Source organism: Podarcis bocagei (genome assembly GCF_964188305.1).
Source record: "Podarcis bocagei genome assembly, chromosome: 5".
Taxonomy (NCBI): domain Eukaryota; kingdom Metazoa; phylum Chordata; class Lepidosauria; order Squamata; family Lacertidae; genus Podarcis; species Podarcis bocagei.
In genome coordinates, this window is record NC_138129.1 from 67,468,567 (window position 1) to 67,594,063 (window position 125,497).

Sequence of the window (125,497 nt, forward strand, 5' to 3'; positions counted from 1 at the left end):
GGGGTGGGATTGCATCCCAACTTAAAAAACAAACAAACCCTCAAACAAGGAAATAAAACATAAAGCAAATATTACAAGCCCTGAGTTCTTCTGAATGGTTTTCAGTCCAAGCATCTGAAGTGCTCAGCTCTTTCCTGCATCCAATGGATATGATTTAACTCATATTGGCTCCAAACAAACAAACCTATTTCTGCAAACTCAGGAAATAGCTTATTCCGAGCCTATTCAATGTGAGCTGGAGTGTGTGGGTGTGTTTGCAAATTAGTAATTATTATTTAAATGTTGGAGGCAACCAGAAACATTGGAGCTATGGAATTAATTTTAAAGTAATCCATTTTATGGATTCCAATTCAGCTCATCAAGAGACAACCTTTCTAGCAGATAAAGAGAATAAACAAGAAACCTTAAGTTAGCCACCTTTGATCTGTGTTCACCGCAGAGGTCCAGAATTGCTACATCCCATTGTGACACTGAATGCAGAAATACGTACGCAAAGATATCCTTTATTAGCAGAATAGTACATTAAGGTCTGTCCGGAATGAGCTGAAGCACTTAAATGTACATTCCAAATGGTATTTTATTACTAGGGGAAAATCTTTTTTCCTGAAGATCACCCATTCAAATTCAGGTGACTACCTTTACAACATCACCGTCATAATTAGTACCCTCATTGTCAGTCTCCTGTTAAGAGGCCATGGATTAATGAGTACAGAGGACCAACTACACTGCCATTGCTAGATAATAAAATGCCGAAGGATATTCATAGGGCCACATCAGAAAATTTGCCCCTTAAGCCAATGGTATTGCACTTGCCTTTACTGATAGAGATGCTCATTTTTGTGGTGTGTCAATTTAATTTGGTGTATTTTAAGGAAGTTGAAAATCAGTTAAACTTAAATTCAACTGCCCTTATGCACCCGGCTCCCAGTGTTGTATGGAGCAATATATATGTTTTTATTTTATTCATGGTAAAAGCATCTTAGGAAGGGTTTTGCTGAAGACATTGTCCTTCTCATGGAAGGAGAAGTGGCTCAGCAAGGCAAATTTATATCCTGCTCTCCTAGTGCAAAAATACCACACAAAGTGGCTGGCAAGGTTTAAAATGAGAAATTCACAAAACATTATTAAACAGTCAGCCTAGGAGATATGGTCAGCAGGCACAACCAAGCATTAAAACTCATTGGGATAAAATGTGCATTACTCCCGTTCTGAGACACACATTTAGCATTTTTTCTTCCCCTTTGAATTGCACTGCTCAGGTAGTATTTAAACACTTGAAATGTGACAGAACACAAATACACACACACACACACACACACACACACACACACACAAAACTGGCCATGTTTTGCCATGTTCTCCAAGCTATACTAGTTATACTTCACATGTTCTGTAGATAACAATACCAATAACCAGGGCTTTTTTTCAGCCAGAATTTACCGGAACTCAGTTCTGGTATCTCTCATGTGGTCACCATTGCCATTTTACAAGAATGAGGGACATGTTCATGGTGAGTTCCAATACCTCTTTTTCTAGAGATACCACCGACAATAACACTGAATTTCCTTCTTTCAAAGTCCCTTAAATAAGATGAAAAAGTTAACCTGAGAGAAGTCTATCCCACTATCCAGTATGAAACCAACAACAAATAATAAATATTGTTATTTGGCACCATCTTAATGAACAGAGAGAAAAAGTGCTAAAGGAAACTTTGCTTGAAGTTGCCATTATATTTTTCCTCCGGCACTCAAATAGCTGTGTCAACTAATGAGGATGCTAAAATGGTGCTATGGTTATTTCAACAAGACAAGAAGGCTCTTAAAAGAGTCCCAGAAGACAATGGTCGTTCTTTGATGTGCAATAGGTCAGAATTGACAGAGCTTTTGTCTCTAAGCTTTTTATAATAATGAGGTGGAAATTCATGAATCCCCCCCTTGCTATTTAGCTGAGGAAACAGACCTTTGCTTCATTTCCTGACTGTGCACCTTTGATTACCACCGAGATTTGTTTCTTACTTTGCACTCTAGTGAATTTAATTATCAGTTGTTGCCAAATTTATATTATGAATCTGACCATTAAAAATTCCTCTTAACATAGTGCTGAGCACTTAATGGCACTTAAAGAACCAAATGAAACTGCATTACATGGAGGCACTAATCAGAAGGCTAGAAAAGCCCCAATCAGCTGGAGTAGTTAGATTCATTTAATGGCATATATGATTTAATTTTAAAACAGCTAAATTGAAATATTGCTGAGGATGTTGCAACAAATCAAAGACAGACTAGGGAAATAAAAGTTGTGGTTTGCAGCTTAAATTTGTGGCTTCAGTTTAGTCACCGTGTTTCTGGAGGAAAACCCAAAAGAGTGGATTGGAGCCAGAGAATTCTGCTCACAAAATATTGCCAGGGGTGATTTTTACCAATCACTTCTTACCAATCCCTGCAGCCCCCTGGACCACTCGGAAATCTGCTCTGGGGGATTGCGGAACAGGTCTTGTGCAAAGAGTGGGCTGCAGGGGCAATGGGGAACCTGTGAAAACTGCTGCTCTCTTCTTCTACACCCTACCAGCATGAGCCTTCAACGCAGCTCAGTTCCTTCTCTGAGCAGAGGATCAAATCTAGAAATGAAATGGCAAGTCTAAATGTAAGCTACCTGTCTGTTGATTATACTTCAATATATGGATCTAAGAATATTCTTGATATAAGCTAATGAATACCCCAAATATATCTAGAGATGTTACAGTGGAAACTGATTATACATTTATAATCAGTGTAGACTGATTATCTATTTCAAGCAGCATCTTTAAAACATATATGAAGACTGAAAGTAAGTGATGATGTGGGTGAAATATTCAGTTGGCATCTGGTTGGTCACTGTGAGAACAGGATACAGAAATGGGCAGGCCACTTCCGGATCCAGAAAGTTCTTTAACAGTGGAGGATTTATACAATGGATACCTGTGTCATGAACATTACAATATATTGTCAGTTTGTAAACATATAATGGGATTTATATTTTACATGAAAAATGTGTTCTATCCACCTACCAGTTGAACCCAGATTTAAAAACTGTGGAAAGTGTTTAGGAGAAGGAGAAAGGGGGCACTGTTATCTTTTAATGCTGTCTTTGTCAATCTGGGCCCCTCCAGTTCATCCCCAAGTGGAAGTTACAGTCCAAAACATCTGGAAGATGCTAGGTTGCTGAAGGCTCCCTTTACTGGCTCTCAGCTGGGAGCTGTCTTCAAACTCTCTCCCTCAAAATTGCATTGTTCTTCCACCAGCAGCCTAGGTCAAACACCTTCCTTTTTAGCTCCAGAACTCTGTAGACCTGGTTCCAGTGGGCATGCTTAGATCTTTCATGTTTACTTCAGCACAACCAAGGAAGATTTGCAATGGTTGTTTACCCTAATAGATAATTTTTAAGCCTTAAGAGGACCATGAAGGATGCCTGTCAGCACACAGAGCTTAAATTAAGCCCTGAACACTCTGTGCAGTACTAGTAAATGTATTACTATCATGTCAACACAGAACCTGACAGTTTAGTATTCTTCTATAAATTTATGTAGCATAACTACATTTATAAATCTTGCTGTCAACCGCCTGCAATACCTCACTCCAGTTGTTGACTGAGCTGCTGCAGTGTCACAGAATTTACATAAATACTACTTGTGAGGGGGAATGTTCAGTCACAGACAGAGTGCTGTTGCATATGCTATGAGGGAAGTGGAAGGTCATTTTGGCTGGGGGAAGATTTTGCACAGGGCCTAGGATCAAAAGACTATAATGTTCTCAAGGGGCAAAATTTAGGTAGGGCTGCTGTACTTCTGGAATACTCTGGACATATCCAGAATACAATAGCGGGCAGCAGTGTCTGGGGGAAAATGTCTGGGAAAATTTGGATGTATGGCAGCCCATGGCACAGGTGCTATATTTGACATTTCCCCATAAAAATAGGTTTTAAAAATGGCTGGTTTATTTTCAATTTTGCCCAAAAAGCTCAACAACTTTTCTGTCTGGAATAGGAGATAATAGATAAGGAGATAAGGAGATTTGGATAAGGAGATTTGCTGATTGCAAAGGGGCACCCAAGCTTCAGGGCCCCCCAAAATGTAAGCCCACCATTTTGTGTGGGTTGCTTCTTTGGTTTTTGGTTGGTTTGTTGGTTTGTTGGTTTGTTTGTTTGTTTGTTTGTTTTTTAAATGAGGTGTCACTACTCTTCACTTGATAAAAGTGTCATTGGTGCTTGTACAAAATGGCCGCCATGGGCAGAACAAAGATCTGATGGTATTCTTTACTAGTGAGTACCGTCACACAACAAAAAACTGCTATATAATTCATCAATATTTATTGTGTGTGGTGCTTTAGTGTGTATTGTGTGACCAGGCGGCAGCAGCCCCAGCCCCCAGGGATCATAAGGAAGGAATAAAGACTCTGACAACGTTACATGGAATTAAAATTAGGCCACAACTTTATTAAACTTCCGAATGTAGGAAGACCTTGGCTTAGGCCTTGGGCGTGTATCCCTCCCAGCCCCCCAGCCGGGGGAAACTGGGACTCATCAGGGTAAATGGGATATGGGGGTGCTTGGTGAGACGTAAGTGTAGCAGGCAGCCAAGCCCATATCCCCGCACGCAGGGTAGTTCACTGATGACCTTTCAGTGTATGGCCAGTGACACCCATATATATAACGCCTTTAAGAGGGGGACCCTGGAATCGCCACTGCAGGGGGGTGAGTCGCCACTTCACGCCCCCCCCCCACCAAATAGGGAAGAAAAGACTCAAGGATTCCATCCAAGGCCATAACCACCAAAGTTGAGACGAATTGCTACGGGGAAGACAAAACCTGCCAAGGAAAATTTCTTCCCGGTCCTTCAACAGCAACCAGTCAAAAGATCCCAGCTGCGCCTGCTAAACAGGAAGAAAAAGTTAACCTGCAAGCAAGAAACATTAAACAAAGGGAGGGTAGGGAGGGTGAATCTCCAGAGCCAACTGCCAGGCTATTGTTGGCTCCACCCCCTATGTATAAATGGGGCTGGCCCCACCCCCCAGCAAGAAACTTGATTACTGAGGCTGGGTGTGAACCTCCAAAAATGAACACTGAGAGGCAAGCCAGCCCCTGTTTGCCAGTAAGCTCCCTGGGAACTGTAGCACCACGCACGATCCCGCAAAGGGCACCCACAATGTAAAGTGTGAGTGCTCATTAATAAAAACAGATAAGTGCATGTTCCAATTCCAGAAATTTTTTTTATGTCCTGGTCATACTGGAATTTGGAAGGAATGCAGTCCCTTCCATTTGCATGTCGGTTAGTTGAAGTCTTGGTAAATGCAGAAGAGTGAAGAGGGCTAAAAGCCACATGTTGTTTCAAAATAACCTAGCAGATCTTTGGCTGCTGGTTGCAAGCATCCCCACAGCATTCTCTTTAAAATTCTTCTTGAACATACGATGTGTGTTTCAATTACAATACCTCATTACAGCATCCAGCTTACATCTCAAAGCGTCCAATTTTTCAATTAAGCCCTTGCATGCAAAATGACCTTCATGCTACTCTCTCACAAAGTGTCTGGCCACAAACAGGCATGAGTGGCAAGCTGAAACTAGACCAACTCCAAGCCAACTCCCAGTCCAATTACAAAGGCAGACAGAGAGGGGGGAGGGGGGAGGGACGCAAGAGGGGATATGGGGAAATATTGTAAGGAATAGCTGTTGCATGCAGAAATGATGACATGACCTCGGGAAACTAAATGGGGGCATTTGCCAGAAAGAAAGAAAGAAAGAAAGAAAGAAAGAAAGAAAGAAAGAAAGAAAGAAAGAAAGAAAGAAAGAAAGAAAGAACAGCTGGGATGGGATGGCTGTCAGTATCAACAAGTTGCAAAGAGACACAACACATCCTTCAGACGAGCAAGCCGTGGCGTGCCAGGTATTGCATCACACTAAAACGACAGATTCCAATATAAATTAAGCTTGACTTTCTTTTAGGAAACCATGGCTATCTTAAGGGACTGATTTGCTCAGCAAGTGTAACTTCGGAGCACAGAGCTGCAAGCAGGGATGGCCATTTGGGGATGTATAAATTTCCGGAAATAGCAGCTTCACAAAATGTGGATTAGGTCTGTTCTCATTGAAAGGTGAAACTGAGAACGCCCCACCCCTGCCTCGCCATGCATTGTTGAAGTTTGTTTGGAGCCCGTAGGTTGGAGACTGCTCTTTTACTAACATTTGAGAAAGGCTGATGCCCAATGAGACTGGTAGGGCCAACAGAAGGCAGAGCTAAAAACCATTGACTGGCAGGGGCAGAGCCACTATATCTAGTTTTGTTCCCATCTTCCTTTCTGCTAAATTCTGCAAATGCAATATGAAACCTAAGGAGGAGAAAGCTGACAGCCAGTGCCACACACTGGATAGGTTGTAAGCAGGAAAGGTAGGTGGGAGGAGGGTTGACCAAAGGAAGGCGGGGGGGGGGGGGCGGCAGTATCCCATTTGCCCTAATAGATCAGCCACCACTGTTAATATGTGCTGATGTCCCATGATATCCAATGCTTATGACAATCATCTGCTGCTTATTTGTATGCCCCCTTCCCACAAAAGTGTGCCAAAAGTAGCTCGCAACATATCAAATGATCAATGAGTATAACATTTTTTTTAAAAAAAGAAGATAGAAACAATTACAAATAATCATAATTCCAGTAAGTAATTTTAAAAAATATATCAGTACCATTGCTTAAATCAATACAAATAAAGTAAACTAATTTAACAGCTTCAGCTCAATAGAAGGGAGAATACTATTAATAATAACATACCAGCAAACTGCTTTGCCTGTTACAGGGATGATTCACATACCAGGGCATCCCGCTTTGTGAAGGCATTCCTGCATAATAGACCAATGAACGTGGAAAAAGCTGAAATCAGCCTTTGAGCAAGAGGGAAATCTCATTCAGCTGCAGCAACAGACCCAGCAAGAGATTTAAGCTCCCGGAAGGCAAACACCAGCCACTGATTTCCATCTTTTGTGTTGGCGTTAAAGAATAAACATGCAACAGAGTTTGTACCGTTCTCCAAAACTACCACCCAGACAGTAAACAGCAGGCGCAGCTTCAGGGATCTTCCATCCAGTAGGTGGCAGTATAGACCTCCCTGACTCTGATCCTTTTTGCTGGCCCAATCGTTTTTGCAGGATTTCAAAACAGAAACTGCGCACACTATTTTAAAAACACTGTTAGGACTTGCTATTGTATTTCTTAATAAAAAGAACTGCCAGAGAAATGGCAGTTCTACATTGGGAACGGGGCGCCAGGGTGGTGGGATGTTCACTCTTTTATCTGTACCATTTTGATGGACAAATGCTGCTATTTGGCCCTGAAGTGCTATAAGTATTAATAAACAGATCACACACACACACTTAGTTTTTTAAATTATTGGCATTTACCATATTTTTTGCTCTATAAGACTCACCAGACTGTAAGACGCACCTAGTTTTTGGAGGAGGAAAACAAGAAAAAAAAATTCTGAATCTCAGAAGCCAGAACAGTAAGAGGGATCGCTGCGCAGTGAAAGCTGCAATCCCTCTTGCTGTTCTGGCTTCTGGGATAGCTGCACAGCCTGCATTCGCTCCATAAGACGCAAACACATTTCCCCTTACTTTTTAGGAGAGAAAAAGTGAGTCTTACAGAGCAAAAAGTATTTTACTTAAGCTGTAGGATAACTTGAAACGCTGTCAGGGGACAGGCAACAACAACCATTTGTTAGTAAGATCCAAAATGTATTTCTGCCCCCCCCCCCAACTTTTTCTTCTTAACCTACGTTGCAGATGTTTATTTCATCACAGGTTGTCTGTGCCACTAGCATGCGCTCCCCTCAGCAAACCAGGCCTGCCAAGTTGCATTTCTAGTTTAAACAGTCCGATTTCCTGATCCCTCATTTTGAATACTGTCTGGCAGCCTCACAAATCAACTGACACTGAAGTCAGCTTCTCAGGTTGCTGCCAGATAGCCTGCTTACAGGTTGTTCATTCTGATTTGTTCACAGGGAGGTTAGATGGCACTGCATCAAAGCAAGTGCAATGGTACAGAATATTTTCCCATCACTTTCCTTACCTCAAACAGTGGTGTGTTGTGCAAAGCCTCCCAATCAGCTATAATTGTTCAACTTGAATTTTCTGGTATGTGACTGAATCTCACCCCCAAAAAAGCACCCTCAGTCTAAGCAGTCTGAATAACCACAGTGGCTGCTCTTTATTGGCCCAAAAGCAAACTGCCAAGCAAAATGACTGGCTCAGAAAAGAAGGAATATGTGAATGCCTTAAGAAATACAGTCCCTTCCACCGCTGAAGAAGGCATATCTATAATCGTAAGTACTACATAGAGAAGTCGGCAATTATGTTTCATAGATATGAAAGCAAGGCACTGAACTTTGTTCATGTACACACAAACACACACACACTGATGTAAACACTTCAAAAGCATCATTATACGTAGCTTCTCACTTCATTAAAATGTCCTTGGTTAAGAACACACACACCCAAAACCCCAGAACGTAATTCATTTGTGTCATCATGTTTTGCCAAATGGAATCATGACCTCCGCAATTCAGAAATGAACGGCACCAGAATCAAAGCCCATCTCCAGCGGTAGTATTAAATATGACAAGGCAAGTACAAGCCAGGTCTAATAGCAAAAGACTTTTGACTTTTTTTAAGATGTTCAATCGAACATTTAAAAGGTTTTGTCTGTATCAGGTCTAGAAAGCACCCCTGGGGCAGGCTTAAGTAACTATGCCATTAGGCACAGAGCTGCAAATTGCCTATTAAGCCTGACTGAAACTGTAAAATTGCTTTTCACAATGCAAATTAATGTAAATAAGAACAATTGGTTACACATATCAGAGACTATCAAACTGTCAAAGATGATGCAGTCTGCTTTTTCCCCTGGAATTAGCATTACTTTAAAGTTATATTTAGTTCACGTTGAGTCCCGGGTATTCCTGTGATGAATTCTTCAGAACTATTATAAACTGCCACATATACACAATAATATCTCCCCTCCTGCCTGCCAAAATCCTTATTAAAAGGGCAGGTGGGGGGGTTGTAATGTTATCATCCAGGTCCAACAGAAATAAAATCTATAAGAGACAATACATAAAGACATTTTGTACCAATGTTTTGTTTGTTTCAAATTGGCTGTAAGATTCTACAAATGGCCAAAGCTCTCTTCTCTACCCTCCGGGCAGCAGCTGTATGTCATTGCTAATGCTGCAGTTTCTGAGAGACCTCCCTACTTTGTGTGGTGTGTGTTTTAAAAAGTCATTTTGCAAAGATGTATCACAATGGAAGGTTCATTCAATTTGTTGTATGCAAGCACTCAGACCTAGGAAGCTGGAACTGAGTCATTGCGTGATATTGTTTCTGCTTTGCTGGCTACTGAACTGGCCGTCCATGAATTCTCATCTTCTGACAATAAGATAGAAGCACTAAGGTGGCCCTAGAAAAATGCTCATCCTTTCACTGTTTCGATGGAGCTGTGACATATGGAGGCCAATGTCCATGCAAGGCTGCTCAGACCCAAGAAAGGAGGTGCACTAACCGAGTCGGGGCAAATGAGGTGTGACAAGCTCTTTGTGCTGCCTGCTTAGCAAGAGTTTCGGCAGCCATGGAGTTTTGGAAAGAGAGCATGACAGTCAGACAACAAGTCTAGGCCGGGCAAGAATGAAACCATTTATCATCTACTCTATTATACATACTCTTATGGAATTGCTCAGCAGTGAAGCCGCAGTCTCCAAAAGGGTCAAAAAAAGTCGTCTCCTGGAAGAGAATTTGGACAAGTCTGTCTGACATGTGTGAGGTGAGCAGCAGACCAACAGCAAAGGCAGCAATCCTATGTGAGACGGAAACCTAATTGTTAGGACAGGGTTGCTCCTAAACTCTCCTTTACTTACAGAATGCAACAGTTCAGCATCAGAAAAGCAAATGAACAGTGATATCTTTTCTTTCCTTTTTAAAATATTTTCAATTTTCAAAATAACAACATTTCCCCCTTTGTGTATACATATCCAATCCAAATTTGCATTAAATGACTCCCCCCCAGTTTCCATTCCCCCCCTTTTATTCTCCTTTCACATAATTATATTTCTCCAGTTAATTTCCACTTCTTTTCTCATCCTAATTCTATTATTAGTTCATAAATGTTACATCAAACCTGCTAATGTTTTAATATTTTCACAGTGTTCTTTAAAGTAATCTATAAAGTTTTCCCATTCTTGACTGATTTTTTCCTCCTCTTGGTGCCTGATCTTCACAGTAAGTTTACCCATTTCAACATAGTCTATCATCCTAGTCATCCATTCTTCTTTCGTTGGGACATATTCTTCTTTCCACTTTTGGGCAAGTAACATTCTAGCCGCTGTAGTCACATACATAGTCTCTTTTGCTTCCTTGGCACTTCTATTGCTTCTAGTAAAAAAGCCTCTGGGGTTTTTTTTAAACAAACATACTCTTAAACATTTTCAAATTTCATTATATATCATTTCCCAGAAGCCCTTTACTTTCTAATATGTCCACCACATATGAGCAAATGTATCTTCTTTATCCTTACATTTCCAGCATAAATTAGAAGAAATTTTATGCATTTTAGCAAGCTTTACAGGAGTCAAATACAACCAGTACATCATTTTCAGTGGAACTTAGCTTGAAGTCAACGCCTCATACATTTAAAACAAATCTAAAGCACCCACCCAAATAATCCTGGGAACTGTATTTTTAAGTGTGCTGGGAACTGTTGGTCTATGAGTTTCCAGTATTCTTTGAAGTGTACAGTGATACCTTGGGTTACGTTACCTTTGGGTAATGTAATTTTGGGTTGCGAACGCGGCAAATCCTGAAGTGTATACTTCTGGGTTTCTCCATGCATGCATGTGCAGAAGTGCTCTATCACTCCCCACGCATGCGCAGAAGTGGCACCTCTGGATACGGACCCCTGGGACGAATTAAGTTCGTATCCAGAGCGTCCACTGTATTTTAAATGTATGGCATGTATGCAGCCATAGACCGGACAAGACTACACAGTGTGTTAAAAAGATAAACCTTACCTCAGAATAATACATCAAGAAACAGTGTGTGTGACTGGCTGTATAGTCCTGCAGTCAAGACTATACCTGGAGCATGTTGTTTTTAAAGCAGTTGTGAACAATTTGGGGACACAACTGCAATACTATCTCTTTGTGTTGATTTGCACTTAATGTGCCTAGAGAAATGTAAAAGCAGCTAGTGATGAGAAGCATGCTAAAAATAATGTACCCGAATGCATTTGGTGTACAAATGCTTAACAGATGGACAAGGCACCAGAAGGATTGCACCAGGAAGTCAGCAGGTGGACAGAGAAGCCAGAAATGGCTGGCGCCCATCTGATTAACAAACACAAATACCTTGAACAGTGTACAAGCTGGCCACACCGCGGACTGGCACAGGACAGACAACGAAGCAGAAATAGCTTGGAGGAGATGTCAAGTAAAACAGATATTTGCCAGTTTTAATAGCTGAATAACAAAATGGCTGTTTCTCCCTCCATTATGGGGATGAAGCCAGCCTGGAAATACATGTCTTGAAAGGTGGAGGTAGAGATGTACAAAATAAAGAAAGTAATCCTGTTTCCATCTCACCTGGAGTGGCTGTGTGGCCATTCAGGGATGGGAGGCAGGGTTCCTGGCTGGAGTCTGGGGCGCGTGTGTAATAGATGCAGGGACTGCTTAAGCCAGCTCTGCTCTTCCTTCAATTTGTGTGTCCACCTTCCTCCTCTACAAACTTTCAAGGTTCACAAAGTCCCCTGGGCTTATTTCCGTCATTTGGCATTAATGCAGAGGGGCTACTATCCTGGCAAATTCCATCCACTTCTGTCAAAAGGGGGGAAATACAGCAATTTCTTTTTATTTCCCAAAAGTGAAGGAGTGGAAATAAAATCCCTTTTTTTTCTGAAACAGGCTTTGCCTCAAACCCAGCGCCGAAATGCAGCATATGAAGCATTTTTGGTCAAGGCAGGGAGTTTTCCAAATCATCATATTGGGGTCAAAAGCAAAGCTTGTGCTTGTTGCATAACTCTAAAGCAGATATGCATGATATACATGCATTCAGACATTCAAAATCATGTAAAATTTAAAATACTAAAAACTTAAATAAAGGTTTCAGAATACAACAGTAGAGTTTGATCGCTCCATTGATGGTTTCTTGATAATAGAAGCACCCTTGCCTGTCATTTTCTTCTCTTCATAGCACTTTAATGTGTTTCTGGGTAGCTGAGGGACAGCCTTCTCCAGATAGAATTTCAGTCCTCTGGAGTCTCTTCAGGACGAAATGACATGAGTTCTCTAGTCTGCTTCTTCTACTGCTTTTTTCATAGGTGTTTCTGGTTATTAGGCTAGTGATAATCCTTGCAGAAACTGATGACTATACAACCCTAGTTTAAGCTTCTCTTCTGCCATCTGCTATCGTAAGAGATACACCAGTGGAGGAAACTTTGGTGGTGATGCTGGAAACCATAACACAGCACAGACTTAGTGGAAGTCTGCTGCTTGAGAAGTTGCAGAAGACTTTGTACATGAGATTGTGCTGTGCCTTCTGCTAGCCGCTATCTTAAGATGTGCAAGACATTGCATAATGCACTGTGCTAATTGAAAAACACCAATCTGGTCTCCTTTATGACACAAGGATTTTGTGCCAATCCCTCTGTCTTCCAGAAGAGGCAGCTTTGCGTCCAATCTATATTCTAGTCCAGTCTAGTCTATTCTTAACTACATTTCTTATTACTATTCTATGTGGTTAAAATAAGAGGGAGGGATACAAAAAAACCCTGTTCATAAAATTTCCCAATAATGACATTTTGTAGCCATGTGCTTTCTTCATCTCAGAAGAATCTGTGACTTCTGTTGATGAATGGAGATCAGGAGAGCCTAATGAATTAAAATCATACCAAATCAGCTTTCCTCCCTCTTCCTCTTAAAAAACACGGATTAAATCTTGCCTGCCCCCTTGCTGATCTGAAAACAGTTTTACATGATTTAACAACATCTAGGCAGGATTACTGTAATTCGCGGTTCACAGTTCTGCCAATGTCATCATTATGGAAACTGTATTTGCTTCTGAATGCAGCAGCAGCAGCCTGAGTGATCTCTGGCACCTTTCAAAATGAGCACACATTACCGTGGTCATTGAGCCTTTTTGCTGGGAAAAGACTATAAGCTTTCCTTTCAGAATTACAAGCCCATAATAGTTTGGGGATTGATTATCTCAGTCCACCTTTTTTAATACTATTTCCCCATTATAGGCCTAACCCAGCAATCCGATAGGTGACTTTATCAGGAGCTCAGGACCGTTAACTCTGAATGATGTCCTATGGGGGAAGAGGGGGATTAGGGTGCTCAGTGCAAAGATCAATAGCTGTAATGCTAGCCTATTTGTTTTGTCTATATCTCTAAAAATTCTTTCATTGGAAGAACCGTTCCAGATTGTTCATTCCTTTTCCATTCAGTTGCATTTTCATTCTGAAAGCATTCCTAGATTTTTAAAATTTTTATTTCAGACTTCTCATTCACCTTATATTCACACCATGATGCTTTCCACAGCAGAAATGCATGAGATTAAATACTGTGGTTCAAACTCTAACCACATCTGTTCCTTGGACACACCTTAAACACATTCAAGATCCATTGATTTCAGTGGAAGAATGTGACTGGAATCCTATAGACACTTGTTGTTGTTGTTGTTTAGTCGTTTAGTTGTGTCTGACTCTTCGTGACCCCATGGACCAGAGCACGCCAGGCACTCCTGTCTTCCACTGCCTCCCGCAGCTTGGTCAGACTCATGTTGGTAGCTTCGAGAACACTGTCCAACCATCTCGTCCTCTATCGTCCCCTTCTCCTTGTGCCCTCCATCTTTCCCAACATCAGGGTCTTTTCCAGGGAGTCTTCTCTTCTCATGAGGTGGCCAAAGTATTGGAGCCTCAGCTTCAGGATCTGTCCTTCCAGTGAGCACTCAGGGCTGATTTCCTTAAGAATAGATAGGTTTGATCTTCTTGCAGTCCATGGGACTCTCAAGAGTCTCCTCCAACACCATAATTCAAAAGCATCAATTCTTTGACGACCAGCCTTCTTTATGGTCCAGCTCTCACTTCCATACATCACTACTGGGAAAACCATAGCTTTAACTATATGGACCTTTGTTGGCAAGGTGATGTCTCTGCTTTTTAAGATACTGTCTAGGTTTTTCACCGCTTTTCTCCCAAGAAGCAGGCGTCTTTTAATTTCGTGACTGCTGTCACCATCTGCAGTGATCATGGAACCCAAGAAAGTAAAATCTCTCACTGCCTCTATTCCTTCTCCTTCTATTTGCCAGGAGGTGATGGGACCAGTGGCCATGATCTTGTCAATGGAGCTTACGTCTGAGTAGACCTGTATATGATAGTTAAGCATGTATCTAAATAGAAAGCCACTATGGCTCAATGGTACAGATTTTCATGCACAATGTCACACCCAGATTTAGTCTCTGGTTACTCCAGCTGGAAAAAAAGAAAGGATGAGTGAGCAGGTGATGAAAAAGAGACCCTCAATAGAAGCGTGTCTGCCAGTCATAATAAAAAATACTGTTAAATTTCCCCATCACACTTGCTGCAACCCTAATAATTATCAGCCCACGACAAATTGATATTATTTGTACCCAATAATGTGGAGTGGAACTGCTTACCTGAGCTCCTGGCAGGTGACTTACTGCCACTTACCAGGAGTGGGGAGTGACATTGGTGGTGACATTGGTATGGTACAAATACACCAGCAGAACCAATTGGATGCTCCCACTGGTGTGATTACACTGCACTGCCCCCTCCCCCAATGCCTTGCTCCTCTCCCTCCTGGTAAGCCACAGCAACTCACCTGCCAGAAAATAAGCATCCCCATCACACCACCTGTTGCTGCCTGCACTTTAAGCATCTTGTGTGGCAGGAGGTGGATGAAATAGATTTTTTGGTGTTAAGAACACCAGCCAAACAAGGGCAGACTTTGGTCATGGGGAACTGTTGTAGGCCATCACTTTACTTGAGATTTGACTCATTCATTTGAAAAGAGTTACTTCACTTTATTTCAGCAACTACCGATCAGTGCATTCACCTTGGATGAAGTGAAAACGGAGGCAGGCCTCGAGATATATTTTTTCTTAACAGGTCAAATATTGGGGTAAGTGAAGTTTTTCAGAAATAGACAGTTTGGTTCAGATAGAGATCTGGAAGTGGGATTTTGTAAGAAGGAGAAAGTAACAAGGGCCTTTGACATTCTTGGCTAAACCTTTTACTGCAGCTGCACTCCCATTAAAAGGTAATTCTGCTTTTAATGAACTAGATTAAAGGCCCCATCTAATTTTAATGCCTAATAGTGTTTTTAAAAATACAGTTAACAGTAAAACTGTTAGTGCTGAAGGATGTTGCATGTTCTAATCTCTCAACACTGAGTATATATATGTAGATACAGAGTGAAAAGGATTTTTTTTTTAATAGTTAGCATTATTATAACATACATAGTAGCATAATACTATGCTCCACAGAACCTGCTCTCAAATATATTCATACAGGATTGTAATTTTATCCTAATTTGTAGTCTTTCATACAACTGAAAACATTTACAGATGAGCCTTGTAAATTATCAAAAGCAAGCCTCATTATTAGGGTCTACTTCCAGAGAATTAGTCAAGGGATTGCAGCCTAAGTCTTATCGAATCAAAATAGTTGATCGTGGAAGATTCCAAAGAAGAACAATTCAGATGTTCAATACATCACATTATTTGATTTATATATAAATTTATATATATAATATAATATAATATAATATAATATAATATAATATAATATAATATAATATAATATAATATAATATAATATAATATTTATATATATATAAACAATATAAACAATATATATATTGTTAAAAGCACCAAGTTACCTTCATCCTGAAGGGTGATTCCACAAATTGTACCTACACCCACACACTTGCATACATGGATACGCACACCATGTTTTGCTCATGTTCCAAGTCAATAGTATTATACAAATTTCTAATTTTAGTCATGTTTGAATGAATCTTTGTTTTATTTCTTCACCTCCTAGGATATCAAAATCATTAATTCCAGTGAACCAGCATTAATCCAGCACACAATTTTTACTAGCAAAGTCATCATTTGAGTCATCACCAGCTGAGCCCACTGTGGATGTCCAACTGCTTGGAGATGTGTCCCTCCAATACAATCTTTCCTTTTCCCTCATATCGTCTCCTCCCAATTGACTTTGGTGATGGACTTGAAGGGGAATGGGGAGGAACAACAACCTTGTAGCATCAGAACCTATTAAACAAACCCACCTGTAAATATTGTCTAAGTTCCTGGTCAAAGCTAAATATAGGCTAGCAATTTCCAGAGCAACAAAAACCTGCAGCACTTAAAAAACCCCTAACACATTTATTATGACAGAAGCCTTCTGTGGACCACAGTCCACTTCTTCAGTTGCATACTTGCAAGGGGCACCTAAAAACTGAATAAATGGCAATTGCAGGCATTGGATAGGGCACTGATTCCAGGGAATTAATGAGGCATGCACTAAGGTGATTCATTCACCATGGGGGAAATCAGCTATTCAGCAGTCCCTCTGAGGATGATCCTTGTCAGGAACTATTGAAGCTTTTCCCATATGAATGACAATAGACCTGACCATGCACTATCACCATGATCCTTCCGCAGAGTAAATTACACACGAAGTCTGGGGGCATGTGCAGAGTCTCAGTTGAACCAAGCTTCTCAGTAACAACACAGGGTGACCAGATGCAAAAAAGAAGAAGAGGAGGAAGAGGAGGAGGAGTTTGGATTTGATAGCCTGCTTTATCACTACCCTAAGGAGTCTCAAAGCGGCTAACAATCTCCTTTCCCTTCCTCCCCCACAACAAACACTCTGTGAGGTGAGTGAGGCTGAGAGATATCAGAGAAGTGTGACTAGCCCAAGGTCACCCAGCAGCCGCATGTGAAGGAGCAGGGAATTGAACCCTGTTCACCAGATTACAAGTCCACTGCTCTTAACCACTACACCACACTGACTCTCCTGCCAGTGTCACTCTGGCCCCTTTTTTAGCTATGTAGAACCAAGTCCCCTTCCACATCTGGTCACGCTACCATCATACAGTATCGGTTCCGCTATGTTGGTGCCTCTCATTAAATGGAGATGCTCAGCTTGTACCAGAAACTGAAAGCAGAAAGTGGGTAATGTGGATGTGTAGCAGATGATGTACTTTCTGACCTTCACTGATCAGCAGCATTTGCAACTACTGGGATTGATATATAGTGTAACTCTGCAGTATTACTGGCAAACATTCAAGTTTGTGTGTCACTTGGGGAGAAATCAGAATTTGTGGGAAAATGATTGCTTGTACATAAGAGCATGAGCAGAGTTCTTATTATTGCAGAGTGATTTTACAGCACGAGATATTGCTAAGAACATGATGAGCACGTGAACACCTCATGCTAGACTAATGATTGGCTCACGTAGCATAACTCTCTCTTTGTCTGTGGGCAAAAGCAAGGTTACATTCCTTTGATTTGCTACTTTTGAGTACCAGGCAGAGCAAGCGCAGTGCTGGAGGAGGGAGGATGATCTGTTTTTTACTACACACAATAAACATGGCACGGCTGAAGCCAAAGCTTTTTCTTCAAGTCATCTTGGTGTGAGACTGATTTCTGACTGATTTTCTTACTGATGTTGAGCTGGATTCTCGACATTTGGTGCCCCGTGTGACTACCTTTGGACTCCACGTTGTTTCTCATCGTTCAGCGCTCACCACGCGTCTTTCATCCGCTATGGATCCCGGTGAGTGCTCCCTTGGTACCCCGTGTATGTGATTCTGGACTACGTTAAGGACTTATCAGCACTCATCTCGCCCGGCACGGGCTGCAGACGCGTCGTTCATCCACCTAGTGGATCCCTGGTGAGTGCTCCCAACCCCCCCCCCTTTTCTTTTGCCATTATGGGGCAGTCTCTCTCTCCACCACAGAAAAAGTTTTTTGAAGACCTTAAATCTCTTTTGGCCAGCAACAGCCTTCTTGTCTCAGATGCTGATATCGTGTCTCTTATAGAAGCATTGGATATTCACTGTCCCTGGTTTCCTCAGCATGGGAATTATAGTTTAAAAGACTGGGAAAAGATAGGACAATTTTTCCAAAACCATCCTCAGATTGATGTCAGAGTTTTACATGCCTGGACTGAAGTTTACACAGCAATGTCCAGTTTGACTCCAGCCAATCTCCTTTTGGCTGCTGCATCTGTTTCTTTGCCTGCCGACTTTCCATTGCTATATCCAGCATTGCCTTCTTCTGCTGTATATGCCCTACCAAAGGCTCCTGTCCTCCCTCCCCTGCATTCTTCGCATTCCACACCCCCCATTTCCACTCCTCTCCAAGAAGAGACTCTTTGTACTGCTGCTCCGTTGCTGCCTTTTGATTCTGATACTCCAAATCTCTTTCCTGTGATTGCTCCTGCACCCCCAGCCCCCGTCATGCTGACCCAAACCGATGTTCTCGATGGGCTGACGGGAGGAGGCAATTTTCTTACCATTGCCCAACAGTTGGCCCTTGATCCTATGTATTGGGCAGCCACCACTGCTGCCGCTCAAGAGGCTCTGGCCTCTGTCCCTGATGACAGGAATGAGCACGGTGGCCTATTGGGAAGCGTCAGACAGGGCCCTGCAAAGCCCTATGGACAATTTGTTGATCGCTTGTACAATACCTTCAAGCGGCAAGTTCAGGACCTGGCAGCACAAGAACTGACTGTACGCCAGCTTGCGTTCACTAATGTAAATGAGAACCATAAGCAACATCCTTTGATGTGCCCTTTGATGACAACATCAAATATAGCCATTGCTGATATCCTTACAGCCTGCCAGTCAGTGGGCACTGAGATGCACAAAGCTCATCTTTTAGCCACGGCCTTGTCCTCCGCCGTGTCCCAAAATCCTGCAAAGGATAAAACCTGTTGGCTTGACAGTGGCTAAAGAAAAAATCCAGCGGACTTTACCCATTACGTACCTGGGACACAAGCTGACAGCATCTGCAGCCATTCCAGTTACGCCTCAACTACAGTTCCCTGATCATCTTAAATTGGTGGATTTACAACAAATTCTTGGACAGCTGAACTGGATAAAGAGTTAATTGGACCTGCCCACCTCCACTTTGTCTCCACTATTTTCTGCCCTTAAAGGACATAAGGATCCAGCAGACAAGATCACAGTCACTTCTTTTGATGCAGTCAACCCTAGAGGCCTGCATCCCCTGGCAATTTGGCAAATGGATGTCACCCACACGCCTTCTTTGGCTCCATTTTCTAAGGTACATCTCACTGTGGACACTGCCTCTGTGTCACCACGTTTCATTGGGCTTGGATTTTTGACTCAGCAGTACAAGGAGCAATACATCAGACTTATTTACAGCAAATGGGCTCCTGTATCTGCAGAAATGGTTGTGTGACTTCTTCTGGATTGTGGTTTTTACATGCCAATAATCGAGCCACGAAATACCACGCAGGTTGCTCGGAAACAGCCATTGGAATAATTTACCATTCTCATCCTTATTGGCATCACTTGGATTTTACCCCCCAGATATTTTTTTCTCCTCCCTCAGGAGTCCTGCCTTATGATGTGTTCCCCTGAGCATGTACAGAGGGCTGTCTTGGAACTATTGTGGACTCTTGGCAAGGGAGGGGTGAGGGGATTTCAGTGTGTTCCAGTTGTTTCATTTTTGTGCTTTGGCATGGTTCCCGGACAGAAAGCAAGTTGCAATATGGTTCTTTAACAGGGCCTGAGAAGACAATGGGCTCTGTTCTCGACCTTGTTGCAATCTTTTTAGTTACAGCAAGTGGAATATGCTTGGCTACTGCCTTTTGGCTGCTGAGAAAAATGATTTTGAAAAGCTTCTCAAAGCTTTGAACCTTTTTTTTTGGTGGTGGTATTCTAGCATTCCAGTAAATGCTTCATTTAAGATTAGCAATAATATGAAGGACAATCGTATAAGTTTATCGCCTGTGTTTTGTTGCTTGCAGAAATAGTGCCTTATTGTTTTCGTTTTAATCATAATAGAAGTACATTTTTAGGTCATTATCCATATTGTAATTGGACCTATGAGTATGTTAATGGATCTTCTTGTTTTTTTTAATGTTACCACTATGAGTGGTAGACCGAAAGTCTCAGTTAATAATGTCACAACCTACATGACCTATGAACAACAAGCTGCGTGTAGAGATTTTTATGTTTGGTTGAACTGGATGAGAAAGAGCAGTAAATCTACATGTTTGCTTCAATCTGATTTATGGTTATTCTGTGGCAAATTGGACCGAAGCTTTGTTTTTAATTCTATCATCTTTGTTTTAAAAATAATTAACAAAAACAAAAAAAGTCAGAAATGAGAGAAGTTGCTTTATAAACTTTTTATGCTTTAAATGTAATCCTTGCCTCTAAAGGTGGAATTTATGCCTTAATTCATTCTCATTGTTGTATGTATATAACTGATCAATCAACCAATATCTCCACTACTATTGATTATATGGAACAAATGATAACCCATAATCCTTTGAATCCGCCTGAAGGTTTTGATCCATGGGATTGGTTATTTTCTTGGCTACCTAATGGATTATGGTTAAGAAAAATATTATTGATTGTAATTGCATGTATTGTTGGTTTTATTATGGTTGTTTTCTTTGATTTCCCAATATATTGCATGGTGGTTTCGACCAAGGCCCACCACAGGGGTTACAAGGGGAATTTATGTTGCAAAATATAAATGCTTAGGTAATGAGATATATGATTCTGATTAAGATTTCCTCTTATAATATAAACAAGAAAAGAGGGCATGTGGGAAAATGATTGCTTGTACATAAGAGCATGAGCAGAGTTCTTATTATTGCAGAGTGATTTTACAGCACGAGATATTGCTAAGAACATGATGAGCACGTGAACACCTCATGCTAGACTAATGATTGGCTCACGTAGCATAACTCTCTCTTTGTCTGTGGGCAAAAGCAAGGTTACATTCCTTTGATTTGCTACTTTTGAGTACCAGGCAGAGCAAGCGCAGTGCTGGAGGAGAAAGGATGATTTATTTCTTACTGCACACAATAAACATGGCACGGCTGAAGCCAAAGCTTTTTCTTCAAGTCATCTTGGTGTGAGACTGATTTCTGACTGATTTTCTTACTGATGTTGAGCTGGATTCTCGACAAGAATTAATTTTGGAAAGCAAAGCAAATTCTATTTTTGAAGTGGGTTTTTTTTTAAGACCTCATAAATAAACCACTAATGGTAGAGTCAATATGCACATCATAGATGGATAATTAACTTCTAGGTAAATTTTAAAATACTAGTAGAGGGCTCCCAATGGCCAGTCCTGAGCTAGTATGGGATGGGAAGCTTTTTCTTCATCTTCAAATCACCACACTTGTTCAATCGGTATGGCCTGATTTGTGTCGGTACATATATCAAAGTAATTCTCCCCAGCATAATTGTGGTTGTAGGTGTGCGCAAAGTGACAAGCCCTCTTCAGTCAACTAAATTCTGTGGACAATGGACATTGGACAATGAACATTTGCTAGGATAGCTCAGTCAGCAGAGCATGAGACTCTGGATCTCAGAGCCATGGGTTCAAGCCCTTCATTGGCCAAAGGAGTCCTGTATTGCAGGGGGTTGGACTACATGACCCTCATGATCCCTTCCAAATCTAAAATTCTAGGATTCTATGCATGGTAGGCAGTTGAGATGAGATCATGCCTGACGACCCTGTCTGTGAACATCATCTGGTATTTTGTACAGAGCCTATGCATTGCACACACACATTCCTAGTTTCAACAGTCTTGATAAGAAGTGTTCTCTTTGAGTGGGTGCCCCCTGAGATAGATTCAAGGTTTGTTTCCTACATGTGGCAATCTCAGTATCAAGAGCCATCTTTACATTCAGCAGGTCTTGGTACTTTCTCAGTTGGCAAGTATATTGGTTCTAAGTTTTGTATTTTAGCACGGTACATATTGCAAAAAAACATATACTTTTTGTATTTATAGATTGTGAGTAAGTATAGGCTGTCACAGATATTCAGAACAACATATGGAGGTAGGGCAAAGAACCAGCAGACAAGATGCTCACTCTCCCTCACATTTGTTATCTATGGAAGTGAGTTGAATGATAAAGGCTGCTGTTTTCTACTGGTACAGAAGGAATATGAACAATATGTAGTGGTTGACGCAGTAGGCCTGTGGTTCTAGTAAGCTTTTTCCTGCAGATAATCAATTGACTACTTTATTTTACAAGAGTTGCAAGATGTTCCTTTTCTTGCTCAGTCCTTTTCTAGCACATTAAATCCTGGATTATTAGCAAAGTGATAAAGTTGCCATCTGCAAAAAGTACATGGCATTTGATCTCTTTCTTTCTGGATCTTGAATGGTTTCTTTTTTTTCCCCTCAACAAAACACACCAAATTATAGTTAGGAAACAGGAAAAGCCACATGCTTCCTAAAAACCATACTGTCAAGAGCAGCAATCAGCTTGTCTCCAACTACAAATGTTAAAAGAAATCTACCACATACTTTGCAAATGGTATCTGCCCTTTTTTCTATAGGCAGAGTGTGTGTAACAACTCACATATAAAAAGAAACAAGAAGAAAGTGAAGCAAAATAGCCTTTATTTGCTGTAATAAAGGACTGAACTAAAAGGAAATGCTACAGCCTATGAGAGACGGAGGCAAAGCAAGGTGCAGGCTTCAGGGCTGTATGCATACTATTGGTCTCAGATAGATTGTACTGTTGGTATAGGCCCCATAATGTGAAGCAGGCTAGGGTTGTACAGGAGGAAAAAGTAGCAACCTAGATAAATGCTGGGCCTATGCTAGACCTATGAAATTTTAGGGTATTTCTAAGTGGCTAGCATATGCTCTTCTTTATGAATTCAGGTCACTATTACATCACTGCAAGAATAATCTGTAAGGGGATATAAAGGCAGTGATTAAAGTTAGCATTCTCAATTGCATTTTCTGACAAATCCTAGCCTAGTTTGATCCCTGCAGTGTATATATAGCCATACCTCCTAAAACAATGTCTCCTGGGCTAAAAGACTTCTCCGGTCTCTGCTGCAACACTGTGGCAAGAAATACATACAACTCGTAACTATTCACTATTTATTCACTATTATTAAATGTTACCTATGCCCTTTCTAGACATTAATGAGTTACCTTTGCAAGGTTAGGATAACACCAGTTTATAAGCTCATTCCCTATAACTAGATTCCCTCTTGAATCCCAAATTTCCTCAGCTTCTTGGGACACATCTAGAAGGCTGCTTCATGCTTCTCCTTTCAGAGAATAACCCTATGAATTGTCATTGGAGCAGGCTTCTCTCTTTTGTCTAGTTTTATCTTATATCCCACCTTGACTTTTATCCCTCTCCCCTCTGTCTGCTCTGTATTTGTTAATTTCCCCTGAGATGGGACAGAACACCTTGCAGAAAGTACAGCCTTGTGAACCTTATTAAAAGGTCCCATGGCATCCAGGTTGGAGTCAAACAGCTAGACAAGGCCTGAGCCTTATAGACACATGGTGGAGGTAACAGAGGCCCAATTGATCTTCAAAACACATGGACAGGTAGCACAGAAGTGAGGAAATGGTCTCTCTCTGTTCTACCAGAGTTTTTACATAGGAGAACATTAAAAAATGTGACTGGCCACCTGCAGTTTACAACACCATTTCCATGCATGTATTGACCAGACCTTACTGTCAACCCTCCCCAAGTTACAGAAAGAAGAGACTGCTGGAGGAATCAAAGAAAAAAAACATCAGGAAGCCAGAGTCACTGTCTACCTTTTCATTATTTATATTTGCTAGCTATCATATATCTCTTAGTGGCTGTTCATCCCTGTTTCTTTGCTCTTTTGTGTACATGCTTTTTTTAGTACATTTATATTCTGCCTTTATTCCATCTTGGAACTCCTTCCCCTCCCAGTCCCCGTTGCTTTGTTTTCAGAGACTTCAAGGTGGTTTGAAAAGGGGGTTGAAGCTCACGACATTTATACTCATTTTGATTTCACCTCCGAAAAACAGGTTTTTCAGGATTTTTGCGTTGCTTCAAAAACCCACAGCAACATTTGAGCTGATGGGATGGGGGGGGCAAAAGAAATGGGTGTGTGCACTGTGGAATGTGCTGTCCCTCTGACCTTGCTTTCAGTTATCTTTAAAATATTTGTCTGTCTCTAGCCATGATAAACTCCATTATATGGAAGAAGCCCTCACATATAAAACTTCATGTGTTAAGGGGGATATCTCATAATCACAGGTATCTTTTAGTTGTTTGAAATGTTGTGAGACAAGCAAGCACATGAGAGGAGAGGCAGAAATATTTTAAATAAGTAACTCAATCAATCCTGGTGGCTGGAAAAGACGCTGTGATGACTGCAGGAATCATTGCACAGGGATTCGCATGCAACAATAAACCCTCCCTGAATTGAGCTACTTCAAAATGACGGGGTGGATGAATGATTTCTCGGATTATTATTATTATTATTATTATTATTATTATTATTATTATTATTATTATTATTATTATTTTAAAAAGCTTCCTCCTTGGATAGGGAGTATTGACATTGGGAAACATTGAAGCACACCATCTCCCTCATGAATTCTGAAGGGTTACTGTCCCCAAAGGAGTGTTCTCCATGGATTTTGAGAACCCTAAACGAGTATTATGGATTTGAATACAATGTGCTATGCAGTCTTTTTTATTTTCCCCCATTCTCCAACGCAGCCAAAAGGTGTAGAGTGGATGGCAAGTTGTACTTGAATCCCAGAGGCATCTGTTAAATTTCCCACTCAAGCCTCTGTTTCAGATGAACCTTCCTCTGCCTGTGAGTGTTGATCAGATGGACTCAGTCAACAGAATCCTATGCACACTTCCTTGGAATAAGTCACACAGTGGCGCTTGGTTCTAAACAAATATACTTAACATTGAAGCTGCACAAATAATTCAATCGCTGGTCATTCCTCCCAGAAGGCTGATCGTTATCATTTTTTAATTGCATAGTTCTACTTCTAGTGGGAATGCATTCAATGAGACAAAGCATTTTTTGATCTCCACTCTCTTGGTCTCCATGAAGAAGACCTTGGAGCATGACACCTTGAGCTCAGAAGTATCAGCTGGAAACAGTTTTCAGCTTAGAGAGCTGTAAAGCTGAATGACCTAAGCAAACAACTAATTGACTATTCTAGAGAAGATGCCAAAAAGGAAAGGACCTACTGCTGACTCATATGCCGTACTGGCGCTGAAGTCCTCAACACTCAAAGCTGGGTAGGAACACATACATCTTTAAAATGATGACTTGTCATAAATGCTTGAACCCTGAGATATCTCACTGGGAATTTAGCCAGAGATTCCATTAATGGATTACAGTCCTGCATGTCATAACAGCCTCCACAGAGATTATTTATTTATTCATTTATTGCTTTTGGTGACAGGTGGTATTTTACACCCCTCCCCCAAATAAATAAAATAAAAGGGATCAAGTAATTTCCTTCCCCATCTATATACATTTGGCGCCAGCCTGGGGCAGTGCCATGCATTTTGATGGCAAACAAACAAACATACCATCGAAGGTCAAACAAATGACTTTTCTCTCTTTGGCGATTAGGAAGTCAAATAACATCTAATGTGATAGGAAATATTCTGCCCTCTCAAAGTGGCTCTTGATTGCAGAGCAATTTACACAGCTGGGAAGGCCCACAGGTGGCCAGAAGTGTGATAGGCAGGTGGTCGCCTATTAGAGAGGAAAGTAATATGCAACAGATAGCAGATCTCGCAGGGATGTGATTTGCCGGCTATTAGCACCGGTGACCATGGATAGCAGGTGGCCGTAGGCTCAGGTTTGGCTGTAATGCAGATGCCTCATTATTAAATATTAACTACCTAATTATCTCAAGCAACAGTGTGATAACTATCTTCTGGAAAAGGCAGAGATAGGCGACCTTTAGATTTTATACATGCAAGGAGCTTCTGAAGACACCTCCACGGGAAAACTTGAGGAGAAACTCCCATAGAACTCAAGATTCCTTGAGTCGAATGGAATTTGAAGGCCGTAAATGGTATCCTCAGGGATGGGGGCAGGAGAAGGAATGGGATAATATTTTGGCTCTCGGTTTTCCTCAAAATCAGTTATCACTGGGATTAATTCCCAAAGAGGCATTTCCACTAGAAAGAAATAGATCTGAGAGGAAATGTGGGAAACTTTGTGCTTCAGCTGTAATATTGCAAGAGGGGCTCCTGGGTCTCTTCATTTCCCTTATTACTGTAGAACAGTGAGCTTCAGCCCCTCCCTGTCAACTGTTATAGGACGCTTGCTCTTTCTTCTTTGGGGATGATTCTGCAGCATGTTTTAGCATGCACAGTTTTGTTGATAGGGATGGGGCAGAAATTTGATTCAGTTCTTATTTGGAGACAAACTTGCCTAATCTACACTTTCTGAAACAATACTCAAACCAAAACACAGGCGCCCTTCAAAATTCACACTTCTCTGGGTTTTGCAATGTAGTTCTCCAGCCAAGTGATATATACAAAACAAAAAACACCCACATGTACTGAGGTAGTGTGTGCATCAAAATGCATACCTCAGTGAAAATAATGTACAAAAATATGTTGCATTGGGGAACAATGTAATGTGTGCATTCGGGTAAATTCTCACTAACATGCTGATGAAGATTATGAGAGGTTTTCGTAAGGAAAAAAAGAAAGAAATGCAAAGTGATGTGGAAGTGCTGAAAACTGACATTAAGGTTGGAAAAATGAAAAACAGAGAAACCAAAATGGATAGATTTGCCCATCCTTATACAGGACCCTGCATAGCCCACATGAACTAGGTGCACAATGTAGAAGACACCCAACTCTCCTGTGGCTGCACATGGCAGGCAGATCATCGTGGTGGCAGGAGCTCATCTTTCATGGAGGCTTTTTTTGGTCATTTATTGATCTTTTCAGTGAGGTACACACGAAAAGCTTCTGAAGAATCCCAGTAATTCCCAGCACATTCATGGTTTGGAAATACAGCAATAGAAACAAAGAAAAAGGAAATGTACATCTCTTCTATTCCCTCTTTTGCCGCTTCTCTGTCAGTGTGAATGGACTCTTATAGAGACAGGATTCTTTGGTACCTTGCACTATGATGGGCCAAGGGTTTATTTGGAAGGATATAAGGGCCCAGATGGAACAATTGATGGAGAAATGAGTTTATGAAAATTGGATGCCACGAAAAAGCCGCCTTCCAGAAACCCCCTGCCTCACTTTGTTAAGCAAAGGAACATGGGGCGGGACCTCCTATGAAGATCTTCCAGTCAAGGTCTTCCTTGCTCCATAACATTTTGACAGATAGGGAATAGCAGATTGTATCATTTAATGTACCAAACCAGAGGGGAAGCTGAAGGAAGTCAATGGGAAGGGTGGGGAATGTAGAATGTATGTTTGGAAATGATTTTGATATTTGTTGTTAGAAAAGAAGACTAATAAAAATTATATCCAAAAAACAACAACACTCTTCCTTGCTTTTCTCATAGCCCTCCTTGTTGCTGCCACTTAGATCTTCCCTCCAACTGGCTGATTTTCTACTGTTCACTCTTCACACTGAACAACTGGCATATTTAACTCTCATTTCACTCAGCCACTCCTATTTCACTCCACCTCGCCTCTAAACAGAGAGCTTGGAGAGCTAGTGTAGCACAAATCACACTCCCATGGAAGAAATAAGCACTTGTTCTGGACAGGCTTTCCAAGGATTGTACTGGCAGAACTTAATTTCTGTTAACTGCTGCATTTTCAGTCTACTGTTTCAGCCCATTTCAGCCCATTCTACATTTTCCTACTTGTCTTACCTGAAGGGTAGAAGACATGGGCAAGAAAAGCTAGCTTTACACGGTGTATTCATTTAACTTGTTTTTTCCCTTGAAAACCATTATAAATACTGCAGTAGAAAGGTTATTAAGTAAGCAATAAGACAGAGAAAACACTTCCATTTAAAATGTTGTAACATATGAATCAGCCCTTTATCACCCAATACAACCACTGTCAACTTCATTCCAAGTGGCACAGCTTGCAGGTTGGAGTATAAAGGTGGTAATGGGCCATGCATATACGAATACTACTTAGAGTCCTCTGAATTTCTCAACAGATCAGATACTCCCACTGAGTAGAAGACTTCCATCTAATCTCAGAAAGTTTTGCCCACAAGCATCAGGTATGTAGCTGATCTTCTTGGCTGCTTGGCTATGGACAGGTGGCTAAGATGTATTAATTATTGAAATGTTTATTTCCTTTTTTTACAGATGCAATAAATGAATCATGTTTTCCAAGTAAAGCAACAGGTTAAAAAATGAGAATTCAGATGCTCCAGCACTTGTGCGTTTCTGGAAGTTTTGTTCACAGACATAGAGCTTCAAATAGGCCAAAATTTTATTCGTTTATTAGATTTGCATCCTACTTCATGATCAGAGAACCAAAGCAATCAATGAGTCGCAAAAGGCAATATGTTCTTACATGGTGTGATGGTGGTTGGAACTTCCCATACAAAGAAAAGGTTTAGCTCTTCTGAACATGGTAGAGAACAATGGAAGAGACAACTCTGGGGTGATCCAGGTGTATTTGTCTGCTTGTCTTGCTAAAGGTAAACTGCTAAAGGTCTTACACAGCTACTGAGGTGGGAGAGACAACAGTTCACCTGATCCTTCAACATGCATTTGAGGGATGCTTGTAATGCCACTATCCTCTTTAACATTAGGGGATTCTTTGGGTGTAAGTGGAATACACAGAACTTTCCCCACTTTCGAATAGGATGGATTATCACAGGGAAGGGCCATAGCTCAGTGATAGAGGATACTGGAAGTCTTAGTTTTAATCTCTAGAATCTCAAGGTAGGGTTGGGGAAGACTCCTGCCTGAAAGGGCTATTACCAGTCAGTTCAAAAAATACTGAGCTGGCTGGATCAATGGTCTGAATCAGCATGTCAGCTTCCTATACTCCTGTACCTTGGTTGCAATGAGCCATGTGGGACTTTTGATTCCATCAGAGAGCAGTCACCTCTCACTGTTCCAACCTTACAATTATTTTCCCCATTCCACTTTTTTATATCCTTTCATGCTATGGAAATTTTACATATTGTACCGACTAGACAAATCTCTCCGCTGCTCAGCCTTCAGAGGTGCTTTCTTATCTTAGAAGGCAGTATCATATAGCATCTTTGCATAATTCAGGAATGTATGACAAAGATATAACACAAGTGTGTGGACGAGACTACTAAATAAAGGCTAACAAGCCATCTGCTTCACGACACGTGCTTTCATAAATGTCATGAAACTTTATGCTTCCATAAAACAGTGCAATCCTGGGAGGGGGGAAACTCCTCTTCCATTATTTCACTGCAAAGGGCAAATGCTCTTTTTTGCTTCTTGTCAAGGCTTATATCCAGAGACACCAAGAAAAATAAACACAGAAAGAAAAATATATTGCAAGGGTGCAAAACCCACAGGAGTGACAATGATCTGATCCTCATGACTAGGAGCATCATCATTTCAAACAATGCTTCTCATGTGGGAATTGCAGGGCCCAGGGAGTGGTGGTGGGACAAGAATCAGAGGGAGAAGACTGGGAAGAAGAGGTGTTGGAAGCTGAAGAGGTTAACAGGGCTTAGTGAGCTAGGAGAGTCTGTGGCAGAGAGAAGTCTAGAATCAGAGGCAGAAGCTGAAGCAGGAGGGTGGGAGGAGGGAGGCCAAGAGGCAGAGGTGAGCCAGGCTGGTGAAGAGTCACTAGTGTCTCCCCCTCCTTGTCTCCCAGAAACAGAAAAGGCATGAAAAGGGTGGACACCATTTCTGATTGCTTGGGGAAAGCTCTGGAGAGGAGGGGACTTAGATGGCTGTGAGGAGGCAGGGACTTTCATGGAGTAAGACCACTGGGAATGAACTTCTCTGCCCATTAGGTCTGACCCTCAACCAAGTCTGTGAAGATTGTGGTTTTGCTAATAAAGAGTTAACTTTGAACTGAGTGATTACTGACTGGCATACTCCTGTGACACCTCCCCATCACTGCCATAAAGCCAACAGGAGGTTACCCAGAAGGGAATGTGGTCCTCTGGAAAATGTTCCCCAACCCTGATCTTCAGGCATTTGATCACATGCTTTGCAATGTTAATTAATTAAACTCATATTGTATATTATCTTACTGCTTGCTTTGCAAATCAGAAGGCAGAGCTTCTGAATAAGTGGAAGCGGTGGGTATGATAGGCATGCCATACTCATGGTGGGTATGATATGAGAAATCCTATGGCTTCACTGTTATCAAAATTTGATAGACTACAGTGAGGATTGATGAGATCCTGAAGCATTTGTCTTTTAACTTTCTCATTTCTGTGGTCTTGAGCACTGTTAGTAGGCAACACTATTATTAAATGACAATGTTTGCAGAGATATCCAGTTTAATTCACAGAATGGTAGCACAGCCTGAACGCCTTACTCTTTTAAAGGCAAATCATATACAGAACCTTCCAATTTCACACTAAATGATGAGATAGTATTTGAACAGAGATTTAAGGTGGAGCAGAAGAGTACTTACACTCACAGATACACAAAGCAGTTGCATCAATACCTTGCCTTGCTTTCCTTTCCAAATGCCCATATGCAGTGGCGTAGCGTGGGTTGTCAGCACCCGGGGCAAGGAAAGTAATTTGCACCCCCTAACCCATGGATTTGCGCCCCCTAACCCGTGGATTTGCGCCCATTGATCAACTCAATGGGCCTGTTTTCACGAATACATGAAGCAATGCTAAAAGAAAGTGCCTCTGGACGCAGGTAGGGTGCTTCCCCCCTCTATTCTGTCTTGGTAAGACCCTACCTGGCATACTGTATCCAGTTCTGGGCACCACAGTTTAAGAAGGTTACAGACAAGCTGGAACATGTGCAGAGGAGGAGCAATGGTTGAGGGAGTTGGGTATGTTTAGCCTGGAGAAGAGAGGACTAAGAAGTGAGATGGTGGTCATCTTCAAATATCTACAAGGTTGTCACATGGAAAATGGAGCAAGCTTGTTTCCATTGCTCTGGTGGATATGACCTGAACTAATGGATCCAAATTACAAGAAAGGAGATTCTGACTAAATACGTATTAGGAAGAACTTGCTAACAGTAAGAGCTGTTGGACAGTAGAACAGACTACCTTGGAAGGTGGTGGTCTCTCCTTCCTTTGAGGTTTTTAAAAAGAGGTTAGATGGCCATCTGTCAGAGATTCTTTAACTCTCTTGACTGTACCACACTCACTCCCCTGAGACAGAATAAGGAATGCTGTGCTTTGTGGTGGAAGAATACACTTCTGTTTGCTTTTGATGAAAAGATTGTTGAGGAGATATTATAGGAGGGCAAAACTCTAAAGCTGTTTGGAATTGATAAGTAATGAATGGCTTCTCTTGGTAGCATTTTTATAGGGGCAAATGAGAGTGATTCTGTCTTCTGAAGTATTACCTCTCCCACCTCTGTCTCATCTGCAGATTTGATGGGCAGCCCCTCTACTCGCCAAAGTCATTTTTTTTTTTTTTGCCATGTTTTGGGACCTTCCACCAGGCTTCACTGCTAGGAATACCACCAATGAGCTTTCCACCTTCCCATTTGGTGGGCAGAAGGGGGTCTGCACTGGTGGAGTGATGCAACTGTCAGTTCATTGCTGATGGTTGTTGCAAGGCTAGTTGAACTGGCAGATACCATCTACATTCAATACAACATCCCCACAGCCTGGCATAAGAAGGGGGTTGGATTGTAGCCTAAAGTAGCACACACAGAGGACCACAAATTGTGGCTCGCATAGCTATCAACCATCCTTTTATACTAATACAGTTTGACCCCGATATTGCATAAATATATTTATTTTTCAACACAGTTATTGAAATGGGTGACATCAGGCTTCGTGTAAGTTCATTAACACATTTATAGAAAATAAATGCCATATAGCTAGGTTTCTGGCTGGCTTTTAGTCATGTCTTCTGCTGCCCATTTGAACCATTAGGTCACCCAGATTAAACTACCATGGCCCTCAGTCACTGCATATGGTACAATTGGAAATACTATCTATCTGTCTATCTATCTCCAGGATGAGAGCAGTGATACTCGGCATATGTCATGTTGGGAAACGTCTCTTGGGTGTTAGGGTGTGCTGCTGTGCTCAGATCCCCAGCACCTAAGGCTCAGTGCACTGAATCAGCAATAATGAGTGAAACTATTGGAACTCATTAAGAACTTCCTAATCAGTCTGTTAATTGAGGCTATCAGCTTCCCATTATACCGAGACAAATTAAGCAGGTTAAAATGGTTCTCAAAAAACATCTGCTGAAGCAAGTCAAAATTAATGATAAATAAAATTGAGTTCCCTTTGTGGTTGGTTTCCCCACCCCACCCCATCTGCACCTATAAAAATGCTATCAAGAGAAGCCATTCATTACCTGTCAGTTCCAAAAAGCCTTAGAGTTTTGCCCTCCTAAAATATCCCCTCAATAACCTATCTGTCAAAGGCAAACACAAGTGTGTTGTTCGACCACTAAGCACAGCTTCTTCTTCCTGCCTCAGGGGAACCAGTGTTGTGCGGTCAACAGAGATGGGTTTGAATTCCTGGTCACAGTCACAATGCCCTTTGCCCAGCCATTTTCTCTAAACCTCACCTATCTCATAGGGATAGCCCCACCTCTACCCCGTGTGCCATCCAAATCATACATTTGAAAGGGAACGGCACGCATAGCTAATTCAGTCACAATTTTCTTTCCCAATAGTGGGAAAGTGAATTTATTATTTCCAGTTATTATTTCCATGTACCAACTGCTTACTATCTGAAATATTTGAAAATGGTTTACAATAGATAAATACATAAGGAGAGAGAGAATCAAAGAGCACTAAAGGGCAATATAATATAAAATTTTGATATACATTCAGTCACTCACTACCCATTTCACCCACCCACCATTCACTACCTGAAATATTATGTCTAACAACCACTCATACATAAGCCACTCAACAAAGGGCCACTGCCACGCATGAAAATATACGATACTTTCCTAATCTCTGAAGGACTAATCGACTCATGCCCCACACCCATTGAATTACATAATGCTCCTCCCCCATTTCTCACCTGAGAGGAGACCATACCAGGTTCTCACCCTGGAGGGAATAGAACTACTTTCATCTGCTCACTCCCAACTATATAATCATAACATGCATAGTAAATAAACCATGAACAATTAGCACTGGTAGAAATGAACCCTAAGACTAATTAAGGGAGCCTATGAAGTGCCTCACACTGAGGTGCGTTGTTTTCTGTAGTTCAAACTGAATCTAGTTGTCAGTGCACACCCTTAATCCAACCCATGTCGTCACTGATAAATGGAAATGGTATTTGGCTTTCTTTCTTTTTTATAGAAAAGGTGTGGCATTTTTCATCTGGGATGTGACTCCACAGAATTTCTGGAATATCACATGCTGTATTAGACAGAATAAAATCATAAATTGATATTTTGAAGAGAGAGAAGCTTCTTCATAAATGCCCAATTGTGACTGAGCTTCCTGTAAGTGGATTTCATTCTCAGTCAGCTTCGAACAGCAAAATGTCTGACAGAATTCTGCAGATGTTTCAACCATCTTGAGATAACCAGCATGGTCATTGCTGTTGAAACTGTATCAAGCAACCAGTACATTGGGTTTTTCACCAGCTCACCAGTAGCAGGCAGATTTCTTTTCTGAAATAAATGTTTTGAAGGGAGGAATCCCACCCGCCCCTTCCTCTCAAATTAGATGTACAGAGCAAACAGGAGCAATCTTCTTCTTCAACTGCTTTCATCCTTGCCATAGCACTGATGTGGAAATTACAAGAACAAAATGTACTATATCAACTGGGAAGATTTCCAGATTCATTTTGAAGCGAGATAAGTTCAGCACAGCATGGCTGAGCAACATACCTCTCTGTCACTTTGCCACCAGCCTCACCAGATGGAGCATGGAGGACACTTGGTTTGCTGGATGGTGTGCAGGTGAGATAATAATGATTTTCTGCCCACAGCCAACTATCATCAGCTTTCTAGGTAAATGAGAGAGTGTCGCTGACACTGATAGACATGTCATGGTGGAGCTGTTTCCCTCTTTAGAACTGCTGCAGATTGTTTTGCCTGCATTATCTCGTTGATGACAAATGGCCCAGAGAATTTGGCTGCTCCACAGAATGTATTTTTCCATTTAGGAATTTCTTTCAAGACTCTTTTAGTGCTGCTGCGGCAGTTGCCATTTGATAGCTTTTGGTAGACTTAGGTCCAGCAACAGCCATGGGGCAATTGGTGGGAAATCTGAGCCCTTGGTGAATCAAGATTTATCACTGGTTATAGCATAAAGCTAATATATTGTGTTTTGAGTACAGTGCTAGGAAAATGTGCTATCCATGAAATAGAAACACTTCCTTGAAGGCAGATTTGACACTTGTAGTATATGAAACATTTTTTCCAGATCATCAGCAAAGGCACTGGCATCAGTAATACCAAGTGCACAGACATCACTGACGTTGTTGATTATCTGGAAAGATTTGTCAAATACTACAAGTGAGTTCCGTCTACCAGCTCTGGGCTAAATTCCAGATGTTAAAATGCTACCATGTCAGCCGCACAGGGAGGATCAAGAGTGCCCCAGTCTCAATGGGCAAATGGTGGAAACTGAACGGGGGATCATTGATGTGTCTGTCTATGCGACTTTGGAAGACCTAATTATAAGTTCAGAAACAATGAAATATCCAATTTTTCAGCTCTGAAACATATCGTGCTTGGGCTTGTCTCTAGAGGGTCATTTTCACAGTAAATTAATCTTTCTAATGTCAAGCTTAAATTATCAGTGGTGGCATGCATGGCCACTGTGTTAGCAGTAGCACCGGCAGCAGTTCCACAGCAGTAAGGTGTGGTGGTGACACTGACGTTATCGAATCTGACACTGTATAAAATTGGTTTAAAATTAAAATAACTCTCATGACAAGCAAATTGGGAGGTAACTCCTCATCAGAGCATAAGACTGTCATTAAGTTGCAAGTTTGGTGGCTTGTTTATGAGCAGTGGAGAAGGAGAGAGTCTAATGAAAATTGGGGAGGGCATGAAAATTGGGAGCTGGTTGCTTGTCGTGCAATTATAGTCAGGTTGTGTTGGATACTTAAAAGGCAAAGCAATAGTAGGGGGAGAGCTATAGCTCAGTGGTAGAAGGTAAGTTTTGCATGCCGAATATTGCTGGTTCAATCCTTGGCATCTCCAGGTAGGGCTGGAATAGTCCTCTGCCAGATGCCTAGAGACCCACTGCTAGTTAGTAGAGACAGGACTGAGCATAACTCAGTATAAGAGAGCTTCTATGAGAACTTGAAGCAATGATTTTGCCTCCATACTCCACCCACTTACTGTTTTTCATGAACATAAATGCCATTTCTATGGTTTCTGTCCTTCGGTGAAAATGAAAGACTTTTGTGGTACATCATTCTTTTCCCCAGAGAGCACTGTTGCTTTCCTTTCTTCCATGTAAGTGAATGAGAGCTGTTTCCATTATGAGAAAAATACAAGAGGGTACATGTGTGGTCATTCCTTAGGTGGCATTGAAACTGGCAACAATTACCCATGACACTGGGGAGACAGGCCCTTGGTGATAGGTGACCCCCTTGGCATATGCAACTCATCCCAATGCATGAAGAGACACAGGTGTCTTTGTCTCAGGTTTAAAAAAGAAAATACAAGTCACATGTGATGTTTTCTTCCTGCATAGATGGCCATTCTGCATGGATGCAGATTAGTAGCACTATCCCATTTTCGGTTGAGTCAATCAAATAAAGGTGCAGTAAACAAAAGCTGAGAAGTCGTTTTACTTGGCGCATGGAAAGCCTGAGCAGTAGCTTCTGTTTTGTGTTTTAATCCCTCAGACGTGGTTGGGTCAGTGAGAAAACTTCCAATATGAAAGCACCCACATAATCAGGAGCAGCCCGTTGTCATGAAATTACAAGGCTCCATTCTGATGTTGATTATGCTGTTTTGCAGCTGCATAGGCACTGTACAGCTTTGTCCCATGAGTTCATAAAGGCATAACAGGCTGAGCGTGCAAACATAGACTGACAAGTCTTTCTGTAACTGAGCAGGCTGATTCACCTGTGAAGCCATGTCTTCAGAATTTAGCCCTGGTTATTCATGGCACATTAGCAAGCTTGTCACTGTGACGTTAGGGCTACAAGGGCACATAAAGACTGATGATTCATGAAAGTAATGGGGAAACCTTAGAGTAGTTCCACCTGACATGGTGGTGATATTCCCAGCCATCATTTCTTGTGAATGAACTCTGTTTTGCAGGTGCTGCTAATGAACTGAATTCAGGTGTACACTGATATGTCCTTGCACTGCACTTTTAAAACAGTTATTCCTGTTCAATGTTTACAAAGTCAAGCGACAAAACATGGTTTGTATTTGGTTAGAAGATTCACTGCCCCACAGGGATACCTGTATGCAAAGCAATAGACAAGAAATAGTTCGTTCTTTTGAAATGATTTCTCCCACAGGACTGCCAAGGTCAGAGACTCTAATGGTTATCTGTTCACAACTGCAGGACGGATATGTTTAAGCAGCTTAAGTAACTAATGTTGGTGAATACTAATTGGAGGCTAGGTTGTAACACAGGGTAATAGGGTCAGTGATCTGGCTGGTCCCCAAATCATAGGAACTAAGTGTTGTTGTGAATTTACTAGGTGCTGTGCAAATAAATGAAAAATGAAAACAGGCCTCGTCTGTGTGGGCTTGCACTCAAAGATTCAGGGCAAGACATATGTAAAAGTAAAAGAAAATAATCAGGAAAAGTCAGTGTGAACATATTTGTCTTAAGGAAGTACTCAAATATAACAACCCAGTAGCAATGTCTTTTGTTTTGTAGCTCTGTGATTTGTTCTCATACTGTATTCTGATGGCTATAAACAATAAAAATGGTTGGTTGGTTGGTCAGTTGGTTGAACAACCCAGTTAAAGCCAATGGTAAAGGACTGATGATGGGGAACTGAAGGGTTTAATCTCATGAATACACAAACCTAAGAAATAGCTGTATACCAAATCAATAGTCCATCTAGCTCAAGGGTAGGGAACATTCACCCCACAGGTATGTCTCTCTAGTCTCCTCCAACTGATCTGGAAGGGCATTTGGGGGAAGCCACACCATCCATCCTACATCTGATGCAGTGAGGGTAGGTAAAGGTAAAGGAGCCCTGGATGGTTAAATCCAGTCAAAGGCGACTATGAAGTATGGTGCTCATCTCGCTTCAGGTCGAGGAAGCTGGCATTTGTCTGCAGACGGCTTTCCAGTGAGGGTAATGGCAGGGCTTTAATTGGGAAATTAATAAACTAAAGTGGGCTCCCAATTGTTTATTTGCTGGGGCAACACATGCTCCCACCATGCTCAAGGAATGGGTGGCAGCTTCCGATCTGTTTCTTCCTCCCAGTACTTCTCTTTGATGCAATCCCATGCTTCCACCTCCAACACAGGAAAGCTGTTGGTAAGCCCTTCCGTGTTGTCCTTTGCATCACCAACATAAGGGGTAGAAAATAGAAGCTCTTGGAAAGTGGCAAATTCATGAAGTGAAGATGAACAAAAGGTAAGAGAGTTTAACAGCATTCCGGGAAATAAGAAGATTGTTGGGCAGAAATATCAGGCGAAGAGGAATCAAGCTGTAATTTAATTCTGAGAAAAATTAAAGTTGTTCAAAAGAATGACAGATAATGAAACAGGGGAGAGGAGGGGAAAGAAGAAGGAGGGAGGGAGGGAGGAAAGGATGGTGAGAAAAGAAAGTTTGGTATACAGTAATCTGAAAAAAGAGATTGTGTGACTGTGTGGTGGTTTTTTAATACACAAGCCTATTTTTGGGATTGTATCCAACAAAGTTGCCCCATTTGCACACACACACCCAGATTGGTTCTGGAGCACCACCTAACCCTCTGGAGCAGAATTGAGGGGACTCAATGCGGCACATGGGGAAGGGATTGGTGAGGGAAGTCCTTGTACAAATGAAACAATTCTCTGTATCACATACTTAATTAGAAATGATGGAATATAAGGGTAGCATTGTTTAATTGGGAAATTAATCAACTAAAACTACAGTTGGGGCCTTTTTTAATTGTTATGAGTTGAGTCTTTTGAAAGGCTGCTTAGGTACTGTCATGTCACTGTGATAGGGATTAAAAATAAGACCTGTCATAGCATTTATTTATTAAAGTGTAAATGATCCTACACTCCCTTCAGCATCTCAAAACCTGCTTATATTAAGATTCTTTGTGTATCCTTGTGTGTGATATACAAGTGTACAGCATTTAAATGATTACTTAATAGATTAATTGGTTAAAAGCCAGATGATTAATTGACTAATTTTTAAAAAATCAGTTGACAGGCCTATTAAATACACTTCTGCCATGTCACAAATTCTGAGTGAATGGCTGAAAATTAAATTGCAACATCCTAGCTTCTTCTACCAATCCCAATACTTTGAGAAACACATAAAGTAAATTCAAGAGCTAGTGTTTACACTGAGTAGCTACCATCATCCTATAATTACAAAACAAACTGTGCAACTAAATAAATGAGCTCAGTAATTTGTTACAGTTTTTATTGCTCCGTAAGTATGTAAGCGATTGTAAATTGGGCTCTGTATTAAAGATGACAGTAACACATTGGATCCTAAAACTAAGAGAGCAGTTTTACTGACTTGTTTTTGCTACTAAGCATATAAAAATGGCAAAACTATAAAGGGAAAACAGTAAAGACTCAGGAGGACCTAGAACTGTTTGCTTAAACGTCCTGAAAATTCTGCAGGCAGAAAAAAGGTGGAAATATAAGGAAATGTGTTAGGGAAATTGGCATGCATTTAATTATTTTGTATAAATGTTTCTCTTTGCAAAAGGCAGGGTAATTTTTTTAATGGAATGTTTGAAAATGAGATGGGGATGCATTGCAGAAAGCTGGAGGAAATGGGTATGCAGATGGTATAATCCAGACTCACTACACCTCTGTCAATAGTAGCATCCCCTAAGTGGAGTTCTGCTCAGGTTGTTCCCATCTGCAGAAAAAGAGGGTAGTTTGCATAGATTCCTCCTTCCCCGAGGCTCATCCTACCATCTCTCATGCTGTTCTGTGGAGTTCTCCAAGGCAGTGCTTGAGGAAGGAGCTGCAGGAGAAAGTAGGAATTGCTGGAAATTATCTCCCACCCTGTCCCCCACCCCACATTCCATCAGCAGGATTCCTCTGATAGAGCCAAAGCCATCCATGGACAGAAGCAGCACTTCCTTTAGCAGAAGGCAAAGTCTAAATCTAAGCCATTATTTCTGAGGTGCTGGCACTATGTGAAGTGCCCAGGGTGTGGTTTTAATAATACAGACAGCTCTACTGTCCTCAATAATCTCACCAGTCATATTATGTTCCACTCACTGAGTCCTGGATGAGTTGCGTTGAGGGATATAATTAACATATCTCCAACTCAGGCAGGGCAAGGGATTTATGCTAGCTGAGCCCCAGTTCAGCCAGGAGCAGCCAAGATCCACTGAATCTAAACTCTCTCATCTTGGCAGAACTTGGGTTTTGATTGTGCTATTAGACTTGGTGAGATTATAGGAGATTACGGATGCAGTCCCACGAATATAAATCTCATGGAGCTCTGAACATTATTATTGTAAAATATATTGGGCATTGCAAAGCTTTGTGCTACTAGTTTGGGTTTTTCAATCATATTTTAAGTTGTGTGCCATTTTTATTGTACTGTTGTATGATTGGTACTGTTGTCTGATTTGGCTAAGCAATAAAGAACCATAGATTTTGAAGCTAGAGTAGGCGTACACAGAACTACACTGTGGTGGATTTTGTTCCAAGGGGGTTAAAATATTACACAAAGACAGAGAGTTTTCCATGAAATAGCTGGAAATAAAATGAGCATGCTAAATTTGGAAATCTATGCATTATACCAATTAGTATTTTATACATCAAGTGAACCATGTGCAGTAGATTTGCTGAAAAGTAGATTTTGGTATTGCTGTTTGAATTTTCAGAAGAGAATGGGAAATTGCCCAAACTACGATGTGCTACCCAAATCCCATTCTTTGTAAATTCCATAAATGGAACTCACGACTTTAGCAGGTGCCATTTCTCAAATCCAGTATAGTTAGCATGGCTAAAGTTTTAAAAGAAGGTGTGGAAGTCTTCCTGCCACAGATCTCATTGGCTCACCAAGTCCTGGGCTGTTGACAGTGGAAAGTCTATTATCTTGTAATTCTGTGATAGTAGAGGGTAGTTTAGAGGAAAGAATTACATGAGCTCCATTACTCCTCTTATGGAGAGCTCTTCTGTGTCATGCGGAAGCTGATTTTATGCAGTCATGCGAAGCAACAAATTATTTCCCTGAATGCATAGTGACATCTTGGGCTTAGGAGGAGGGGAGGGGGCAGAAGCAGTAAATAAGTAAATAGATTTTCTTAGAGAAACAAAACCTGAGCCAGAGAACAATTTAGGGTTAAGGGAGTAGATATCAGTGCTCAGATAAAATAACAAAGAGGACATAGAACACAAATTAGGCCATGAAAGGGGTCAGGAGAAGCTGGGCATGAAGCGTAGTCAAGAAACTTTGACAATTAAATGAGTCTCAACTGAAATAACAGGGGAGCTATTGCTATTCTGCCTGAAATGCAGGGTTTGGTTGCTTCTCCAGCGTTGCTGTTTATTAAGCTTTTGCTCTTCCTAAAGGGATTTACTTCAGGCAGACAAGGAGCTCACAGAACATGGCAATATTACTCTCACTCTTTCTTGGCAAGAAAATGAAAGAGCAGGGGAGAGAGAGAGAGAGAGAGAGAGAGAGAGAGAGAGAGAGAGAGAGGTGCAGTGTGAGGAAGGAGACTGTTGAACTTTCCATTTTCTATTCACCTTCTAGATAATAGCACCAAAATGTGAGTGGAGGAAGAACTGTAATGTATGGAATTCCCCCCACCATGCTTTTTAAAAATGATACATCAAGAATGGGCAAACTTAAACCCACCCAAATGGACTATTTGCTTTTTGGAGAAACCAGGCAGACGTGTTGTACATTGAGCCATTTCCTGTAGAGTTGCTCTTAACTCCAGCACTTAAAACTAGTTGTTGATCCCTTTTATTCTTTTCATTTTCTCAGCACATGGAAACTATATTAAGAACACAGTAAAGAAGAAGAAGAAAGAACTAGGGATTCAAACACCCAAACAGTTCTATTTTATGATGCCTAACCCCAGCACACAGCAGGAGTTAGCTAGCATATGCTTGGCCTGATCCAATCCTGTTTGGGGAAAGTTGTCCAACATATTGGTACCACACAAACACACTCACACACATCTAACCGCCCACTGGTTCCCAATTAATTAAATATGGAAGTAATAAATGGATATGATCCTGTGCCAAAATGCAGCAGTGTCACAGCTTTTGAAATTCAGCAAAATCAGGCAAATAAATTACAGATATGTTTTTAAAGGTGAGATGCAACTCACTCCCACTACAAGACTGGTTTGCATGGAGATGCGAGCTTCTCCATGGGAGTCCAGTCTGTTCCCAATGGTGGAGGCAGCACTGCATTCCTGGTGATGAGACATAGATCAGATTCATGGGACTCTCCTCCTCCAGCTACCCAGTCTTTCTTCCAGCCTGGTTGATATCCTTCTCCGTTGTTAGGGTATCTCGCCACTCTGTAGATGGGGTAGGAGAGGGAGCCAGTAGGATGGTCCTCCCCTTCTCAGCCTCTACAGGCAAAAGCGTTGGATCTCCATCACATTCAGGCAGCTCCCCACTGGGAGCATCTCCATGTTCTCTTCCTCCTTCTCTGAAACTCATTTGACAGCAACTGCCACCCCATTCGCATGTCCATCAGGATCGCTGGGCACATAATAGTTACTCTGCAAAAGACACTGCTGCAATGCTGGGCTCACATAAGTACCAAGTAAATTTGGGGGGGCGGGATTAGGCAGCAAGATGAATTAGCAAAATGGGATCAGGTAGCAAGTGATGGACTCAGCCATTAGTAAAGTATTTTCTATAGAATTTTTTTCAGTGCCAAAGGGGAACTTCTTGGAGGTCCAAAACATTTTTCCAAATCTCACATTTTTCATGCTGACCTGCAGGGGTGTTGCTAGGCACTTAAAAAGATCTGGAGCACAGGCCTATATGACACAAATTTGCATATGCTGATTTTATGTATGTATGCAAACTGAGAAATAACTACTAGATTTTATTTAAATCTTGCCCAAAGCCAGCAAGCCTATTAATTTCCTATCCAAATCACTCCAACTGAAATTAATTCTTCAGATAATTTGTACCCTGTCCTGACCACACCAGATTAGTTAACTGAGTTCCTCTTTGATTAACTTGTTCCCAATTAAATTCCTACGCATATGGATCTAGTTCAGAATCAGTTGTTCCCTTCAATTAATATTTATCCCCATTCATCAATCATCATTCCCTTTCCAGAAATTAAATGCAAAATAACTAGTGTGCATATGTGATTCCATTTTGGCGGGTGGTTCTTATGCTGATACTAGGTAAGCAGGCTGACAGGTGGTGATCTTTCGTCATCTTATTTTATTTATTTTTAACATAATAAATCAGCAAGCCATCAGTTCTGCTCCAGGCCTGCCTGCTGCTGTGCTGCAAATTGAAACATTGAAACTCCCACTGCAGGGGAGAGAAAGGACGGGATGTTCTGACATTTCCATGAATGTTGTTGCACAGAAAAAGAAATGACCGCCCCTGTGAGCAGCCCACTAGGACAGCCATTTCTGTTCCCAAACAACATTTCTGGAAATAGAACTGATGATCTGCGTGACATGTTTGTCAGTGGCTTCCCAAAGCCTGTTTGGGGTAAGGAGCAGGAGGGAGGTCTACCTCGATAACTAGTTTATGTAAGGGTAGGGCTGCCCAAAGATAAGGTCCATGGGTTGGCTGGGTGTAGCTGGATGTAGCTTGGTCAGTCACCAACAGCTTCATTGCCACAGTCATCAGAAGAAGTTGTACTCTTCCCTTGGAATTCATTATCTCATCATTCTGATGATTGACAAACCCAACAAAATATCTCATTCAGGTTCTTTAGCGCTTAGCTAAGCCTACAGCAGACCCAGAGAATGGTGATGTTGTCAGAATTTAAACAATGTAATTATCAGAATTGTAACCAAATCTGAAACATCCCATCATGTTTCCAATAGTGTGTGAAACATGACATATTGTATAGTGTATGGTAGTCCTGAAACAGGGATGAGAAACTGGTACCCTTCCTGGATTACATAATTTCTGAGCATTGGACATGCTAGCTGGACCCAGGGTGCCAACGTGAATAAAATATTGTGGGGGCCCAGGTATGTCCCACCCTTCATATTCGATCACATGATGCAGTGTACACACACCATTTGAATGGGAATGCCCATCAACTTTGTGGGTGGCCAGCTCCATCAAATATTTTACTATGGGTGCCGAAGCTCCCACAACCCCTAGGAGTTGGCTCCTTTGGCTGGGCCTGTTGTTTTTGGAGTCAAACAGGATCAGAGAGTTACAGGTTCTCCATCCCTGGTCTAAAGCATAAATGGTTTTTTTAAAAAAGAAAGAAAGAAAGAAAAAGAAGTTGTAAGCATTATGTCAATAATCTTAAAAGCCCCCACAAAATGACGAAATATAGAAGTTAATGGGAGGCTTGTTTCTAAAGGCAGAAATACATGTCCCCTGATATATGAAAATGCTCCTAGCATTTAATGGAATCATTGAGATAATGCTTAATTATTCCAGTTGCACATCCATTCTTTCTTCCACAGTCTACATTTATTATTTTAATCATTGTGTAAACAGTCAGGAAGGATCTACTCTTGCTTGTTAACTGCTTAACTTTTTCTGAGTGTATAGCATAATTATAAGTGAATTGATAAGTAATGAAAGCATTAGCTGTTGTATACAGATTATAGCTCTGAAGCCTGGTACCACAATTAAATTTGATGTTTGTTTCTCTGTCTCACTGTGAATAATGATAAGGCTGCCTTTGTGAATATCCAAGTAGTATATTGATAACATTCTTCTAAATAAATAAACATGGTGCCAACAGTGCTGATAGTTGATACTATTCATTAATAAAGTATGCAGTTAACAAATTCACTTAACTTAATGATTCCTAGCATTTGTACTAAGGCAGGGGTAGCCTTCCGATGTTGTGAGAATACAACTCCCATGACCATTGGCTATGCTGGCTGGGGCTGATGGGAATTGTAGTCCGAAGAGATCTGCTGGACATCATGTTGACTATAATTTTTGCTTGAATGGCATTTGAAAATAATGACTGGCCTGGTGGAAGACTGACCATATAGCGTGATATGACTAAGGAATGATCTGGAGAAAAGAGATACAAAGGTGAGGAGGGTTTTTGTTTGTTTTTGGCAACAGCACAGACATCTCAATATCAAGACATACTTCTACACCTGTTAGAAAGGAATCTAGAGTGAACCCACTGACAGAAATCAGGTCCCAAAAGACAGGAAGATGCACACCCTGAGCTCCATGGTTGAGGGGTTGTACTCTTAAGTGTATGTTTGTGAGAGCCTCTTGGGCCTGCCGATCAGAAGGCCAGCAGTTCAAATCCCCGCGATGGGGTGAGCTCCCATTGCTCTGCCCCAGCTCCTGCCAACCTAGCAGTTCAAAAGCACACCAGTGCAAGTTGACAAGTAGGTAGTGCTGCAGTGGGAACGTAAACGGCATTTCCATGCGCTTGAGAGCACTGTGTTCTGTTGATAAATGGTTGCCATTTAAAATTGCAAGACCTTCACAATACATTTCCTCCATTCCATTGTTTTTAGATCCTCCTCAGAAGTGGCTTGGCGTGTGAGGCAGGGCCACAAGTCTAGAGCCCTGTCTGCAGTATCACTGCTGCTGTCTGGCAAGGGGAGGGAGGGGGGACTAGCCTCCCTGCTCCCTTGTCCCTCCCTTCCCAGTAAGCAACAGCGACACCACTACCAGGAAGTTAATACTGCAGCTCTGTCCCATTGGGCAAGCTGCTACTGAAAAGGATATGGAAATATTGGGCCAGATTAAGTCCTACTAGCAGAAGAAAACTGTAGCACAGCAGCACTTTTCCACCTAGCATTCCCAACATGTGCCCTTTGCACCACCACCCCAAATTGACATGTGGCGGCGGGGTCAGGAGAGTTTCCAAAACAGTGTACAGGAAGCAGAAGGAGCAGAGAGGGGCTCGTTACATCTGACAAGCTGAAATGCTTCAGCTGACACAACAATTGCCATAGCGCAATGCCGAGTCGCTGCCATAGGATCCTAGCAATTAATTTTTTTAAAAGGTATTGCAAATGTCTTACAACTTTAAAAGGCAATCATTTCTCAGCAGAATGTGGTGCTTTTAAAGCTATGCCAATTGTACATATGTGTGTTAAATGTAAATACAAAGGGTACACCCTAATCTTCCTCAGCAGGTCCTTCCCATGTGTTAGGAGAGCCATTCTCCAGGCACAGGCATAGGCAAGCTCAGCCCTCCAGATGTTTTGGGACTACAACTCCCATCATCCCTGACCACTGGTCCTGTTAGCTAGGAATGATGGGAGTTGTAGTCCCAAACATCTGGAGGGGCAAGTTTGCCTATGCCTGCAATAGCACCTGCTGCATCCTAATAGAGCCTCTTTCATAGGCTCCTTCACAGAGCTCTGGTCTGACAGGAGTGTACCCTGACTTGTAATATCTAGTCTCAAACTTCAAATGCCACATTGGTTTTTTCCCCTGAAGGGAATTATTTAAAAAAGAAAAATCCAGTGTAATTCAATGGAATTGGTCCTTCCAGACAAAATAAAAGAAGATAGAATATGAAGGTTCCAGGACAGTAGAAGGCAACTGAATTATTCATTGCACATCATTTATTCAACATATTTTTAGTTTATGATATTCAATAAGGCATTCAGCATGTTTTCTTCATTTTCTGACCACATCGCGTAACATTACTGGTGCCTCTCTATGATGTTAGCTGTGGATAAGATGCTAACTCTGAAACGGTGATCATCATAGTTCATCGGTTAATATGAAAACTTATCGTTTAGCTTCTCTTTATCTCACACAAATAATGAGTCAGCAGCAGGCACTGTAATGAGCTGGTTTTTTAATGAAAAATTAGTGACGCCATGCTCCTGAATGTAGGAAAGAGTTGAGCGATACGCCTTCCTGGAATTCAGCTGCAATTTTAAACAATCAACTGAAATCTCTTTCATCAAGCAAAATTCTAGTTTCAGTGTGTTTGGGGATGACATACAAAAGCAGAGTTCAGTTGAATGTTCTCCAGCAGTATGAAGAAGGTCTCACAGGAATAATAATTATAGTCATACCCCACCTTTTCCCCTGACCCGGATAAAATGGTTCCCAAATTCTTATACTACTGTCTAAGTGCCAGATGTGCAGTGGGACAAAGGTTGCTTAAATGTATGTTGGAGAGGTGAATGATCCAGACAAATCCAGTGAAGTGAAAATGGTACCTCCCCATTTTCAATTTTTGAAAGGGGAAGTGTATTTTTCCACAGAAGAGAAAGTATTTGCTGATTATATTCTCAGATCCATCAGGATCTGGTCATGCTTTCATATCCTTGTTTGAAGTCTGAGATTAAACCACAGGAAAGTACAGTTTAATAAACCTCAGAGATCTTCAATTACCTTGCATGAGAAAAAGGAGGAGGAAGGTGGAGCATATGAATAAAACTGACATTGCTGTATCTAAAATAGCCCATTATCTTCTTTTTAAGTCAATACCTTTGTTTACAGTGTCAAGAAAAAATAGCTGTGGAGCTGCCTTTGGCACACTAAATGAATGTGTAATAATTTAAAGCACAGAGAGAGTGAGAACATATTGTTTTACATACTTCTCTTTCTGATATTTACCCATTCCCATTTTTACATTAGAATTTGCATTTTACATTGGAAGTTGCCTTACGTCAGCAACATCGATGGGCACAATTTAGCAAAACTTTAAGGAGTTTTGTCCCATGATATCAATGGAAGCAATTTAGCTGCGAGTCCCAAATTCCAGTCAAAATCAGTGCACCTTGAAAATACATTCTAAAAGGGAATAGGTCTCCTTTGGGTTTTGCATGCTTTTTAAAATAAGGTGGGCTTTAATGCCACCTTAAATAAAAAAGATATAATGTAACTACAAATATAACCTCGTTGAAATGTAAAAATGTTTTCACCGTCTAGATATTCTCAGAAAATTAAAATATTTCTATAAAAAATAAAACAAAATAAAGTACTAAATATAGAGAATTAATAAAAAAAATACTTCTGTTAGAACAGAGGAAATAAAAATAATCACAACTGGTACATCTATTTTCATTCCAATATTCTCTAAAGAATATTGCTCAAACCTGTTAATTTGGTACCTCCCTACCTCACACACACACACACACACAGCTAGGCTATTTTACCAGATCCCAAGGTTTAATAAACCATTCCCTAAATTGAGAGATTTCCTTTTCCTTCCATTATATGGCACATATAATTTGTGCTGCTGTCATCATTTAAAAAACAAAAAACCCTGGATTTATGGAACTGAACCTTTGAGACAGTATGATACATTGATGTTTAGTTCAAGGGACATTCTAACCTGCAAATTTTCATGTAACATTTCAGCAATTATATTACAATAATACATAGTTTTCTAATGATAAAAAATTGGCCCTTGCTTTATTACATTTCCAACAAGTATCCTTTATATTACCTTGGTAGGTCAATACCACTGGTAATAAAATGCCACTGTTACTAATAATTTCAAATAATTCTCTATTAAATAATTGGAAGCAGTATATTTATGCAAATTCATCCAGAAATTTTAACAGCCTTCTGGGACTTCAACTCCTACTATGTTTTCACACTTATATTATATTTATTTGTAACTTGATACACTTTAGCTTATTATTATTATTATTCCCTGTAATATTCTCAATGAAGAGATTCTTATGATCCCTAAGTATATTGTATATCTGCAATGATTATTCCTAATATTTTTCAAATAAGGAATAATTAGAAATAGGATGGATGGCGGCAAACAGATTGAGATTGAATCCTGACAAGACAGAAGTACTGTTTCTGGGGGACAGGAGGCGGGCAGGTGTGGAGGATTCCCTGGTCCTGAATGGGGTACTGTGCCCCTGAAGGACCAGGTGCACAGCCTGGGAGTCATTTTGGACTCACAGCTGTCCATGGAGGCACAGGATAAATCCGTGTCCAGGGCAGCTGTTTACCAGCTCCATCTGGTACGTAGGCTGAGACCGTATCTGCCCGCGGACTGTCTCGCCAGAGTGGTGCATGCTCTGGTTATCTCCCGCTTGGACTACTGCAATGCGCTCTACGTGGGGCTACCTTTGAAGGTGACCTGGAAACTACAACTAATCCAGAATGCAGCAGCCAGACTGGTGACTGGGAGCGGCCGCCGAGACCGTATAACACTGGTCTTGAAAGACCTACATTGGCTCCCAGTACGTTTCCGAGCACAATTCAAAGTGTTGGTGCTGACCTTTAAAGCCCTAAACGGCCTCGGTCCAGTATACCTGAAGGAGCGTCTCCACCTCCATCGTTCTACCCGGACACTGAGGTCCAGCACCGAGGGCCTTCTGGCGGTTCCCTCACTGCGAGAAGCCAAGTTACAGGGAACCAGGCAGAGGGCCTTCTCCGTAGTGGCGCCCGCCCTGTGGAACACCCTCCCACCAGATGTCAAAGAGAACAACAACTACCAGACTTTTAGAAGACATCTGAAGGCAGCCCTGTTTAGGGACGCTTTTAATGTTTGATGTATCACAGTATTTTAATATTCTTTTGGAAGCCGCCCAGAGTGGCTGGGGAAACCCAGCCAGATGGGCGGGGTATAAATAAATTATTATTATTATTATTATTATTATTATTATTATTATTATTATTATTATTATTTTAAAAATTGAATTTTTTTTTGTTTACCCCTATTCCACTTCTTCTGTTTCCCTATGCTGAATTTGGGCTTCTAAGTCCTCAGGCCAGGGACCTTTTTTCTTGTACTCCATAAAGCACCAGGCACATAGATTGCATAAACATAATTAGTGCAGGAAATGGTTCACAATTTATTTATTTAATGCTCAAATATAGGCTCCACTTGATATCACAGAGTGGCTCAGGAAACCCAGGCAGATGGGCGGGGTATAAATAATAAATTATTATTAGTGGTATTACTTGATATCTCACCAAGTGACAGCTCAACATGCATATTGCCCATTCCAGCTGGAAAACATTGTGATTGAGCTGATGTTGCGATTTTATCTTCGGTGCTTAGTCTGAGGTGATCTGATTTGATCCGCTTGATGTTGATCACCCATCCAATGATGGGTGTGCATGTTTAAACCAACCTTTATCATTTGATTTCATGGTCACTTACCACAATTAGAGTCCATGTATTAAACAACTAGGTTAGTGTACCACATAGACTTGTGGTTGTGAAAAGGTAAACTGTTTTAAGAGGACTCTTGTGTTTTTGAGATTTCAAACTCATTCATCTCCAAGGGCAAATCTGAGGACCGGTTTACAAACTTATTTGTTACTTCACTCTCTCTGCCATTGCCTCCCACCTTCAAATCTGCTAGTGACTGAGGGTTGCACCATGTTATAGAGAAGGTGATTGATGCTGAATTCAGCACAAGATAATTAGATGCTAATGTCACCATTGTGCCAGGATGAAATGAATGTCACTTCATAACACTTCAGTGTAATACTAATTTCAGAGTGACTATAATGTCACCTTGAAGCTTGTTTGAGGCATTATGATTGTGATAATGATTAACCAATTACATTGTTATCCTATATGTGTAGGTGTTCAGTTTCGGGGTGGGAAAAATATCAGATCACTGTTGTAGAAACACAGACTAGACAAATCCATCATTCCAGGCAGAATTCCATAAAGCAAACATTCTCCTCACAAGCAAAAACAAATGCATAAAGTTCCTTGCCTTTGTCAATTGCTATGCTTCATTCAGTAATAAATTTGGAAAGAATTACTACAAATTATTGGATCTCTGCTTTGGAGATTATCCAGCAACATTTAAGCTATTGAATTCAGTGGGAAAATATTTCCAATTAAAATAAGTGCAATTTGAAGGTGCTTAACTTGGGTTGGAATGTGCTAAATATATTTTCATTCAGGAATTTGTTTTAAAAAACAACACATCATAATGAAGGAAGCCAATAATCCAAGAATTTGGAAGATCCCTGTTCTTCAGCAAAGGCAGCACTAAGTAGCTATTTATTAATGTTATTTCATTTGCATAACTCTCTGCAGGCTAATGCGCAACATACAAATTCAGCAGAATGTATCTAAATGATGAGGACAACATTCAAAACATCTGTGTATTGAATGGACACTGGGCACTATGAGAGAGATTAGGAAGCTAGCACTTGTAAGTGGAAATCTGTACAAGTTGCTTTGCTAGATTATTGTGTTTGGATATGTTGTTTCTAATAGAAAGGAAGCTGTTTATGAACCTAACTGGCCATAGGAGCCTGAGTGAACACTCCATGTATTGAACTTAGGGAGGCCCATTTCTGTTTCTTCCTTCTTCTTTTTTTCCAGTATTAAATCAAGCGGCTCACACATTTGCAATATTTTGTAAGTCCTTGTGAAAATTCACCAGCATTTAAGTGTGAATGTGTTTTGGTTTGCGAATTGCTTTGAAAAGGGCAGATTGGGGAGGTTCACCTTTAAATGCAAAACTGAATCAAATTTTCCCCCTATCCCTAGTTGAACCCATGGGTAAAGAAGAAATTTTATGTTGGGCATCATGTGACACAATGGCTTCTCTTTGCCAGAGAGTAGAAACTTCTAAGAATGCCTTCTTCTGTACTAACCTGCCAGTTCATTAAGATCTACAGATCAGACCTTCCTGGTTGTTCCATCACCTGTGGATGCATATTTATGATCACTAGGAAAAGGACCTTTTCTGTTGTGCTGCTTCTGGGATTTTCTCCCTGTGAAAATACAGCAGATACTTAACCTAACCTATGTATTGGCAGCTCTTAAAGACTTACCTTTTCATCGAGCATTTGCTAATTTTAACGCCTAGCTTTTAGTAATATGTTAAAGCATTATTATTTTTTTACAGTGGTTGTTGTATTGACATTCCGTATTTCAAGATGCCTTTTCATAACCCAATTGATATCTATGGAGCAAAGGATTGTTGTAGAATGTTGTCTTCACTGCAATGGACACATCATTTTGACAAGTAATGCAGAAATCAAAATGTGATGTGAGGGCGGGGGGACGGGGCGGAGAACAGCCCTTCACCCTGATCCTATGTGAGTTTGCATATCAGTAAATCCTGCAGTGTTAAATGGGACTCACTCCCAAGTGCGTATAACATTGCAGCTTAGAAAACAGTTTGAGCAGATTGAAATTCACACCACATACTGTAAATTAGCACTCTTTTAATGGGCTAGGGAAACACTGTTCTGGTACATGCAGCAAGGTCACAAACACCTCTTTTTTCTCCCTGCCACTTCTAGATGTAGCTGTTACTAGAGTGATGCTTTTGTAATTGGCGGAGGGAGGAAGCTACATGTCTTCCTTCTTCTCTTGGTACTAGACTTTCTTCCCTTCATATTAACCACAGTGATGTGCAAAGGCTTATCAATGTATTATGATACTCAAGTATGAACTCTTCCATGATTTTTAGAGATGAGATTTAAAAAGAAATAATATGAGAATGGTTTATTACTAGAAGGTAGATGAATCTGTCAATATTGATTTCTCTCAGTTTCTTCTTTTTCTTCAAGCTCGAGTTCAGCTCTCCACATTTCCACACTAGTCTGTGATTTTTAAAAGTTCTAAGCAGCATTTAAGCATGAATTCTGCCTGATAGGTACAATTGCATGCTGAAATATGCATAATGTATACATTTTGTCCCACCATGGCTCCAGCAGGAACACTGGAAATTGCCTTATATCAAGTCAAACTTTTTATCCACCTAACTCAGTATTGTATCCTGGTTTGGACGGCAAGTGTGTTTGTGTGGGGCAGGGGGATCCCATTTTTTTTTCAGACTCAAATCTTTCCCAGCCCCTACCAAGAGATGTCAGGATCTGAACTCAGGACCTTCTGCATTTAAAGCCTGCGCTCCACCTCTGAGACTTATCCCTCTTGTGCTGAGCCTCAGAGACAGGAAGCAGTCTCTGCTCTCCAAGTGTCTCTGCAGCTCATCACAATGTCAGGCGAGAGAGTTTGCACACCTTTTCCAGGGTCCAGAAATGCAAATGCATTTCCCCTGACACAGCTTTATTATTATTATTATTATTATTATTATTATTATTATTATTATTATTATTTTAATGCACTTGAAAATGGCAGGCACATCTGTGGACTCAAGTACAAGACTGAATCTTCCACACATCAAGCCAAAATGCAGAAAGAAGACATGGATGAGATGTGCCACACCACGCAGAGTAGATAGCTGATGAGTCTACTCAGGACATCTCTTAAGCATATCTCATGAGACAAGTTGCCAGGAACTGCCGTGAGGAAGGTTCTACTAGTGGAGCAGAGGACAGACTAAGAAGCGTAGAACCTGGTCCATGGTTACTAATCAAGATGAATGATTTTAGAATTTAGTTGTTTTAACTACAAAAGTATCAACACTTTAACAGAGCCACTGTTATGTTATATGATAATAATATGATGGTACATGTATCAAACATACAGACTTTCCTGTTGAAGCCAGGTAACTAAGAGTTAAGCCACATCAAAAAAATAAAATAGGCAACATTTACTGTTAAAACGTTAATGAGAGGTCGTTGTGCAAAATTCAATCATTTAATTTTTATTTTTTGCCTTTCATGAAAGATGATACACAAAATCTGGTCCTGTTTGCTGCTCCAAAACAAAAACACCTTTTCATCTCTGCTGGATTCTTTTCTAGTCACTTGCACCTACCCTCTCATTTGACACGGAAATCAAAGCAGGTACTCAAAATATAACGGAGGTGAAAATGAGATGGAGAAAGAGAAATTTGGTAAACATGTGTAAAATGTATTCAAATATATACCTAAATCTTCCATAAGCTTTGCTTTCAAGAGCCTTTTCACAGGCAAATGATGCTTTATGTAAGTAGATAAACCATGCTTTCACCATGGCCCTTGAAAACTGACAAATGCTTGCTCTCTTCCTCCCCCCCCCCCCCGCTCCATCTTCTCATTATGGGTGAGATGTAAAAGAAAGGAAAGGCTTGGGTAGAACATCTGCTTTTCATGCAGAAGGTCCCAAGTTCATCCAGGTATGAGAGATTCCTGTATGAAACCCTGGAGAGCCACTGCCAGTTAATACAAACAATACCAAGATAGAGGGACCATTGGTCTTACTCATCCTTTCTTTGTATCCTGGCATTTAACTTTAAAAATTCCATAGTTACTGAGCACTTTCAAGGGCAGGTAAATCAAGATGTCAGTAAACGGAGGTCCCAGCGGGTTGTGAGAACCAAGCCCATATGTTTGAAGAGCAAATGTTTTCTTTCGGGAACTCTGTAGAAAACCTATTCTTCAGAATTAGATGATTTCATGCCTCATAAGTTTAATACTAACTGGCAGAATTCAAAGTGAATTAACTTTCCCCCCTCCTCACAAGTGTGTTGCAAGTTGCACTCCCCCCCCCCCCGGTGTGCCAAAATCTAATTTTAAACACACAAAGGAGTGAAGTGTGCAGTCCTCACTACTTCAGCTCAACTCCAAGCAAAGACACCATTGTGCACCTCAGTGAAGCTTTATGTACCATGCAAAGGGGGAAGGAAGGAATTCCACACTCCAAGGACAAAATTAATAGCTTGGGAGCACCTGAAAGCCAGCTAATAACAAGTTATAGCTTCTTGTTCAGGGCTCTTTAAGATACACGACATCAGTCCTGCTCACAACAGCACTGTAAGGTAGTGGAGTCTGTAACTGAGTCTGAGAGAGAGGATGGTGTTATTCAGAGGATTCATGGTAGAGATAAAGTTTGGATCTGGGAGCTATCAATTGACACCGCTACCAGCTAAACAACTGCACCATTCTTGACGAGGATTAAACTGGGCATAACACTAAATGCATTGCTGTTTTAATTGCTAACAGGCACAGACAGGAAGTGTGTTTTTCTGTAGCATTCAGGGAAGGGAAATGTAACCCTCTCCTTCACTGCAGTCCTGATGAAAATCACACCTCCTATAGCTGTATTAGACTAGTGAAGGAAGTTTCCCTATGTTCCAGAAGGAGCTTTCCTCACAGGACTAATACCAGGCAGTACAGGATTGGCATAAGCACACCCCTCCGTGATACATCAGGACTGCAATGGGGAACAACCTGACCCTCATGCACTCAAAGTCTGACATAGAGCAGGCACTTGCACTGTGGGTTTTTTGCTGCATGTTAAAAGCACACCTGTTAACTAAGACATTCTCAGGCTGCTGAGTCTTAGTACTGGCTTTTAACCAACCTCTGGATATCTGTTTCTATATTTTAACTGTTAATGTATGGCTTTCTTCTATAGGGTGGTTGTTCTTTTTTAAAAAATGGTAAACCGCCATTTTGATGTAAGGCATTTAGAAATTATTTTAATTGAAAGAAACCAGAGGCCTTTCTTCTTGAAATAACAGGTTTGGAAATGCCCAAGAAAGATGTTAAATTATTTTTGTATGCCACAACTGCTGCTCGTATTTTGTTAGCTAAGAAGTAGAAAACCCAAGAATTACCAACAATAGAAGAATAGCAGATGAAGATGATGTATTTTTTGGAGCTAGCCAACCTAACCGGAAGAGTCCGCGACCAGAAGGAGGAGGAGTATCAGGAAGAATGGAAGAAATTTAATGATTATTTAGTTAAGTTTGTTAAGTTAAATTAATTGGCAATAGCTTGCAGATACTTAATGGGCTAAGGATTTTATTTATGTTAAGTGATGAAGTAATATGTTTAATTCTATAAGGTGAAGATTTAAGGATGTTAATGTATAAGTTAAATTTCATAAAAATTGGGATTTGGAAAACCGTTAAAAGAACATGCAATGAAATTCAACTAAGGGGAAGCGAGGAAGTCACTTAACAAAGTTAATAACTGTAATTTTCAATAAGGCTATGATCTATGTTTGTTTTGTTTGTTTGTCTTGTGTGTTTGTTTATTTTTTATAATATTGTGAAAACCAATAAAAAAATTTGGGGGAAAAAATAGAAATGATTTTAATTGGAGTAACAAAGAAAGCAAAAATGAAGGGTTCCTTTCATGCCTGCTTAGGTGGGTATGTCAATTTTGCCGTCTCTCAGTTTTTCATATTTCCAATCTTATACTTAGTTACCCACATCAGTTTGTGATTTTTAAAGTTAAAAAAGTCATCATGAAAATTCACCAGCATTTTAATGCAAATTTATCCTAATATGCACCATTTTTGTATGTAATTGTGCTTAATATATACACATTTGCAACACAATTCTCCCAAATACAGTGCATTTTCATAGGTTATTTTCACTGATGCATACATTTATATGTACTCATTACTCTAATAAATGCACTTTGGCACTCATTGTTTGGCTAGAGAACTGCATTGCAAAATTCAGAGAAGTGTGGATTTCAAAACATGACTGTGTTTTGGTTCATATATGGTTTCTGACAATGAGAATTAGGGAGGTTCACCTGTAAATGCAAACTGATTCAAATTTATCCACTTTCCTTACACCTTCTATGACCAATTAAAAATAAAAAAGATGCAGCAGAAAGTGACACTTTGCCATCATCCCTAGTTTGACTCTCAGTCTCAATCATATCCATCCTTAGACTCATCCAGAAGTCTTTGTATTATCACTTATTCCTATCAGCATTTTATAATATACTTCAGGCTAAATTCCAACCCTAATGTTGGGAAAGATTGAGGGCAAAAGGAGAAGGGGACAACAGAGGACGAGATGGTTGGACAGTGCTCTCAAAGCTATGAACATGAGTTTGACCAAGCTGTGGAAGGCAGTGGAAGACAGGAGTGCCTGGCATGCTCTGGTCCATGGGGTCATGAAGTGTCAAACACGACTAAACGACTAAACAACAACAAATTCCAAATGCCCAGCTGTTTTAATGCATAGGAGCAAAAAAGAATGAGTTGAAATGCCCTCCCACCAGATGTCAAAGAGAAAAACAACTACCAGACTTTTAGAAGACATCTGAAGGCAGCCCTGTTTAGGGAAGCTTTTAAAGTTTAATAGGTATTGTATTTTAACTGTCTGTTTAAAGCCACCCAGAGTGGCTGGAGAAACCCAGCCAGATGGGCGGGGTATAATTAATAAATTATTATTATTATTATTGGTGGTGGTGGAGCATCTTAGAGATGACTTTACACATCTGTAGGCACCAGTCAAAACCTTTTTTCCCCCACCAGGCCTTTGGTTTTTATTTATCTATGTCCTTCTATCCATGAGTAGGTGAGACATTTCAATCCAGCTTTTTAAAAAATACAATTCGGAATTTTGCTTTGTTTTCTTTTTTGCCAGTTTTTAATGTTTCTGTCCCCTGTCTGTCCCCCCCTGTTTGTATATTGTAAGTAACTTAGAGTTACTTCAGTAAAAAAAAAATACTATTAAATTTAAGGAAATAAATAAATACTTGGTTTATTGTGGCATGAGAATTTGTGGGTTAGAATTTGGTTCGTCAGTCACATATATACATTCATAGAGATGACAAGTATTAGAATGTCATATATGGTGCGGCCACATTTGCATAAAATGTATAGTTCTGATCATTCAGTCTCAAAAAAACCCCTTCCCTACAGTGGGGGGGGGGTAGCAGGGGGGGGAAATAAGGGGATGCAGTAGCTTTAGGTTTCCCTATAAGAAGAACATAATTTTGGGAGGGGTTGTATTCTAGCTTAGTGATGAGAGGGGGGCAACTATAGATGGAAAAGTTAGAGGTTTCTAAAATTATGAGTCGCCTGAGGGAAGTGGATAGAGAAATTTCCCACACCACACCCGATTCATAATACTACAATTTGGGTCCACCCAATTCAACTGACTGGAAGTAAGTCGGGAGCAACTTACAACTGATAAGAACGACACCTCAATGTCTTCCACATGCGCTGCATCTGGAAGATTTTGGGCATCACATGGCAGGTCAGGATCTCAAACAGAGATGTGCCCTCCCAAGCCCACATTCACAGCACATTACCATTCCTTAGTCTACACTGTGGCAGGCTATGAACCAAATGGGAATGAATGAGCACCAATTTACACTGCTCAGCAATTCACTGTGGATTTCAAACCATTTTCTTATTTAAACAATACAATGCTGCCTTAGCTTCTGAACCCTTCCACAAAGATAAAGGGCACTCAAATGCCCAGGAGATGCTTAAATTCAGAGCAGAATTCCCAGATGTGCACACAGGAATCCTTGTAAGTGTGAGAAAGAGATAAAAACCACACACCGCACACACAGCACTTTCTCCTGCATAGTTGTCATAGCTCCTGTTGTATTTGTGCATGCGACTTCTGATATTGAAACAATCAAAGTCGCCATTTGCACGCCTTTGCCATGGGAATCCTCTGGGTGTTGTGGTAGGTAATTTGAAGTCCTCTTTGCTCTAAATCAAGAGAGCAAAGCACACCTCAGAATTGCTAGTGCTCTCGTCATAAATGAGACATTAATAAAGGGTAGCCATAAAGTCATCACCACAGGTATTTGACCAGGTTTGCACTACAATAGCATCCCAGTACTTGAATGGGGAAGTATTCAGTTTTGTCATTTATATTGCTAAGTTTTTATTATATCCTGGTTTTAATTATTTTTCTTTTGGGATTTTTTTTTAGGGGGTAACCCATCATTGAACAATTCTGGTTTTATATTAAGCAATCTTTTACATTTTTATGCAATTTCCACTCAATTCTTTGAAATATTTATTTTATTTTTTCTCTCTCTTTGTAATTGAAATGCCTCTTGGCTCTTTTGTATGAAGTGTAGAGGATGGTATTTAAAAGTCTTGTTGGATTTTCATTTTCTTTATCCTCACTGTGAAGGTGCCTGATGCCTATTTTCTTTTTACTTAAAGATGTCATAAAAGGGCAAACACAAACATCCAGTGTTTTCATAGGAAATGCCACTGATCACATGACTTACCCTTCATACGTTTTAAAAAATCATAAATCATTACTGGACCAGGTTTTTAAAAATAAGCTTGGAACTACCTCATAGGCTTTTAAAGTAAGAAAACATTTAAGAAATATAGCCTGCAGACAGCCAAAGATGGAACTTGTTGTCCCCAAAATAATTGATAATATTTCATTATTGATTTTCTCCACTTTCTCAGAATTAATGTTAGGTTGCTAAATGACTTATAACTTTTTCTCATTTTTGAAAAATACATTTCTTTCCATTTTCATGGTCTAAGTATATTGACAGCTTTCAGCAGGGCAATATATCTGAAATATGAAAAGGAAATTTTAGATCATTCACCTGATCTCTCTGTGCCTTATATCACAAAAGTAAGTTTCATTACAACCTTCTCTCCAATTCTGACTGTTTCATAAGGTTTTTCTATATTAACTTACATAATGTGAAAATGGGGAAATGTTTCATTTCCTGTACCTCTATAAATATATAACCTTCTGTAAATATATAACAAGACAACAGTAGAAGTTGAAACAAGTAATCCTAAACACAATGGCTTGGATCCAGACTTCACCTTCAATGGACAGAAATAGTCCTTCCATCCATGGCAGAGGAGGGAATGGTGATTTTTGCAAATCCCTCCCTCCCTCTGCACATTTCAAGGGCCCCCTGTATACCCCAAGGTCTCCCACCCCTCTATAACAGTGCTGGACAGGGCCATCTTAAGCATATCTGGTACCGTGGTGCAAAGCTCCCTCTCCCCACCCCCACCCCGTTCCCAGGACGGCGCTCCTGGCGGGGCTGGAGGAGGCGGACAGCGGCTGGATGTGGCGCCTCCTGGCTCAGCTGGCTACTTTGTGCCACAGTGGCCATGGCAGACTGAGGCTTCGGCGCTGCATGATGGACGTGGGCGAGGGTAGCGAGCTGGTACCAGGAGGCACTGCGTCCAGCCTCCGCCTCTTCCCTAGCGCCCTCCAGAACTTGCTGCCCCGGCGTCCCGCACCACTAGCCTCTATGGGTAAGATGCCCCTGGTGCCGGAAACTACAGAGGAAGGAGGGAACTGTAAACAAAAAACCCACCCCCTTCTCTCTAATTATAGGAGCAAATGCTGCATCTCACCCAACAACCTTGACCAGAAGAAGCCACCATTTTTAGAAGTTTTTCAGGGTTGTGGCAGATTGATTGTTTTAGTATGAGTGGTGATGGGGAGCTTGTAGGAATTCATGTTAGATTCTGTTCTTCCCCCCCATAATAACTTTACTATCATAAGCTGAAATGCATAAGCTGATAGTAACTTTACTATCATAAGCTGAAATCATAAGGGAGTCCAATGAGCTTGATCTAGACTTACAGCACATTCCAAACCCCCAAACTGATGTGATTTGGGCTTTCCTCTGTGGATCAGTTAAAGCTATGCTGGCGTAAGACTCTCTGCCCAGTTAAGGCAGAGATGCACCAGTATAGGTCCCTCAGCCTGGCCAAGCTGAAGCTCTACTGGCTCAGTAGTAGATAGGTAGCCGTGTTGGTCTGCCATAGTCAAAATAAAAAAATTCCTTCCAGTAGCACCTTAAAGACCAACTAAGTTAGTTCTTGGTATGAGCTTTCGTGTGCATGCATCTGAAGAAGTGTGCATGCACACGAAAGCTCATACCAAGAACTAACTTAGTTGGTCTTTAAGGTGCTACTGGAAGGAATTTTTTTATTTTGACTCTACTGGCTCAGTCAGAGCTAGCTATAAGTTCTTACACCAATGGACCAAAGGGGTGTTCAAGGGGTGTGTCAGGGGCAGGACAGGATGAAGAATGGTTTGCACCTATTCCAAAGTCTGTTCAGCTTGGCCATATGACATAGTGCCCAATTCTCTAAACTTTATCCCACACTCACCTGTTGGCTTAACTGGCAGTAGCCCAAAGGCCCCTAAATGGCATCTGGAATAGAGGTAATTTACACCAGCCTAAGTTATTCCAGCTTCCTATAGTTAGGGCTGCTCAGTTAATTGCACATAGTTTTCACTGAAGTCAACAGGCCTTGTTAGTCATGCCTAACTGGTCGCATTGATTTTAATGGGACCTAAGTGCTAACTGGATCCAACCCAATGTGATTGCTGATGCTAGTCATATTGGAATAAGTTCATTTTGTCCAATGTGATACTTGGCATTCATATAATTTACTTCAAATGTTAATTAATCCTCATTATCTCCAATGATCCTCATAGAGCCTTGTCCGATATGACCATATCATTATCCCCATATTGCTGATGAGTGGATGAAAACTGATAAAAAAGTGTTTTGAGTGAGCCTACCTAATGAGCAAAGTTCCCTGGGAAGAGGGATCATTAAATCACTCTGAGAATTGTTGTTCTGTGAGAGGAATAGGAGTTTCCCAACAACTCTCAACACCCTTAACAAATCTACAGCCCTCAGGTTTCCTTGGGAGTAGCCAGATGAGGCCTCGGGGACTATGGGCCACTGACTGCTTTTAAGGGTTCTTGTGAGCATAACATTGTAGCAGGGAGAAGGGGTGGGAACTCCTTGAGGAGAGAAGTCAAGAGACAAATGAAATATATAATAAAACAAAACAATTTCTTCATGGCAGAAATAAGAGTGACTTTGTTTTCAAGGCCAGTTCACTCCTTGAGAGTTGAATTCTTCACACAAAGCATAGAAGAGGTCGACAAACACAAGTTTGACAACTGGTTGGGGGAACAGCCTTTTGTAAGTCATTTGTCCACAAACAGTTGAAAGTGCAAAATGGCTCCACCAGAAAGCATGGCGCCTTCAATGCGAGATGACATGAGGCAAGATGAAAGTTCTATTGAGGTTTTAGATCTGTGTCAGTCCAGAGATAGACAAGCCTGCAGCCTTACGGCTAAGGCAACAACCTACAATCTAAGGTTGTAGATTAAACGACTGGAAAATATGAAAGGTTGTTTCTAACACATGTTATTTGGAGGGGGCAGATATAAATACATTAACCAAGCTGAATTCAATCTGGTCAAAGTGAGTTGGTACAGCAGTTCAGCCATCCTTTATCTGAAGGCTCTGTGGCAGTTCAGTAAAGCTAGAAGTCCATTTTTTTTAATTTTTATTTTTTTGCAACTGCAGCAGTACATTTATTGTGTTGTTTCTGTCTTAAAATCAGTTTGTGAACATGGGGTAAGCTTACAGCTGCTTTTATAGCATTACAACAAGCTGTTCAGGATAACAAAGCCCTTGTCCTTGTCTGCAATGAGCTAACCAAGTTTTAAACATAGCACAGTGGGAAATAATGGTCAAACCTGGTTTGGCAGCCTATTACATAGTTCCCTATAGGACAATGAATCGTGTTAAGGCAGTTTGGGCCAGAGAGTTAATGCACTCTCCATTTCTTCCATCACTGAAATGGCGTTGTGCAGAAGTGAAACATAGAACTATGGAATGCGAGTAAAAATGGGATGGGCCAACATTTCCCCAGCTCCAGGTCTTTTGCTGTCTTGCTGCTAGGATTGCCAAGGGCCCGAGGAAGAAAAAAAGGAAGAAAAGAGCACAGCAAGCTACTACTTCTTTGCATAATCCTTGTTGCTGCTGGGTTTGATACCTCAGCTACCCTTCACAATCCTGGTCATACATTAGGACTTGTCCAAAGACACAGGGGCTGTTAAAATGTTATTTCGTACCTGTGCACAAGTTGTATGCACCTGTATTATGCTGCTCTTAAGAAAGAAAATCACCACATGTAGCTCTTCTCTTTTTTTTAAAAAAAAGTGTTTTGATCACTTGTGGCTTTGACCATGTGCAGGTTTCTAAAGCTAATGTGCAAAGAGGACTAATTTTTAGCTTCACTGTTAAAATGACAGGAAAAGTAGCAATTCAAATTCAGTTTCAGCTATCAGTGCTGAAGGTTTTGTGAAAAGTAGGGATGCTGGCCACCATGGACTGGTGATGGCTCAAGCAATGGAGAGTTAACCCTGTTCCAGGCAGACAGAAAGGCAAGGCAAGGCATCATCAGCACCTTGGAGAGGGACCTAAGTGTGGTTTTCAGCACTATGGTTGGCAATCCTGCAGCTGAAGCAAAATATACATTTTACCTCAGCAGTATACTGGAGCAACTGCATTAGCATGCATTAGTTATTCCTTAACTAGAGGCCGCATCCACAACACTGCATCTGTCCAGTTAAAGGCCTTCCTCTGCAACTACTGGCTTCTTCTAGGCCCTGGGATTTTAATCTGAGGCAGTATTTCCTCCGGGCTCTGATTCTTGAGAAGTCTCTGGACGAATTTGTGGACCTGGTGGCAAAGGGGTCTCCTCAGGGTTCAAGGAAAGAGATGTGGGCTCTGGGAAAACCAGGGAGTGGGCGCTTCTCCTCAGGAAATAGTTTTCTCAGAACTGAGCCCTAGAAAGGAAATGCTTATTTGGATTAAGCACAATTAAGGTGCTTCCAGGTTGGCTTCCCTGCTGCACAAATGTCCCATCTGTCTTCACTCCTTGTCTTGTGTTTTGTGGTGCTTCGTTAGGGTCATCTGTGGTAAAAGACACCCTTTCATCTAGGAAAAGCTGAAGGAGCAGCTAATGGTTTGTATGTGACAGAGGAAAAGTACTATGCCATAGGAGGACCATAGCTCTGTGATGAGTGTGTGGTTTTAATGAAAAAGGGCATTAGGATCAATCCCAGGCAACCCTAGCTAAAAGATTGCCCAAGTCAGGCTAGCTAACAAGATAAGGCAGATCTTGTTTTTATCTTAAGACTAGAGTCACATATGTGTTTCTCGGGAACCAGGCCAAACCCAAGCTAGTATGTGTTTCATAGCATAAGATGCATTTCTGAGTTTCTTGTTTTCCCACCTATCAGCTGTGAAATTCATAAGAGACTGCTCTTACCAGATCTCAGCTCTCCCCTATGTGCCTTCTTGTTTATACAGTCAACAATATGACATGACTATTAGTGCTGTTTTCAGAGGCGTGTTTCAAAAGGACAGGAAGCAGGACTGGAAGGTAAACAGCATTGTTGCCTTGGCTGAAATAAAACCTGGACATTTATTCTTACCCCTTTTCAGTAATTTTGCTACCCTGAGGTGCAAAGAGAGAAACTTTATAACATTTTTCAAGGACAAAACAATCGCTGCAATAGATTGCTCCTAAGGAAGGACAATGAAAAGAAAACTATGGCTTGAACCACAACAGGTTGAGGGAGAGAGATTGTTTACTTATTTAATCAGGACCATTTAAAAACCACTTAATGATTTAGAGAGCCCTAAGTAGTGTACAACATAAAAACAATGAACAGTATCCTCAAAATAGAATTACAACATAAAACCGGTAAAATACATAAAACAGGGTCTGTTCTTTGGGGTCAGGGAAAATTTGAACCAAAAGTTATGTCCTTGTAAGACATCTAAAGCAACTGATGGATGGTGCTTAATATATATTCCATAGCCATTCCATAGCACACAGGCAATAGCAGAAAATTCCATTTTGGGGGGGTCATAGTCCTATGATATTTTATTGTTGGCAGTACTGTGAGCAGAATTTTTCCTGGTGACTAAAGTGATCATACAGGGATAAGGTGATCTTTCAGGTAGCCTGGTCCCAAGTTGTTCAGGGCTTCATATGTTAGGATAAAATATTCAAGCCCAGCAATAGGATGAAGGTTGGTCATTCCTTATTCATCCTAAAGAAAAGGTGGAATCTTGGCTCCTTTACTAAATCCATTAGGATTCCTGTGGCTCCTCAAGCTCAATATATAGTGGGAACCAAAGAGAGGCTATGTGCCTGTTGCCAGAAATTAAATTACTTGAAATTCTAAATGACACCATAACAAAAAATGAATCAGACATGCATGCTTCTGCTGTAGGGAAGAGGCCAGATCCTATTAAGTGCCTCCTGAACTTCCAGTTTGGTGTGGTGGTGCTGGTAAATGTGATCACTATCACACAGGTTAACAGTCCCAGGTGATCAGGTTGACAAGATCATCACATTTTACTGTCACAGGAGTTTTTTTTATATTGTTTTTGAGGTTCAGGTGGTCAGAAGCATTAGAGCTTCAATTTGCACAGCATGTACAGTGGTACCTCGGGTTACATACGCTTCAGGTTACAGACTCCGCTAACCCAGAAATAGTGCTTCAGGTTGAGAACTTTGCTTCAGGATGAGAACAGAAATCGTGCTCCAGCGGCACAGCAGCAGCGGGAGGCCCATTAGCTAAAATGGTGCTTAAGGTTAAGAACAGTTTCAGGTTAAGTACGGACCTCCAGAACGAATTAAGTACTTAACCCAGGTACCACTGTATTTCTTACTCTGTATCTGTGTAAGAAATTGGATCTAACATGTGCATTGTCACATGTGAGGAACAGTTTTATTTTGCTTTATGTGCATTTAGGAGAAATGCCCCCACCGCCCCGTTGCTGTGGCTCCCTTTTTCATGCACACAGAAGGCAGAGTGTAGGAAGCCCACTGTTTTGATGGTATTAGCTCCCAGAATTAAGGTGTGGAATATTTTAATTATTTGAATAATCCTCCCCTTGTTAAAGCAAGAGGACTTTTCAAATTATATGCTGCTAATGGAATCTGAATTAAATACTTCCTGTAGGTAACGACAACGATTCATCATAGCTCGCTGGTCGATCTTTAAAGTAAATCTCATCTATTAAAAACAAAACAAAAAACAGCTACATTTCCCCTGTTGTGTTCATTCCTGCTACACAGTATCAAGCTTTTTGTAAAAAAAAAAAAAAGAGAGAGAGAGAGAGAGAGAAATGAAAATGAAAATCCAGGTCAGGCAAACAAAGATTCATTTTACAGGTAGCTGCAAAATTCTATTATTGTAAAAGTACAGTCCTCTACAAATCCGCCCAATTGTTTATTAACACTAAAATCCAATATTTGGAGCCTCCTTCAAACAAGGATACCTTTAGCAAACTGCATCTTAATGACTGTGTTTCTGGACATCTATTAACATTTCCTTCACAATTAAGGGACATTTTCTTTGCAATTTATCCAATGTAGTCTTTAGAAAGACTGAATTTATGCTGCCATCTACTGGAAAGCTCAATGAAAATTCAGATAAAAAGACTAAAGCAACATCCCTCTATTTTTACTGTGAACTGAAATAACAGCACCTGTAACATGGGTTCTAGAAAAAGAATTGGCACCAAAATGTCATCTAAAATGAAATTCAAAGCCGATGAAACATCTGAGGAATTTTAAAAAGCCTGGAGTTTTATAATATTAATGAAATTGGGGAAGGGGGGGGCATGGTTTCTGCATACTGTTAGGTCGAAACCAGATATTGTCAAAGCAACTTGAAAGCAAATTTTCATTGGCCTGATTGGAAAGACAAAAAAGTTTAGATATAACTATTGGAAAAACCCAAATCACATTTGAATGGAATATAATAACTTACCTGTGTAAAATATATTGAGAGCCACTGTGGTGTAGTGGTTAAGAGCGGTAGCCTCGTAATCTGGGGAACCAGGTTCGCGTCTCTGCTCCTCCACATGCAGCTGCTGGGTGACCTTGGGCTAGTCACACTTCTCTCTGAAGTCTCTCAGCCCCACTCACCTCACAGAGTGTTTGTTGTGGGGGAAGAAGGGAAAGGAGAATGTTAGCCGCTTTGAGACTCCTTCGGGTAGTGATAAAGCGGGATATCAAATCTAAACTCTTCTTCTTCTCTTTATCCATTCTCATAAACTTCATTCTCATAAACTCATACTTTGTACAGTGTGTACAAAGTGTGTGTTGAAGATGTTCTGTTTTGACTGAGCTTCTTCGACTCTGAATGAAAACCACATTTCCATGTCAATTAAGAACTGATCTAGATAAAGCAAGATAAAGCAGACAACATATCTACTGTGCGCATAGTATTTGTATGTGTCCATGATGGCACTGGAATCTCCCTTGGATGGACTGCTCAGTTTCTGGTCTGTGTAAATTGTGTATGCACTAAGAAGTCTGTTCCATCCCATGTTCTCAAAATTATATTTAAAATATTCATAAATACCAATTTTATCACAAGATGTATGCATTTCTACATTTTTTAACCCAAAAATATGTAGTTGTTTACACATTTTGGTGGTTTTTGAGCCAAAAAGCATACTGCAAAATTCAGAGAAGTGTGAATTCCGAAGTACTATTATGTTAGTTCATAAATATGTATGTGTGTCAGGAAGGTGTGAATTCAGTTAGTTTGCTTTAAAATGTAGACCAGATTATTTCCACACCCCCGTGTGCTTTTAGGAGTAGAAAATGATAAAAGGGGAGAATAAGAATAGTTTGTGGCATTTACTCAGATGAAGCGAGGTTGGGAAGGATACCACTTCAAACTTTCCCTGCCCTCCAACAAGTGTCCCATGCGCCCATATTATTCAAGGATTTCATATCTTCCTGAAAGACAACAAAGTAGTATGAGAACCTGAGTTTTATGCCAAAGAGGTTCCCATGCCTTAGCACCAGCAACAATATAGGTCCAGCTGTTAAATTTTATTCTAAAACAATTGTTTTTGGATTCAAAAACTATTTGCATGAAAAATTGGGGGCACATTAATCGAAGATCTACAGGTCTGGGGGGATCTGGGTGTGTGGTGCAAATAATTTATTTGTGGTGATTTGGATGTAAAACAATCTGACTTTCCTTTTGTGGCACTTAAATTTAGTAATTATTTTCATATTTTAATATGGATGTGCCAGAAATGTTGTTAAAATCTGCCTTTTTCTATGGTGCATATAATCTCTTTTTTGAAAAAAGGAGGTGTCCACCCTGTGCTGCATTTTCCATGCAACATCTAGCTTTATTTGAGCCATTAGTAGCTTGACCAGTTATAGAAATCCACATTCTGTTGAGCAAAACACAATGAAGACACCGAATAAACCACATATTGGAATACAGGAAAAACCTGTATCCATTAATACCACCAGTTCCAGCACAGGTACAGGACACTATTTGGGAAATGTTAACTTCCACAGTGGCTCTCAGTTTCCCTCAGATTGTTCTGTTATTTCTTAGCAAGGCAAAGATCCAGCACAATCAAATTTCTTCTAGTCATTAATACTACTTCTTAGAGAGACACACATTAGAAGCCATGATATGGAGCCAGGGATTATGCAGACCACAATTTTATTGCTCATTATCCAATATTGACAAAGAATGCTTGGAATGCAAGTGGGGATGTACAACAACCTTACCCCCAAAACAAAGTGTTGGGTAGAAGACATGGATTAGCTTATCAATGAAATCTATCACATTTAGCACATTGCCATATGAAAGATATACTTCTGTTGGCCAAGGATGAATGGCTCAAAGAGCAGAGCACAACCTGTAGTATGTACAGTCCTAAAGATCTAACGGGCACTAATAATATATGATAAAAAAGTGAAGATCTCCTTCCAAGAGGTCTGGTACTGTGGTGGCAGTAGGAATCCCAGATTTTGTTTGCAAAGTATGTAACAGACCATCTTCACCAAACTAAAGCAGGCCAGATTTACCATATCCATAACCATTATAAAAAAATTAACCGGGCCACGAAGGCATTGAAACAACAGTCTGTTCCTTCTTCACTATGGGCACTCCTTGTGTAGTTCATGACAACATATCTAGGATCTTTTCTGTTCCACTATTCATACACTTTCCTTTTTCCCAATTGTTACTTAAAATTACAGTGAATTGTGGAAACGGAACATTTGTACATTTAGATATAGCTGGTTATTGATTTTAAAAAATGAACAACATGTATCAAATTATTTATAAATATATCTATATTTTGTTATTTCTTCATGCTGTCTGGTCTTTGACAGCAATAAAGATTGATTGATTGATTATTTCTTCATGACACAAATAGCAGCTGGTAATTTTTGCAGAATGCTGTATCTGGTCAGTCTCTTGCAGATGGATTTTTAAAAATCTCCAATAATTCACATAAACAGTTCTCTTTGGTGTTATTAGGTATGACTTTGATTTTCTATCCATTTCAGACACTTTTTCACCATGGACAGATCCCATATTCACATATCCATTTTTCATGTCCAGGTAAGATTCTCTTGAAACAAAGAGAGAGGGAAATTATTCATGAATACTGTCTTTGTATTATTTTAAAAACATGTTTAATAACAAGTTGTGGAGTAGACTATAAATAAACTGGTAGATTGGAATAGAAAACATTGAAAGACAGGTGTCAAAATGTAACAATTCATTATGGCTCTCTAACAGCAAACAATAACTCACAACAGTTGAAACTAAGCATGGCACAAACAATGAAATCTAGCTTCAGAATACATCAGTTTAGCTTCACCTTAGAGACAGAAAATGAGAAGGGCTGGGAAAATATTCTGTTGCTGCTCTACAGGAAAAAAGCAACAATAATTAGTGCACAGAAGAAGTATGCTGGCTTATGATTGAAAGAGTGGGGTTTATGAAGCACAGTCTCCACAAAAACAGTGGGAATTGGTTTGACCACTGCCATTTTATTCAGATATTGGAGACATTTGATAGAAGTACCTTTAACGGAGATCTTGCAGGATTGCTTTAGATGCTTCTTAATGAAACTGATTCATTTCCCCCCAAATAATTATTTGACTCAAAATATTGTCGGCCTCAACAGCCTGTTCCCAGAATTTTTTGTGTGCTCTTCTCTTTTGCTCATACCCTGATAAAGACCTTTATAATATATGGGTCTGTCCCTTTCTTTAGATGCAGAGAAATGGATAAGAAGAAGTGGCAGTCACCAACCTCCAATAAGGTTGAGCACGAAAAGTTCTTTATCAGGACTACAAGCTCAGGAATAAAAGAGGGGGAAATAATCTTCTGCGTAGATAAAATACTTGCAGAAATGGCACGGGTGCAAAATGTGTAGGAAATTCTGCAGAGATTGAGATACCCAGGAGACATATGCTTTTTAGAATTGTATTTCATGACAATAATTAGAATTTGTGTAGCTGAGTGGCAGGGAGGTAAAGGACTAGTGTCTAAAAATCTGAAATGTAAGTAACAGTTTTATTCAATTAATAGCAAAAAAGAAAAGAAAGTGCTAATTATGAACTGCCAACAAGACTAGTGGGGCAGCCATAGCAAAATAGCAATATGGATGTTATAAGGACAAATCTTTTTAAATATTAAATATTCAAATCATTATGACAGTACAAGGTATGTTTAAGAACAGAAATTAGGGATGGAAGCATCTGTCAATTTTGGTTCTCTAATTTCTAATTTTTCCAGTCCTAAATTCATTTCTCCACATTTCTGCAGCAATTTGCAATGAAATAAACCTCTCACAATAATTATCAGCATATTAGTGTGAATTTCTCATAATAAACATATTTTCATATGCAGTTTTGACGAATGCAGACATTTTTTGCAAGAAATTTCCCCTAATATAATGCATTATATATGTAATTTTTACCTTTTTATGCACACTTTTCCCTACTATGTGCATTTTTGCAAATATTAGTTGGGGAACCGCATTGCTAAATTCGGATAGGTGCAAATTCTGAAACAGTGTTTCAGTTTGCAATGTTTCAGAAAGTGTGTATTTGATAGATTATTAGGCTCTAGATATGCACTGAATAAAATTTCTCCTCCATCACTAGTAGAAAATAATGCAAAAAGCTACTAGCAATTGTATGTGAAAAATGTTGGAAAACAAATCAGAAGAAAGGTTAAAGGAAAGCATTCATTTACCAAAGAGATTTGAGTGTAAATTTTATAAGAGACTAGAACAGTAAAAAGGTCTACGCTACACAACTTTCTCCAAAGGAGAGCAAGGGACTTATTGTGGGAGAGTGGATATCTCCCCCCCCCCTTTTTTAAGGAAGCAGTTTTCTTGATTTAAAAACACCCATAGCAATCAAAATATGAGTGTGTTGGGGAGAACTAACCATTAGGAGCATCAGCACAGTCTTTCAAATGCTTGTTGGAATAAATGGGCCAAGTATTTCTGAAGGAAAATGGGCATGGATTTGTCTGAGGAAGTAGATTGTTCCAACTCTGCTCTATCTTGTAATCTTCTCCCTGTTAATAGGATAGGTGTCCCATAAGTTGAAGCAGATGGGCTATAAGAGAGCAAGTCCAGCCTAAATCCATGTTGGTGGTGGGGACCCAGTGTAAATTAGCACAAGCTTTCAAATATAGGCAACTCCCCATTTACGCCCATTCAAGCACGTACGACCACACTGGTGTGCATCACCACGAACCCAGAAATGGCATGAAAAGGGGCAAAATGGACGAAGACATTGTCCAGAAATCTCATGAGCTTTCGCAAGAGTAATCTCACAAGCCCTTGCACCGACCTTTGAGGCCTGTGCAGTGTTGGGAGTCTGAGCAAGGAGGACTTGGGAGAGCGAATGTAGTGATTGCAGGCTTTTTCAATGGTATTCCCAATAAACACGCTTTCACTTAAACACAAGGTGCCTCAGAATGTAACCCCCGCGTAATGGAGAGCTGCCTGTAAGAAGTTGCCATTTACTTTGGAAATGTGAAACAACAGATATAAAACTAATATTAAGGTCTACGTCTGTTTCTTCTGATGAGAGGCAATGATAAGTAACAAGAAAGTGTCACTGTTTTTCTTACATTGTAAATGTGCAATGCATGAAATTGTTAGTTGCATGAATGGTGTCACATCTAGTTTAGCCCCAGTTCTCTTAAAAGCTACTGTGTGTCTCCAGTGTCAGATGTAACAACTAAAGTAAAAGAAAACCTCATCCCAACTTCTGTAACTGAGCTGGGAGGAGCAACAAAAGACTCCACACCTCTTCCAGCAACTGCCCAAGTCTGCTCTCCCTGGGCTCAATACACATGGAGAAATATATATACAAAGAATTAAAGTAGAATCAACTAGAAGCATAATTAATTACACATAGGAAAGCAGCTAATGAAACTAATCAAAGTACACAGCGTGTTAATGAAAGTTAGCAGCTGGGACCAAATTATTGCATTAAGGCATAGCCAGAGAGCAACTGAAAATACATTCTATCGAGAGCTAATGGCTTATGGCATTGTTGTATATACAGTTACGGAGGAATCACTGAGGCAAAGCTCCAGCAGTCCTGTCTGCAATAAGTGTAGTCAACATGTTTAATTGCACTCATGCTACTTGGCTACATTAACAACCAGTGAATTCTTCCCCAATTATTTTTATATGGCATTGAATAATTTAATTTTAAAGCTAAATACAGAGGTAATTGTATGTACGCTTGAAATGTTTGCCACTTAAAAGTCAACATTTGCAAACAATTAGCACAACAGGCTACAGCTGTTTTCTTCCTCACGTGGATATACTGAAATACTTCAAATGTTGTAGTCGATCTGCTCATCAAATTGTCTTTTTCTGGTTTGCGTTTCAAAATCATTACCAACAGAAACAGATTCTAAACCTGTAAGACAACGAAGCTTCATCTAGGTCATTCAAAGAACCAGTTGTAGTTGGTCTTCTTTCCACTTGCCATATTATACACCTTACCATTTTAGCCGTCATACTCTATGACAGGCACTGCAGTGCCAGAACTGCCAATCACGGGCAAGGAGTACAGCGCCATCTGTCTGGGTTGCTTGATGGCTTCAACCTTTGCCTTGGCTTGCCTGTATCTCTCTCTCGCCATTTCGTGGGCCACACAGTTCCTAAACTGTTTTTCATCTGTGTTTTGTCTTTGCATCATATCTTGCCTGGAAGAGGGAAAAAGAAGCCTCATCACCAGTTCTAAACTGTTCTTATCTGTCCTTGAGTCAAAAACCCAAATCTTGACTCTGTTCCTCCCGCACCCCACGCATTCTATATAAGAATATGGCACTTGGCAACATACCTAAGTTCAATGTGTGTTTGTTTTTTCACTTCTTCACTTAAAGAAACAGGCCACATTGAAACTATCACACCATCTTTATAAGTGTTGGGCGATAAATGTGAGACACGAGCAAGCACACAACAGAGCACACAACGGCTTTTCGTTCCCAGTCTCAATATTCTTTTCTAAACTATGGTAGTTTAGTGGATGCCATAGGCCTTGGGTGCACTGTTACAATTTTCCAACGAGATTCCATTCCAACCAGTCTTTTCCTGTGCTTTTCAGTTGCTTTTTAAAGTCAATGGTCCCAAGGCACAATGCAGCCACCATGCTGAAGCAAAGCATATACAGTGGTACCTCGGGTTAAGTACTTAATTTGTTCCGGAGGTCCATTCTTAACCTGAAACTGTTCTTAACCTGAAGCACCACTTTAGCTAATGGGGCCTCCCGCTGCTGCTGCTGCTGCCGGAGCACAATTTCTGTTCTCATCCAGAAGCAAAGTTCTTAACCCGAGATACTATTTCTGAGTTAGTGGAGTTTGTAACCTGAAGCGTATGTAACCTGAAGCGTATGTTACCCGAGGTACCACTGTATAAATCTAGTCAATACTTGGATGGGAGGCTGCCTATGTAGGCCACCTTGAGTTCCTCGAAGGAAGAAAGGAGGGATAAAAATGAACTACATAAATTTAGGGGGTGGGAACTGGAGAAATGCTACTGTGGATGAGCTATGTCTCTGCCATTCTGTGTCATGTATGGTGCCATAAAATGAGACTTTTTAAATTAAAAAAAAATGTGAAACATCCACAATCTTTTGTAGAAAGATACATAAAAGTGAAATATATTGAATGAGAAACTATATCAATCAAGAGTGAAACTGATGCTTCAGTCCTCCCTTTGCTTCACTATTAAATTGTAATCAGCTATGCAAAGATATAACAATAGCATTCAGTTAATTAAATTCACCTTTATGGTCTTACGCTTCATTTTTAATTTGATACATGACATCAGTCTTCTATTAACTTTCTTTCCCCAAAGTAACAATAAATGCAGGTGAGACTAGGTACTAACTTAATGCGTTCTCTACAAAATAACCAGCAAATAAAGAAATCTAACTATTGTGCATGTTTCCTATCACTAAGGAACAAGATGCAGGGTGTGTGCAGAAAAACGTGTGCCAGTTCGTATTGCATTTTAGCAAAAGATCACCTACCGACTTCAGCCAGGCAAATGGGGAACCTGCTGAAAACAGCACGGTTGCCCAGGTGTCACAAATGTCACAATTAAAAGACATTAAAATTGTTCAGGTGTAAATGGGCCTAATCTGACATGCAAGGCTTTGTTGTTAGCAAGGATACAGAAGCTGAAGGGTAAACCAAGCAAGAAACTAACAGAAAAGTGCACCCACTTCAAACAAAAACAAAAAATATTCCTACAGAGGCTGTTTCCACATGATCTGTTCATTGAGCATTCATGATTATTTGTTTGCGGAGAGAGCAGACAATGTTGGCCATTTATTAAGCATTCATTCAGCTTGCAGGGAGCTTGGTGGACTTTGCATCAAGCCAACTGTTATCCCACAATTTCTGGTGCTTTCCCACATGACTTTACAAAAGTCCAATATTGGGGTGGGGGTGGGGGTGGATGTGTTGAGGGGTTATTATTATTATTGTTGTTGCACAAGAACTCCAAAACAACTTTAATTGTGCAACCTGAATTTGCCAGTATGTGACTGAATCCTACTTGAAAACAGTCTGGAAGCGCCCTGAATCAGTTTGTCGCATAGAACCGCAAGTACTCTGACATTAGAAAGTGGCTGTGTCCAAACTGTGGCATTCGTGTGTAAGTGGGTTGCTGTTTGTCTGTGCGTGTTTCAGAACCTTCATCCACGCGTGAGCATTTTCAATTTTGTGCTTCTGAAATCGACCTCATTGTTTCCTGTCCATAACAGTGGTGGTGCTTCATGGGATACAACTGTGCTGTGAATTGATTCCTTCCATTAATAAGAACTTCTCTACTCACCATAAGTTCTGGAAACCAGAGATCTCATGTGAGCTTGTGCACAGGTGCATGCACCACTTAATAAAACTTTATTTTTGGAATACAAGTTTTCCAACATACCAGATTTGCACAAAAGTGTGTGTGTACACACACACACACACACACACACACAAGTGTATGTCTGTCTTGAGGGCATGACTGCAGGTATTTGTTTAGCTATGCAAGTACAGCTTAAAAAAAGGAATAAAAACACAAATAGGCCAGATTTGTACAAAAAAAAGCAGTCAGAAAAATAAATAAATGTGCATTGCTCCAAGCCAGACAAGGATTTGGAGTCACTCACATGAAAGGCTGCTCCTTCCTTTCATTCCCATTTCCTGCCTCCTGTACCTGCAGAGACAAATCTAATTTTCATTCTAATATAGCTGCTCTATACAAGAGCAGTTCTGCAAAAGAGCTTATTGTAAAATAAAAATACTGCAAATGCACCTTCAGGAACAGCCAATGAAACAGAGCTGCATCCTTTCCTTTGGGCTGATGAAAACAAAATGGAAGTAAGGGGTATGGCAATAAGACCGCACCCAGCAATATGTCAGCACACATGTAAAAGAAGCCGACTCATGAAATGTGCTTCAGTGGCTTCACAACTGAGTAACATACATTTTTATATTGCATTTTCTTCCCTTATCGGATTATCTGTGGATCAGAAAAATCCCCATTCAGCATAGGGAAAGTGTAGGCCCCCTCTGATGAGGAGAATGTTGTATAGGTGCCATGAAAAATAAAATATAGAGACACAAGCATCTTCAAATCCACATTGAACTCTAGTGTGGATTAACTCAGAAAGGGCGAGTGGCTCATGCTTCTGTTTCCTTTGGCTCTATTGTTGTAATACATGACATGGTATTCTGACAGCTCTACCAGGGGAATATCTGAGGTTTCCAAATTCCATGTTAAAACAGAAGTAGGGAAACAAAAAACACAAGTCACTCAAATTTCCTCTTTCCAAACTACTTTTGAAAAACACACACTTGCTTTAGGTTTGTATGCCTTTCAAAATAAAGAAAAACAATGTTATATCACAGCTGCTAGCAAATGCAATTAGGTGATGTCAAGAATTCTTACATACTACATATGGCTTTTTGATAAAATAGATTATTTGCTACATCCAAGCCTTCATGTTCAAGGCTTCCTAAACCTTATCTAAGGGGTACAACCATGACTTGATAAGATAGTATTCCTAGCTAGATATTCATTTTGTAAAAAAGGGGGGAAAATCTAGGCCAAGAATATTATCAGTAGTACTATAAATTTCAGCAGAAACTTGGCATGTTGAAAAAAAGTAAAGCAAGATTTAACTAAAATAAATAATTTCAAAATAAATTAATTTGGTATAGACCTGAACACATAGTGCATGTTGTAAAGATACCCACACTGCCTTGAACTGCTTTTGAAATGAATACTTTCGCCCTGTCAAAATCAATATTGAGGAACATTTCTTAGGATGATTTTTTTTTTTTTACTAGAATGCTCATCCTATATCCATGACATAGAGAATGCCAAATAAGGACCCATCAGATTCCCATGAGAATGCCACTTTATGAAATATATCAGTTGAGAACTCTGGGTTTCAACACTGTGACCCTGTTTTCTAATAATGATTTAATTTGTCACCAAAAGAAAATAGTGATGGTCACTTAACTTAAGACAGCTTTAAAAGTAATTACAGAACAATCCAACCTCTCTTACAGGAGGCCGTGGGGAGGGCTGGAATGGGTGGAGTTCCTCTGCCTTGTTTTCTTAGCTAAGCCTCTGAGTGCATGGTCAGGTCATCAACAAGACGCCTGCTCATGCTGATAACCAATGGAAGATGCTGATAACCAATGGAAGGCCCTGAAGCAGGGCATTCTGGAGGAGTGGCTGGGCTGGCCCAGGTTCCATTGGATCCTAAGGAAGTTCCACTTCTACCATGGTTGGCGCAGAAATCTGCCTGCCTCTCTCACCTTCTGGCCTAGGAGCTGCGTGTGTCAGGGATGAAGGGGAAGGTTTGAATTCTGACCTTAGACAAATCCATGCAGGATAAGGCTACCGATGGCTGGATATCACCTTTCAGGATCAGAAACAGCATGCTTCTGAATATGATTTGCTGGGGAACAACAGCAGGAGAAGGCTACTGCTCTCATGTCCTGCTTGCCAGCTTCCCATAGGCATCTTGCTGGCTAATATGGGACAAAGAATGGCTGGACTAAATAGGTCTTTGGTATCACCCAGAAGTTCTCTTCTTGAGTACTTGTCAGAATAAGAATGAAGAGCTTTCATTAGCTTTTATGGAGAAACTTAAAGTGAGGTGATAACATTAAGGTGGGAGAAAATATTCTCCTCAGCCATGGAGGGCAGCGGAATGTGACTTGAAAGCTAGGCTCTTCTTCCACCTCAACACCTTTGCTTTCCTGCATAAAACTAAATAGCTTCCATTGATTTCTGTGAGAGAAAGTAAAGGTATTACAGCTAAGGGCTCAGTTTAGGTAAGGGTAAATCCTACCAGCTTATCCAGATGCTGTTGAGTGCAGTATCATGGGAGGGGGCAAGATCTGTTTTTATCTCAACTTCTAGAGATAAACTTCTCCATCTCTCTAGGGGAAGAGAGCAGTTTGGGGTATGCGTGCTGTGAAGGTGTTTATATATGTATGTATTGCACACATACTTCCTAAATGTGACAGTTTCCAGAAGGTCTAGCTCATAAAAACTTATCCTATTACAACATGTCTTAACATTTAAGGTGCCACATTTAAGGTGTTTTTCCTAAATTTGAATTAATAGAAACTGAGGTGGAAAATACTCTGTTTATGCTTATTTATCAGGCAGGTGCCACAGTACATCTCCAAGTTTAAGGATCTCAGATAGGAGGTGATGGGAAATAGCTTTGCCTGAGATCCTGGAGAGTCACTATCAGTGTGAATAGACAATAGTGGCCTAAATGAGCAGTCTTTCCTGGTATCAGTGAGCTCCCTAAGTACTCTCTTTACACTCACACATGTATCAGGGAACGTCTGAAGTCTGGTCATTAGTAGAAGTAAAAAAGAGCTGGAATACACTGGGTTAAGTTTTTTAACTTGGAGAAGACTGGGTTGGGTGAGTGGGGAAATTGCTTTGGACATATAAGAAAACAAGGAGCAGAATTAGAATGGATGTAGTGGATCAGGAAGGGACGCGGGTGGTGCTGTGGGTAAAAGCCTCAGAACCTAGGGCTTGCCGATCGAAAGGTCGGCGGTTCGAATCCCCGCGGCGGGGTGCGCTCCCGTTGTTCGGTCCCAGCGCCTGCCAACCTAGCAGTTCGAAAGCACTCCCAGGTGCAAGTAGATAAATAGGGACCACTTACTAGCGGGAAGGTAAATGGCGTTTCCGTGTGCGGCTCTGGCTCGCCAGAGCAGCGATGTCACGCTGGCCACGTGACCCAGAAGTGTCTCCGGACAGCGCTGGCCCCCGGCCTCTTGAGTGAGATGGGCGCACAACCCTAGAGTCTGTCAAGACTGGCCCGTACGGGCAGGGGTACGTTTACCTTTACCTTTAGTGGATCAGGAGCGCCAACCTGGGTGCCAGCGTACATGGCCCTGGCACCAAAATTTGTGGGTGCCTGGCCCATTCATTCATGGGGAATTTTGTGGGTGCTCAGGCACCCAGGGAGTTGGCACCTACGTAGTGGATGATTTACAGGCTTTAAAAAGAGGTTTATGTATTTATGGGAAATAGATCCCCTTTTGATGAATGAAAGCTTGGATTTATACATTAAACAACTGTAGTTAAACTGAACTGAAGATATGTATGTTTTACACACAGAAAGGCCTAGTTGTTATGTTTTTGTCTTATATTGTTTTCTAAACATTATTATGCACCAATCCTGTTATCTGAGCATAGGCGTATGCCCTTCCACTCAGATCAGTGAGAGGGGCCCTGGATCATGTCTCTTCATCATGTCCCATAGATGAAGCTGTGGGACTCCCTTATCCCTGGAGATTAATATGACCTCAATTGCATTTATTTGTTTTAAAAATAAAGACCAAATGAAAATTCACTGGCTAGCTTGTGAATCACTATCCCCTTGGTTTCAAATAAATTCTTCCCTTTTAAAAGTTTGGTTCTTGTCTGTGCTTCTCTCTTGTAATATTGCAACTGGAATATATATAGTAGCCACTTGGACAATGACATAGAAAATCAGCATATAAATATTTATTTATTGGAGGTTCCAGTTTTTCCCAAGAACTATCCTTGAAGACTATCTATAAATTTGTGAAAACTTCAAAGCTTTATGTGCAGTGAATAATTAAGAAAAGCAAACTTACCTTTCCTCACGGAAATTTTCGAACATCTCTCTTCGCTGCTTCTGTTCTTCTATAATTCGTCTAACTACATCTTTTCGTTCCTTCACAAATTCCTTATTCTTCCTCCATCCATCCATTCTTAATAAGCCATTTGTCAAAGAAAGATGTTGCGTGCTGAAGCGCTGAACAAATGTATTTTCAAATGTCTTTTTCTTCTTGATGTTTACAAAATTGGTATAGTTTTGCCTTAGTTTATTAATTGACTTTGATCTTTTGTTCTTCTGCTCTTCCAGAGTATCTTTAGTCTGGAGCTTTCCCTCTTCGTTTTCCATCTGAACTTTCTCCATTTTATCTTCCTGTAAACGATGGATGTAGTCTGTAACTTCACATTTAATAATCTGCATCCGCATGACATGCCGCTCCTTTTTAAGCTCAACATCCAACTTTTGACTTTCCAAGTATGCTTTATCAATAGCACACAAGGGGCGAAGTCTGACAGCTCCAAATGCTTTAGCAAAGGTCCTCTTATCTATGCTCGCTGGCTCATGAATAGGCTTAGTTGGAGTTATAGGCTGCATGAAGTAACGCAAGTCATGTACAGCGTCAAAAATTTCTTTGTCTCTCTCTCGACACGACTGCAGCTCATCATGCAATGAATAAAAATGCATCCTACGTATGGAAAGCCTGAATTTCATTGCCATCTCATCAGATTTCACTTCAGGTTCCTTCCAGCCCAAGTGCTCTGAACATAAAACAGTTCAACAATTACATTAGTATTTCCCCAAATATTTTCAATGTATTAAAGTTTTCATTAACAAAGTCATAATATAGCATTTTAAAATAAAGAAGCAAATCCCATCCAAAGAACAAAATAATGGAAAGTCTATAAAATTCTCCCGACTGCTTCAGGGACATACTTATGAGGCTTGCAAAGATGGAACCCTGGATGAATGGCTATCCTTGCACTAGTTCCGGGTTTCTCAAACTTGGGTCTCCAGCTGGTTTTGGACTACGACTCCCATCATCCTTAGCAGCAGGACCACTGGTCAGAGATGATGGGAATTGTAGTCCCAAAACAGCTGGAGAACCAAGTTTGGAAAACCCTGCACTAGTTCTTTACTTGCCCAAACCAGCTGTGCCCTGCAAGGTCTACCATATCTCCCCACTAACCCTTGACAACAGCTTATCCTAGAATACGATGGTACTTTTTTCATCTTCTCCAACCTTGTGAAATGTTTCTTCCACTCATTTTAGCCAGTAGCTGCCCCACATCCCTCAATTGTTCATTTGCTAGGTTCAAATATGCATGAGAATGTTGCATGCTCAAGAGAGGGGGGAAGCAGTAACAGTAGAAGATATATTCTCCCCTCCCCCTATTAAATAAGACTGTCATTCAACATTAGGTACAATATACAGAGGTGACAGATTTACAGCCTAATAAAGACACAGGGGGTGAAAATGAAAAAGGAGGGGGCTGTTTTGGAATGGCAACAGCAAGAATGGATAAGGGAGGGAAGATTGGGAGCAGATTGTGCTGAAAACACCCCTGCAAAGTTGCTAGTCTGGGAAACTGTTCCACTTGATGGTAAGCCAAATCTGATATTACATTGGAATACCACTGCCAAAGACCAAACACGCAAATAAGGGAAACGAGCATGCTAAATTTCATTTCGCTTTTCTCAACTGTAACTTAATATTTCTGCTCATTCTGTTCTTTTTATATCTGCGGCAAGGGTACCTCCAGCCTGTGTGCTTTATTAGGCCTGGCAAGGTTCCTAAATTGGCTCACAAGGCGGTTTCCCCCGAGCCACATTCACCTGCCCCTCGAAATGTTGACATCAGGTGTGGGAAAGACAAAGATTTAGCTGAAAAGGAACAACTGAGAGCCTTAAAGTGTGCTCCCAGTTGTTACTTGGCAAGCAGGGTTTGTAATCAGCGGCTTTAAAATCTGGTGCAAGAGCTCCCAAATGGAGCCAATCCCTGCTGAAAGCAATCCTTGCAGGGTCTACCAATCAGGTGATTGGGCAGCTCTTGCAAACCCTGCTTCCTTTGCCTGTGGAGTTTGAAATCAAACCACATGGGGGGGGGGGGGAGACAAAAAAAAAACATTTCCGGTCTCACCCACCTTCTTTTTAAAATACAAAACAAGGTATTTGTTTTAACAAAACGAGGTCTGTTCTGGTAAAATTGTGAACAGCATGCCAGGAAGAGACAGAAAGACCACTTTTATCCAAGATGTGTGGTAGAGTATAACCCACTGGCATACATCTCTACACTTCTTCCTGCCAGCTTTGTTATAATTGTTACCATAAAGCACCAATGCTGCAGCAAGCAAAGGCTCCAGCAGCTCAGTCAGCTGCTTGTGGCTGGAAAGCCAAACAGGATGTTTGTGACTGTTGCCATGGAAACAAAGGGGCAGTCCAATCCGTACTGAGCACCGGATGTTAGCTCAGTGTGAGTGTCATATGACCTGTACTGGAAGTACATGGGTGGAGTTTCTTCTTGCTGTTGTCGAGTGCAGACATGTTTCTCTGTACTGATATGAGAGACAGAAATAAAAGATGTAAATAGTTTTCTGTCTGCTTCTTTCCCCTCTCTGGGGGACACCAAAGGGGAGAGAGGGTGAACGGTGTGTTCCTCTCACACATCTGAGATGAATCGCCGGGACCTCGCCTGCTTATCAGCAGAGTGGAGACGCGGGGAGGTCGACAGGAATATCTGCCGGTGCCTACGCTGTGGCACATTCCTCTGACCCAAGCAGAATTCCAAAAGTGGCAGCCTTCGGATGGTTGCTGTTTTCTTCGATCCATCGGACATCTGCATGAGAGGCTGGTGAATTGTCCTCCTCTGCTCCATGGAAGCCTGAAGTAAGAGGCTGATTCTCTGCAGCCAGAAGCTGACAAGAAGAAGGCTGACAGCCAAGCCGATACCCAAGGTATGAGACTTTTAAGGGCTTAAAAGTGTGAATGCAGAATGATTCATTCACTGCTTCACGGACAGCGAGTGTGGGAAAGCAGCTCCGACTTAGAAGAGGCCTGCATACCAGGCATTTTTGTGGTTTCCTGTCCGAGGAAAGGAATGCGCTGTTGCTAGGCAACGTCCTTCAGCAGGCTGTGCCTCAGAGAGGAGAAATGGAAAGCTACTCGAGAGGGCTGGACAGTCAGACAATGCCTCAGAGAGGCGTAAACAAAGTTTTATTATGACTAGGTCCTCACGAACTGGTGGAAGGGACTTTCCAACGCAGCCAGTGTCAGAGTTGCCAGGTGTCAAGAGTGTAAACAAGCCAGCTATTGGATTTTAGAGGCTTGTGTTTTAGAGTCAATGCAAGGACTCAAAATGGATGCCAAGAAGGGGGGAGGCTTGCCTTCTCCACCCCTCCTGACCAATGACAATTATTCATCTTGGTCTGTAAAGATGAAGGCCCTGCTGCAGAATCAGAGACTGTTTGGGGTGATTGAGAATCCCATCCCAGCAGCACCAACGCGTGCTTGGGAGTCACAGAATGTCAAGGCTAGGACTGCTATAATTCTGTGTGTCTCAGATGAGCAGCTTGTGCATATACAGCATTTGGAATTTGCGCAAGAGGTTTGGAACGCGCTGCGTACAACGCATCAGAGAGATGCTGGTTCTTCAGCGTTGCTGTATTTTGAGAAGTTGACCAATTTGAGATTAGCGCCTGATGGAGATGTTCAAGCGCACCTGACAGAGATGAAGTTTCTGCGTCAACAGATGGTGGAACGCAATTTCCGTCTACAGGAGGAAGTGTTTTGCTTCATGATGATAAACAGCCTTAGTCGCACCTACAAGGTTGTTGCCAGTCAGCTTGGTTCCCTACCTGCCGCTCAGCTAACCGCGGAAAGAGTGTGTGCTGTGGTCCTGAACGAACACGACAGACTTGCTGCACTGGAAGTGAAAGACAGAGGGAGGCAAGAACAGAGTTCAAATCTTCCCACTGCTGAATCTACTGGAGAGCATGCCATAGCATTGAGTGCCGTCCGATGCCATAATTGTGGACAGACTGGGCATCTACAGCGAAACTGTAAGAAGCCACGACAGTCAAAAGGAGCCAAGAACAGCTCTACGAAGCCTGAGGCGTCAAGCAAAAGCCGTACCATGTGCCAGGTGAAACCTGCAAAGGCGATGATGGCGAAAGGAACCACGCCAGATGTTGGGAACGCATTCATAATCGATACGGGCGCCACGAAGCATCTCTGCCCACACAGAGAACTGTTTTCGACGTTGAAGAAGCAAAGCTTCACTGTGAAACAAGCCAACGGTCAAGAACTGGAAGCGACCGGAATTGGAACTGTGTATCTTGAGAGTCTGAACTTGACTATAAGCGATGTTTACCTGGTTCCAGAACTGAAATTTAGTCTGCTGAGTGCTTCGCAGATTGCAAAGAAGGGACTAAAACTGTACTATGATGCTAAAAGATGCAAGATCTACAAAGATGGAGAACTGTTTCTTACTGCCAAAGAGAAAGATGGACTGTATTTGTTGACTTTTGATCAAAGTGATTACATGAAATGTAATACTTCTGATTCTAACGAAATTTCTCTTGCAGGTGTGACCAGTGTGGACACCAGGAAGGTGGATAAGAAGGTCCACAGAGCTTTTCAGCGGGTGTATGCTGATGTGATTGGTCCTCTAGAACCATCTAGAGGCGGTGCAAAATATTACCTTGTGTGTGTTGATTGTTACACTAATTATTCTTGGGTTTATATGATGAAGAAACCGCAGGAAACTTTAGAAAAGTTTCAGGAGTTTTGTGACAAGGTTAAAAGTATGCATGATGCTAACATTGATTGTCTTTTCACAGATGACAAGCCAGTTTTTCTTTTACAGGATTTCCAGAGGTTCCTGGATGGAAAAGGGATAAGGCACAAACTTCCTACTTCCGAAGAAGCATGGAAGAAATGTGTCTGTGTTAGGGTGAACAAAGAATTGCAAAAGGGGATGCATGCGCAATTGCTGAGTTCACATTTGCCACATGATTATTGGGCCGAATCTCTAGCGTCCTATCTTCATGTGTGGTTGAGAAAAGTCTCAACAGAGTTGGGATGTTCTCCTTTTGAGAAGCTGTTTAATAGAAAACCTTCTGTTGCCTATTTCAAGGTTTTCGGGTCTCATGTGAGAACAGAAGCTCCAGGTGGAGTAAAGAATGCCAGAGGCATCTTTGTGGGTTATGAAAAAGGTCTCTACAGAGTAATTTTGTCTGAATCTGGTCAGGTGATTCTCACAAAGTTTCTAGAGAGTGCTCCTGAACAGGAGAGAGTGATTGTTCACACATTTTCCACAGATGATTCTGATGATGATGATTTTTCTGATGTCACAGATTTCAGTGGTACTGATGATGATGACACTGATAGCTCAGACAGCTCAGTTGTCACAGTCATTGAGAGGAAATCTCAAATAATGACTAGACCCTCAGAAGAGGAGGATAAACCACTGATTAAGCTTAGTACTGGTTCTCCAGAGTGTTCAGAGGCTGAACCAGAAAGCAGAGAAGAGCAGCAGATCTTACGAAGGTCTGAGAAAGCAACGAAGGGTGTACCACCCAAGAGGTATTCAAAGGAGTTTGCTAACCTTGCATATGTTGCTGTTGTAAACGATCAAGGACAGATTGAAGCTGTGTCTGAGTCAGAGACAAAGGCACAACAGAGAGTTGTTAACCAAAGTAATGTGAAGTCACACAACCAGAGAGGTACATTGGTAAAACCAGTGGCGGGTAGTTCCAAGGGTGGAACTGAAACAACAGGGGAATGTTATAAGTATAACAACTGTTTGTTTTCTTCTCTGGATGACGCTTTGCTCGCAGCACGCATTGATACTTTAGGGGGAGTATGTTACCATAAAGCACCAATGCTGCAGCAAGCAAAGGCTCCAGCAGCTCAGTCAGCTGCTTGTGGCTGGAAAGCCAAACAGGATGTTTGTGACTGTTGCCATGGAAACAAAGGGGCAGTCCAATCCGTACTGAGCACCGGATGTTAGCTCAGTGTGAGTGTCATATGACCTGTACTGGAAGTACATGGGTGGAGTTTCTTCTTGCTGTTGTCGAGTGCAGACATGTTTCTCTGTACTGATATGAGAGACAGAAATAAAAGATGTAAATAGTTTTCTGTCTGCTTCTTTCCCCTCTCTGGGGGACACCAAAGGGGAGAGAGGGTGAACGGTGTGTTCCTCTCACACATCTGAGATGAATCGCCGGGACCTCGCCTGCTTATCAGCAGAGTGGAGACGAGGGGAAGTCGACAGGAATATCTGCCGGTGCCTACGCTGTGGCACATTCCTCTGACCCAAGCAGAATTCCAACAATAATAACCCTTTAAGTATTGTGCAATCTATTACATGACCTCCTTGCTGGGGGGAGGGACTGAGGATGGCTTCTTGAAATTATTTAAACAGACTGAAAAGCTAACACATACCTATTGGCCTCCCAGCATACTTATAGTGCTGGCAGAATTAATGATATTGATTCATTTGTGAACAGCTTTAGAAGAGCTCAAATTTAAGAATGTGCATAAGACCAAGCCTCTTTGAGCTTAGGGAACTGGGTGGATAATTCTTTGGATCTTGGCCCTTAACAAAAACAAGCAATTTATTATTTGGTTGGTCACATCTGGTTTCCTGTCGATTCACCTACCTATGACTTTGCACCCAATCATTCACAATCAAATTTAAAATGACTGGGGGAAACTGACATGCAAATGCTAACCAGCTTAAACATAATACATTAATAAAGCAAGTTTGTGAAGGGAGCGGGAGAGTTACAAATCTATTGTTTCCCCAGAAGTGTCTTGTAATTAATGAAGGTACTTTTCTATAAGCATATGCTATGCTGAAATGGATAACCCATTAGGAAACAATCTAAATCAAGTATAGTGCAATATGAAGGAAGCCCATAGCATTATGCCATTTAACTGAAAGTACTCCAGAAGAAGTTTTAGATCCCATTTTCCCGTGTTCCCAAGATAAAAGGCTTTTGCAGGTTAGGCTAGCCTAATGATGAGTAGGAAGGTATAAGAAAGTGCAGGTCAGTGAATAATGTCATCTCTGTTGGTGAATAACAATGCTGAAGCACATGACATTAAGTCTATTGCGCCCAGCACACTAGATATGAACCTTTTTACTGGTGACCTCTCAGATAGTTCTAGCTTCTGTGGCACACAACTAGAAGGCAGTGTCTTCAGTGATTTCCAGGCTAGTGGATACCAGCCGACATGACAAAACTGAAATGCCAATGGCAACGCATGCATTTTCTGGTGAGGGAAAAGCTGTTACCACTTGTTCTTCCCAGCTCAGGAAGCTGCAATGTCATTGCAAGGAGCAGGCAAGAAACAACATCAGAGATGGAGAGGATGCGGTTTGAATTTGGTGGTTCTGACCCAATTAAGCTTTCCCCACATCAGATCCCCTTTTATGCTGAGCACCAAGTTGCTTGTGAATATATATATATATATATATATATATATATATATATATATATATATATATATATGCATGTGTGCGCATGCGCCAAATTAAACACACAATATTTTTAACAAATAAAAGCATCAGTTCCCATGCTATACTACCGTACTGGCATGAATATAAGCTGCACTTTCCCCCCAAATTCCGATTGTGAAAAGTTAAAGTGTGGCTTATATTCAGGACCTTACACCACCGGCAGAGTAGTGCGGCTCCCCCCACTCCACCAGGAAGCAGCCCAGGAGTGCGGGGCAATAGCGCCCGACTCATCCGTGGATTCCAAGCCTCCCCCAAGCTGCCAAATTTTAAAGATGAAGCTTATTTGCAGGTGCGGCTTATATTTGGGCCAATACGGTATATTCCCGCAGCATGATTTTATAAGAATTAATACATAAACATTTTATACCATTTCATTCATTGTATGTATCTGTTTATGTATCTGTTAGTTTAAAAAAGTGGGACTGTATGTGCATATAATATGCATATAATATTGTAAATGCAATACATATAAATATGCATATGTTATATGTTAGAACTGTGAGGTTTTTAGCAGAATAATAAAAAACAAACCTTAATTTCTCATTGAAATCAAGGAATAAAATGGGAATTAGAATAAATCATTGTCAATAGGTCAGGATTTTTAAAAATTCAATCCCAAGGTGAGAACAGCAACAACAGGCAAGAAAATTCAGAGCGGGGGTGGTGGTATATTTCTTCACAAAACCTGGAAGCATGCAGTGCTTCTATTATTGCGCACATCACTCCAGATATCAATTCTCTCACTAGTGACCTGTGAGATGGGTCTGGCTTGTGTAGAACACCAGAAGTAAAACCATGGTCACTTATTTCCATGTCACAACTATCTGGCACTGCTGGCTCCAAGTCATTTTCTGCCACTCACATAATATCTTGCTGATAATGTTTTTAACTTACTCAACCTTCATCTTGTCTCTGTATCGAACAGTACCAATGTTTCCCCAATTCCCTCTTTTCACCTGAACTCATTTGCTATTGGCCTTTGTTAACGACCTGCTTCCATTTTATGTTTCTGTGCCATTTCTGTGCCACTCTCTGCAACTGGAACGATCTATACCTCTGTCAAACTACACTCAGAATGGCTTCAAATCCTTCTTCAAAACATTCTTCCTGAACTGTACCTTTCCAGAAGCAACACAACTTTCCTTTTGTCATACCACCTCCTGTCAGCTACACTGGCCTGACTTTAGACTGCAAGTTCACTGATGTTCCACACCATGTTCTCTTAGGTTTAAATAAATTTAAGTCGAAACAGCTCACCAAGGTAACCGAATCAAACTGGAATATTTCTCACACGAGAAGGATATGAGATGTTAAATTTAAACAGGCCATTATCTAAAACTTGCCAGTAGAAATGCAGTGTGGCAGATAACAAAAACACTGTTAAAGATAAGCCACTCCATTGGGGATCATCAAAGTTATTGAGGGAAGTAGAAAGAATTCTTATGTGAGTAGGAAAGGTAAGTCATAAACCAATCTATAAGAAAACAAAAAGCCCCCCTGAAATGTCACCAAAAATAACACAATTAGAAATACCAGTGCCCTTGCTAGACAGTGTTGGCAACAGTTATGTTTTTAGCTACTTTATTGAGTGATTGTTGGAGGATTGTCACAATACAGTGTTTTGACATGCCGCAATGAACCACACAATATATGCTTTCAGAAGGTGACTTGAGAAGGTGTCGTTAAAAATAATGAAAATCAGTGTCAATGAATCTGAAAATGTAACTATAACTTCTCCCCATGACCCAGAAATCCTTCAACCACCACAGTCAGACACTGCTAAGCAGAGTACTTAATCACATTTGTATGCATAGAATTTCCTCTTCATTAACACAACATAAAAGATTAATAATGAAACCCACATTGCACATCAGTAAAAATCTTTATGCACTGAAATGTTAATAAAAATAAATGAAAACAGCTATGTAGGAATGGTTCTATATAATACTAATGGCATTTTTGTCTACTCAAATTTGCTGAATCCATTAAATTTGAGATGGCCAACACACGGTGGTCTGAAGGCCTCAAGAGGACCCAGTATCCTGGCAAAAAATGTTCTGAAATCTTGAGAATGACAACTTTCCATAGCTGGTTTTTAAAACAAAAACAAACATATTTCACTTTATCAAAACCCATGTTTTTCAATTTTCCTATGTTGAGACAGCTTTAACCTACAGATCAGAGTAGATGGACTTGCATTTTACTCGTGGCAAGGACCCAAATGTATTTTATTCTTGGTCCATCCCTGTTTTCAGTAAAAGCTAACTAACAGCCTCAGTGGCCTCCACAATGCCACTTTCATGCCTGCAAAATCTGAGTTTCCAGTAATCTACTCACTTTACATGTGGCTGTTTTTAAAAACAAGACTAAGAAGGCATTGCCAAACAAGCAGAGATCTTGGTCTCTGTTCACTACTGAAGAGGTATGACTTAACTGTGCACACACTCATGACAGCGAGCATAGGACCAAAGCTGTTTGTTGCTATGTATAATAAAACTGCAATGTGTCAGTGTCCACTAATTCTTTGCAATGGAGGATGATGGGGAAAGAAGTTGTGTGGTAGAGATCACACAACTTTTCTTCCATCAGAGAAGAAACTGTGACCCATTCTGAATCAAAGTAAGGCACATTTCAGTTTAGTTAGGTGCTATTTGTAAAACTGCAATGCTTATATGTCCACAGTATGCTTGCAAGGGAGGAGGATGGGGAGAAAAACCATTTGAGAACCAGCCACAACACTGTCAATGGATGCTTTCAAAGAAACAAACAAATGCAGAAAAATGGCCACCAATGAGTGTATTTATAGCTGTGATCAAGAGGGTAATGGTAAGAGCTTGGAATCGCTCTGAGATTACACAGCACATTCACACCAGATATGAATGGTCCTAGACAATAGTCTTATCATGCTAGCTATGTGTGGAATACCATGTGCTCCCTAGTCAGTGCTGCAGATAATCACATGTTTCTGTGTACAGACTAGATGCCCAACACCTTGCAAACATTTCGTCAGAGTCCTGTAGTCTATAGAGTTGTGCAAAATATATTCCAAATGTGGAACTCTAAGACATACATGGTTAATAATCGGACACCACGTGAATGACACTGACGATGACGGATGAATAAACGTTTTCAGTCTCATACGTCAATGTCAAAGCCGACTTTCAAGAAATTAGCAGAGGTCCTTGTCATTTTATTAAGGAAATGCACCCATGTGTTAACAATCCCTCCCTGAATACTGCAGAGAGAGTTGACACAAACATTCAGATTCTTCAGATTTTTGTAAATCAAATGGCACATTTCTAGTCATTGCATTGCAAACTTGCCCACAGACTTGCTTCCTGACCACAAAATGGAAAAAACATACTGTATAAATATTTGTCCATAACATTGAAAGATGAAACACTAATAGCATGAACAGATCAGCGCTAAAATCAAATAAGTACATTTTGAGATGAAAGTAGATAAATACTAAATATAATAGAAATCAAAGTGTAAGGATATCCATAGGTCTGTATGCAGTACAGAAATGTCATAACCATCTCCTAAAATATCCTTCCTTCACATGCTATAAAAATTACTTAAGTTACTAACCCTTCTTTGGTGACCTTTTGGATTTCTTTTCTTTCATTTTTTTCTTTTCTTCCAATCTGAGTAAGGTCGAGATAATGGGATATTTTAATCTTCTCAAATATAAATGAAGCTCCTTAAGATCTTTCACTTCTTTAATCTGTTAAAATCAACATTTCATCTGTCAGAGATATTGCTATAGCAATATTACAAAAATCTTCCCATCAGCAACACTCATTTGGCTATATATTTTTTATTAACTTTATTGCTATCCATTTAATGATGCGGTAAAAAAAATGCTAATTCTTCTTTTCTACCCTTCCTTCAGAAATTATTTGTCTCTCTAGGCAACATCACTGTTTGCATGGATGAGTGCATACTTGTTCCAACCTCACATCTCTATGCTCCTTGAATAAATTCCAGCTTTTAAACTAAACAACCCTTTCACTCATCATCTGTTACACCAAGATGCATTTCTCTGCAGCTTGTAGCTGGCAAGGGCACCTTAGCTTTATCTGTGCAAACAAACAAAGAAAATTCTCAGTTTGAGCAGAATCATATGCTATTCTTGGGGCATTTTTAAATGACTACAGTGGTGACTAAACTGAAGTCCTCTGCTTATGAGCACATAGGCACAAGTGAGTTCTAGTTAAAACCAGATGCGTGTTCAGAAAGTGGGGAGGGGGTGAGTGTTCAGACCCCTGGGCTCTCACTTGTGGGGTACCTCAGGGTTCCATCCTCTCCCCCATGCTTTTCAACATCTACATGAAGCTGCTGGGAGAGATCATCAGGGGTTTGGACTGGGTGTTCATCAATATGCAGATGACACCCAGCTCTACCTCTTTCAAATCAGAACCAGCGAAGGCAGCGAAGGTCCTGTGTGAGTGTCTGGAGGTGGTTGGAGGATGGATGGCGGCTAACAGACCGGGGTTGAATCCTGACGAGACATATGTACTGTTTTGGGGGGACAAGAGGCGGGCAGGTATGGAGGACTCCCTGGTTCTGAATGGGGTTACTGTGCCCCTGAAGGACCAGGTGCGCAGCCTGGGAGTCATTTTGGACTCACAGCTGTCCATGGAGGCACAGGTCAATTCTGTGTCCAGGGCAGCTGTTTACCAGCTCCATCTGGTATGCAGGCTGAGACCCTACCTGCCCGCAGACTGCTGAGCCAGAGTGGTGCATGTTCTAGTTATCTCTCACTTGGACTACTGCAATGCGATCTACGTGGGGCTACCTTTGAAGGTGACCCGGCAACTACAACTAATCCAGAATGCAGCAGCTAGACTGTTGACTGGGAGCGGTGCTGAGACCACCGGTCTTAAAAGACCAACATTGGCTCCCGGTACGTTTCCAAGCACATTTCAAAGTGTTGGTGCTGACCTTTAAAGCCCTAAACGGCCTTGGTCCAGTATACCTGAAGGAGTGTCTCCACCCCATCATTCTGTCCGGACACTGAGGTCCAGCACTGAGGGCCTTCTGGCAGTTCCCTCACTGTGAGAAGTGAAATTACAGGGAACCAGGCAGAGGGTCTTCTTGGTAGTGGTGCCCGCCCTGTGGAACGCCCTCCCACCAGATGTCAAAGGAAAAAAAACAACTATCAGACTTTTAGGAGACATCTGAAGGCAGCCCTGTTTAGGAAAGCTTTTAATATCTGAAGGACTATTGTATTTAATATTTTGTTGGAAGCCGCCCAGGGTGGCTGGGGAAACCCAGCCAGATGGGTGAGGTATAAATAATACAATTGTTGTCGTTGTTATTGTTGTTGTTGTTGCAGTTTGTGAGTAGGAAAGTTTCAGTTCCCTTGATTGTTAGATTAATGATAAATGGATTTCATTATCATTAAATTAATCTCTTATTTGAGCTAATGCAGACTCTTGCAGCTATTATGTACTGCATGGATATTCACTGGAATTGCATTCACCTACTATGAAATCTGTAAAAGGGCTGTTAAATGTCAGTATTTCTACATTACTTGTATGACTAAATACAATGTGCCACTCCTAGACCATTGAGAGGATTTGTTTATACCTATGAAAGTTAAATTCACAAGAAATGTTTTGTCTCAATCCAGTGAGACAAATCCACGAATGAGCACAAGCAAGGTGGTTTTTAAAATCTACAAATACTCCACAGAATGGAAACTTCATGAAACATTAGAAAGGCAGACCCAGAATTTAACAAGGCATAGCTGCAAAAACAAACACCTGTACCCTGATGCCCACCATGTGTTGCGGACTACAAGTCCCATCAGCCCTAGCCAGTATAGCCAATAGTTAAGGATGATGTGAGTTGTAGTCCAAAGCATCTGTGGTCAAGCTAACCTGGTCCAATAATGCTGGCATTTGTCTTACCAGCTGAAGCCTATAAAAGCAACTTCTAGCCCGCAAGGCTAGTGACAAATCTGGACAAAGGACCACCCTAAAGCTCTGAACTAGCTCCTTCGGAGGAAGTGAAAACCCATTCAGAACATGTGACTGATCAATTTTTCTGACACAAGAATCACTCACCCAAAGATCCCAAGGATTCAAATCAGCTTATTTCTCCTCATCCAGCCCACCTCTGCATCCAGACCCAGTCCAGGGCCTGCACAGTCTCTCCTAATCCAGATGTTATACAGAAATAGAGATGAGTGTGGTGACACCTGCCCCCCCCCAATTCCCTAATGAATGACTTTATGTAGGTGTTAAACATTGGAAGATAGAATACCACCCTGCAGCAGCCCATGACACAACTGTGCAAACTTGATTTCTACTAGCGCAAGCTTTTAATAAGAGGAAACTGTCTTCCTCAGTAGCTTAGTGCTTAAGGAAAGACGGGGGGAGAGCGTGGAGAGCAAATTCCTAACAGAGTTATGGAGAGGCATACTTCTGAATTGTATGCTCACGCAATGATGCCTGCATATTGGAGCCACAGGCCACTATCACACAAAGTGGAAGCAGATGTTGCCCACCCTATCAGAAACCATTTCATGTCAATTTAAAATATATCATTGCAATTCCTAGCGATGGAACAAGCCATTTTCTTTTGTTACATCCACTCTAACACAGATTGCTGCCACATTGCTTTAATAATATTTGCTCTTATTTTTTGGATGTAATTTAGACATATCAATGTTGAAATTCGTTCTGCTAGTTTCTCCAAACAGACTGACAGTATTTGTTTTGAAAAAGCAAATAAAAGGAAAGAATTAAGACTTAAGAAAATAATATAAAACGCTTGTATATACTTTTTTTTTAATCGACTTTGTATGATTGCATCTGGTAGTTGAAAACTCTCATTTTGTCTGTTTTTTAAAAAATAAATAATTTAAATACAGTATATTTTTTCACGGAGTCCTAATGACTACTAAGCAAACTGCAGTCCACAGACCAGCAAATTCTGCAGAAAACCCTTCGCAGAGTATTTAGATTCATTATGCAACATATTTAAACATATCTGAAAAACATGAAATGATCAAGTATATAAGATTAGCTAGAAATGTATATTTCCTTACACCAAAGAATCTTGACGAAAAATGTGAGCGGTATCACAGATATGCTTACCTGCAAGACCAGCATTATACTACAAGCTCCACCCACACAACTCGCTTCCTTCAAACATACTAACATTATCCTTGGCCTTGGGTTTGATACTCAGAGAGGAGTTTGGGCTTTAATTGCTCACTACAAGTATTGACAAGAAAATATGGATTTTAATTAAAACTCTTTATTTTCAGATTGGTGACCTCAACAAGGTGATTCCAACTTCAAGGGATGCAAGACAGGGATATCTGCTAGCCTCCCTCACTTTTCCTCCTTCAATTTTCATATAAATAACATTACCCCAGATCTTCAAGGGCCTCAGCACTTTTCTGCTACAATTCTTAGCCGCAAGATTTATGAGACATTTTCTCAGAGACCTTGAATTATTTTGTGAAAAGGAATTCCTTAGCTTGAGCTATGCTGAAACTAAGATGGTTTGTCTGCTAAAAGTTCACACCTACATAACTGGAAATAGACTGTATAAATATAGAACCGATTAAGAATTGTAAGTGTCTGAGAATTCAGTTCAATCAGAACTATACCTGGTCAGGGCATTTGGATTCCACAAGGTTCTCAACCCTACAAGTAATCATAGCCATATTTACCTTTACTCGCTTCTGAGGTGGTAACTTGGTACCCCTTGCACTTAAGATTTTTTGGGGGAAAGGTAATCCCACAAGCAGTATATGGTGCAGAAGTGTGGGATTGGGAAGATGCTGTCAAACTGGTTACTCTTCAAAACTGCTTTCTGAGGTTATTACTGGGATCCCATTGTCATGGTGAAATTTGTACAGTAATACCTCATGTTACGTCCGCGTCATGTTGCGTTCTTTAAGGTTACGTCCCGCAGTGACCCAGAAGTACTGGAAAGGGTTACTTCCAGGTTTCGCTGCTCGCGCACGCACAGACACACAAAATGATGTCACGCACATGCGCAGAAGCGGTGAATCGCAACCAGCGTGCGCAGATGCGCCGCTGTGGGTTGCGTTCTTTTCATGTTGCGAACAGGATTCCGGAACAGATCCCGTTCGCAACCAGAGGTACCACTGTACTTAATTTGAATCTTCCAGGATTCCCACTGCCTTACTTCTGTACTGGTAAATATAACATCATATACCAGATACAATGTTGCCCAAAATGTGTCATTCGGAGCACATTTCTAATAGATCTGTACAAGGTGTACAGAATTTACAAGTGTAAATTCCTTATAATCAAATATGGACAAATTTCCCAGGGTTCTACTGATTTTCCTTGGATCCACAGAATGATTCTTGCTGCTAAATGTAAAATGCAGATTCTCTCCTATAGTTTTTGATAGAGCTGTATGCAACTCATGGCCCTGATGGAGAAGGAAAAGGGTGTCTGTCAGGGCAACCCACATCAGGCCAAGCTGGGCACCATCTGCCCAACCTAGATCTGGTTCCAAATTAGTTCAGGGGGAACGATAATGCTTAATTAATTGTTTAAAACCCCAATTAAACATACAGCAGGCAGGGAGCACGAGGAAAGGAGGCATTGCCTCTCCTTCTCCCCACTCACAACTAAGGGGGTACAAATCTGTGGGCTGCTGCTTTGCAAGTGGTTTCCTGCAGCAGCAAGATTGATACCTCCACAATAATCCTGCAGGATGGTGCTTCAGGCAAGGGGCATCAGGCAAGCGGGAAAGCTGGGCATTGTTGGGCTGGGACGATGCAGTTTTTGGCCAGGTATATCTCAGCCTTTCAATGGGGTTTTCCAACATGATGCCTGCCTCTCCTTTCTGCTTGGTGCCTAACAGTCCTGGATCACTCTGGGCCACCCAACCCGACCTGCAGTGATCCGTAACTATCTAAGCCTAACTCAGGCAACACCTAAATCCTGCCGAATATGCCCAGTTTGCCTCGGGAAAATCTGATGCACAACCCTAGCTTCCAAATTAATATATAAATAGCACACTTACTAGGATTCCAGGTGCATGCGTTTTGACCTCTGCACGCTGTTCAATCTTAGTCAAAGCTGTCTGCTTCACATCCCTATCAGATCCTAAAGGTGGTAGCTTTAGTCCACCTCTCATGTAACGTTTATATCGCAGAATATCTTGCATAGGAACCAGGCTGTAAGAAACAAAGGTTTGGCAAATTTATTTTAAGGAGGTGAAAACTCAAAGCAAGGTAGTGATGATAAACACAGCTCTTATTGTGCCTTAATTCTTTTTAAGTATTTTCCAAAGCATTATTCATGTTGTTGACATATAAACTGTGTACGTTGCATCAAAATGTGACTGACAAAACACTGAGATCAAATTCCTTAATTTTAATTTCATGATCTCATTCATTCTCTCAGTATTGGAAGTATGCCCCCACGATCTTTAATGGGGATTTCTCCCAGGTAGGTGTGGATAGGGTTGCAATCTCTGTCACTATATGTATATTACTGAATTTGCTGAAACTTGTCACAGATACATGTGATATATGTGAACAATCTGATAAAGCCCTGTAGAGGTGCTGAAAAAAGAATAGGAAAAGTACAGTTAGCTGTCTAAGATTAAAGAAAAGCTGAAAGGATCACTGTATTCAAGCTTAGCTTAAATTTGATGTGGGTTTTCTCCATCAGGAAACAGGCTACGAGAGTACACATGACTCACAAGAGCACAAAATACTGCTGTACCAAGTTATGATAGCTGAATGCTACTTGCTTGTGAAAGGAAAGGAGATGGAGCCTGTCACCTTCTAGAAACATGCATTTACTGGTATGAAGAAGGAGGAGACTACAATTATGATTATGCCTGAAGATCTATGGATTGCACTATGCAGTTTTAAAGAAGGAATGGGATGTATATTTTCAAATATATCTCAGCAAAGCACATTTTACTATGATCAGAGAGAATAAGAGTGCAGTCTTATGCATGTTTACTCTAACGTCAGTCTCACTAAATTCAATGGGTCTTATTCTCAAGAAAGTGTGCACTGAATTGCAGACTGAATTTAAAAAATGCTGCTATTCTCTCCTAACCATATTATATGTGACAATGAAAACATCAGTTCTAACTGTGATTGGAGTACCCTGGGAAAATAATGCGCTGTGATTAACGCTGGACATGTCAATCAAAATGAAAGGTCCCTACATATCTCTACACACATCGCTTCTCAAGCTCAAAGCTGGACATTTTGCCAGTCAGATTGGTTTCACTTTATCAGAGAGAGAAAAGATGGCCATGTATTTTCCGGACAGAGAAGGCTACAGAGTGACTCAGAAATTTATGAAGTCTTGGTGCCTGTGGGGTAGCTCAATCGGTGGAGCATGAGACTCTTAAACTAAAATAGGGTTCCCGGGAGGGGGGGGCAGAGTTCTTGAGCTTTTTTCAGTTCTGCTCAAAGTTCTTGAGCTTTTCCCCCAGACATTTCAGTGATTTCTGCCCGGGCACTATTTCCGACAACTGAATCTCCTCTATGTCTGGGAAATTCTGGACAAATGGCAACCCTATCTCAAGTTCATGGGTTTAAGCCCCGTGCTGGGCAAAAGATTTCTGCATTGCAGGGGGTTGGACTAGAAGACCCTTATGGTCCCTTCCAACTCCATGGTTTTAAAACAAAAATGGGGGTAAATCTTAGGGGAAACAATTTGAAAGTGATCTTCAAAGTTCATGGAGCTGGTCATGGTAATTACTTACCAACTAGAAAGAGTTAAGCATATAATTTTTATAATGTAACATACAGTCCCTTTTAAAAAAGATTGACAAAACATTATCCACAGAGGGCTTCATATTAACATAATAATGAAATTATTTTGAAGACATTGGAGAGGAACTGACATTTTTTAGTATTATATACTAGAGGCTATTAATAACCTGTAAAATGCATAAGCATGAAGGAGAAATATGTAAGGTGTATGCTCTGAACATCTATTAGCAGAATGCAACTATGCTATGATGTGTTTAGGCATTAAGAAGACTTAATCTCTTCCTGAAAAATTATTAAGTCTTTGTAGCCCCTTCTTAGCATTTTCTTTCTAGAATACTAAGAAGCTTGTGCATAAAATTCTGAAAAAGCAAGTACACATGCAAGTTCTTTTGCAAATGACTTTTATAAGTCCTGCGTCAAATCCAAACTCTACATTTTTATGTTAGCCAGTTAAATCAATGTTCAAACCTTTGAGATTCACTTCTCCCCCAGCCTTCAATATGGGAACAATAATATATGGACAACAATTTACAGGGCTGCTGAAAAGTGTGTGAAGTGTTTTGAACACTCTAAATACTATGTATTGTTATTTATTATAGCTCTCAACTTCATTCTTAGCTAGTTGATATAGAATTGAGTAACTTGAGATGATGCCTGAACTTATTCTGGTGGATATCACAGTGTACTGAGAGTCAATTTTCAAATGTCCTTTCCCATCACTTATTTATTTAACCTTAGCCCAAGGGCTAGCGAGTAGTATCAGCAACTTTTACTTAGAGAAGACCCCTGACAGGGTCATAATAATCTAACAGCTATACATCTTCTAAGGAGTCCTCTGCAGCCAAGCTCCAATGGACTCAAATGCAACTACTGCTATTCCTGAAAAGCTAGTTTTCACAAATTAGTAGAGTTTATATAAGTATTCCACTATCATATGTGCCAAAAAGATGCAGCTTATAAGAAATTATTACTTGGATCTTAAAACACTTTTTTGGTGTATATGCCTGCAAAGCCATTGAAATCTTCCTAGCATCCTCTGTTGAAAGACATTCAAGTTTGTATTTCTATTAAACTTTTCAACAGCACACAGGTTTTCTGTGGATGCATACTCTGGTGCCAATATGTAAAGGCATGCATTTTATGTTTCATATTCGGTGCACTCTCTCTTCAAAATATATTTGGCTCACAGAAGACGCATTTTGTAGACTTTTCATTAGTTGAAAAAGAAGGAAAATTGTCACTTCCCCAAAGAAAACTTGACCTGTCTGCCAAAATGATGCAGAGTCTGTCACTCTTCATCAGAGTAACAGCTTGACAAGATTATCTTTAAAGTAGCTTTCACTTTTCATGCCAAATGGTTGTGTGTATCAAAACAAAGATGGCTGTCAATATTCAGTGTTGCTTTAAGCAACAAGATATGTAGATAGATAGCACAAATACATGGACCTCAGGTGTGCTCTGTCTCCAAAGAAGAAAAACAAACAAAACTTTAGAACTACAGAGATGCTACAATGCTAAACAGTGCTGTCCCACAATAGGACATATTTCACTTTGTCTCCATCACAGCATTTCTTTGCTCTACTGTTTTTCTCTTCCAACCAATCAGTCCTCTTCCACAACTACCACTGCTTCTTCACTTCCTCCTACAGGCCAGTTTAAAGGCCCCAAGGGATTATCATAGTCCTACCATTACTTTCCCCTCCTCCTCTGGGGAGGAGATCCAGCATGCGTCAGTCCTTGCATGTGACTGAAAGTGGGAGGAAAGGAGATTCAAGAGACTGCTCCTACAGAATAGCCTTACAGTGGACTTCATCATTCACTTCCTCGATCAGCCAAGAAACGGCTCCTGAACTGCTCAAATGAGCTACCTGCAGCTCCTGAGCTAGTTGGGCTTTTCAGTCCATACAAATGACCAGTCAACCCAACGTGGTATGAGAATCATTGATCTAAACTGACAACCTTTCAATTGCTACTCAGCACAAGATGCTGGAATTGATGGAGAGTGTTTTGACAGATGTGGTTTGCTTGCTTGCTGAATGCTTCACAGAACACCATCTGTGTACAAATAATACAAAGGCACAAGTCAGTGCTTTTCATCTTAGAAATTATGATGCTAAGCATGAATTTAACATCATCTGGTGTGGGGTGTAGTGCACCCACGACATGAATGCAGAATACCCTGGAGAATATACTTTCTTGCAGATATCACACTGAAAAGACCAAAGAAAACTTTTAACATCTGAAATATCTCCGTTAGTCATTCACATCACTTAGGCAGGTGCATTTACAGCAACAAAGTCCGTGAACTTTTACTATGCATATTGTTCCTCATCATGTATACTAATGCGCTTCTGCTGCAGCCACTCCAGGTAGCATAATACTTTTTAAAGTTTCACTTCCTGCAGAAGTTTGGGGTGTGTGTTTGCACATACAATGGAGAACACCAAGCATATTAAGAACCTAAGTCTTGTCATGGCAAGCACACGCACAAAGGTGTCCTCAGCTCCAGTTATGCTAGTATTTTGCTACTTTCTTCCCTGGACATGTTTGTGCAATTTGGCAACTATGCTCACAGAATATTGGATTTAATAAGGTAGCATCAATTCTTAAATTCCTTGATTGAAACATTATGTGAAAAGATTGCAAGTGCACAGTAGTGTGTGTGTGTTATAAAGAGATTAAACACAGTCATATTTGAGGGGAGAAATTCCTCAGCCACCTTGAACAGTTAAGTTAGTTACAGTCCACACCATCACAGATTTTAAAGAATATTCTTTGTCTCCCTAGAAATCAAGAGAATTTGCCACCCTGTGAAAAGTGTTCATTTCAAAGAAAATGTAGCCACTAGAACTCTGCTAGTTCACAGCGTCGGCACAACGTCTACAACAGCAACAGGGAAAACCAAACGGCAATTGTTTTCCAGCTGTTATTAAGGAGCAAAATTTGAGAATAAGAACAAATGCAACCTGTAACAAAAACTTGCAGTGTGGGGTGTTAACTTTTCCTATCCGTCACTATACACTAGCAGTACAGTGGTACCTTGGTTTAAGAACAGTCCTGTTTAAGAATGATTTGGTTTACAAACTCCGCAAAACCGGAAGTAGTGTCCCAGTTTGAGAACTTTACTGAACGGAATCTGAATGGTGGAAGGGCACCGGCAGCGGGAGGCCTCATTAGGGAAAGTGCGCCTCGGTTTAAGAACAACTTCGGTTTAAGAATGGACTTCTGGAACGGATTAAGTTCATAAGCCGAGGTACCACTATATAAGCTTTTACAGTATGCATTGCTGCAGCTTACACATGTTCAAAATGTGAAATTTTAAAGTGAAATCTATTGCTGTTATTCCACTAGCTGTTGACCCAGTGGAGGCATCAGTTGATGTAAGAGAAGGGGACGCAAATTCTGCCCATTCTTCCATCTACCTGTGACCCTAAAATCTTTTACAAAGTATTGGGGGACCCTGCAGAACAGCCTGTGATGGGGGGGGGGGGAGCTGCAATGCGCTCCATACTGCAATATTACAACACCTAATAGGTTCCTTAAAATTCTGTGTGTAGACTACATAAAAGGAAAAAAGTTAATGCCAGTGACACTTATTTCTGGAATATTATAGAGTGCAGCTATTCAGCTCTGACAAATTTGTCTAAATGATCAATTGTTTCTGTGCATATGTTAATCTATGCTTTAGCTATAGAGTGCCACTGTTGATTAATTCTATATTTATTTGCCTTTGATGCCTTGCTATGTATTTATAATCTGTTTTGCAATGTCCTATATATGTTTCCTCACACCGAATATCACTTTCATGCACACATCTGAATGACAGCGTATTTTTTTAATAATTAGAGGTTATAAAACTGGGAACCACTACAAGCTTGTGATAATTAGATGAAATAAACCCTCCATGATGGGAGAAACATTTTTTCAAAAGCTTTTCATATTCCAAAATTGTCACACAATCCAAGTGTTTGCAATAATGTATGATATTCTTACAACGTTCAGTGACATCATTTAAGCTATTATGGAAGACTGTGAAGGCAATGGCGTGTTAAGTTATCAAATACTGTGCAAATATTTAAGGTTCAATAACATATATTTTTTTCATTCAAGGGGAATAAAGAGTCAGGAGTTTCTGCTGCTTTTGCAACACCACAAAGTTAAAAAAAACAGAAGGCACAAACTGTTTTAGATTACCTATAGCCTGCTTCTATCCACACAGTTCCAAATAATATAGTGGCCAAATAGAAACTAATGAAATAGAAACTAATGAACAGAAACTTAAGTTTCTAGAATATCTACTTCTCACAGGCCCGTATAAGAACAGCGTAAATAGTTGGGCCTGATGAACATTTACTGTTCCCAACCCTAATCCTGCGGAAAGCCATCTAATTAGATTTTAATTTGCTCCTGACTTGTTTTTAGGAGGTAATTTAATTATTGTTTGATTTTATACCAATGTTATATATTTGATGTTAGCCGCCCTGAGCCCAGTCTTGGCCGGGGAGGGCGAGATACAAATAAAAGTTTATTGTTGTTGTTGTTGTTATGACTTGAAAAATTACTAAAAATTACGTTGTGAGTTTCCATAGATTCCAGCTCCAGAGTCAGTATGACTATCACAACTAGGAGCCAGAATTTATAAGAACTTACAAGATATAATTGGAACTTCGGCCTATGTAGAAAACAGAGTACCTGCTATGCTCAAGGCTCAGCATCACATAGGAAGCTCTGTATAAATATAAACTCATTTTTTATCCCTACACACACTTACAGCCAAGAACTCTGTACAATATGTCTTTCCCGCCTGCAAAACAAAGATCAGTTTATACAATGAAAGGTCCAGTGTTCAGACCAGAAGCCAAATATATTAATACAAAAAGGGGTTAGAATGCTGTCATATATACCAAATGCTTTCCCAGCTCAATGTCACAAACTATATCGGTGCACCAGCAAGAAGACATTACTTCTGTGTTGTAGCAAGAAGACTGCTGCAAATGTTTAGAATCAGAGTGGCAGTGCATTTTTTTTATGGCATAACCTTCAGATATACTGGATGCAATAGTCCAAAAACTATTAAATTAGTGTATGCTTTGCCATGGGTCTTTTAATGAGAAGTCGATTGCACACACTTGCTCCCCAAATTACTGAAATAATGCATGACTCAAAAACCACTTGACAGATCAAGGAAGCAGCAACTCTGCCTCTTCAGTTATGAGCCATCTGCTGAACAGTTTCCCTATGTACAACGTTTTTAAAATTAAACTGTCCCAACATATAACTATGCTCAAACATCCATTTCAAGAAAGCTTGTAATGTCTGCTGTGTTGCATTGCAGACATATTTATTTGTGTACAGTAAGATGGCTGAAAAGTCAGCTTAAATTAGCTACTCTGCCCTGCATGAAAACAGCTCCTGATTAAAACTAAGCAAAAATATACTTACCACAATACTTTTCTAATTAAATATCCTCTTATCCATTTCTGAATAATCAGGACTGGCGAATGAAAAGATAGGATGTAATTGATTTTGGAAATTATCTTTTTTACCATTTCCATTTCTTCCTGAAATGTAGTTTCCTACAAACAACAACAACAAATAATGAGATTTTCTGTAAACATACATTAAAACATATTTTCCCCCAAAAAATAAACAAATCATGCACTTTTTAAATTTTATGTTATAGATCAGGCATACTGGCCAACACCTGCCTGTCAGAAAAAAGCAGCAATGCAAAAGCCAGCTGCAGGTGGCTGGAATGCAAAACAGGATGTTGATGTCTGGAACTGTACTATTGGGAAAAAGGGGCAGTCTATTCTCTGTACTGAGCACCGGATGTTAGCTCAGAGTGTCATCTGACCTGTACTGGAAGTACAGGGGTGGAGTTGTGACTCTACTGCTGGAGTCTGGAGAGTGCAGACACGATTCTCTGTACTGCTGAAATGACAGGAATAAAAACATGTAAATAGACTCCTGTCTGTCTCTTTTCCCCTCCCTGGGGGAATGCAGGGAGGAGGGAGGAGGGTGTGTTCTTCTCACGTTTGAGGAGGATCGCTGATTTGTGACCTTGCCTGTATCCTGCCGGGAGACGCAGACGGGAAGGTCAACAAGTATCTCAGCCGATTGCCTGGAGTGAGGCCAGTTACCTCTGACTGCGTGCTGAGAATACTGACACTGCCCCCTTAGTTTTCACCAGTAAATATTATATCTCATACCTGATAAGGAACTGTCTTTATTTGAAGCTTGATAATTGAGCTCACAAAAGATCATAAATCCCTCTATGATTGGATCAGACAGAAATAGCATTCATCCTTTCTGGAGAGTTCTCCACATCACCACTTTACATTTAGTAGTTAGCCAGTGAGGACAAACATCACATTGCTGCCCCCACCAGCAGGAAAGCAGACCGGGGGCAGGTATAATCATGTGACAGGTGCTGTCAGAGCTAAAGCTTCTCAATGTTACAGTAGAATCATAGAATTGTGGAGTTGGAGTCATCTAGTCCAGGCATCCCAAAACTCGGCCCGCCTGCTGTTTTGGGACTACAATTCCCATCATCCCTGACCACTGGTCCTGTTAGCTAGGGATGATGGGAGTTGTAGTCCCAAAACATCTGGAGGGCCGAGTCTGGGGATGCCTGGTCTAGTCCAATCCCCTGTAGGGATGCTGTTCTGGGCCCCAGTTTAATATTTTCCATTTCTATCAGTTCTCTCACTCAGGTCTCTTACTGTGCCATGTGAACCGGGTCTGATTTACGAGGACCAAAGGACCCTGAAAGGGGTCCTAGAAGAAGATCTTACCATTAAAAGCGCATCAGTCCAAGCATATTTGTTTTGTAAACTAAGTGGTTTCAGCCAGCCTTGCATTTAACAACTTGCCTGGTATCCACAGGCGACTAGGAATTCCATACATCATTCCTCCTCCAACAGTTGGATTTGTTTCTATTCTGGCTACAGAGGAAGGGAAGACAATTCTCTTATCTCTGTCCCTTCCCCGCCAGCCTGTTTTGCAGAAGGCATTTCATTTTTGCTAGTCTGAAACGAAGCTAACTTCATGTATTTCCATGCCAGCTGTTAAAGAGGGGGCTCTTTTGAAGCCAGCACCGAGGCACATGCTACTAGCATCTTAGCAGGCTAGTAAAAAGAAAAATGCAGCCTAGTCACATTTTGTAGGCATATTTTCAATGTTGGCTTCAATGAAGGAAGGCAATGTTTTTACATTTGGAACATTTCGCTGAGCCAAGGAAAGAATCAAAATTGTGTAACTAAACAAAGACATGAATTCTACTCCTAGCACCTGTGAAACCATTGTTTCTTCCATCTCTAAATGTTTCTGTTAATTCAAAACAGATAAAAATTCAGATTCTTTAAATTTATGAAAACATTCATTATTTGTAGGATTATCTGATGAACAATAATTGTAACTGCAAGCCATGATGATTTGCCACAATAATGAATACTTGCACACAGGGTTCCTGGCAGGCAAAGAACTTGGAATGCCCCATTGTGCTTGCTGGATTTCAGCTAATGGCTACAGATTATGATGACATACTTGAAGCTTACTATTCCTATGAAGGCATGCCTTAAAACAAACAACAACTAGATAACTTACCTTTCCAGAAGTAGGGCAAAAATCAATATAAAAGCTAGGTGTAAAGGGTTTATATTTTTCAGGAAGCCTCCAGTCTTCTATTATTTCCTCATCAGAAATAACATAGTAGTCCAGTGCCTTGAGTGAAAAGATGCTGTTAACAACAATATGCCTATATGCGATTTTCAGGCACAGGGGAGTGTTGAACAAGGTGAGAGCGATCAGATTAGGGCAGAAAGATAACGAATGCACATCTTCCAGTGCTGAAATGCTATTATTATGAAGATACAGAAGTTGCAGTCCTGCCATGTTTACCCAAAACATTGGGCCCGGAAGCTCTTCTATCTGAAACAGTATTGAAACACAATTTTGAAAGAAAGGAGAAAAAAGGTAAATATATTGTGGGAAATGTAGTGTAAGTAACCTGTCAAACCAAAATTGCTTCCTCAGCCAAGGAAGAGAGTAAGCCCAGTCAATGATCATCTGCATATTTTTATTTATATATCAAAGACAACACTCCCAGTCCCGAGATGCATGTGTACTATGATGTGTGACTGGGATTCCCCCATTCACTTCAATAGGAGGGAGCAACACAGTATCCTTTGGAGCAAGTGAACATGAGAATCTCAACTGAGTGCTTCAAAAGTAAAAGGTAAAATTCCAGCCTTCGGGGGGGGGGGGGAATGTTGTGGAAAATAAGCAAACACTCAAAGTGGAAACTAGAATACTTTTCCCACCCAACTCCCACCATCATGAAAATGCTGACATCATTTTGGGCTCTTAATATCAATATTTCAGAATACAACTTATAGTTCTTCAGACAGCTAATTTCATACATTAGGTATCGTGAGAAATACAGTTTTGGCAATGTTGAAAAGGCCACATTTCTATTGCAATAATGACCGGAAGAAACAGAGGACGCGGGGTCTAGCTCTCTCTCCAGCCCCACCTCTCACAGACAAACAAACACTCTCTATTGTTAGAATCAAAAATAGTAAACGGTGGAAGCTCTTGCAGCATAAATTAAGCCTGCATCAAGAACCTACAGGAACAAATACAAAAACTGTCTAGTTTCCCCAAACCATACTTTGTATGTTAATTTTTTAAAAATTGCTCACCTGGTTGTTATGAAGATCCAGTTTAATTAAACTAGTGCAAGACTCAAGTGCATCAATATTCACAATGAAATTTCCAGACAAATCACATATTTTAAGTGAAACGCAGTACTGCATCTCTTTTAGATTGCATAAATACTGAGTGTGTATCCTGACCATAACGAGATTTCGCAGCTTCTTTGCATCTTTTTGATCTGCAGTTTGCCCATATTGGAGTAGCAGATTTTTAGAAGCAGAGACAAGGTATTTTGCAAATTCCTCCTCCTCCATGGTTGTTGATCTCTTTTACAGTTTATCCATGAGATATCTAAGGGGGAGGGGGAGAGATTACACAGTAGGTTACATTTATTCAACTTTCAAAAGAAAAACTTCAAGTACCCTAAGGAAATATCCAGCTGGTTGTGACAACACTCCCTGCTCTATTAAAGAACTAGCAGCGACAGGGAAGGCAGGCGGGAAGAAAGAAATCTAACAGACTATTTGAAAACATGTAAGCAAGTGCAAAATTCTGCTGTTTTTTCCATGTTATCACAATAACAGAAAACACTAAGGAACTATGTCAATAAAAATGGATAATGTAATGAAAACAAAAACAGTGTACCTATAAGCTGGAAAGCATACAGGCAAACACAATGAATTGTACTCTAGGTCAAAGTGTTTTCTAGAAACAGTGTAAGACCTTTATATTCAGAAAAAACAATTAGGGGCTAGTCATCAACAAGATCTTTTGTTTGCTCAATGAAAGTGTCATTTAAACATATATCATTTATTGTTATGATGTTTACCTGAATCTCCAAGTATAGGATAAGTGTGTGTGTGTGTGTGTGTGTGTGTGTGTGTGTATACATGCACACACACATACAGAGATGTACACATACATAAACATATATTGAGAAAGAAAGAGTAAAGTGGAATTGGAGGCAACATACAGGTATGCACTACTAATGTGATTTGTTTATGATGTGGCTTATCAGTGAAAACTGCTTGATCAACATGACATGTCCCCTTGTCTCCAATGCTGCTCCCTCACCTGACTCTAAAAGTACGTCCTTCCTCCAACTCGGCTGCTACTCAGGGATATCAGCCATTTCCTGCAGCATAACTTTGGCCAATGCTAGAAAACCTGCAATATCTACACTGAACTAGCAGCTTCTTAAAGCTCAAGATGGCTATTCCGTTTTCTTCATAGAATACTCCCAGCATGCATTAAAAGGTAAATGAGTATGTAACAGAGCCGCAAGTTCAGTAGAAGGCAGCCTGAATTTTCTACTGGGATTGGAGTTGATCAAATCCCTGATCTGGGGAAAGCTGGGGGAAATAAGCTACACTATAGATTGAAATTTAGCTGCTTTTAGTATGTATGTTGAAAATAGTAATAAAAAAATACTTTTAAAAAACTATCTTGTACAATGAGCACCATGACTGAACTGGCTAAGGAATGAAAAAAAGATACCTTTACCCCATAATCCAACCTATATTTGTGCCGGCAAAATTCCACTGAGGTCACTGGAGATCTGCCAGAAAACTAATTTATGATTTCTTCAGCCTTAACTGAGCAAGAGATAAATTAAATGAGGCTATATTTTAAATTAATTTTTAGAGACGCACCTCATATAAGTCTGCTTTGTCATGGTTTAAAGAGATGTCAAATTAATATTTACTGGATTAGTGAAGAAATTTCAGAAATATATTACTTTTATTTTTTAAGTAAGGAGACCATCAGCACCTTTAATTTCTGCCCTTATTTTAAGGGATGGATAAAGTAGTCTTTTTGTTAGGACCAAAACCAGGGTTTCATGTACTTTTTGTGTGATTTCATACAGAGGCTTCTGCCTTATTTTTAATACTTCTTTTATTGCAGGATTTGTGCATGGTGAGACCATATCAGAGGGCACGACTGCTTCATTTCCTTTCATTTGCACTTTGTACTTTTATAATCCACCGAAGACTAGATTTGATCCATCTCTTAAAATTAAAAAGAAAGAATAGAGCAAAAGTATCTGACAGGAGCCACAACATTATAAAACGAGCAATGATATAGAAAGAGATCTCCACACACATTTATACATCAAGAAGATCTCGGCGAATATCAAGATTGCCAACACATCCCTGCAAGGACATTCCACTTGCATGAAATAAAATGAACTCATATGCTCGCATAGCACTTAGTACTGAAAATGCTTGTGGAGACATGAAAATATATAAGCCAGTTTAGCAGAACAAGCAAGCCAGGCAGAATGTGGCTCATGGCTCATTTTCCCTTTGGCCATTTGTATAAAAATAAAGAAAGAATATAACGGAACCGATTTGCTAGAAAGGAGTCAAACCAACTGACCAATGGCAAATCTGTAAAGGAAGAAATGGTTTAAAAAGCATTTTCAAGAGCCAACCTAAGAAGAACCTGCTAGATCAGGCCTGTGGTCCATTTAGTACAGCATCTTGTTCTCTCAGTGGCGACCTAAATGCCTATGAGAAGCCTGTCCCATCTTGTGGTTTCCAGCAAGGGGTGTTCAGAAGCACACTGCTTTCAACACGGAAGGCAGAACATAGCCATCATGGCTAGTAGCTGTTGAAAACCTTACCCTCCATGAATTTGTGTAGTCCTCTTTTAAAGCCACCTGTCACTTTTCCTAGATGGACAGAGGAAGCAGTCGCCTCCAGGCAACTCAACACTGCTGCTGTTTACGGTGAGTGGCCTTCTTCACCACTGTGAACCCTGAAAAGACCTGATCCCTGTTTTCTGCCTGACCCATTTCCACTCAGCCTGGGACGGCATAGCTTCTGAAGACATAGGCTGCTTCTGCTACTGAAGGGGCCTAGAATGCATTTCAAAGTCCAGGGAAATGTTAATATGGATGCTTTTGTTAACTTGCAAATGTGGATATGAAATACTGTGTTTATGGAATGTAGTTTATATATTTATGGCTGTGTTTGTTTTGATTTGTTGACTGTTCTTGTAAGCTGCTTTGAAATTATTTGGAAAAAGAGCATGCAAATAAATGTGATGATTTATCAGTAGCAATAGAGATGACTCCTGCGGACCTTTAAATTCTAGATTTAAACCACTTCTTCCTTTACAGACTTGCCACTGAACCATTAGTTTTTCCAGCCCATCAGGGATTCCCTCATCACCAAGAGCCATATTCTGTGTGGCCTGTATGCGAAGTCCCATACCTCCCAGAGGGGGCTATTTCTCCTGCGTTCAGCATCATGTTTCCTCTTTGTTACCCCATCGCTAAGACAAGTATAATCTCGTTTGCCATTGTGTTGCATAATGATTGCTTAAAGCAAGAAGAGTATAAGTCTTTAAATAAGCAAACGATGTATTTAAGAGGTGCAAGAAAATAATAATAAAACTGTCACCCTTAGCTGCTATCCCTCACCTATGGAATCACTATTTCACTGTCACTGAACAGAACTTCACACACACACATGGTGGTAAGTTGCGATTCCTGGCTTTTGGGGAGGGAGGGGTGTTGTTGCTGTTAAAAGTAGAATATTATTACTAGTAATATTGTCATTATTAGTTAGAATTATTTTCTACCCTTCACCAGGGCATATTACCATCTTTTTTTAAAATACAACAATAAAATAAATTAAAACAAATTACAGAATAGGGTAGGTCCTAAAACATATATCTCAAGTGTCAAAGCCCAGGGTAAAACTGCATAAGAAAATTGCAAGAAGCAATTGCAAGAGTCTATAAATATCAGCTTGGCTTCCTAGCCAAGCCTCTGCCCCTCTTGGTACTAACTTCATTCCTATCTTTGATAAGCAGAGGGCTTGGGGAAGAGACATGCCCAAGAATGAGCATAAGGAACCGTGGAAATGCTCACTGCTTTTCCCCTTCAGGAAGCTTTTCATGGCATGCTTTTTTCTTCCCTGTTTCTAGTCCTGTAATGGCGGGGGGGGGGGGATCCCACATCTACCTTCTGTGATCTCAAAAGCACAAAGGGTTTGAGGAAGAAGCGCCAGGAGAATGCCACCTCTTTCTTTTCTTAGTCAAGCTAGTGGATGAGTGAGAGCCTTTCTGAGTGTCCTGTGGGTCTCTCTTGCCAGAGGGCAATAGGCAGTTACCCACGGAAGGGAGGTAAGAAGATGTGACATTGCATTAATATTACGATCATGTGCACAGTCGCACAGAAGTACAGTTCTTAGCATAAGGAACAATCTTTTGGAAATTTGGATAAGGAAAAGCATTGATCTGGATCATGTACAACATCAAGCCAGGCTTGGGCACTGCAAGCCTCATGATCACATGCTCCCCTATTCTTCTCCCTCTCAGTTTTATTTATTTAGCACACAAATCCACACCTCACACTTTTTTCATTCAATTCCCAGGCCAGCTTACAAAATTTGAAAACACAACATTACAAACTAAAAACATACCCTAAACATAAAGTACACCAGCCAACAGATCAAATCAAATTAAGAGGCCTGATAAAGTAAAATAAAGAAGTATTTGCCTGGCACCAAAATGACATCAAAATATGTGCCGGGAGAATCTCCCCACTGAAAGCATTCCAGAATCTCTTTTCTCCATCTGGCCAATTAGCTACTTCAACTTCCATGCAAACCATAGTTCATTGTTACATCAGAACTAGCAGACTATGGGTTGCACTCGGCTACAGACCAGAATGGTAATGAATCTGAAATGCGATTTCCACACCTAGCTTGGATGTAACGGCAGACTATGACACCAACTTGCATCAAACCATCACACTGTATTACACCTGTACCAAGCCCGTATGGGGTTCCAGATGTGCTGTCCTGCCCTGTTCCTCAGACCAAGCCTCTTGCTTGGCTTCTTCTTCCCACCTGCCTGCTTCTCCCTTCAGCACCCAACTGTCACCTTCTCCCAGCATTCCAGGCCACCCTCTCTTCTCTTGAGATCACTGGGAAGGTCTGTTATCTCACTGGCAGGGCATGCTCTTTGCCTGCAAAAGATATCCCCGATTCCTTCGTGGATTTGTTCTTCTTATCTTTCGCATGCATTAATATTAGGACTATGTGCATGCCAATCAATGTTCCAGAGGGAGAAAAATCAGGTGGGCAAGGGTGTATGAGGGGGCTGCTTCTTCCACGACCGACCCTCTATACTGCACAGCCCATAAAGAGAGAGAAGTTGTGTTTCGTAGGTCAGGGGTGGACAGATTGTGGTATTTATTTGAGGGGTGTTTGGGGTTAATTTAAACTAGAACCACAAGGTCCAACCAATGCTAGTATTAAAATAATGACCAATTGGGTGAGAGCACCAATATTATTATTATTATTATTAATAATAATAATAATAATAATAATAATGTAGAGTGGTACTTGATCTAGAGACTAGAGAATAGCATTAGCTTCTTTTGCTGCAGCATCACATTATTGACCCATATTGTGGTCTACTAAGACTCCAAGATCCTGTTAACATATACTGCTGGTGAACCAAGTGTCCCCCATCTTATACTGGTGCAGCTGGTTATTCCTGCCTAAGTGTAATACTTAATAATAAATAAGTATTGTTTATACCCCACCCATCTGGCTGGACTTTCGCAGGTTGACTCTGGTTGGCTTCCGGAACATATCAAAGCATTTAATTAATTAATGTTTGGATTTCTAATTCATTTCAATGAGTCTACACTGAGTAGGGCTAGCATCCGAGGCAACCGTGTGTCTCTCTCTGTGTGTGTCTTTCCCAAAGGTGTCTTTCCAGGATATAAAGCGAGGCAGGAAACAGTTAAGTGGGGAGATGTGGAAAGGTGGGAGGGGGCACACACACACACACAGAGAGAGAGAGAGAGAGAGAGAGAGAGAGAAGGAGGAGGAGGAGGAGGAAGAAGAAAGAGTCGCCTTGTTAGTTTGTTCACAACTTCAAAAACACAGCCCATTACTCAAGAAAGGAAACCCATGAATACCTGAGTGTCGGTGTGTAAGAGATACAGAGTGCGTGTCAGCAAAGAGAGAAGGGGCTCTGCGCAGCTCCCAAGTGCTGGAGGGACGGCTCGGCTGGCTTTTCCCTCTCGCCTGCCTCTGCCCTCTTGCAGGCAGAATGAAAGGAGCACCCACCGATCCCACTTCCTGCCTCTCCCCTTTCGTTGTTTGCTCGCCTGGCTCCTTCCCGTCCTCTCCCCAGCCTGCCTGTCTCTTCCAGCTGGAGCGCGGGGCAAGGGCACCGGCGCATCCCGCTGGCCAGCCTTCGCGGGGATGTGCGCGCCTCCTGGTCGCCGGAGCAACGGGCTGCTTTGGCGAGGCCAGCCCAGTCGAGCAGGAGGCGGGTCTGCTGCCCGAGCCCGGAAGCAGCGAGACGGAGAAGAAGGCGCTGCCGCGATGCAGGCTGCAGGAGAGGCGGAAGTTTTGCTGCAAGCAGCCACTCGGGAGAGGCTGGAGAAGTTCGCGCAGCTGAGAGGTGGAAGGGCTGGGTTGGGGGACTCCCTGCGCCCCGGAGGCGCAGACCTTGGCGAGCTCCCCTGGCGAGCAGCCTTCCCGCGAGTTACTGCGAAGGCCTCCCCTCCCGCGGTATCCCCAGCGTGCAAAGGAAGGACTGGCCCAGCCGGGAGGGCCAGGGCTGGGCCGCTCCCTGGTCTGCATGTGTAACGGTGCTGCTGGGCAGGACCAAATGCGATGGAGCATGCTCGGCTGGAGCCCCCTGCCTTTTCATTGCCCACCTTGGCAGAAAATGCGCTCCGCACCCAGGTCCCCATTCTGAGGAAAGAGGGTCCGGGACTCAGAGGGGATGTGTGTTGTTGCTTTTTCCACTCAGGCCAGACTAAAACTTGTGCAGGAATATAATGTCCTGCCCCTCTTGCTTCAAAGCTGACACACCCGTAGAACCTGCTCAGTCTCTCCCATTGCAGACCCTGCCAGCCTGGCAAAAAGAGACCCATTGATACCGGAAGTTAGGTGATCCCGTTACAGGGAGAAACTATAAAAGTGAGAACGTGGATGGTTTTGATATCTGCCATCTCGCTTTAAAGGCAGACAGCTTGTTACCCATCTCTTCCGCCTGACACTCATCTGATTGAGACTGCAGTTGTTTCATTCTCCAAAACAAGGCTTCAGTTCTTAAAAAATAAAAAACTACCTTGCACACAAAATCCTCTTACCAAAATATGTATTTTGTGCATGCAGTTTCTAGCGGCACAATGGAATGCATGTTTATACAGAAGTCCTAGCTCGTTCCATGAGCTTACTCCTGGGTAAATGTGCATAGGATTGCTGCCTAGTTGTGTCACTCTAGTTGCGTCCCATGCTACAGAGGAATGTGGAATGGCAGAGGTAATGCCTTATTCCTTTCCCAGTGAGACAGAGCACAGCCGATTAGTGAGAGGTACAGTGACTTGATAATTGAGGTCTCCAGGATTTTCTTTCTATTTAGCAGTGTGAGGCAGGGATGACATTGGAGTATGTTCTCATCCATGTCTTAATGGGGACATATTTTGACAATAATTCTACAAACTGTTTTATCTGAGCCACACACCATAGCTCTCTCTATTTTGATGCCTCATAAGTGAAAATGGTTTTTCTGACAGTATTTTCCTATAACATTGTGTTGAGTAAGTGCATCAATCTGCAGAGACTATGCAGGAATGTGATGCTTTAATATTGGTAAAGCAAGCACGTCAACGTATGGCCAGTGGTTGGAGAGAGACTAGGGAACCCATGAAAATTGTTTTGAGCTTCCGAAAGAAAGTGTGTGGTATAGGTGCAATAATTGAACTAGCTAGAAAGCTCAGATAGGGATTACTAAATAGCAGTAATCTGAAGGGAAGTACCAGATTTGATAGGGTACTGTTTTCGACAGGTTGGTCATCAAAGGAATAGAAATAGTTCCTTGCCAGAGAGAAGCAGTCCTGTATCTTAGCTGCCGCATGTGCTTATTCTTTGTTTTTAATCTTCTGGCATTTACAGCACAAGAGAGGAGTCAACACTCAAACCACAAATTCTCCTTGCTTGTCCCCTGATAAATACCAAGTTGTTTTTAAAACAAAAAAACAAAACAAAACAAAAATAGCTAGGAGAGGACAAACTAGCTCTTTCCCTCAGGCAAGGAGCTATACCTAGTCCTTTGAGTCACCAGGGCTCTTTCTAATTCTTGGAAAGACCAGGGAAGACAAAGGATGAAGTGTGTCAGAATTTTAAGTGACTCTAGGTTTCCTTGCCTTTGGGAATAGTTGTGGAAGGGGGCCCTTTAGGTTGTTAAGCAAACATAAAATTGAGCCTGGTGTTTAGGTTTCCTTCTTTTCTCTTATATCAATAGATGCTGTTAGGTAGGCAACTGCCCCCATTCCCCTTCTTCAAATTTCTCTTCACAAATCCCTGATATGTTACTGTTTTCCAAAACTAATTTAGTGAATGGTTGATTTTAATCACTCACTCAGAAAGAACTTCAGCAATTGTAGTTATCAGATCTGTGCAGACATTTAAAAATAAAAATAAAATAGTTTTCCTCCCTGCCACACCCAATTTAATGCACAAAGTAATAACTACTCCAACTAAACCACATCCTGTACTTTCACAGAGCATTGTAACAAAAGAGCCACTCTTGTCCTGGACATTGTAATATCACCTGATTCTGTATGCAGAGTCACTGACTTGCAGTACCAAAAAGCATAGATCATAGAATTGCAGAGTTGGAAGGGACCCTGAGGATCATCTAGTCCAGCCCCCTGCAACGCAGGAATATGTAGCCATCCCATATGGGGACTGAACCTGCAGTCTCAGCGCCACACTCTAACCAACTGAGCTATCCAGATTACAGATGAAGCCATGTTGGTTCGTAAACCTTCAAAATCCTCAGTCTGATAATGCCCCCCACTCCCACTTGTTCTGGGGCTATTCCAATTCCTCTGAGCCAATTTCTGTGTGTGGTGTTAGTAGAAGAGGCGGGAAAGCCCGTTGCGCAAGAAGAAACCCTTAGGTAACTGCTTCCCAATAGCTTTATTAGGACCTGGAGTGAGTCTCAAGAGCCAGGTAAAGAAGCCTGGGGGGAGCACATTTGTGCGCACACCCCGGCAGGTGTGAGATTCTCCATCCCTGGTTTAGCTAGAAAGGTAAGGAATGGGAGCCAAGCCTCAGAGTCTATTAGGGAGAGGATTGTTTTAAAGGGCTTCAGCGCTATTGGCAATTGTATCTCCTGTAATAAAATGTTCTTATCTTCAAACAGGTAAAACGGTCCAGTCTGGAACATTTTGGGATATTGTTGTAATAACAGCAGTTGACAAGAAACAAGAAATAGCTTACCAGCAACAATTATCCCAAAAGCTGAAAAGAAAGGAACTCCCTCTTGGTGTTCAATACCATGTTTTTGTGGATCCTCCTGGACCAAAAATTGGTGGGTTCTGATCGCATTTCCTGGGAATGTGACAACATGACAGATAAGTTCTTTGTAGCAAAGTTAAAAGCATAACCCTAGCTCAAATAAGCACTATCATTTTCTTCCATTAAAACTCATAGGACATAACCTTGCTTAAGTTTAATAACAATAATTTGATCTTGTACCTCGCCCTCACTGCCATAAGAGCCCAGCATGGCTCAACAGTATATTTTGCTTAACTTTGGCAGGCTCGTGCCTCAAGTTTGGAAGGCTAACTTTCCAGTCATCTGGTGAGCAGAAACTGAGCCAGTTTGTGGTTTAAATATTCAGCATAATTTGATTAATTTTCAGACAGATAAAAAGGTTCTCCTTCGGGTGCATATTATGACAGCTGTATCTCTTTCACTGAAAGATTTCCAGAATGCCATTAGAAGCTGAATTATATTAATTAAACCTCCAAAAATATGTTCAAATACTATTATTAAGCTTCTTTTGATTCAAGTGTGCAACTCCCATCTGTATTAATGAGACGGATGTTCTTTTGGACGACATGACAGTTGAATAGATTCATTAAGGTCTATCCTAGTTTAGGTATTATCATCTGTGCGTTCTCATCATGTATTATGGTGTCTAAGACGCCAAGGCTATTTCTACAGGTAGAAACTGGACAAAGGGTTGGAGTACTTAGCTAGCAACCCAGCTAGCAATCAATGTTGCATTTAATTCCACCTTAGGAAATAAGAACCCACATCTATCTTACTCTGGGTCAGAGGCAGTATGGTTCTTAATACCTGTTGCTAGGAACTTAAGGAGGAGACAGTGCTCTTGTGGTAAAGTCCTGCTTGCAGGCTTCTCATACGCATTTCTTTGGCTACCGCGAGAACAAGGTGCTGGACTAAATATTCTATTGACAGCAGGCTTTTTTCCTGTATTAGCAAAAGTGTCTTATATATGCTTTATACTGTTCAACCAAGTCTGATTTTAGAGTTAACAGAGAGAGGTCACAGTCCACTGAGTCACTTTGCAGCCAACCAAGGTTTCACTATGGCTAACTCTAGAAGGGTAAAAAGCCCAGGCTTGCTGGGAGTCCAGATTTCAGTCATAATATAAAAGCCATGTCTGTTTGAGAGGTATGTTAAGGATCATTTTAGTCTTGGATAAATATTACTGCATCAGGTGTACCTTCAGACTGATTCTGAAACCGATCTGTGAAGTTAAATATTCTATCCAGTTTGTCCTATGCTTGACAACTTTGAGGTAAATTTTCAATATAAAATTTTCATTACCCAAATCACTATGAAGTAAAAAACAAATCAACATAAATGTGTTGCATTTATGTCAGTGAAGTAGAAATAAAAATAGACTAATTGTGTATTAGCGAAAGCAGTCTTGAAGCAGAAACCTGTTGTTTGCTTCTTTATATGTAAACATATTCATTTTATCACATTTATTGTATCCCACCCTTTCTTCAAATTGCTCAGGACAGTTCATGGGAATTCTTATTTTGTCTTTACTGTAACTCTGTGAGGTAAGTTAGACAGAGAGATGGTGAACTGGTACAACATCACCCAGTGAGCATTAAGGGGATTTGAACTGACATAAATTTCAAAAGAAAGACATTTCTCTCCATCCTATTATGTGAGCCCAGTTAAGTGATCTCATACTAGAAGTGAGCGAACTGAATACTCAAGGCATATTGATTGCCTCTTCTTGTTATTTCTAAATTGAAGTATGTGTTGAAATGTTTTGTAGGAAACGGTGGATCAACGCTTCATGTCCTTCAGTGCTTAGAAGAACGTTATGGTGATAAATGGGATTCTTTTACCGTCATATTAATTCATTCTGGTAATCTGTTCCTTTAAATTACACTTCTCTTGCATTATGTAGGGTGTTTTTCTTCCTTGAAGAAAAGATAGCAGTGAAGATGAATAGGGCTTTTCCCCACTACAAAATTAAACTCAAATTGGATTGGCTTATTTAGGTCAAATCATCTGAATCATCATCCGCTGCAAATACCTTACACAGGAGAAGAGAAGGAATATAGAACAGCAATGCTAGCATCCAATAAAATCTCACTCCCCCATCACTCCCCTAAAGTTGGAGAGGGCAGGGTGTAACTTCCTTATGGTACATAGCACTGGATTCAGAAATCAGGTGCAATCCTGGGTGTGGTGAGTTTTCAGTGCACCAGAAAGTAATAACCACATTGCTAGACTGTCCATTAACATGTTATGGGTTGTATGCTTAATAGTATACACTTGGTTATGCGATTATCTTCTATCTGGGCATACAGAGAAACATGCACATTGACAATTATTTTCTCAATATACTGTTAATTTGGGGGTCATACTATAACTTGTTTTCAACCATGGGTTGATTGTGAATGTGCCTCCTGCCCTCCATGCAGCTTTGCCACCTCAATGGATGTAGCACACAGCACAAACACACCACTATATGGTTTGTGTTGTGTGAACCCAAATGGTGGCTTTTGTTTTAGTTTGTTTTAGCCAACCAATCAGAATTAAGTCAATGTTTGTGGAAGTCCTTATTTTAAAATTGGCAAGCTTTAAAGTTCTCCAGAACTCTTCATCAGGCAAAATGTTCTGCAAAAAGTAGTTTGGGGGCAGTGTACGAAAATTAGGCTGAATGTTGTAGTCATTAGGTCAGCTTGTAGACCCTGTCCAAAGATGGAGATTGCAGGCTAAAGAAGGCCCTCCTGGTTGCTATAGATACAAGGTTGCACATATAAAAGTCTGCTATAAAGAAGCAATGGCTACTCCCAATTTTTGAGAAAAGAAAAGTCTAGTTCAGGCTTCCTCAACCTCGGCCCTCCAGATGTTTTGAGACTACAATTCCCATCATCCCTGACCACTTTGTCCTGCTAGCTAGGGATCATGGGAGTTGTAGGCCAAAAACATCTGGAGGGCCAAGGTTAAGGAAGCCTGATCCAGTTCATACATCACTTCTAAGATTGGGGAGCCAGTTGCTTTCATACAGTATAAGGTGAATGTGTCAGTCATAATTTAAATAGCACTTTCAGCTTTCATTTCCCTGTTTAATAAAACATGTTTTGTAAATGTTGTAACCTGGTCTGAGCCCTTGGGGGAATATAAAATTATATATCTAAATAAATAAATTCCCCCTGCATTGCATGGCTTTCTGCTTCAGATTTAATGAATTCTGTAATGGTTGTTCTTAACAAGCGATGGTGTTTTTGTTGTGGAGGTGGGTATGATTAACAAAATCAGTCCTCCTGGCAAACTGGGAATATCCCCTTACACAGTTTAGTACATTCTGCAAGAAGAGGCTGTTGGTCCCTCTCAACTGACATTCTTAACTGAACATAACGGAGCATCCACTGAAGGGAGGGGCTGATTCCAGAGCAAAACACACAAGCCCTGCCCACCAGATACCCAGCACTCTACTATTCAAATTAGGCCCCAGTGTTTTTCTTAAAAAGTTTTCGTAGGACTACATCATCAGTCACACAAAAATGTTAGATAGAATGTTATATAACTTATGAAATTCTGTATATCTGCATGAACACCTGCATGCATATTGTAAAAGTTACTCTTTTATTTATTTATTTTTTAAGGTGGCTACAGTCAACGTTTACCAAATGCGAGCGCTCTGGGGAAAATCTTCACAGCTTTGCCTTTTGGGGACCCGGTTTATCAAATGCTGGATTTAAAATTGGCTATGTACATTGATTTCCCCCTCCACATGAATCCAGGCATCCTGATTACTTGTGCCGACGATATTGAACTATATAGTACTGGAGCAACAGAATTCATAAGGTTTGATCAGCCCGGGTTTACTGCATTAGCCCATCCTTCCAGTTTGACCATTGGTACGACTCATGGTGTGTTCGTGTTAGAGCCAGCATCACTTTTGACAGAAAAGGGACAGCTCGAATACAGATCTTGCCACCGTTTCCTGCATAAGCCTAGCATTGCAAGGATGCGTCAGTCTGGAGCAGTGTGTGAAAGAGGTCATTGTTCAGCATCTTCTCCTGGAGGACAGGGAAACTCCAATGTCATTTCTGAGTCCGTGTACACAGATAGTTTATTTTACATTGATCACACCACTGCAAAACTACTTCTGGCCTTTTATAAACAGATGGGCGTGTTGTGCTGTGAAATAGATGCCTATGGTGACTTTCTCCAGGCATTAGGGCCCGGAGCAACACCAAATTATGCAAAAAACATAGAAAATGTCACAAAAGAAGAGTCGGGCCTAGTGGAAATAAGGGAGAAAATATTTGGACTTCTAAAAGGATTGCCACTCAATGTTGTACTCTTAAATAACTCCAAATTCTATCACATTGGGACAACTTGTGAATATTTGTTTCATTTCACGTCTGATAGGAAGTTGAAATCAGAAATGGGGTTGATGCCAAATGTTTTCAGCATCTGTCCAAACAGCGTGGAGGAAACTGGGAAATCGGCATGTATCATTCACAGTATACTCGGTCCAAGGTGTTCTGTTGCACCTGGCTCAGTAGTTGAATATTCTTGGCTGGGACCAGAGGTTTCAGTGGGAACAAACAGCATCATCAGCGGCTGTTATATTGACACAAAAGCAGACATACCTCCAAACACTTTCATAGCTACACTAAGCGTGAGGATTGATGGAGAAGTAATGTATGTGAGCATGGCATTTGGTATAGAAGACAACTTGAAAAAGAAAGTGACAGATTTGGCAGATACTCACTTAATCAATTTTTTGGGAATCAGTCTTGGACAGTGCTTGGAGCTCTGGGGCCTGAGAATTTCGGACGAGCTCTTTTCTGGTGATGAGACCTGTCGAGGGTTATGGACAGCTCGGCTTTTCCCTATTTGCTCCACTTTAAGCGATTCACTGAAAGTGTCTTTAGGGATTCTAAACTCTGCGCAGAACACGTTGCCTTTTAAATTGAATGGTTTTAAGCTCTTGTCTGTTGAGGAAATGCTTCGCCATAAAGATGTAGAAGACATGTTGAGGTTCAGGCATCAGCTGTATGAAGAAATCAGTCTGCAGAAACTGAAAAGGGAATCTGATTTGTGAAAAGTGTATGGAAGTGTTAACATTTCCCCCCGTTCTTTAATTTGAAGAGGATTGATTGCTTTCAAGCTTGCGGAAACCCAGAAGCAAGCAGCACACACACTTTTCCTCCCGTCTGTCTTTCATTGAAGTAGAAATAATGAAACTGCATTAAAAGTGTTATTGTAGCATAACATTAATAATGCAAAAAAAATGCAGATAAAGTATTCTTTTGATGAAAAAATTAATGAAATATTTCACATCTATAAAAACACAAAGAGGCAAATAGCTGTCCATTATTATTATTATGTTTTTGGTTTTTATTAATTCAAGTGGGGAACAGAACTTATTAATTAGAAGTTTTAAGTGGTTTTCAATCAAACTTTTTCAAAGAAGGATATTACCTCTTGCAACACTTTACCTTTTCTCGGGCTGGTTTGTTTTAAGTGGAGAAAACAATTGTGCATTTGATCATGTCTGTATAATCTTCATCCCTTTTGCTTGCATTTAGTTTTGGTTCAGATTTGCCGTGGCCAATGACTAGCGCAATAAAGTTATTTGGATTGGATTGGAGAATCTTCATTGAGCAAACCCTGAGACATCAGAATGACAGCTGGTGTGCAAGTTCACAGTACCATTCCACATTTTGTGTGCAAACTCTTAACACTACCATCCCTATTTTTCAAATATATGTGGCTGTGGCTTCATTATTATCTTTTAGGCACAAGCTGTGCATTACAGTCCTAAGCAAGTTTACTTAGAAGTAAGCTCCACTGAGTTCTGTAGGATTTACACATTTCTAGTGTTCAGGATTACAGACTGATCCACTAAAGTATTTGGCTTCAATTACGGTTGGCTTTTAATATATTGTTATATTTATATGCTGCCTTTTTATTTCTGTCTTTTATGTTCTTGGTTAGTTTTTTTGTTCTGTTATGATTTTAAAACATCTTTGTAAACTGCCTTGAACCTCTATCTGATGCGAAAGAAGGATATGAATAAAACAAAAAATGAAATTGCTCCATAACCAAAGGAAAGTTACTGTATTTTTTGCTCTATAAGACTCACTTCAGGGAACCAGACAGAGGGCCTTCTCGGTAGTGGTGCCCGCCCCGTGGAACGCCCTCCCATCAGATGTCAAAGAGATAAATAATTACCTGACATTCAGAAGACATCTTAAGGCAGCCCTGTTCAGGGAAGTTTTTAATATGTAACGCTGTACTGTTTTTAACACTGATTGGGAGCAGCCCAGAGTGGCTGGGGAAACTCAGCCAGATGGGCGGGGTATAAATAATAAATTATTATTATTATTATTATTATTATTATTATTATCATCATCATCATCATCATCATCACTTTTTCCCTCCTGAAAAGTAAGGGGAAATGTGTGTGCGTCTTATGGAGCGAATGCAGGCTGCGCAGCTATCACAAAAGCCAGAACAGCTGCGCAGCGATCCCTCTTGCTATTCTGCCTTCTGAGATTCAGAATATTTTTTTCTTGTTTTCCTCCTCCAAAAACCAGGTGCATCTTGTGGTCTGGTGCGTCTTATAGAGCGAAAAATACGGCATGTGGGATTTGGTGTGGTTTTGTCTGTGCAGCTTTCTTCTATTGAACTTTCCTACAAGTGAATTCTGAAAAAAGTTCAGTCACAAAGGCTAAGCAGCGACTTGTTACATTGTGACCTTAGCCAACTAGTAGATTATTTACATACTCAAAATACTACAGGTGAGTATTCTCGGGTCGCAATCAAACATCTTTACATAGAAGTAAGTCCTGGATTTTATATCCAGGTGGGTGAGTTTAGAATGGGATGCTTTGTGTACAGATTTTGGGAACCACTGGCTTAGTTAATTGTCTGCAACCATTTTTAAGGAAACTGTTGCCAGTACTTCTGCCTTTTCACTCTCATTCAGCTGCCTGAATGTAGTCCCCTGTGAATAATCAGGGATGCTGCCAATCAGCTGTTGAGGGAAAGGCTAAATCCAGCCTCCTTCTGGAAAAGCCAGTTGGCACTATTTGCCAGTTTTCTGGCTGGAGTTTTGCACAGCCAGTCCATACAACTGGATTAGGCTTAGAATCACACATGCAGCACCTGTCTGCATATGCAGTTTCTCATCAGGTACATATGCTTCCTAGCTGGATGGGGGTCATTTGCTTGTAAGACTTTTCTTTTGGCTACTTTTTCAGGCTAAAAGAGAAGCAATTTAGTTATAGATGCACACATATGCTTTACCTTGGTAGATCTAACAATGAGACTCATAAACCAAATCCCTTTTCCATTATTACAAAAATTCTGTTTCTTGTAATCATCCAAAGCTTTTTTCATTCCAGCCGTCTTTCATGCAAATACTCATTCAACAGCTTTAACTACAAGATTGACACATGCTTTATAGAAACGGAATATTAAATACAGCATTTGGATTCAAGGAATTCAAACTATTTCATCCTTTTTGTATTACTGTATCAGGAAAATAAGTGTTTACTATGCATAACAAGTAAATGTCTGATAGAAATAGTAGACGTACGAAACACATGCAATTCAAGTAAAAATTTAATGTAACCTTTTCATAGACAGTTTTTGCAAGTACTATACCCCGATCTCCGCCCTGCACCTTTCCGTTTTGGAATTAATTGCATCATAAAGCAATTTTTGCATCCTTCCAGGTATTGTGTGGGGCAGGGGCAGTGGCAGAGGGAAAGAGAGATCATTTCTTTCTGCTGGACCTTCAAAGCTTTTCACCTGCATGACTCCGTTTGATTTGTGAAAAGCTGCAAATATGTGAATGTTGGAATAGGAATAGGCTGGCTCAGCGACTGGAAAACTAGGTCGTATGAGCTTGTGTCCAGAATAATCTGGGGCCATTTTAGTGTAATTTGCAATATTTCATGTCCACTCTAGATTAACACCATCCTATCAGGAGCACCCTTTTCCTGCTGGCTAACTGATTCGTACCAACATGAAAACACTTCATTCAGCTCAAGTGCACTATGAAGCAAAATAGCAGTGTGAGTGGTATACAGTGGTACCTCGGGTTAAGAACTTAATTCGTTCCGGAGGTCTGTTCTTAACCTGAAACTGTTCTTAACCTGAAGCACCACCTTAGCTAATGGGGCCTCCCACTGCTGCTGCACAATTTCTGTTCTCATCCTGAAGCAAAGTTCTTAACCCAAGGTACTATTTCTGGGTTAGCGAAGTCTGTAACCTGAAGCGTATGTAACCCGAGGTACCACTGTAATGGAGAAAGGCAATATGTCATCACCACATGGTGTGGTTCTGGCACTTCAGGGTATGCGCATGGGCATTTATAGGCAATCTACAGTGCTGAGGTTACATTGGAAAAAAATATGCTAGTCATCAGCTGGAAATCCCCAGTACTCCATCAGAGAGTATCACGTCCCATGTCTCTGCTGCAAGAATCGTCGTCTCCCATTTGCCAGGAATGCCTGAACAATGAAGACCATTTCTATCCCACATAGCAAAACAAAAAGGAAAAACCACCCTCCCTTCATTTTCCCTATGTATTATCAGCAAAGACAGGCTCACCCCCAACCAAAAAAACCCCCTATGGATCGTATGGAACTCCTAACCTGCACGTTCATTCTTGTGATGAAAATCCTTTTTTTGTGCTTGCTCACATGTGCGTGAAGGGAGAGAGCCAGCTTTTCCTTTCTGCTATCAAATCTTCTAGACGACAAGTCCTGGAGGCCTGTTTTGCTGTCTGTTTAGCCCCACGCTGTGCATAGTAAAGTCTTGACGCCGAGAAACAGGGCGAGGAAGCAAAGCAATCTGTTCTTTTCGACCACCTGTATAAATGCTCTCGGCATAGATGTGCAGAGCAAAAAAATGAGCAATAAAAATACATTTTGCATATCCTAGAAGCATTGGAAAGTTGAGATGGAGAAGATGAGAGAACTAATCAAACAAGGAGGTCCAAGGAGCCTATCAGCAGTTGCAGGCTAAGGCCTTTCCCAACATTTTCTTTGGGCCTGAGAAAATTCCTGCTACACTGTGGGAACCTTAGTGACTTCACAGAGGTTAAGAAAGACGTGTCCTTTCTTAACGCTTGTTAAAAGCACGGTGTGTTTTGTAAGCAGCCCTTATTTGGGTCATTTCGAACAGTATTTGGAAAAGCCGAATGTAAATAGTGTAATAAGTATAATAAAATATATTGGCAAACATGCAGAGAGATACTTGCCAGCTTCATTTTGTAAACCTTTTGGCAACTCCTGCTGAAAACCCCCATAATAACTGCAAATTGCCTTTTCCCTGAGAAAACAAAGGATGGTTATTTTAATATATATATAGTTTCTGAGAGCAGAGCACATTTCCCTACTATAGAGAATCATTTTTTTGTTTGTTTTAGGAACACAGGAAGGTGTCTTATACTGAGGCAGCAGTCTTATACTTATCTAGGGCCAGTATTGAGTACACTGGACCCTTTGGATTGGAACAGCTATTGTCCAGTTGCCAATACCTGCTTTTGGAAAAGGTGGTGAAAAGGGCTGTGGTGGGACACAGGTTATTTAGATCCATTCCAGTCTGGCTTCAGGCCTGGTCATGGAACTGGTTGGCCTTGGCTGCCCTTTGCCATCAACTGTGGCATCTTCCTGGGCTGGCTCCAGGAAAGGGGAATTAGGGGCACTGTATTCCAATCCTACCTTTAGGAGCAAGTCTAGACAGTAGCATTGGGAGAGAGCTTTTGGGGACCCTGGCAGCTACATTCAGCCATTGGGAGTGGTCATTAGGAGTTTGGGGACAAGGTGCCATCAGTATGCTGAGCATACTAAGCTCTGTTTCTCCATAATCAGGAGAGGCTGTGCAATCCCTGGGCCATTGTCTGGACACGGGTGAAATGGATGAGGAAAACAAACTGAGCTTGAATCTTGGCAAGACAGAGACACTTTGGGTGAGTGCTTCCTGTGTCCGAGAAATTGTTCCATTGCCTATCCTAGATGTGTTTGCACTCATCCTGGAGGAGCAGGTTCACAATCTGGGGATGCTTCCACACCCAGCTCTGGAGGCTCAGATTGCCTTAGTGTCTGGAAGTGGTTTTTTTACGAACAGCGGCTGGTTCAACAGCTATGTCCATTCTTGGATTGGGAAAGCCTTGCCATAGTAGTTCATGCATTGGTTAATTCAAGACTGGATTGCAGCAATGTACTCCCCCGTGCTTCATGCAGAAGCTGCAGTGAGCATTTCTTGTTCAGAGATGTTATATAAATATCATGAGTAAATCAATAGTGCAGGCTCAAGTCTGCACTCCTGTTGTCACATTTAAAATAACCATCTCTGTAAGGTGGCCACAGGCAAATTGAAAACATAACTTTAAAATTGGCAAAGTGCTTCATAAGGTTACCCATTTAACTTCAACTTGCTACAATCCTTCTGGGATGATAACAAACAATAAATCAGCATGTTCGCTAATTTCAACAATACCTTGAAGTTGGTGATAAGGCACACTCAGAGTAGATTCATTGAAATAGATGGAGTTGCCCATAATTTCAGAGGGACGACTCAGAATATGATTTTGTTGGATCCTCATCCAATAGTTTAAATCTTACCATTAACCACCCAGAGGACTTTTGTTATTGGGTAGCATATATGGGAAACAAAACAAAATAAATTCCTCAGGTTGACAAAATATTGGCCGACATTTTTCAGGCGTTTTTCTGCCTTTAGGTCATCGAATTCTTTTAACTGACCAAGAAAGCAGAATTCTTATTTGGGCCTGTAAAATTCTGGGCAATTGGTAACGTAGTTCAGACCAAGCTCAGTATGTGTAGTAAGCAATGTTGCCTCACTTCCTTTCTGCTTCTCGTACTGTGGGACTAATACAGCTACTCTATCTTACAGCTTTATCACAATTTACTTAAAATCTCAAAGCAGATCTGTTGGTTTCTTTGTTTGAGCTTC

At 40.8% G+C, this 125,497-nt stretch overlaps 2 protein-coding genes across 8 annotated transcripts; one reads left to right on the plus strand and one right to left on the minus strand.

Annotated features, from left to right (window-relative positions):
* Window positions 1-67,316: 67,316 nt before the first annotated feature.
* On the minus strand, window positions 67,317-114,510 carry LRRIQ3 (leucine rich repeats and IQ motif containing 3). Of its 5 annotated transcripts, XR_014008047.1 has the most exons (10): window positions 109,932-110,053; window positions 105,266-105,569; window positions 104,169-104,492; window positions 102,003-102,136; window positions 94,841-94,994; window positions 89,405-89,540; window positions 78,329-79,049; window positions 71,670-71,872; window positions 71,479-71,583; window positions 67,317-68,252 (listed from the first exon to the last, which is right to left on the minus strand). XR_014008047.1 is itself a non-coding variant. In XM_081193784.1 (9 exons), exons 2-8 carry the CDS (start codon window positions 105,530-105,532, stop codon window positions 71,674-71,676), a joined length of 1,935 nt encoding a protein of 644 aa, XP_081049910.1. In that variant the 5' UTR covers window positions 105,533-105,569; window positions 109,932-110,053; the 3' UTR covers window positions 67,317-68,252; window positions 71,670-71,673. The 5 variants fall into 5 exon arrangements, 4 of the variants coding, with proteins under 4 accessions (XP_081049910.1, XP_081049907.1, XP_081049908.1 ...); XM_081193784.1 differs by lacking the exon at window positions 71,479-71,583; XM_081193781.1 differs by lacking the exons at window positions 67,317-68,252; window positions 109,932-110,053 and adding an exon at window positions 114,488-114,510 and having other exon boundaries at window positions 70,008-71,583.
* FPGT (fucose-1-phosphate guanylyltransferase) lies at window positions 110,156-120,623 on the plus strand. Of its 3 annotated transcripts, none has more exons than XM_081193761.1 (4): window positions 110,156-110,310; window positions 114,411-114,578; window positions 116,313-116,405; window positions 118,156-120,623. In XM_081193761.1, exons 1-4 carry the CDS (start codon window positions 110,271-110,273, stop codon window positions 119,604-119,606), a joined length of 1,752 nt encoding a protein of 583 aa, XP_081049887.1. In that variant the 5' UTR covers window positions 110,156-110,270; the 3' UTR covers window positions 119,607-120,623. The 3 variants fall into 3 exon arrangements, with proteins under 3 accessions (XP_081049887.1, XP_081049888.1, XP_081049889.1); XM_081193762.1 differs by lacking the exon at window positions 110,156-110,310 and adding an exon at window positions 111,437-111,653; XM_081193763.1 differs by lacking the exons at window positions 110,156-110,310; window positions 114,411-114,578 and adding an exon at window positions 111,437-111,653.
* The last annotated feature ends 4,874 nt before the right edge of the window (window positions 120,624-125,497 follow it).

Coding starts and splice junctions, on each gene's coding strand:
- FPGT (XM_081193762.1), top strand. CDS start 111,452: ATGTGCGCGCCTCCTGGTCGCCGGAGCAACGGGCTGCTTTGGCGAGGC. Junction 111,654..114,410: donor GAAGTTCGCGCAGCTGAGAG/GTGGAAGGGCTG, acceptor ATCTTCAAACAG/GTAAAACGGTCCAGTCTGGA. Junction 116,406..118,155: donor CGTCATATTAATTCATTCTG/GTAATCTGTTCC, acceptor TTATTTTTTAAG/GTGGCTACAGTCAACGTTTA.
- LRRIQ3 (XM_081193784.1), bottom strand. CDS start 105,532: ATGGAGGAGGAGGAATTTGCAAAATACCTTGTCTCTGCTTCTAAAAAT. Junction 104,493..105,265: donor TGGATCTTCATAACAACCAG/GTGAGCAATTTT, acceptor ATACTGTTTCAG/ATAGAAGAGCTTCCGGGCCC. Junction 79,050..89,404: donor CAAAAGGTCACCAAAGAAGG/GTTAGTAACTTA, acceptor TTTTATGTTCAG/AGCACTTGGGCTGGAAGGAA.